The sequence below is a fragment of the Cupressus sempervirens genome, chromosome 5, assembly GCF_028749045.1.
Source record: "Cupressus sempervirens isolate cs-2001-9-10 chromosome 5, ASM2874904v1, whole genome shotgun sequence".
In the NCBI taxonomy this organism is placed as follows: Eukaryota; Viridiplantae; Streptophyta; class Pinopsida; order Cupressales; family Cupressaceae; genus Cupressus; species Cupressus sempervirens.
This window is the reverse complement of record NC_143122.1, coordinates 93,362,823-93,507,001: the sequence shown is the minus strand read 5'-3', so window position 1 is coordinate 93,507,001 and position 144,179 is coordinate 93,362,823. Positions and strand designations below refer to the sequence as shown.

The following is a 144,179-nucleotide window of genomic DNA, read 5'->3' as shown; positions in this document are numbered from 1 at the left end:
TTTTTTCGACTTCACCTTTTTGGAGCCTGCCTGCCTTAGCAAAGTTTATTTTTTTTTAATTATTTGAATAGGGGACATGACATTACACCCCACCAAGTGAGCTCTTTCCTTGCACCTACAAGCACAAACACAAGAAACTCAAGTTAGTTAAGCATGTTTGCGTCGGGTTCACCAATTTTAGGACCAAAAAAAGGGCTAATGTCTAACATACTATGAGAAAATCATAAACTCAATAAACATACATCAACACCCTCTAGTCTACCATGAAAGCCAAATAAACAAAAGGGAGAAACACGAGGTTAAAAACCCCCTCTTTTATTTGTAGCTCCCATGTCCTTTCTTCTCCATATGATGTAGCTCCAAATTGCCTATAATGCACTAAATTAGGAAGAAAAAAGCTTATGGTAATGATAATGCTATGAGAATACTAGAAGATGTGATTTTAGCTTGAGAGAGAGAGAGAGAGAGAGAGAGAGAGAGAGAGAGAGAGAGAGAGAGAGAGAGAGAGAGAGAGCAAAGACTAAGAAACTAGGGACTTAAGGACTCAAGACTTAGGGACCGGAAATGAGAGGAAGAATGCTCATTTTATAATCAACACAGAAGATGAGAGCATTGGAATTGTCACTTTGGATATGCGACTTGGCAAGATATTCCTTTGAGAATCCATGACACATATAACACAAGATGCCAAATGTAGAATTTTATGATGCTTGGAAGTCAAACATGGCTATAAATGGAAGAGGATCTATGACGCATCATATGACACCTCAAACCCACTTAAAGCCAAGAATCTAAGACAATGGAAGCCAAATATGGATGTGTATAAGAGAATAAGAATATATGGATTATGGCATACCTTAGCCAAGTTTAAATGGAGAATCCACGATGTGTCAAGCCCATGTGTCATGATGATCTCAATATTATGTGGAATATTTGAATTTAAAAAATCTCTTATTCCACACAAATAGAAATTAGTGAAAATGGAATTAATGGAGGAAAACAAGACTTAGGAAATTGTGAATTTCCATGGTTTGCGAATGGTGAATCAATTAATTAACAAAATTAATTAATTGAGGATGATAATTAGGAAGAATAATTAGTAAAATGACATAGGATTAAATTATGGGTTGTTTAACCCTATAGAGAAAATTAGTGGATGATTGGCCAATTTGATTAATTAAGTGTGACAATATCTTTTGATGAAATGTGATGATAATGGAGATTGACTAGGATGATGATGGATAGACCAAAGCCATGGCCAAATTGATCGATTGATTGAAATTGATAACATGCCAAGGACACATGGCATGAATTAAAGATATGTAACATTTAACTAACATTGTAAAATGCTACAGGATCAAGATTGGTTGATAGGGTTGATCATAATAACATCAACGGACTTTTCAATGTTATTAAATGGTCGATAATACTATGATCCAACACTGAGAGACTTGACAATGTCAAAGATCAGATGATATGAATAATAGTTTGACCTAGCACTGAGAGCCATGACAGTACTAAGGTTAGATTGATAAGATTTGATAGATTGATAGGTTTCCAAGGCATTGGAAGCCACAACAAAGCTTAGGATTGGACAAATGATGATAGATTTTGGATGTTTGACATGTTTTGGGATGATTAAGACTGATTTTAGGTGATTTTGGGTTGAGGGTAAAAGCACAAACCTATGTCACCTTTTATAAAGGAGAAGTGATATCAGAATTTAAAGTCTTCAACTTTAATGACATAAAAGTGGCATTTGTTCTTAGAATTTGAAGATGATGTAAACTAATGAAATGTGTAAAATTAGATGAAGTTTATGTCTGTAATTTTTTGTTTTTAAATGAGTGAAAATTTTATCTATTTTTTAATTTTTAAAGTCTATTTTTAAATGTTGAAAATATAGAGTTTTTTTTCCATCAAACAAATATATGTAAATGTTCATATTTTGGTCTGATTTTCGAATATGGTAGAGTCGACATGTATACCTAGTGCACCAAAAAAGAAAAATTAAAATTTGGCTAATATTTTTCAAGTTATAACTGGTCAAAGTTAAAATTATCATACATTAACAAAAATTTTCTCCCATCAAACTGTTTCTATCAAATCTACATTTTTTTAAAACAAATTACATATTCTTGAAGAAGACTCTCTCCTCTAGTACAGTATTAAAAAATAATAATTTTTGGACATGATTTATTATTTTTTTCTTATTTTTGAATAGAGAACTTCCTAAATCTTAAAATACCTACTTGTAATATTTTCAAATTATAACATATTATCCATAATCAAAATAATAATAAAATTATATGATCGTAATCTTGACTTCGAGATCTACAAAACTATATTTTTAGTTTTTAAAAAAACTTCAATATAGTAGGTCAAATGGACCTTCAAAGTGAAAATTTTGTAGAATTTCTTATTTTTGCTTGTGTGGCTACCACCTAGGATGCCACATAGGCTGAAACTATTCTGGTCGAAACTGTTTCGGCCAAAAGAGTTTCGGTCGGAACCCCTGTCGGCCCAACTAACTACAAGCAGTTAGTTTGATGGTTTCAAGTACAAAATAACTTAGTTTCAAATTGTTTCATGTAAAAAACAACATTTGTGTTCTCTTTATTTTAATAAATATAGAAAACAGCGAAAAATAGAAGAGCATTTTTGGAAGACAACGATTTTTTAAGTCATTTTCAACAATTATTTTGCAGAAATCCTCAGAATCACAAAGGATCGAATATTTGTAAGGTGTTTTTTCCCATCTACTTATTTTTATTTTTATGTATTCTAAATTAAAGCATTAGCTGGTATTTAGTATTCAAAATCTTTTTCTTTTTTTTCTATAGGTAAAAGTATTCAATGGGTAGTAAAAGAAAAAGATCAAGGAAATATGATAGGAAAAGACATGACAAAATGAAAGGCCATACTAAACATAACCAAAACCAACCTATTGAAATTCCTAAATACGATGAGATTCATGAAGAGAATGAAAGTAATGAAGAGGAAGAAATTGGCAATTCTACTTATAGAAACAAATTAGAAGGCATAGCAAATTTGATGGATTTGGATGAGGAACTACTTTTTAACCAAATTCCATCTAAAGATCTAATAAATGATAACACTATTGGAAAGCATTGTCAGAACATGTGGGATGAATATTTCAAAGATAAAAGTATATTTGGATAGGCACAATTATTTGTCAAGTTATTTAGGAGAAAATTTATGAGACCTGTTTTAGAGTTGTTGGGTGTTGATAACAGGAAAAACTATGCACATAATATTAATAAAGCAATAGTTGAAAACTTGCAAAATGCTTATAACAAAATTGACAACACAACTCGAGGAGGTGATTTGAGTAATGCATGTAGAGCATTGATGACTACTATATCTAGTAGAAAATTAACACATAGAAAATAGGTACGTGCAATTTTTGATGTACTATATATATCCAAAAGAACTATTCAGAGATACATCAAGAGGAGAAATATGCTAGATGATAACATTGAGAATAACTGGGTGAATATTTGTAGAGTTCCTTGAAAAGAAAAATTTTTTGAACATGTGAAAAGACAAGTTATTGAATTTTGGACCACACATTCTCATGTTTCTTCCAATAGGTGTGATACTATACAAATTAAAGATCAAGAGATAGGGGTCAAAATTGAACATCCAAAACATTAAATAGATATAACTCAAAGTGAATTATTTCAAACATTCAAGCAAGAATTTTTAAATGTCAAAATATGTCAGAGAATGTTTGAAATTTTGCGTCCTTCCTTTGTATGCATAAATAAGATGCGTGAAACTTGTTGTTGTCGAAATCATGTTGAATTTGGTCTACACTTGCAATCATATAAAAAAGCTATGGCAGTACTTGATCCTAATTTGGTCATCCCTAGCAGTACAACATAATTTGTGAAGTCCATATTATGTGATAAATTAGAAGATTCAGATGAAATCAAAGTGCAATGCATCAAAAATCAGTGTGAAGATTGTGGAGATTTATGCAAATTTTTTGAAATGCAAATTGAGAATATTAGTGAATCCACACCAGTCTCATGAATGAGATATGAATATGAGACATACCAAAATAAGACAAGAGATGAATCCATAAAACTTGTATGAAGGAGAGTGAATTGCATTATGATGAGTTTATGACCAAGTTTTGTCCATTGATATATCCACATATCCAACATTGTCATGGTGCACGATGACAAGCTAAACAGTTTCGTGATTCCAAAAATTATTTTTCACCTAGTTGTAAACTTTCAGTTGTAGATTTTTTTGAGAATCATACATTTGCATCTCAAACAGAGCTTCAAGGGCAATATTATCATTCTAAACAAGTTGCAATATTTGTGCAAGTGACCTATAGACATGCACAATTCGAGGTGGATCAGATAGAAAGGTTGGATAAAAATGAACGCATCATCATCAAAGAAGTTCATTTCTATATTAGTGATGATAGAGTTCATGATAGGATTTATGTGGCTCATTGTTTTGCAATGTTCTCTGAAGATCTCAAAAATCGTGGAATAAATGTTTCAGAGAACTAGATTTGGTCTGATGGATGTGCAAGTTAGTATACATGAACTTACACATTTATTTTAACTTATATTTATTTGTACACATGTGCCTATTTTGATTTGATACATGTACATAGATAACTGTAGATACTTATCATGTTTCATGTTCACAGGACAATTCAAATCTGCAAAAGCATTTAATTGGTTAGCAATGCAACATGCTAGAACCAATGTTAGGTTTTTATGGAATTTCTTCGAAAGTGGACACAGAAAAGGGGAGCATGATGGAGTAGGAGCATCTATAAAGCATGCGCTTCGACAACATGAACTTGCAGGTAAATATATGCATTTAATGTGCATGTTTAATACAAGTAGCATATATACTTTTAAATTTTATATATATGCATATTGTATTTGCATACAGGGAATAGGATAGAGAGTACAAATCAAATTGTTGAATGGTGCAAAGTTTATTTTGCTACTCAAGATACTGAATACAATAAGCATTACTTTTGGGAAGTGAAAGGTGAGTTCTAAGTTATATTTATTTTTAAATATATTTTTCAAATTGTTCAGTTTTATATTAGATATAAATATTTTGAAATATGACAGTTATTTTTAATGTATTTGTAATAGATATAGGTCAATCTAATCCTTACAATTGTCAAACGATCCCTGGTATTAGAAGTTTGCATCGAGTGATGACTACAGGAAACCATAAACCTCCAGTAATTAAAGTAAGAGAGAAAACATGTTTTTGTGATGACTACATTAAGGACAATCCAGTGAGTGCATGTGAAAATATTGTGAATGGATATGTTTCACATTGGGATTTGAAGGAGATAGTTAGAAAGCCTCCTTCATTCATGATCCTGTATATTCAGTTGATTATGAGCGCATTTTTTATTTAGTTATGGCAGGTTTGTGCATGCATATATTATAGTACATATATATAAATTAGTATACATGCATATTCATTTTAAAATTAATTTATATTTATCTATATTTTTATATACATGCAGGAGATATTTTTGCAGTTCAAGCCTTAACAAATAATGTGGAAAATGTGGACTATTATCTTTTAAGATGCACAAAAGCAAAACACAAGTTGCTAGAAGGAACTATAGATGTTGATGGACAATCATATCCAATTGGATCGGTTATTATTGAAGGAACATATTATCAACAAACAAGGGTAATTGATGGTGGCATTGAATTTATTGAATACAAGCCTTTACATTACAGTAACCATGTTATAGCAACAAATTTACAATTTGAAGCAATACAAAGAAGAGGACGTCATGGAAATCAAAAGTGGAAACTATCTATTGAAGAACATGAAAAACTTCTAGAGATAATAAAAACTAGAGAGGATCCTAACAATACATTGTTTGTGGAGCTCTAGTTTACCTATGTACTTATTATGGAGCTTTAGTTCAGCTATGTCTATATAGCTAGATTATACTTTCACATTTAACATTGACAGAATATTTGTTTTATAAATTTGTATATATTGGATCATTTATCTTGGATATGTGAAATTAGACACATGTTTTGTTATTTTTATTTAAATTAGACATGGATATCTCATTTAAGACAACCTAGATTAGCACCTCCCCTTAAGACAACTTGTTAGGACCTCCCCTTAAGACCACCTATTAGGACATCCCCTTAGTACCACCTTTTAGGACCTCTCCTTAAGACAACCCCTTTAGTATTTGTATGTATTTATATACATTGTTTATGTTTTCTTACATATGATTGTTAATAAATGTATTTATGTTATATTCTATGCTATAATCTATGTTATACTCTAGATTTATATTCTTTATATGTTCTTACATGTATATGTTATATTCTATGTTATACTCTTTATATGTTACACATGTAGATTAAGACATTAAAAACAATAACATATACATATTTACATAAATATTGAAAACATATATGTCTACATTTAACACATGAACATAGTTAAATACATCTATGGAATAAAATATACATAAATATATTGAATTTATTTCAAAATATATATTGAATTTATGTATTAAATTTATTGAATTTATGTATTAAATTTATTTCAAAATATATATTGAATTTATGTATTAAATTTATTGAAATTATATATATTGAATTTATGTATTAAATTTATTGAAATATATATTGAATTTATGTAATAAATTTATGTATTAAATTTATTGAATTTATGCATTAAATTTATTGAATTTATGTATTAAATTTATTGAAATATATATTTCAAATTTATGTATTAAATTTATTGAATTTATGTATTAAATTTATTGAATTTATGTATTAAATTTATTGAAATATTTATTTCAAATTTATGTATTAAATTTATTGAATTTATGTATTAAATTTATTTAAATATATATATCAAGAATAACACATATACATAAACATGAATAACACATACATAAACATAAAACATTAAGACATTAAAAGATCAATTTAACATGTGTACATACATAAGACATTAAGTTCTAATACTCTTGATTTATATTCTTAAATACATGCATTAAATGTATTGATTAAATATTGAAAACATATGTATACATTCAACATGAACATAATATGTACATCTATACATAAAATAACACATCTATGAAATAATGTATACATACATGGGTAAAATGTATCCAAAATGCCATATAAAATGTCTCCAAAATACATCAAATATCTCTAAAATACCAGATGCATGCATCAAATGTATCTGAAATAACATGTACATCCATATAAAAGTATCTAAAATAAGACATGTATCTGAAATAACATGCATATATCCATATAAAAGTATCTATAAAATAACACATGTATCTGAGATAACATACATCTTTGGATATAAAAGTATCTAAAATGACATGTACATGTATATATATAAAATATACTGGCAACATCAATGAAATAGACATGTATGTGTAAACTAACATCAATCACATCCCCCTCCTGATCCTTGACCCCAAAAGGCTCTATGATCTGGATTTGCACCTTGCACGCCAAATGAAAGAAATATAAAATAAAAAATACATAACATATAAGGTCCATATATAATAAAAAATACATATATATAACATATATAATAAAATATATAATAAAAAATACATAACATACCTGTGACTCATGTCATGGAGGATCTATCAGGATCTGAAGATCTCCAAAAGGCAACAGACTATCACTAAGACCCTATAGAACACACATGTACATGTACACAAGTTAAATTGAATCACTCAAGAATGTGTATGTGTAAATTTATAGTAAAAAATAAATATAAACATATATAGATTTACAATATTTACCGTAGCATCATGTAATGCTCTACTAATCTGACTGATATCGGAGTCATGTAGTGATAGAGTGATCTTTGAATCATGGAATCTAGGTGCTCTAAGGCTAGGTTGTGCAGGAGCAGGAGCAGGAGTAGGTGCTACAGGATCCCAAGTAGGTGTGGGGACTGATGTGGGGATAGGAGTTGTAGGGACAAGAGTTTTATGTCCCTCCATAGGTGCAAGTGTTGTAGAATGTGCAGAGATATCCTCCTATCCCTGTGAGGGTTGTGGTCCTGTTGTGCATGACAAAATATGGCTGATGTGTCCACCAATGTCACGAAGAGGAATCCTTGTGACCATCGACAATGCCTAATATGCTCCAAGAAGATCAGATACTAAATAAGATGACATACGATGCAATGCATCCATATCTGATATGGCTGAAACCTCTAGTGGTGATGGTAGATCTACCATCTCATATAGATCATCAGCTCCTGTGCTAGAGGATGCACCTATTGAAACGAGACCATGAGATCGTAACATGCATCTACCACATCTATCTGAAGATATCTCCTATAACTATGTGACAACTATGGCAATGCTAGAATATATCTAAGTTACCTGACTATATCATCAAGATCATTCAAACCTACAGCAGTCATCTGTGGACCTCTCGGCATGACCAAAAGATTTGGACCCACCATTGCCCATTTATTAATAGGCACAAGGGTGTCCGCAAGTCTAAATCTCTCTAACATTCGGCCTCAGCCCTATCCAAAATGACCTAGAAAATCTGTATAGTCAACATCCTGATGTAAATGAATTTCTGCAAATAATTGTTTGCAGAAATAAAGGGGAAACTCATCCTTCTGTGGCCACCTATGATGTGTGGCTAACCATCGAGGATACATAAATGGAGCGACGAGTGGATCTGTACATTTTGTCGCTAAATAACCTCTAACCCTAGGCCTATCTGTATAAAAGGGAAACATGATCTTCACCATAGCAATGGAGACCTGACTATCAATCTGTGAATACTTCACAATGCTAGTGACACTGTGAGAAAGGGAAGAGTAGAATGTCTCAATACTAATATCATCAAATGGGTTGTACCCAGAGATCGTGTCGATCATCTAGCACAACTCATCCCTAATAGAAACAACCTTCTCCCTATTAGGGAGAGTGGTAGAAGCTAACAATGTAGAATCAAGATACTCGAGAGCACAAGATAATCTAGCAACAGTATTTGTAAATAAATGATGTCTCTCCTCAGTAGATGATGTCCGTCTATGTGATGTGCCCGATTCAACACTAGGACCCCCTCCATGAACACTAGCCTCCCTTGAGGACGTAGGTGCTCCACCAGTACCAAATGCCATAATGATATATATGCAAAGATCTAGATATCTATAAATGCAGAGTTAAGATATACATACATAAGTACATATAAAACTAAAAGTTAAATTTAATTTTAAAAATGTATGTATATAAATATGTACAAAGTTGAATGTAACTAAAAATATGCACATGTTATTTAGTACATCTAGCTCATGTATGTGCATATCTAGCTCAAATATGCACATCTAGCTCATGTATGTGAATAAAAAATATGCATGTATGCCATTTAGTACATCTAGATTTACTATGTTAATGTTTTCTAAAATGTAACTAATAGGTTTGTAAAACGTAATGTTATTTAAAGAACATTTTGGTTTACTATGTTAATATTTTGTAAAATATAACTAATAGATTTGTTGAACTAATGTTTACTATGTTAATGTTTTGTAAAATGTAACCAATAGGTTTGTTGTTAATATGTACTATGTTAATGTTTTCTAAAATGTAACTAATAGGTTTGTTGAACATTAATGTTTACTATGTTAATGTTTTGTATTTAAATGTAACTAATACTTGTTTGTTAAACATTAATGTTTACTATGTTAATGTTTTCTAAAATGTAACTAATAAGTTTGTTGAACATTAATGTTTACTATGTTAATGTTTTGTAAAATGTAACTAATGTTTTATTATCAACTACTAAACTCTATGCTAATGTTTTGTAAAATGTTTACTATGTTAATATTTTGTAAAATGTAACTAATGCTTTATTATCAACTACTAAAAAAAAAATTTAAAATATAATTAATTTAATTAATGAAACATTTAAAAACAATTGATTTAATTAATATTATCATCTAATAACTTAAAAATATTTTTTAAAAATAAAAAAATAAAAAATAAAAAATTCACCTACCTGTTATGGCTGAAACACTCTAACTGCGCTGGTGACCACTATGGTGAAATCAACAGTGAAAATGATTGCTTGGGAGAGATTTTGGGATATTTATAAAATCACATAAGTTCTGGCCGAAACACTTTCGGCCAGAACCCTGGCTTTGGCCGAAACTATTCCGGCCAGAACTGTTTTGGCCAAAACCCCTACGAATATCACAAAGGGTGACACAAGTTTGTGCTTCCACCCCCCATGCTTCTTCACAATTCAGTCCACAATTTACCTTGTCAATTTGTCTCAAATAAACTTTCAAACAAATTAAATTCATCCCATGAGTTAGCTAGAACTAACCAACAAAACTACCAAATCAAATAAATTGATACAAGAAAATCCTTCATTAGCTGACCCAACTCGATCAACACTAACTTAAAAAATACTTTCCTTCAAACTTCCTTTGTTAATCGAGTGAGCTCAATTAACACTTGTTCCATGCCAACTTCCTTTGGTAACAGAGTGAAATTGGCTAACATTGGTCATGTCTTGTCTTTCCTGGAATGCTCAGCATACACAGGAAACATCCTTCAACACTCGAGTGAGCTCGGCTAACATTGATTGCTCAGTAAAAGACTTGACATTTGTGTAACATCAAAGACAATATACAATTGAATGATTGTATCCAACAATCTAAAATGGGCATTTTGATCGAGCTTTTTGACCTTCAATTTATTAGCATCATTAGGCGACCTTTCATAGCTGGTCAATCATGTGTAAAGGGCACTTAGCCGAATCAAGAAGATAGAATCAAGAGGATTTCCATAGATTTATCTATCTTCACGCATTGATCTTATTCTTTGTATTGGTATTCATTTAGTGTGCCACATATACCCCCAGTAATAAGTCACTTTGTACCCAAATGCATGTGCTTAGGCATCATTGGTTATGTTTGCATTCTTCAAGCTAAGTGAGGTTCATTTTCCATGAATGTTGATCCTCCATCAAGCTAAATTTAGTGTCAAGCCACATCATCATGACACATTAAAATGAACGTCTACATTGCTTGAACATCTTGTAGCTCCAAGTCTCATGCTAGTGTACAAAGAGGCCATGTAACAAAAATCTTAACAACTTTTGGTCCTATTGATTGGTTTTTGGCCCTTCTTCAAATTGATTCACTGATAATTGATCATGGATTGCAATGATTAGTGAGACTGCAAGGTATCCAATAAATAGTGGCATCAACAGGGTCGTTTCTCAAAATATTGGTCTTATTGTGACCATGTGCTTTATCAATCTTCAACGGTGATGGTTCTAATTTATGCCATTTCAGAATTAGTGTGGAGTCTCAATTTGAGAGACTAGGTTTTATAAAGTTGAACCTATGTGAGAAATGATACCAAGCAATTAGGCCCCTCCGACACTTATTATGCTTAGATCTTATGTCAAAAATTTTGTGTGCATGGTCCATGCTCTCATAAATATGCAAAGGGTCCGATAAGGATTAAATCATATCTTCTTATAATTAAGCTTTGTAGTGCATACTTGCAGCTTAGACATTGATGAAAGAACATATATTGTAGGTGTTAGAACACCATCACCTATCACTCTGTGAGTGCCTATCAAGACCATAAATATCCAACCCATGTGCATTTTTATGCTTTTTAGGAAAAATATTTCAATTTGGTTGCCCCTAAATTCTGAATTGTCGATTCAAACTCATGGTATTTTGAGACTTCCTCATTGGTTTCTTGTTAATTTTGAAGAAAACTCAATTTTTCCATGTCTACAAAGAAGTGAATATAGTGCAAATGGTCATTTTCCCCATTTTCATCTAGATTTAAAACAATGACAACATACTTAATTAAAGGAACCAAAATAAATCTCTAAAATATTGTTGAAAAGGCCCCACACAAATTCCCTTTAAAGATGCTTTGTAGGCATATGTTGGGAATGTGCTCAGATCACTATAAATCACCCCAAAACTTTGATAAGACAAGAACAAAATTGATTTTTGATATCTCTTCCATGAAACCTTTGATAGGTGTGTTGTGCATAAACTTAGAGTTGATTTTTTGGGTCTAGGCATTTCAAATTTGAATCTTCCAAACCATCACAAATTTGAAACTGAATACTTGAAGCTTTGGCCTTGGATTATCTATTACTCATATCTTGGACTTAAATTTGCATTTTGAACCGATGAATGTGAAGCTTGAAGCTTGAACTTTAATCCTTTGGTTCAATGGTTTGAGAGTTCATCTAAATTTTTCACTATTGCATATCACTATTAAAAAAGGAAACCATACATATGATGAACAAGATCAAAAGAAATCATATTGTTAACCCTATATGGCTAAACTAACAATATAAAAATAGGCTATAGCTAAAATATAATAATGACCATAGTAGAAAATAACATAATATACAAGAAATATGAAGAACTAAACCTTATCTAATTACTCCACATTGGAGTCTGATGTGAAGTGCATAGGAGAGTCTAGGGGAACCAAGTGTCTGCTAGAAATGTCCTGCATAATCCTCCTATGTTCAGCCTGAATCTTTTGGAGCATTTCAGTCAATGTGTTGTCAAAATCTTCTTTGGCCTAGGCTAAGGCATGGGGTGAAGCATAATCATGGGTAATCTCATCGCTTTCTATTGTAGCTTTTCCTTCCTTTATCAGACAGAGGAACTTGCTTTCCTTAAGCTTAAATATAGTTGTAACCTACACAACAACATCGGCCCTTATGAGTCTCAAATGAGACTCAGTGAGATACATGTTCCTACCCTGAAAAACATCATTATTCCTAGCTTTCCAAATTTGCCAAAGGATATAGGAAGATAAAAAAGACAAAAAAATATTGAGTTTCATATTGCACTTACCAATGCAACCAGATAACACATTGCTATTGGAAAAATTATCACCAAGAACTAAACCAAAGGTTATCCATACTTTCTTGGAAAAGAAATGATAATAATAAAAATGTGGGAAAGATTCTGACAAATTGCACACTAAGAAAATATTAGGAGCATGATCACCAGGTTTGTAGAAGGGGAGTTTGTGCAAAAAGAGTCTCTAAAGGGAGCAACAAACTTTAGGCTCAATAGGTTTGTGCCAGAGAAGGGCAAAAAAATTCTTCCAGGTCCCTAAAACCAAATCAAGGTTCTAAATATCTTGGAGATAGTTGATGATGGCATAACTAGAAGAGATGATGGAGTAAACATATTTAGTCTTAACCAGGTGATAGGGTGTGGAATTAGGCCACCTTAGCTGGGCATTGTAAGAGGAGATACAATAGGTATGGTTTACAAGGAGGCCACTCAGGCAGTAATTCATCTAATGAGAGGGAGGAAGACCAAACCTGTTAACCAATTCTTCCCATTCTATAAGAGAGTCCTTAGCAAGAATTTCCTAGAAATATGAAATGCCCATTGCATTCCATATTTTGGCTAAGCACCCTTGGACAAGGGTCATAGGTTTATTTCTAGATCTAAAGTTCCACCAAATGGAATCAAGTCTACATAGAATGTTACTCCATTTAGTTCTGACACTTCTAGTGAACAAGTATTTGACATACTTCCATCCTTTCCAGATAGACTTAAAACATTGGATCCTCCTACTCCTATGTTCAATTCCATAGAGAGGAGGTCTCTATAATTCACATTGTGCCAACCTTAACCCTTGTTTGGTCGGGCATCTTTTATGTTATTCATTATCAATACTTTCCAAGGCTCCTCACCCACTATAACTTTAGCAATCCATTTAACTGCAAGAGCAATAACTTGATTTCTCAAGTCCTAAATTCCAAGGCCTCCTACTTCCTTCCTCATGGTGCACCATCTCCAATTAACAGCATGACCTTTGCCATTTTCTTTTCCATCTGAACATAGGTAATTCCTAATAATTCTTTGAATAAATTCAAAGTGATTCATATTGAAGAGCCAAGAAGAGGAGAAGTATATAGAATAAGAGGAAATAATTTTTTGACAAACTTGAATTCTCTTGGCCATGCTTAAATATTGGGAGTTCCATTTATTGAGCTTGACAAAAATCATATCCTTGACAGAGTTCCACATGTCTTTGATACAAGGATCAATAGAAAAAGCGATGTCAGGGTACCCAATGATCTGATTAGTGTCTCCCCAACTAAAACCAAACCTATTGCACCAATGAGGGGGGGAACATCGCAACCTAGGAGAATAGATTTAGCAATCAAAATCTTGTTGCCAAAAGCATCACAAAATACCTTTAATTTATTCATTGAGGTAATCATGTTCTCTTCCTCTAGTTGAAATAGCAATGTTGTATCATCAAAAAATTGCACATTAATAAGCTCTTCACCGTTTGGTAGAGATAGGCCTCTAACCCTTGGAGAACTGGAGTTATCTCTTAGCAAATAGTATAAGGAGTCAATTGCAATGACAAAGAGGGAGGGAGCAAGTGGACGGTCTTGTCTAATACACCTCGAAAGGCTAAAAAACTTAGAACATTTCCCATTGATCACCACAACTATATTAGCATCTTCCATAACGGTGGCCACCATGTGGCAAAATTTGCTAGGGAACCCTAGGGCTTTCATCATCATCTTAATAAACCCTCATTCAATTATGTCATAAGCTTTCTCATAGTCTAACAAGAGCATTCCTAATTTTTACCTAGATACTTTTGCCTAGTCTAGTGACTCCCAACATGTGATAAGATTTTCTAGGATATATCGTCCTTTGACAAATCTTGTCTGAGTGGGGGAATAACTTTAGGAATAACATTAACTAGCATATTGGCCAGTATTTTTTCTATAATTTTGTAGGACACATTCAAAAGGGTAATGGGTCTACAATTCTTGAGAAGAGTCTTATCTCCCCCTTTGGGAATCAACTTAATAAGATCAGCATTGATGTTCTGCCCCAGTGAGCCATTCTGAAAGGCCCATTGATACACATCTATGAGCTCATCACACATCCAACTTATGATTTCCTTATAGAATTCAACAGGAAGACCATCAAGTCCAAGGGATTTTTCATTCTTCAGACTCGAGATGAAGGATCTAATTTCTTCCATAATAATAGGTTTATCAAGGGTTTCAACCTCCAAACTTGAAAATATTTTGGGGATTATAGCCACAATAAGATTCTTGGTTTCTTCCATCCTACCACCAGCATCTTCGAAGGTAAAGAGGTTGTTTTAGAAACTAGTGAAGGCAGCCAAAATGTACTCTAGAGTGTCTAGGTTCCTTCTTTCTTCATTAATAGTTTCAATAGTGTCCTTGGCCTCTTTAGATTTAAGCACCTGAAAGAAAAAACTTGTTCCCTTGTCTACAAGTTCCATCCAATTTAATCTAGCCTTGAGTCTAGCACCTTGGGCTTTCCTAGTTCGAAGAGCTCCTAATTGATGTCCAATTCCAAATAAAATTGAATATATGGATATAGGATATTTTAGACCCATAGCCTTATGTAATACAACCTACAAAATTCTTTCAAAATCACTATCCAACAAACTTAAAAAGTACTACCAAAGCTCATTTCAGATGAACAGTCAGGTTTTGTTCCTAATAGGTCAATTCTTGATGGTATTATCATAATCCAAGAATTAATTCATTTTGTACAAATTAATAAGGAATCTTGTATGCTAATGAAGCTAGATATCAAAAAAGTCTATGATAAAGTAGATTGGAGATTCTTATGTAAAACACTTGAAGCTTTTGGGTTCTCTTGGCAACAAGTCAACTTAATTTATAACTACATTTTGACACCAAAAATTTCCCTTCTCACAAATAGTACCCCTGAAGGCTTTTTTAGCATCTCTAGAGGTATCAACCAAGGGAGTCCTATATCACATTTTCTCTTCATTATTATGGCAGAAGCATTTGAAAGAGCTATAATATAGGCTCAAACTGGAGAAATGTGTGTGTGTGTGTGTGTGTGTGTGTGTGTGTGTGTGTGTGTGTGTGTGTGTGTGTGTGTGTGTGTTTGTGTGTGTGTGTGTGTGTGTGTGTGTGTGTGTGTGTGTGTGTGTGTGTGTGTGTGTAGAGAGAGAGAGAGAAATGAATCACAGTAACTGAGCAGGTCACTAAAATAACGAATCAAAAATTTGCAGTTGATATCATTTTACCAGGAGAAAGCACTTTGGAAGAAGCTCAAAATTTTAAGAAAATAATAAATAATTAGATGGAAGCATGAGGTAAAAAATTAAAGGCTAACAAATTAGAGATTTTCTTTATTAATACCAAAGAGGAAGTGGAGAGAGAAATTTTTAGAAAGATGGAATGTAGAAAAGAAACTTTTCCATGCAAATACCTTGGTATTCAACTTCATAAAGACATTAGAGAAAGTAAAGCTTGGGATACAATTTTACAAAAATTGGATCAAAAAATGGGAAGATGGAAAGGGAAATGGTTAACTAAAGCTAGTAGAATGCCTATGATCAAAGCAATACTATTAGTCATCCCCACATATCATATGTCATGTCTTCCCCTACCCAAAGGTGTTAAAAGGAAATTAGACTCTAAACTTATAAAATTATTTTGGCAAGGAACTGGAGATAAGAAAAAAACAAGCTTTGATAAAATGAGAAAAAATGTATAGACCTTAAGAAGTTGGAGGCCTAGGCATAAAAAATTTTAGTTGAAAAAATGAGGCGCTAGGGGCAAAACTTATTTGGAGAATGTTTAAAGAACATAATAGTAAATGGGCCAAATTTGTATACCATAAGTATTTAAACAATAATAATCCTTCGTCTTCATTCAGAACTAAAAATTCTCCAAAAGGTTCAAGAATTTGGAACTTTATGTTGAATTGTCACCCATTAATAGCTAATAACTTGGGATATTGGTTTACGGAAGGATATTTTATTTTGGGAAGATTCATGGGATGGGTTTCCATCTCTAAATAGTGTAAATCTACCTATAAACATTAAAAACACTATTTCAACTCTATGGGGTAAGAATGTAAGTGATTATAAAATTAAGATTAACTTTAATCAGTGTGGAGGATGGGAATGGAAAATCATAGATGAAACTCCACTTACATCACAAGAAAAGTACATTTTTAATCATTTTTTTTTTAAATTAGGCATACAAATCATAAAGATAGGAAAGATTAATTAATGTGAGGAGCCTCAAAAGAAAAAAAATTTAAAGTCAAACTAAGGTATGAAAAGATAATAAATTCTCACCAATGGGGTAATATTTGCACCCCTCTAAATCTATGTTGGGATCTGGCATGTCTTTCGAAAGAAGGTATCTTCCTTTGGGCGACTTTTCAAAAGAGAATTCTAACAATGAATAGGTTCACCAAGACAGATCTTGAAGGACCATCTAGATGCCCACTTTGCGAAAAAAATAATCTAAAACATCTAAACACTTGCTTTATGATTGTCAGTTTGCTAAGAATTGTTGGTATTGGTTATGTAAGAAATTAAATTGGCAAATTGCATTCCCTGATAACCAATTGAGTTTTTTGAAAAGTTGGTTGAGACATAGTTGTTCTAAGGTTTATAGTAATTTATGGAAAATATCCCCTTCCATACTCCTATGGGAGTTATGGAAAGAAAGGAATAAAAGAATTTTTTGTAATGAAAAGATGAATATAACATCCTTTTTTAATAAATTGGATGCTTGTATTATTGAGGTAGCTAACAATAATCTCAAAAAGTCATTTTAGAATGGGATGCAGATACGCATAAAAATTGGTTTAAACTAATTAACCCACAAACGATATACACAAAATCCAACAAGATCACTAGGAAATAATGTAAATGGGAACCTCCTCCTGCAAGATGGTCAAGAAAGGAGTAGATGGAGAAGAAATTCTAATAAGACAAGCTAATATGATAAGTATAAGCTAGACACGTATTCTTGAAGTAAAATTAGTTTAGAACTTTTACTGCTATAATAAACATGTCAGATTTAGCTTATATTATGGAAGTTTAATGTTAATAAGCAACATATTTTTGGTTATTCAAAAAAAAAATTTATATACCATTTGTTTTTAAAATCAAAGTTAATAGGAGATAAGTTTCATTTTTTATTATAAAGCATACTTCTTTTCTCCTAACAACTTTATCTCAACCAAGTTTAATTTTTAGGTTATATTCACAAGGAAGCCTCAAGAGAAAAGTTATGAATTCATAAATTTAAAAAAAAGTGCTAAAATTGGATAAATCACTTCTTGGATATTCGAGACAAGATTATTCAAGACAGAATCATTTGGCACCCAAACTACTTACATAGATAGTGGACCCATGCCCTATGTATCTCTCTTGGCTCCTTCAGGGTGGGCTCTCACTGACTCTGGATTCAGATCAACCACCATATAGATAGAGAGTATCGGGTTTGTAGACTTTGTACCATGGCTAAGGCAGAATATGAGACCCATTTCCTTTTTCAGATGCCCCATATACTACGAGATCAAAGGGAGATTTTATTGTTTTTTTAAAGAGTGCAGATCCCTCTTGGACTCCCTTAGGTACATAGATCAGTGTTTCCTTGCACTCTATCTTCATGAATCAATATAGCTTCATGACCACACTTTGCAGCTATCTTTTCCCACAGGTCAAACCCAGGTACAACTTATCATGTCCTTCTTCTGGCCCTTATCTCAGGCCCAGGGTATGAAGTGACTGTATAGTTTCCCTGAAACCAACCACTCCAGATCAGTGAAACCTTGTAGTGTTCCTCTCCGCTAGCGACACTCCTCCCGCAGCACTCATCAATAGAAAAAAGCCCTTAGCCTCCCTCGTCCTTCTCAGTAATTATTTTCCTTCTTCCCTTTGAGGAAGGACCTAAACCCTAATCCTATTCAAGATGACTCTTTCTCTCTTCTTCATCTTCTATTTTAGGTTTTGTGCTTGCTCTTTTATTGGCACTGTTTGGTGTTTTGTTTGGTGCTATCTTCTTGGTTGTAAGCTCCCAGTTCCATAGACCTGTTTTGTGGTCTCTTGTTGGACATTAATATTATCTTATCTTATCTTATCAATTATATTTATGTCAGGGCTACACAAAGGATACATATCCATCTCTAAACTTTGGTGCCCAATTGAGACAGTTTTTTAAATCTAAACACAATCTTGGACCTCATGACCTTTTACCTATCAAAAAAAAGCATTTCAAATTTTAGATGATAAAACTAAAAACTCTTGGCTACCAATACACAAATGAAACCTCGGCAATACATGACACCACAAAGACTATTTGATTTATTATTAGAAATCAAAGTTTCATAACCATTTAATTCATTATTTCGTAGATATTCATCCATGAGTTCATAGATAAATAATTCATGGAAACCCTAAATGAACAACCACCATTCAAAAATTGTCGATACATCACATTAGCATTGAATTTCCTATTTAAGGTATTTTCATATCCAAAAGAAAGCCTTTTTCAATTACATGTAACTAAATCTTTTAAAGAATATTTATAACATATTTTGATTATAAGCATACATCTAAAGAACCATCATTATAAAACAAAATTGACTAACTAAAGAAAGCTTGATAAAGACAATTTTGGAACTTCTTTTTCAACTCCTTGCATAGGTGGTTTTTGGGCAACCATTTGTCCCTGATGTGCATTAGTAGCAATTATGATTCTATCATATTCTCAAAAAACATTGGTGTTGCAAATTGCCCAAAATATTATTTGTCGCATAATTTCTACAACCTTGGTGATGAAGGTATTATGATGATTGGCATGCCAGATAAGAATAGTGTCAATTCTTGTCAACTCCTTGTATTTTTCTTGCAAAATAAGTAAGGTTGAACTATGGCACTAGTGTTTTCTTTGTACTCTATTTCAGATCATCTGTTGACAACATGTCAGATTTATCTTTCCTTTGAAGCTCACATCTAATATCTTTGAAGTTTTTCATTACTTTTTCAATCATCTCCTTGGTGTCTTCTAGCAATTTGTTGATATTAACTACACTTTGTTGTATGCATTCACATTTAAAACCCAAGTCGATCAACCATTTTTTAGAAAGTTCTTTGTATGATTGTACGGTGTCATAAACTGTCATTGTATCTATCCCTAGACCAAAAATCTCATGTATTTTCTTTGTGGTGTTCTTAAGAGAGACACATTCCATTTTTGACATCAAATATTGTCACATTCTTTACTCCCAAAAAGACATCATATGATTCACTTATATTATCCATAAACAACAACCCCCAGGCCTTTTGGTCTTCAATTCATTCTCTCATGATTTTAACTCTTGACAAAAATAGGGCCAAGGATTGTGTCAAAAAAACCTAAAATCTGAGTTAACAAAGGTCCAAGTAATCAGCTCGGGCTATCTGAAGGTATCTCTACTATAGCCTTGAGATTTTCTTTTTCTAGATTTTTTTTCTACCTTCTTTTTCATGTTGGAAGAGACATGCCAATTGAATAGGCCTGCTTCCAGGCTAGGTTCTTTAATATCATCTAGAGTAACATCAAAATTTCCAAATCCTTTTGAGTATTTGGGTGTGCAATTTCAAGAAATAGGTGACAAGAATTGTCATCTTCTACAAGGCAAGAAGTGATCTTTAATATTTTGGCCTTTGGAATAGATGAAGCTTGCAACACTTGAGAAATGGCTTCAATTGGTGGAGATTTATTAGCCTCCCTTTGTCTCTTATTATTTAAAGTAGTTTGGAGCCATGAGGTGGTTGCCAACACTTGGGATGCAAATTTCAACACATTTGGTGATAAAAATAGAGTTTTCTTAATTTTAAGTTTTGTTCTTACATTTTTAGTAGAAGAGGGGAATAGGGGCTTTGCATTACGTACTTGAGATTGGATGTTGGGGGTCTTGTGCCTATTTCTTCCTTTTTTCATCATCCACTCCCTCGGGTGTTCCTTTTTCTTTTCCCTTATCATCTCTTTTGGGAGTCTCACCCCCTACAATAATATCAACATTATGCAAATGGAAAAATTCACAAATAGACTTTATCCCCTAGCCTTTCTTTGGTGATTTTTCATCACCTCCTCTGGCGGGACCATATGAGACAATTGTTTGTGTGCTTGAAGTGAGTGTTTTGAGCTAATGAAATCGTTGGGTTTTGACTTAGTGGCAATTAAATTTTGGGGTTTGTATTCCCTTTGCCATCTCCCTTTTTCATTGATTGCCACATTTGTACTCTCTTAATAAAAAGAGTTGTTATTATATCCACATCATCTCCTTTAGGAGCCTCCCAATCAACTGAGTCCAATGGTTTATTCTATATCTGTGTAGTGGGAATTTGTCACATAAAATTCATGATACATAACATCAATAACATTAAATGAGAGGTGGAACACTCATATATTTCATTGCCAGTCTTGACTACAATCTCCTTTAAACTCATTTACACAATCTACCCTATAATCCTCTAGTAGAGGGCTTTAAAGATATGATAGTCCCAAATGCAAAGTATCCTTAACAAAACCTTGTATCTCAAATTTCTCCCTTATAGCATCATATATATCCATTCTATACTTCCCAACTTCCTCGGTAACATTTATAACATTTTATGAGGATTGATATCTATATGCCTTGGGTGAATAGGGAAGAGAACACCAACTTTATGTCTCTTTGTGCACCTTTTATTGACTTTGCATATCCATCTCCATAGTTCTATCATTATGATCTTATTATCAACATCACTAGGGAGTTTCCATGGTAATTCATCAAAAGCCTAGTTCTGATGTAGAATGAGGTAGGGAACTACAAAAAGTAACAATCATAGGTATGGATTAATTTTGCAACTTCAAGGGTGTTGCCAAGTTTTATTCTTTCCTTTAAAGCTTGAAGTTTTTGGTATAAAATGAGTGTGTGTCCAAGTGTGATGTCTAAGTATCCTTTAGGTTACTTACTTCTCATCTTTCCCGAGTCTCTCACTTTCTTTGCTTTCGAGGTCTCCTAATCATGTTGTGTGGGTTTTTTGTTTTCTCGATGCGGAAGGGGTATAGGTGATCTAGGCGTGGTTGGGATGTTTTCTGGCATCTTTTCGATGAGAAGTAAGTGATTCATGTTTCACAATCTACTATCTCGCCCTTGTTACCAAAATTTCACACATGCTAAATTTTTACTTCAAGTGACATCGTAGAAAACATTGCAAAAGAAAGTATTCATTTTCTATTCATTTTTATCATTTTGCAATCATTTATGAAACCATGCGCAAAAGAGATACAAATGTTCATTGTATAGATCATCACTGATATGTATAATTTTCATTTTTACAATATGAAATGAATGAATGTGCTGAATGGAGAAAGTCTCACACAAGTCGTGAGGATAACTAATTAATTTTCTTTCATCAAGAAATACACTAACAGATAAATATACACATGAAAGAAATGGGAATAGAGATAACCAATCATTCCCTATTGCTTTGACTGGTTATGGTTTCTTTTCCTTTCGCACTTGTCCAACTCCGAGCTCCATGGTCCCCAGCAGTTGCAAAAAAATATAAGGCAACTGATGTTAGATCCCGAGGGATCTAAGCAATGACTACCTACCTCTACGACTACATATTCTACCTGTCAATGCATCTCGTCATGAAAGAAAAAAAATAGTGATATTGGCATTTAATGCTAAAAGAGATAAAACCATTTGTGAGTGTCACGAGCCCATGCTCAAACCTCATAAGATATGCAACAGAATAGAAAAGATGAACAGACTAACAAATCTGTATTATGAAGTTATTACGAACATGTGCAACAAGCAAAATAGAATCCGAGTTCTGAATTTTAACTCAACAAAAGGAAAAATGAAAGGGTAGTATCAATCTGAATAATGCAAAAAAAATTTAAGAGGATGGATAGTTACAGCTTCAAATTAGAAGACAGAGTATAGTAAATAACAAGGATACCGAGGAATGTTGTTTGCATATCATTTTCAGCAAAAATGACAAGTACCTCAAATATAAATTGTAGAAACAACAAGTCATTTATGTTTGTATTAAGCTTATGTTTTGAATTTGATCCGAAAGTTTGATCTCCCATCATTTATGGTACTTATAGCTAGAAGCTTTAAGAGATTTTTGTAAACTGGGAGTTCGCTACAATTAAGGTCATGAAAGAGGTACTAGAGATTCTATTTTCAACATCAATGGCTGTAAAGAAGGAGAAGTTGTTGCATAGAATAAGTGAGCCTCAGTGGATCCATATATTGGTAGCCCATGAAAGTACCCAGCAAGGAATTTTACTTTGAGGCCTTCAAGTTAAACGAGCTCAGTACTTCTCCAATGGTGGAAAAGTAGTTTTTTTGCCCATATAGTGGGCAACTGGTAGCTAAATTAGAAGTGGGCACTATCTATCTTTTAATTAAAAATAGCAAGAGAATCTACAAAAAGGCATCTACAGCGACCAGGAATGGTTGAAGATGGATCAGAGATTAATTTTTAGTTTGAGGTGAATGAGGAAGAATCACAAATAAGTTCATTCATTCTTGTACAGTCTGGTGCAGGAAAGACAACTGTACTCACAGCGAAACTCCTTCAAAAAAGGAATGAAAAGCAATGAAACAAACTCTCAATTTTTGTTCTAAGTAATGATAACATATTTTCAAACTCCGACCAACAGATTCAACAATTAAAAGCTTGAGCTTCATCTCTATAGCAGCAATATGATGAAAAGACAAATATGGTGCCAAAGATATTACAACTTTCAAAGATAAAACCCAACTGTTAAAGGAAAAGCCTCTATATTGCATACCAACATCACAATGATGTGAACCTAGCAGAGAAAAGAAATAACAGCCTATAAACCGTGACTAGATCTACAGCAAATAGAAGTGAAGGGGCGTCCAAGACCAAGCAAGCAATGAGGAACTCACATTTTTGACATCCAAGCAAAGTAAACACCAGTTGGCAGCCATAAACCTTTTTTTTTCTTTCAGAAACATTTTCCAGTTCAGTAAATGGCACCCAAACAGCAAGCAAAATGATTTCATGGTGGTCATAATCAGAAGACTCAACGTTCTGGATGACAAAATGCCCAGAAAATGCTCAAACTCAAGTTCAGTAAATGGGTGTCCCAACAAGAAAATAGAGGGAGCCATGGTCGTTTTACCTTCCAAAACTCCAAGAGGATGAGTGACAATAAAAAATTCAAACTCAGTAAATACCCATGGCGAATTCAGGAAAGCAACCATTTCAGGTTCTCACCAAAAGCAACAGTCAAATTCATTGCGGACATGTGATATGGAAACAAATTAAAATCCAAAAAAAAAAATAGTTGTAGACCTCATTATCATTCACAGCGGCATCAGATAAATCTAGATTCAGCATGGTCTAGCTTCTTACCTTCATGACTACGACGAAAGGTGCATAGTCGCAACAAGTAATGATGATTCAAAGACTGAGCAAAGAATCCAGGCATGGCAGCTCCTTCAAACCAGAAACCCTCATCCTCTAACCTTCCAGAACTCCAAAACAAGCAAACTAAGAAATGACAAAATGAAAACCTTCTAGGGTAGTCGAATAATATCTCCTACCCTTTGTTCTTTTGCATAATATTTGGAGTCTGGGATATTGAAGGGGAGTTTTTCATTGTTTTTATTTCTCATAGTTGTAAATTTTTTGCCAAGGTCTTTTATCACCCATGCTCGACATTTTTTATATTTCCTTTTGCAAAGTTTTTGTTTTGTTTAATTCTTTTAGAAGGTTAAATGTGCATTTCCTTCATTGATTTCTTTTATAATATAATTTATTCTTTTTTGCTATTTTAATAAATATTAGCTATTTTATTGGAATATTAAGTAATTGATTCTTATTACTTAATGTTTTATATATATAATACTTATTAAAATAAGAAAGGATAAACCATATTATAAAATTTATTAAATGATAGATATTAGATGCTTTATATTTTACTTTTGAGATATAAATCATTTAATGACTATCATTTAATAAGTATCATAATAGGAAATAAATGTTTATTTTCCTTTTAAAAGGGTTGAGAGACAAATATTTTGCAGATCATTATGATTAAGTGTTGAGTCATGTATGATAAGACTTCGGGGTAGGAAATTATTGCCTTTGGAGGACTTTTGGAGTCTGGCAGGAGTTTTGGGGCTACATTTATGAGGGGCAGTTGGTGATATTATCAGACCATGCCTTTTGGGCTATTTGGTACACCTTTTTGAAGTCTTGTCAAGGACTCAAGTTGGCCTTTGGGGTTGAATCTGACCCAACATTTATGGTTTTTGGTAAGATGCAGTTGGAAAAAGATGTTAAGTATGAGTTGAAGGCTCATTTTGTAGGGTTCGGATTTGTGTGGATGAAGGTTTTGTGGCTTTTCTCTGAGTCCTGGACTTCATTCTACAGAGTTTGTAATTCATTTCTGGAGATATAAAATAGGTTGCAGCAGTGTGATTATGCTTGGCGAAGTCATCAGTGAGCCCTTTTCTTTTCTACAATTTCTGTGTGCTTTTTAAATGATTAGATAGGTTAACTTGTGAATGTTTCATTATTCCTTGTTTTTCTGTCTCATTTCAGCACCTTTGTGTAGAATAGTAAGTTTTTTTGTAGGTTATAACGTGTTTTTTTGGGTGAAATTAGTCAAAGGGAGGTATTAGTTTGTCTTTCTTTTTGTAGTTTCAGTGGAAAACCTTATTATAAATCATTTGTGCAAGCCTTTATAGGAAGTTGTGCTTCATCTGTGTTTCATAAAGCTATATTATCCTCTCTGTCACATGTGGGTTACATTTCCATATCCCTCTTTGGTGTATCACTTCCTTAGTTTAGACTTAAGGTTTAGGTTTTGGTTTTCAGCAACTTCTTCCCCTTTTCCCTCAAGTTTTCTTTAAGTTTTAAGAGGTTATCACTGAGAGATTCAATAGGAGCCGGCCTAGAATCTGGAGGTTTCATCTCGTTGTCCAGTCCCATACAGTGAAGTGAATCCCATGTTAAGTAAGGGTTACTGAACGTTTTCTAGTTCAGTAAAGGGTGCAAATCTTGAAACTTAACAGCCCTAACATTCCATGTCCCATGAATTCTGACCTTTCAAGTTGATTTTCCCCTTGAGAAAACTATATCAAGTGTGTATCTGAAGGATGGAGCCGTGACAATGAGTAACAAGCTGTGAATATGGTTATATCATGATGGAAAGGCCTATGAAGCTGTGGATCGAATCCAAAATGAATCCCATTCAAATTTGTGAAGGTAAAATCAAGTGCTATGAGGGAACATGGGTCTATGGGTTTTCTATTGTGTACTCATGGAAGTGAATTTGTTTTCTTCTATTTTCGAAGATGTGTAAACTTGAGCCAAATCTCAATCCCAATAATCAAATAGTGTGAACACGATGTTGGATGAATCATTTAGGACTCATAATCAGTAAGGCATGCTCAACATCTAGCTCCAAAGCCATATGATTGAGGTGAAAGAATGAAGTGTTGTTAGTTGTGCTCCAGTCTGGGAAATGTTGTTGAAAGAGAGGATTTTTATCCCAAGGCAATGAAAAAGGCCACTTCTCTGGAGGCTTTGAGAATAGAAAGTCAAGTTACTCTAAAATGTGAATATCCTTTGGAGATGCTTAAAAGATACTCCCAAAAAAGTTAGTGATGGAAATGCAACCCTGATATAAAGCAGATGCAACGTTAAAAGCTTTAGGTGGAAAGTGAAGGGATGAAGTGCACAAGCCATCTAACGATCACCCCTTGAGCTGCGATCTCGAATAGGAGGAAAATGGGTTTTTGGAAAAGCTAAGTTTCTCTCTCTCTCGCATGTGTTAATATTATCAATTATATCTACATTCTAGATTATAAGGTGAAGTAAGGCACTTCATGTAAAGTTAAATCATCTGTGTTGTTAAGTGATTCTTAGTCATATCACTTTACTTTAACTAAAGTAATAGGGCTTTCGAGAATTTGGTTATTTACATGCAAATGAACAGAAAGTTTAAATAGTCATTATTCATGGAATTAAATGCAAAGAATGTCATTATAATCATTGACCTAACTTAATTTCATTCGTGTGGCACCGACGTTCTAATTCCTAAAGCTATTTCATCGAAATCACCTACAATTGGTTTATTCAAGTATATTTATATGGCTATTTATCAAGAACTGTATCATGTACAATCATAGCGAATGGCAATCAGAGTTGCTAGTTATGATAAGTTAATTGACATTAAAAGGGCTTACAGACACATCTTTCAAATTCTACAATTTGAGTGATCTTCATAGAAGCCTTAATTCTCAACCCATTCACCCAATCATTCAGAAACTTTAAGAGAGCGGACTCATTGAAGCAGCTAGTTTTCCTATGGCAGTTCATGCACTTGAGTTAGTGAAGGAATGCATCAAGAGATACAACTTGAAAGAAAAGTAGATTTTGTTTCCTGGTCAATCTATTCTCATCTCAATCAACAAGGCACTGATGTAGTCCACATTTGGCATTCCTGTGAAGGAGTAGTATTGTGATGTCGAATTTGGCTCTTCCACATCTATGTTCAATGAGAAGAAGACCCTCAGATGAGAAGACATGCAAAGGACATGGTTCCAGATTGCTCACTCAAAGAAGAGCAAAATGTCAAAAACCCTATTCGGCACAAATTGGAAAAGAGAAATAGTGGATATCCTCACACTCCTCAGACTGAAAGGAAAAGAGGAGATTTTGGAGTTCATCAAGCACCATTTCTTCCTAGTACAAGCAATATGTGCTAAGGATATGTAGATCGACTAGGCATAGATTATCTATGATGAGCTCGCCTGGTGGTTGAATTCGGCCAAAGGATTTAAGTAGTTTTACATGCCCTCATATCTAATCTATGCCTTGGCAACTCACCACTTGTGGCCCAGCCTCCCTAGAATCACGAACTATGATGAGTGCACCAAAGTATATGAATTTTACCCCCATTTTCAGTTGCAAAGAAGCTATGAGGAATAAATGGTTGTTAATGATGCCTTCACAATGAAGCTATGTTGGTAATTGCAAGGATGCCCTAAAGGGAGATGTTCACCAAAGGAAATTTCAGCCATAAGCTAATTCAGATGCTCATTCATCTAGTTTTTGAGTTTCTCCTATTTGCGAATAGAAGCTTACGATGGATTTCCTAAGAGGTTGCCAAGATATCCAGAAGACAAGGTGGTTCTAGTTGAACTGTGTTGACAAATCCTTTAGGTGAACACCATGTGTCCTAATTTGAGGAAATATGGTGAACAGATCAGATGCTCGAAATATGGTGAAGAGCTTTGAGGAAAAAATTAAATTTTTAGACTATGAGGTAATCATGCCTCAATATGATCCAGATAACTTTGTAAGGGATCACTTGAAGTTGGGATATGCCTATAGGAAAATTTTGAATGTTGAAGATTTCTAGTCCAGGTTTCTTAACGAGTACAAAACTCAAGAGAGGTTTTGGTTGCAATTAACCATTAATGAGATTAAAATATATAATGATTTTGTTGATGTATCTGACCTTGCAGATGATGGAGCATACATGCACCCCACATCCTACGAGAAGATCAAAGGCACCCCAATTTTGTCTACCCCACCTCCAGTCAAGAAGAATGTGCCAATCACTCCTACCTGTGAAGCTAGCTCTCTTCCGAACACTGGAAAAGTTAGGGAGAAGCAAGATAATAAGGGGAAAGAACAAGAAAAATTGGTGGCCAAGCCATCTTCCCCTGTTCAAGTCATCAATTTGGATGGTGAAATTAACCCCATGGATGGCCAAGAACAAGATGCATCTCACCAAGGGGATACCATAGCCCTTTCGGTAACTAAGGTCGTTGCCTTCCCTATTGCTTCTCAGAGCAAACCAACTCCCTTAATTCTGAGGAAGTTGTTCGATCCCACTACCTTGCATTCTCCTATCAATATGCTCTCTACAAAGTCATGGCTCGAAGAGACCATTGATAGGAAGAAGGGGAGATATGAGGAAGCAGCTCCATCGAAGGACTTGATCACACAAGTCACTTCCTCTTATTCATCCAAGAAGACGAAGAAGCAAAAGACAATTGTTGCACTAGCTACTGATTCAACAACTGACCATATGCTAGTAGAGATCTCTGAGCCACAAAAGGAAGGAAAAATTCATGAGCTTTCAAAAGATAATTTCCAGATCAAAATGGTAGATCTTGGAATCCTAGTTCATGACTCCATGGTGAACATGTAGAAGTCTACCAATAAGAAAATTGAAGATAAGCTAAAAGAGTTTAGAGAAGAAAAGGAAATATTGAAGGCCTCGAGCGGAGAAATAGTGGAGTACATAAGGTCTGCACTCAGGAGCATTTCTTTCAGTCAATTTGACCTGAATGCAAAGGAGAACAAAAATCTACTCCTAAAACTGCAACAAGAAAGGAAATTTAGGCAGGTTGGCTAAGTGTGGGTAGATTAGATAAAGACTTAAGGTCCCCCACTAGTTGAAAACTTGGGAAGCCTAGTGTTGGATGCTCACAAGCTCAGGGAAGTAGATTCAAACCATTAGACAATGATACAAAAGGTAGCAGAAAAGTTGATAGAGCAGTTGGCACTTCTACAAGAAGTAATTGACATGAAGACAAATGTGGCAATTACTCACATGATTCTGAAGATGGGCAAGGAGTCATTTTTTCACTGGAAACAATCCTTGGAATTTGTTATAGAAAGCTCTACGAGGTCAGAAAATGAGCTCAAGGATGTACATGACCTAGTGCAAAAAGTTATTGAGAAGTTCTTTCAATACTTGAAGATATTGCACGCAAGGTCCTTTGTGTCCACTAATGGAAAGCTCGTGGATATTAAGAGAATGAAATCAAAGTTCTTGGCATTTTTTGATGAAGTCATTGACCCACTCAATTTTTGAGTGTCCAAGATCCAGGAACTCTTAGCAGTAGATGCAATCGTAAGGAGAGAATCAGAGAAATTCCAATCAAGGGTGGCCAAAATAGATGATATCGAAGAACTAGACAAAGTAATTAATGCCATGAAAGCCTATAGAGCCAAATCAGTTACTCCTAAGAAGACATGACCTTCTCATGCTTTTCCAAACATCTATCATTCTTCCCCTTCTCCTTCTTTTTGTAGCCATTTATGGCATTTTGTCAGTCTTTATAACGAACAATGATTTAAGTTTGTTCTATTTTTAGTTTATTATGTTTAGAGATGCTCTGTGAAGCAATCATCCAGTGTAACCGGCCATTTTAAGAAGGCCTATAAATGTAACCTTTTAAGATGTTAATAAGATCGACAAAATTTACTTTGGACAAACCCTTGTAGTTGGGACTACTGTGTATGATTCTGAATCCATTTCAAGTTTTGTTGTTCACTAAGTTTCAGTATAGTGTATGGAATGAATGTGCTAATGTTGAAGATTGAATGAATGTGAATAAACTTGGTTTTGTTTCCTTTGTTCAGTAGATTGTATGTCTTATTTCTTCAGCATAAGCATCTATTTTGTTCTCTGTGATGTACATCATAGTGTGTGTGGTTAATATAGTTTGTTCTATAAGGAAGTTGGAAACTGGTGTGTGGAGTAGCTGAGAGATAGAAAATCCGGGTATTGTCAAAACATCAACAAATTGTTTAATCCAGGAATTAATTATTTCGTCATCTCTTCCTTTTTTCCTATTGTTGTAGTTGGTTATGCATGTTTTCATTCATTGCATTTTAGGTCAAAATAGATTGTATATTGTGAGTTAGTCCCCCTTTAAATTACCTAAGTTTTTTTAAGTGTTGAACAACTTGGTATTTGCCTCTTCTTCTCTCTGGTTAAGAGCATACCCCCAAAACCCAAAAAACAAAATTCATTGGATATCTTGCATTCAAAAGGGAGTTGTACCTTTCAATTCAGGGTTCTTTGATAGATAACTATATTAACCCATTCTATTGTTAACATCTTTTGTCATCCATAGGCCATTGGGAAAGTTACGAGTCAAGGTATAAACCAAAAAGATAAGGAGACAAATTGTTAACCAACAAACGGTGAGCCTTCCTTTCAAGTGCCCTTGCGATTCCCTAACCAATTTCATGGTAAATGTTTCATTTACCCTCCTAAAATATGCATACTAGTTTGTACTTGTAGACTAGGATAAAAATCGTATACTTGGATATTCTCATCAAATTCTTGGGTATGATTTCATCCCAGCCAATGTTCAGTGCATGGTAGGGCATAGACCAAGTATGAAGACATAGAAGAATTTGTTCAAGGGAAACATAGTGATCAATTGGTGTATCTAGTCACTATTTATCCTTGACCGATCTAAATAACATAAGCCAACAAGTCAGTTGAATTAAGAAAACATTCATTCATCGAAATTCAGCAGATCTTAATCGCCTTTGGTTATGTGAAGGAGCACTATGATATTTGTGATCTCTCCCATAACAAAAGAATGATCAAAATTATTTGGCAACTCAAAATGATATTTCTTCAATTGTGAAAACTTGTGTTTGAAAATTCATTTATATATGTTGATTCCAAGAAACTCTAAGAGTGGGTGAATCAGTACACGCACTTTTGCTAAACGTGCAATGTTAGTCTATTAATCTTTTCTACACATTGTATTGTTGGAATAATCAAGACTAGCTAGGTTACTGAGAGGGGAGGGGTGAATCAATAACCTCAAAAAAACTAAATTAATTCAGCACTTAATCCATTCATCATTGATTCATCTAATATAATGCATGCATGAGAAAAGATAAACATTCATAACACATGAACGTAGAATTTTGGTGACCCAAGAACTTTCCAAATAGAAAGTAAAACTAGGGTGGGGATGATACCACAAAAATTCACTACTGTAGTATAAAGTTAGCCTATTAAGGCTTACATTGACCACTTCTGATGATTTTCCCTATTAAGAGCAATTTGGACTGCTAGATCCACCTTGTTAGAGGTTTTACAAACATACAATGAAGTATGCACTCTGTTGAGAGATTTAGAGAAAGACTGTTAAGTCTACCTTGTTAAAGGATTTAGAAAGTTGATTCACCTGTTAGGATGAAATAGTGGATCTAACTTACAACTTGATTGCTAATTAGATCCTTGAAGTACAGATCACCTCTTGTGATTGATATAACCTTACTGCTCCTTGTAGACCTTGTTGAATACTCTGCTTTGTTGCTGATTCGCATTCACTCTTCTCAAAATATTACATATCCATTCCTTGATACACCCATGCATTTATTGTAAATGATACAATACATTACATATATACCATTCTAATATTTACAATTACAAGGTCGGCTAAAACACAAGTAAACAAAATATTACTGAGTCGACCAAATAGTAGAAACTCGAGTTCTGTAAGCTGACTTGGTGAAATTATGATACTCGGCATCAACTATATTACTCAGCATCGTCATGCACTCAGTAGAAGTAGAAGCTCAGTCCATACTAATCACATAGCGTAGCTTCAAACTCGGTAACCATTGGAGACTCGATAGTATATAGTGTCACTCGGTAGATACTAAATCCTTTGTTTACCTTGCTTTCACTTGGTAAACACTACACATCCATCACTTGGTAGACACTGGCTTCACATCACACAAACTAATGACTCAGTAGACACTGTGAAGCTTAGTGACCACTATATGCTCGATAAAAATTGCTAGATTGCACACTCACTTGGTAGCTTCAAGAATGCTCAATGTGAACTGCTTAACTAATGAATTTTTTTGGCAACCACTGAATGCTCGATATAAACTATAGATTGAGTGATGAGCTTAGTACCATACAAAATTGAATAAGTATTGTCACTAATGACAAATATAACATAATGCCAACAATCTCCCCTTTGGCATTAGTGACAAAAATACTTAGAAGCCAAGACTTATGTACACTGACATACTGATTTTTTATTTTTCAAAATTTATCTCTGTAAAGTTGTTGTATATACATTTTTCACATATCTCCCCCATACTTATGACATAATAAATACATTGTCTTTCATCCTGATTATTCTGAACAAATATCAAACTATTCTCTCCCTTATTGTCTCCACATATCTCTTACCATCTCTTACTCCCCCTTTTTGACAATAATGCGAAAGAGTTACGCAATATATTCAAATAGAGACATAAAAATTTGAGAGAAACTCGGAGTGTACCTTAAGAATAAGAGCTAATGTCTTATCCCAATTGTCTTGCAAAATTTTGCAGGTGGAGAGTGCCACTTGAACTTCTGCTAAAATTTTAATCATATGATCTACAATAGAAAAATTGTTATCCTGGACCATTGTTTTTTAATATACAACATGTTTCTACATTGAGTCCATAACTAGAAGGATCATGTTTTGTATATCTATCAATGTGGACCTAATCCTAGCTTCCTCTCTTAGCAATTATGCCTGAATATCTAACAAAAATCTCACCTTGATGTGATGTGTTGAGCTTGAACTAGGGTCAAGCTGCAACCTTTGAGTGTTGGCCTTGATATCAATATCAATCCTATTCAATTTCTCCTTTATCTCCTTGGTATACTCGGTAACATCACAAAGTTTGCCAAAAAAAGATGTTACATTGGAAAAAGAATGTTCAAGATTAGTCAAAATTGAGGATAGTTCTACCTGGTTTATGGCAATGTGCTGAGCAATCTGCTCAAGCACCTTATTATCAAACTTTTTCTCTGCCTTCTCTGTTAGCTTTTCTTGGCCAGATGTATCCTCATTGAACTTATTGACTACTTCTTCCAACTATAGCAAAATGTGTTGAGATGAATCTACATCAACAGGTATAGCTTTTGTTATTATATTATTTGCATTCTCAATTATTCTAAACTCTCTATCTCTTTTAGCTCTGAGTTGTTTCTGCCTTGCCTTTTGTTCCAAAAGCTGACTAACCAGTCTCATTTCATCAACTGTAGCAGCATCTAGATCCAACTTGGGAATTACAATTTCCCTGTCCAAATCAATATCTTCATCAATTTCCTTACCAGTAAGTAGAAGTTTTAGGGGTTTCCTTGGTTCTACTTCTGACCTTACTTCCTTGGACTTAGGAATAGAAACAATTGTAGGGATAGTTGGGCTTGTAGTAAAAACTTGAATAGGACCAACTAAAGGAAAACTGAAAGAAGTGCTAACTGAATCCAAAATTGATGTGCTACCCAAAATTGAAGTAACAATAGGTGGAGCACAAACTGGAGTACTTACAACAGAAGAACTAACTGGAACAAAAATTGGTGCTAACAAAGCTGTAGTAGTCAAGATTGTAGAACATGATGGTAAATTTACTGTACATGTTGCTGATGAAGATGACAAAATTGTAGAACTGGATGCTTCACATACTGCTGATGTTGTTGACTCGGAAGCTAATGAAGAGGGTTGTAGCTTGGTAGATGAAGTGGTAGACACTTCCATTATTGATACTTGGAGCTGAGACGTAGCAAATAGTGACTGAACAGATGATGTGTCTGTTGTAGATGTGATCACATTTGCTGAAGCTGTCTCCAACCCTATTGATGTAGTAGTCTTTGGTGGAGAGTGAAGAAGGGAGGCTATAACTTGTGTTGTTATTTTCATTGGATCACTTTCTTCATCTCCTTTCTTATCTTCCTCATCAGCTTCTTCCTCTTTCTCTTCATCATCATTCTTTAATGCCTGATAGTCTTCAACATCAAAACTGACACATGGAATGTTACCTTCTTCATCATTGTCACTGTCACCATCATCATCCTTGATCTCTACTAGATCTTCACTAGGCTTGTGCAGATGATAGATGTTTTCCCACATAGATGTGGCATCCTTGAACATGTGTTCAATTTCTTTTACCAAAATCAGACAAGTATGAAATCTCATCATCATTTTCTCTTCATTCTTTTTCATTGCTTCCTTAACCTCTGCATTTGAAAGATTTGGTAGCAATTTTCTCAAGGATTCCTCAAATATGTCTTTAGTTGTCTGTTCAACTAATTGCCACCTAGCCTTGACTTTGTCTAATAAGACTGCAGGGATTTGTGAAGAAAACTGATCAGGAAAGAATTTCCATCTTCTTAGCTTGTCCATGATCAGATCTTCAACTTCCTTTTGTTCTGTTGGAGTCCTGGATTCATACTTGAGTACTTTGAAGTTATTGATTCCAGCACCTACTCTTAATTGATTGAGGCTTTCTTGAAATCTGGGAGGAGGCTTAACAAGCACAACTTCACTATCTCCTTTCCTTTTAGATCTCCTTGTGAATACAGTTGTGGAGGTCTTGGGTGGCTTGGTAATGATTACCCTTCCTTTCTTTTTCACTACCTCTTCCTCTATCTCAGATTCCTGCTCTTCTTCTTCTTCAGATTCTTCTACATCCTCTCCTTTTCCCTCGATAAGCATGAGAGGGGCACTTGAGGTTATCAATTTGGCTACCTCCCTCTTTCCTTTGCTTATAGCCTGGGGTAGCTTGATTTCAAGCTCAATTCTAGCTTTGGCTTCTTCATAAGTTCCAAAAATAGGTTGCTTAGGATCTACTGGCTCATTCACCACTGCTTCAATGATATCTTTTTGTTTCATCAATGTTGATCTCATATGGAAGAGGTTTCACCCATGCAATTCTAGGCCTGACTGCCTGAATATACACCCTATCACAATTAACCATCAAATATACATCATCTTTATAGTCTTCAACTAGCTTGGGTGGAATCATGAACCTGTTGTTCATCTTCTCTTTGAAAACTTCAAAGTAATTATCCATGATGCTATCAAAGTTTTCACCCATTTGTGTAATAAATTCATTAATTTGGTATAAAATTGGGGTATTTTTCCTCCATACAACTGAACCTTTTGATGGGAAAAACTTTTGAACATAAAATAAAAGACATGTTAACAAAGAACTAAATTTGCAGGGGTTTTTCTTTGATGTCCTAATGCTGTCCATATTTTTATTCAATTGTTTCAACAATAACTCTGACAAATCAAATTCCAAATTCTTCTTTACAACCTTGAATGCCAAATCAACTACCTCACAAGGCACACTATTCAAATGACTGGAGCTATAAATCTTGTGAGCAATGACGTGAATACCAAACCTCAATTCAACGTCAAATATTGTGCTAATCTTCAGACCTCCACCATCCCACTCGGTTAGGGTTTTCTTTCGAAGCTCTTCTCGACCTAGGGTTTTGGTAGTTTTGGCTTTGCTTAGCATAGGGAGACCTGTGATCTTATGAATCATTTTCTTGGTGATCAATACAAGTTTTTCTAGCCATAATTGATCATTGTGCACATGACTAAGAATATACCTAAACCACTTAACTTGAAAGCTCCTTGGCATATGCAGAATATGGGTTAACCCTTTTGTCTCTAAATGCTTATGCTTGGGTTTCAAAGAACCATCAGCACACATTTCTCCTAGGTCACTATCCATCTCTAGGGTTCCAATTTCTTGAACAGAACACTTAAAATGAGTGTGAATATTGTTAATTAAAAGTACCTTTGGATGAATTTGTGATTGAGCTCCATTAGGGTCAAGTGACTCTGCAACAGCTGGAACTAACTTGAAATTTGACACTTTCCATTCCACACCTTTTACCAACATCTCATATCCTCTTTTTGCCTTGCTGCTGTTGTTGCTTTTGGATGTCATGGCTGCTCGGTAAATGAGAGGAATTTTTTGAACAAATTCTTTCCTACAAATTTTCTCGAAATTGCTTGGATGTACCTTGAATCACTTTGCTCTGTGTATTCTGAAGTCATGGTGAAAAATGTACTCGAATTCTACCCTTTTTGATGAAAAATTCTCCATTAATGCTTGGTACCATAATGACGTAGTGTGTGACAGACTATCATCCACTCACTTGCTCGGTAGAAGCTTGTGACTCGGCAATCGAACAAAACTTTATTACTCCCGACCTAGCTCGGTTGAGTCTATGATCAACCTTGCTCGATGAATGCTAATTTCTTGTGATCCTTTTGTATCTGAAATACTAATTTGGATCTTCTACTTTCTTTCATTTGGAACTGCTCAAGATTTGACTTGAAGATACAGTTCCAGTTCTTCCTTTGAGAATCTAATTGGAAATGGTGGAGTCACCCACTTCTTGAGACATGACCATCATTTGAACTTTTTTGCTCAGTAGATTTGGGAATCCACTGCTGTCTCATCTGCTTCCTGATGTTATCAGCTTTAGCTTTCTTTTCATCTTCAACCTTTCCTATGTTCATGCAGTTCTTAGCTATATGACCAAGTTCAGTGCATGTATAACATCTTACTGTTGTATCCTTCTTTCTCAAGTGATGCCTTGCATAGTTTATGCCAATGTGTCCATATTCTCCACAATAGTGACATCTACACCAAGTATTGTAGTCCCAACCAAATATTGCCTTTACAAATTATTCAACTGGATTGAATGGTTTAGATCTACATTCAGATGCCTTGTGACCTTGCTTCTTACATTTGTGACATTTACCTTCAAATTTTGGTTTCTCCTTGCAGTCGTTAGCTTTATGACCATGCTGACTGCAATTGTAACATTTTCCATTGAATTTTGTCTTTCCATTGCTCCAAAATTTGTTTGATGTATGATCTAACTTACCACAATGATTGCAAGTAGGCCTTTGATTCCTTAGGGCACCTTGTTTGGAAGATTCACCTTCTTCTTTGTATCCAAGTCCTACTTTACCTTTTTGCCTATAAAGATTCTACTCACTTTTCTGATTCAATTGATCTATGTCTGCTTGTGATTTCATCATCATTTCATTGAAATATTTTTCAAAAATTAGATTAGCTTTCAATCTTTCATTGATTTGTCTTTTAGTGATTAAATCATTCCTTAAACTTTCATTTTCAGATCTTAGACTCATGATTTCCTCATTTGCATTGGAGAGCTGATTGATAAGACTTTCTTATTGAAGTGATTGATTTTGAGTTTCATTATTTCTTGTCTCCAAGTCTTCACTTGCCTTATTCCTTTGTTCCAAGATTTCACACATTCTTATTGACTGAATTTCACGTTCTCTTTTCAATTTTCTTACCTCTTCTTATAGAGAGTCATTATTTTCTAGGAGTTCTTTGTTTGCCTCATTTGTTTCATCTAAATTTTTTGAGGGGAAAAAGGCTTCAATCTTTTCTTCAACATACTAGTGGTCATTCATTTGTTTTACAAGTTCTTTCTTTTTCAAGATTGAGAAAGATGCTATTTTGCTTCTTAGAGTTGAGCTATGGTCATGTATAGATCTAGCTTCTCATTGTCAATAGCTTTATCAAGTCTGAATATCTCCATTGTCCTTGATCTTTGCTCAAGCTGTCAGACTTTATCTTGAGAACCACAAAGCTCTAATACTAATTGTTGGAAATAATCAAGACTAGCTAGGTTACTGAGAGGGGAGGGGTGAATCAGTAACCTCAAAAACTTTAAATTAATTCAGAACTTAATCCATTCATCATTAATTCATCTAATCTACTGCATGCATGAGAAAAGATAAACATTCATAACACATGAACACAAAATTTTGGTGACCCAGAAACCTTTCAAATAGAAAGTAAAACTAGGGTGGGGATGATACCCACAAACTTGACTACTGTAGTATAAAGTTGGCCTGTTAAGGCTTACATTGACCACTTCTGATGATCTTCCATGTTAAGAGCAATTTGGACTGCTAGATCCACCTTGTTAGAGGTTTTACAAACATACAATGAAGTATGCACTCTGTTGAGAGATTTAGAGAAAGACTATTAAGTCTACCTTGTTAAAGGATTTAGAAAATTGATTCACCTATTAGGATGAAACAGTGGATCTTACAACTTGATTTTTGATTAGATCCTTGAAGTACAGATCACCTCTTGTGATTGATATAACCTTACTGCTCCTTGTAGACCTTGCTGAATACTCTACTCTACTGTTGATTTGCATTCACTCTTCTCAAAATATTACATATCCATTCCTTGATACACCCATGCATGTATTGCAAATGATACAATACATTACATATATACCATTCTAATATTTACAATTACAAGGTCGGCTAAAACACAAGTAAACAAAATATTACTGAGTCGGCCAAATAGTAGAAACTCGGGTTCTGTAAGCTGACTTGGTGAACTTCTGATACTCAGCATCCACTGCATTACTCAGCATCGTCATGCACTCGGTAGAAGTAGAAGCTTGGCCCATACTAATCACATAACGTAGCTTCGAACTTGGTAGCCATTGGAGACTCGGTAGATATAGTGTCACTCGGTAAATACTGAATCTTTTGTTTACCTTGCTTTCACTCGATAAACACTACACATCCATCACTCGGTAGACATTGGCTTCACATCACACAGACTGATGACTCAGTAGACACTATGAAGCTGGGTGACCACTATCTGCTCGGTAAAAACTATTGGACTGTACACTCACTCGGTAGCTTCAGGAATGCTCAGTGTGAACTGCTTAACTAATGAACTTGCTTGGCAACCACTAAATGCTCGGTATAAACTGTAGACTAAGCAATGATCTTAGTAACCATATAGAATTAAATAAGTGTTTCCACTAATGAAAAATATAACATAATGCCAACATGTATCACTACTACTTTAACTATCAATGAAATGATAAATGTTATGCAGTAAAACCATGTAATGTTCCACACAAAAGCATACATCAATGACACTGATATTTTTACGTGGAAACTCCTAGGGTGAGGTTAAATACCACAATGGGAGTAATTTACCCACTTAAGCTTTCCTTGCAAGAAAAAATGGTGTCATGTTAAAGGCTTACAATTGTTCCTTTTGAGAACGCATCCTATTAGGAATGCTAGCAACCTTTTAGGATTAAAATGGCTTATTAAAGCTACCTCACTAAAGGATTTAGATCTCTTTTTGAGATACACTTGGTTAGAGGATTTTAAAGACTTTTTACAAGTCTTCTATGTTAAAGGCTTACAGTAGATGCTATGGTTAGAAATAAAACTAATGTAGTGATCTAAATATATGGCACACCTTGCCTAGTAGACCCTTTGTTAAGTTACCTCAAAGATGCTCTAATCTTCCTCATGCACTTTTAGCTTGTGTAAGATTCCTCCTGCTCTCTACCTTTGTTCTTCTTTTCCTTTTAGCACTTGTTGTAGCTTTATGTTCACAATTATCTTCCTCAAATGGATTCTCTAGCTTACTCAATCATGGAGACATCACACTGTTGCTTGATGGGGACACAACCCAAGAACAGAATGGAACCAACAGAAAGGGAAAATTATATTAACTGAGAAAATAAGCTAGTACAAATAGTACAGAGAAAATAAACTTCAAAACATGCCCTAAGGGCTTATAATAGCATAAATCTGGAGAATATTTCTCCTTTTAGCACCTCCTCTCAAACTCCACTCCGAACTCTGATGAAGGGCCAAACCACCCGTACCAACTCACAACCAAAAATGCAACAATATGGAGATAGAGAGATGACAAAATTGCTTCATAAAGCATCCATTAATACTTGAAATTCATTAGAAGAGATTACATTTGAAGAGCTTACAATTCAAGAACTTCTATTTCTCCAACTTCCATTAGAAGAGCTTCCATTTCTCGAACTCCCTTACAAATGATAATAGGCCTTTCTTAAATAGGCACTTACCACCCAAGGCACGATTTATCCACAACCTTCTACAATATCTACAACCTTCTAGAATTTCCACCTAAATACAACTAAGCACCACTATGTGGCCCAATTAGAAAATTACATTTCTTTTGTGGATCACAACAAATATTAAATGCATGATGCCACCTACACACCTCAATTAATGGAATAACAACTATTTTTATTATTTTTCTATGCATGATGCCACCTACACACCTCAATTAATGGAATGACAACTATTTTTATTATTTTTCTATGCATGATGCCACCTACACACCTCAATTAATGGAATGACAACTATTTTTATTATTTTTCTATGCATGATGCCACCTACATACCTCAATTAATGGAATAACAACTATTTTTATTATTTTTCTATTTACGCCACCTATGCATCTTGAAAATAGAAATTCCTCTTTTCTCCTTTTTCCCTTATTTTATTTTTAAATTATTTTTCCTTCTATTTTTTGTCACTTTCTCTCTCCTCCACAATTTTTTTTTTTTTTTTTTTTTTTTCCTCTAATAATTTAATTTTCCCATGCAAGATGCTCCTGCATCAGACTGCCTTGGTAGATAGAAAAGTGTGTCCCACACTTTGATGTCAAAAGAAAGATATAGAACCATTTTCATCTTCACCACAAACTTCCACCTCAATAGGGACAAGAAAACCAACATGCAAATCTTCCACTTTTTTTTTTTCTGCTGATGCATGATGCTCCTGCATTCGACTCCCATGGTAGAAAAAAAAAAAATTGTGAATATGGAGTCACAAAATGAAGTAGCCATTGTTGACATGATTTTTTTCCCTTCCTCCAACACATAGCTGGAACAAGTATCCGATGCTGAAATTTCTCCTTTGCAATGAACTCTATCCAAGCATAAATCTCATCCTCATTCAATCTTGTTGAATTAATCACACCTGTAATCAATCCAGCAACACCATACCAATCTTCCTTTGCATACCACACATGACTAACAAGATCCTCATGCAAAAAATCATCAATATATTTTAAACTCAAAAGACAACATCCCATGATTCATAAGAATTTACCTGTTTGACATCTTCATCTTTGCTTGCCTCTTTTATGTCATCAACAATGTATGTAACTACTCCACTTGCTTGATCTCCAACTAAGGCACTATACTTCTCCTCCATTGCTGCAATCTTCAAATCATCTTGATCTACTTCAGGTTCGTAAGTCTTGTCATCTTTATGCTCTTCCTCTTCTCGTTCATCTTCTTCAACATCTTTCTTTTCCACATCCAAGGAATTATCAACATCTCTTTTCTGGTGACATGCTCTTTGTTTCTGCAACTCAGCTTCTAATTCATTCACTTGCTTCTGCAAATCAACTAGCAATGATTGTTGATTTCTTGCTCTAAATTTCTCAAGTCGAGGAATCCTCAGAATCCATCCAATCACAAAAGTCATCTTCTTCTTTCTCTTCTCCATAATCAAGTCTTTAGAAGACAAATCTCATGCAACACAAGAACCTTGTGCAAACTGCCTCATAGTCGGCGATCTATCTACACAATCAAGAACTTCTTGACAAACTTCAACCAACTCAAGGTCCTGGTGTAAACTGCCTCACGTTCGGCGATCTGTCCGCACTCTCAGGAACTCCTGCTCTGATACCACTGATGAAGGGCCAAACCACCCGTACCAACTCACAACCAAAAATGCAACAATATGGAGATAGAGAGATGACAAAATTGCTTCATAAAGTATCCACTAATACTTGAAATTCATTAGAAGAGATTACATTTGAAGAGCTTACAATTCAAGAACTTCTATTTCTCCAACTTCAATTAGAAGAGCTTCCATTTCTCGAACTCCCTTACAAATGATAACAGGCCTTTCTTAAATAGGTACTTACCACCCAAGGCATGATTTATCCACAACATTCTAGAATCTCCACAACCTTCTACAATATCTACAACCTTCTAGAATTTCCACCTAAATACAACTAAGCACCACTATGTGGCCCAATTAGAAAATTACATTTCTTTTGTGGATCACAACAAATATTAAATGCATGATGCCACCTACACACCTCAATTAATGGAATAACAACTATTTTTATTATTTTTATATGCATGATGCCACCTACACACCTCAATTAATGGAATGACAACTATTTTTATTATTTTTCTATGCATGATGCCACCTACACACCTCAATTAATGGAATGACAACTATTTTTATTATTTTTCTATGCATGATGCCACCTACATACCTCAATTAATGGAATAACAACTATTTTTATTATTTTTCTATTTACGCCACCTATGCATCTTGAAAATAGAAATTTCTCTTTTCTCCTTTTTCCCTTATTTTATTTTTAAATTATTTTTCCTTCTATTTTCGTCACTTTCTCTCTCCTCCACAAATTTTTTTTTTTTTTTCTAATAATTTAATTTTCCCTTGCAAGATGCTCCTGCATCACTTGACTCTTCTATTCTATATTGTGAACTTCTTCACTTTCTCACTCTATCATGAACAACTACTCCTATCTCTCTCTTCTTTTTGAGTGTCAAGTGATTCTTTTAAATCACTCCATCTAGTTGCGGATGCAAACCCTGAAGTTATCCCACTCAAACTGCAATTTGAAATTTGAACTCCATAGCGAGCATAGTCATAGGAACCTGTTACTACCTATATGTAGATGCCTAAGCTTATTGTACACTACGAAAGTGCACTACTCTAAACCCTTCTATCCAAGGTATTCTATAGATTGGGATGCTTGAATGGTGGCCTAGAGCTCCCTATCCATTAAGTGCACAGGTGTGTGCATAAGCATAGAAATGGCTCTCAGCTAAGCCTTAGAGATGTAACCCTTGCTAGTAAACCATGAAACGGGAGATTCTTTAGACAAGAGCAGGAGTGCTATTTCAAAGAACTCTCAAACATGCAATGCAAGAAATGAAGCTATGCTAAAATGAGATGGACAATGCAACTATGCTAACAATATGATAGTGTTACCAAGCCATTCTAATTAAACTAGGTGATCTAAGCTATTGCAAAATAAAACTACATTATTGCAAATGAATTATGCTAACATTAATATGCAAAGATTGAGACAAGAAGCAAGAAGTTCTCCACAAATGCCTCAAGAAACTTGTTAGTAAACCTATAGCATAACATTAGCTCAAAAATGGGATCCTTAGAGAAGGAGAGAGCTCTCCATTTTAAAGATGTACGGATGATAGAGATCAAGATCAAGAAATTGATGGTCATGGGTGGGGGTTGACTTTTGGCATAATCCATGTGTAAGAGCGAGCCAACCAATGAAAAGGAGTTGACTTTTCATGTGAGACAAAAGCCTTTTCTTTTAATTTGTAAATAGGAAAAAAACTTTATGTGGGCACATTGAGTGGGTTAGGAGAATGGGGTCTTTTGTTTAATTAAAAGGGGGACACATGTTCTTTTAATCAAATATGGACTTAGGATATTCTAGTAAAACTATAGGTTAAAATCAAATAAATTAATTTTTAGAAATTTGGATTTAATCAAATAAGGACTATGGACTTAGTTCTTTATTTGTGTCATGTCTACCGATCGTTGCTTGTCTGTGCCACCAATATTTTAACTTATGCCCTATTTAACCATAGTAGAGACAAGTGGGTTTATTTGGTGACATGTCTTTCTTTCTTTCTTTTTGTCCATTGTGGTCTTTGAATCTTTTGCCTTTGAGGATTCTCCTTTTTCAGTTGTATGGATTCCTTGGAATCCTGAACTAGTTGAAGGAGTTGTTTCTCCTTGAGTATCTATTAGTTTCTCTTCCTTTGAGTTGTTTTCCTTTGTTTTGCTACCTCTATCACACATTTCTTTCACCGCTTAGAGTTCAACTATCAACTATCTAATTTGCTCCTCCATTTGTCTGGCTTCCTTTGTTAGAGCACTCAATTGTTTTGTTTTCTCATGATCATACTCCTATAGTATGTTATTTTCTTGCACTATATATATGTGCTCTTCTTCCATGAGAGCTATCTCATCTTTTTTTCTTTTAGCAAATCTTTAGCTCGCTTTCTAACTTCTTGAGCTAGTTGTAGCTCTTCATATGCTTGGCCTCTTGCGAGGATAGCATTCCCTTTTTCATCCATAGCTTCACCTAATCTTATTACAGAGAGTTCTTTCTCCTTCTTTAGGAATTTTACCTTTTTCCTTACCTTATCATTTTCATCCATGAGTTCTGTTATAGCTTCTTCTGATTCTTCAGAACAACTTTGTTCTTCAAACTTCTCTATTAGCTCTTGACTTTCTCCCAGTTTTCTCATCAACTTCTTTTGCTTGGCTAGAGATTCTCTTAGTCTTTCGTTGAGGTCTTTGGTGGTGTCTAGTGCTTCTTACAGTCATCTTATAAGTGATGTCATTGGATCATCCCCTAAGTTGTTAGACTCGTCGTTGTCAAGGCCTATGCTCTGATACCAATTGTTGGTCCCAAACGGTGTTGAGAGGGGACCTAAATAAGTAGACACAATTTTGCTAAACCCACATGTTAGTTTGTTAATCTTTTCTACATATTGTGTCACTACTACTTTAACTATCAGTGAAATGATCAATGCTATGCAGTAAAATCATACAATGTTCCACACAGAAGCATACATCAATGACATGTATTTTTATGCTGAAACCCCTAGGGTAGGGGTAAAGGTAAAAACCACGGTGGGAGTAATGTACCCACTAACCTTTCCTTGCAACAAAAAGGGTGTCATGTTAAAGGCTAACAATTATTTCTTTTGAGAACACATCCTTTTAATAACACCAATAAGTTGTTAGCATTACAATAGCCTATTAATGCAACCTTGCTAGAGGATTTAGATCTCTTTCTGAGAGACGCCAAGTTAGAGGATTCTAAATACTTTTTACAAGTCTGTTATGTTAAAGGCTTACAATAGATGCTATGGTTAGAAAGAAAACTATTGTAGTGATCTAAATATATAGCACACCTTGCCCGGTAGATCCTCTGTTAAGTTACATCGAAGATGCTCTGATATTCCTCTTGCACTTTTAGCTTTGGTAAGAGTCCTCCTGCTCTCTACCCTTGTTCTTCTTGTGCGCTTAGCACTTGTTCTAGCTTTATGTTCATAGTTGTCTTCCTCAGATGGATTCTCTAGCTTACTCAATCATGGAGATATCACACTCTTGGCTCTTTTCTTCTGTACTATGAACTTTTTCACTTTCTTGCTCTATCGCTAATAGCTACTCCTATTTCTCTCTTCTTTTTGAGTGTCAAGTAGTTTTTTAAAATAACTCCATCAAACTAGGGATGCAAACCCTAAATTTATCCCACTCAAACTAAAATTTGAATTTTGAACTCCACAATGAGCATAGTCATAGCAGCCTGTGACTACCCATCAGTAGATGCCTATGTTTATAGGCCATCTTGGTTGCCCACACATCTATAGCTAGACTTGTTTCCTTGTGTGATTTAGATGCATTTTGTCGCACTACTCTACAACATGTCTTTGTCGCGTTCAGACCTTCCTTTTGTGTTGTCACATCAATGGTGACTAGGTTGTGGCCACTTAGCATTTGTACTTCTTCTCTTCACTTCAGTGTCTTGATCAGTACACCAGTTTACCAGTGGTGGTCCTTGCAATACTTTGAGACTTCTTGTTAACTAGTTGTTAATCAATGACAACACATCTTTTAACTCAGTTCTTGATTTCATTGTTCATCATTTTCCTAGTTGATGTAACTTAGTCCAAAATTATAAACCCCTTTCTTCAAGCTAAATCCATTTAAAAATCCTCCTCTATTCTTTTTAAAAATCCATTTCAAGTGTCAAACTTAAATTCCAACAAGATCTTCAAAACTGTTCATCGTGTTCGCCTAGCTTCACTGGAAAGGTCAAAAGAACACCCATTAGTTTGACAAGTGGTAGTTATAATTTTGTAGCTCTCCATTAGTTCAACTTTGATCATCAGATTTTGATGGCACTTCTGGAACTACCTTCGAACTCTAAAATTTATTTTTGAACAAAGTAAATGGAAACTTTGTATGCCTTTGAAAAAAATTTCACCAAATGTTTGTACAAATGACACCATCGTGATTCAATAACACAGGTAGAACATCCTAGCGACAACACTCAAGGATGCTAAAGAAAAGAACAAAGTTCTTGTTGAGACAGTGAATCTCAATGGTTGTTCTAGAACTAGGTTTATGTTCCAATGACTACGAAAATGGACTTCACAAAAAGAATGGAGAGCTTAAAACCTGACACAAAACATATTTCTAAGCTAAGTGTAGGATATATGGGCGACAGTATGTTCAATTTTATTTAAGCTATAATGGCTCCCCCTTATCCTTGAATTCGCTTTGGTGAAGTGGAAAGTCTCCTTACACTTGAACCATGATCATCCTCATTATTTGATCTACAAATGCAGTCATTTCAAATTAACTATATGAAATCATATTCATCTTTGCAATTTCAAACTTAAATGCATATGACTAAATCTTTTGAGGTCCTACAATTCTAGCCAAGATTTTCATTTGCATAATCCTACTTCAAATTGATATACCATGCACGTAAGATACCAAGACTTGATTTTCATGTTTAAGCATTGGTTTCTTTTCCAGAAACATTAACATTTCATTTTAATTCCATAATCACATCATGTATTCATTATGGAGTATGCCTCGCTTAGTATGGCGAGAAATTTCTGAATTTGCACTTGGAATTCTCTATAAGCCTTGAATTTGAATTAAATTGGTGATTGAAAGAGGTTTGTAACACATTATGTAGGCATGCAATCAAAAGACGTGATCCCTTTACAAATTTCAATTGCCCAAACATCTCCTTTTGAGAATCACCCCTTTCTTGGGCTCCTCAAACTTTTGGATTTTACAAGCCCATTGAGATCGTGCAAAACATTTTTGACTTTGATTATGTATGAGGCTTGGATTCTATGCCATAAATTGGAGATTGCTTTGATGTTGTGCTCCACAAAGTGTGAGGTGTGAATTACTTGTGAGTTGGGCTCATGATCTTGGGTAGAAAATAAACTTCTCTTGGGTGCCTTAAAACTCCAAGGCACAATTTGCATGCTTATTGGGCTCGCATCAAACCTCAAATTGTAAATCACACAGATTGCTTTGTGTTTGGGTTTGAACCTAATCTTGCAACTAACTTGAACTTGGGCTCCTTTCCTTGGCAAATCCAAAAATGTTCTCTTATTAGGCACATGTATATATGTGTTGTGCAATTTTTTCCTATATGTTGAGCTTAAGTGTGATTGACTCCTACATTGGCCAAAATGCACTCGGTCATTTTCAAAAATTGCATGTCATTGGGGCTCTATTTTTGGGACAGAAAATGAATTTGTCTTGGGCGCTTGTTGAACATGGAGCTAAGTGGAAATTGCATTCTGCTTGGGCACCTTAGTTGTAAATTGACCAGATTTTACCTTGAATCTCACTCATGATTGGTCGTATAAAACTCCCTTTATCAATATATTTCCTAATTTCAGTGATGATTGTCTCATATAAAATTTCCTAAGGTTTCATGTTTTCGTTCTCCCTTGTTTGAATTTTTGCCTATTTTGCATCTAATTTACACTCAAGTTTCCACCATGAGTGATTGCCCTTTCATTTTCAACTTAGAATTTGTAGGAATTCCATACTAGAAATGAAGATAAAACAGAAAAGTAAAGTAGAGAACACAAAACTCATAAATTAGATTGGGAAAACCCTCCAACTGGAGGGGAAAAACACAGCCACAAAGATCACTTTATTTATGATAAACAATAGTTTCATTTACAATGCACAAACTGAAGAAATAATGATTTCTTCTCTGAATTTGAAGACATTTTACAAAATTCTATTCTGATACAAAATCATTGAACCAGCAATATAATATATATATATATATATATATATATATATATATATATATATATATATATATAATTCACACTTTGAAAATAACAATGAATGCTACTAAAGGTCAACAACAAAGAACATCAGCCACAGTAAATTAAGCAACACCAATGTTGTCTAGAACAATGAATATATTATACACCTAAAGAGGAGACTCTTCATTGACTTCCCAATAAAGTCTTCCATAACACATGAAACAACTACCATTACACAAGGTCTCTCTTCAATATCTTGAACCATATCTCCATTCAATGAGTGGATGGTCGCAGACAATAACAGAGAATATAGAATAAAATGCAAATGAATTGGCAGCAGCAGAACACATCACGTAGAAAGAAGGATCGCAACCATATCACAGCAATAACTATCACAGGTATATTTTAGTGAAAGATATCTCCCATAGCTACATAACATCAAAAAAATGTGCCTTCACTATGTTGTCCTGCATTTTGTCACCACAAAATGTTGGTAACACAAAAAGTTTTCAAGCTAGTTTTGCGTTTCTCTAAGCTTGAATTTGATATTCAATTATTTAATGTTGATCAATTGATCCATTTCAATTCAAATATCAAATTGTTTTACTGAAGGCCTTCGTCAAGTCTTTTTCGTTTTGCTTTCTGTCAAGCCTTTGCTTGATTTTTGAAGCCTTCACAATCCATTCTTTTCTTTTGAGTTTGCTTTTGTTTATTTTTAGTCCCTTGGATTTTCTCATGTCATGCCTTTCGATTTCCCTTTCGATTTGGTCTAACCTAGAGGTCAATCGGAGTTGTCAATCAAGAGTTATGCTCGTTTTAGTGCCTCAAAAGTGGACATTTTAGGTGCAACAACACGAATTAAAAAAATGATGTTATATTTTCATTTTGACATTCACTTTTTGAAAATATAACATTTTACTCACTTTTTGTTATGTTTTTAAGTTACTTTATCTTTTAATTTATAACTTAAAGTGACTATAGTGCACTTTATGTTATAATTTTAATTTGAGTTACTTTTTAATTTTTCACTTAAAGTGACTATAGAACTATATAGTTACATTTTTAATTTTTTATTGTAAAATCAAATACTTATTTGAATGTCACTTTAAACTAATGTTTATGTGTTATATTGAATAATATGATACATAAATATTATTTTTGACTCATATTGATGACATTTTTATAAATTTAATTGAAATACATGACTTAAAGTCCTCAAAAGTGGACTTTTTATGTGCATTTGCATGTAAAAACTATGAAAAATGGAAACTTTTCATGTTATTACATATAAAACTCACTTTTGAGGATATTTTTCATGCCATTACATCAAAAGCTTATGAAAGTGGACCTTTTTGATGTAATGACACGAAAAGTAGAGTTTTTATGCTTAAGCATCAAAAAAGTGAGACATGTTTTAAAACATGCAAGTGGCCTCAAAAGGTTTGATTTTGCCTATCAACACATTTTAAAATATGCAATGCACTTCAAAAAGTGCAATTTTGCATAAAGACATTTTAAAACATGTAATAAACCTCAAAATGTCTGATTTTACATGAAGACATGTTTTAAAATATGCAATGGTCATGAAAATGTCCCATTTTGAGAAGAAAATGTGTTCTTGCTCCCAAAGAATTCGATTTTGGCCATAACTCAAGATTTTCTCTATGAATTTGAATGAAATCTCTTGCATTCAAGGTGTTTTGGATTGGTGATCATTTTGCCTCCATAAAAAATGAGTTCCATGAGCTGAAAAATGTTTTTGGGAGTCCAAATCTAGGGCACGCTTTTTAAGAAAAACTCCAAATTTCTTCATTTTTGCTCATAACTTGAGTTTTACTCAATGGATTTGCATGGGATTTGTTCCATTTGAAATGTTTTTGCATGGCAATGAGTTTCCTTGCTTTTAAAATGGATTAATTTGCCTCAAAAATGTTTTTGAAACTTTCATGATGAATCACGTTTGTGCTTAAAATGCCCAAAAAATTAGGGTTTTAATCCACTTTTATGCGTTTTGAAGCCACTTTTTTGCTTGATGATTGCCTTTTGTCCATATATATGTCATGAAAAGTGCATTTTGCCTTTAAAAGGGATGAAAACTCTCATTTTCACGCTTTTGGAATTTCCCCAAACTCCAAATTCGAATTTGCATGTTGAAGTGGTTTTCTTGTTGACATGTTTGAGTCTTTTGCCAAAGGCATGTGTTTATTTTGTGCTTGTTTTTGTGTTTTGCTTGTTTGCATTTCAGTTTTTTCTCCATTTGGAAGAAATTGCAAGTTCTTTCCCAAGAACTTGAGCACGTTTCACTTCACTCCACTTTCCATTTCCATGTCACAACGCTTCATCTCTCACTCAATGAAATGTGATTACATGTTTTTCATCATATTTGTCATCCACATATGCATGTAATCTCATTTTCCACTTCTGTTTTCACCCATCTCACCTTTCACTTCCATTCACATGACACGATTACATGAAATATCTTACATGTAATTGCATCTAAAAGGTCTGATTTTGATTAAAAGTCATTTTTTGAAAAGTCAAAAAGATGTCATGTGCATGTTTTCCCATGTAACTTGACCTTACTTTTCCTCAAAGGCATCTATAAAGTTAATTTTCACCCCTCCATATGCATTCGCTCTCCATGAGCAAATACATGCTTTTCCATATTTCTACATCTCTCCATGCTTTCCATCTCATCCTTTATCCCTTGTTACATGTTGCATTTACATGTAATTCATTTTCCATGCAAGGACATCTTGAAAGCCCAAGTCACATTTTGAAAATCAGCAATCTCCATTTGCACGCATTCCCATGCATCAAGCACTTTATAGCACAAACATATATATATATATATATATATATATATATATATATATATATATATATATATATATATATATATATATATATATATATATATAAAGATGTTGATGGAAAGTTATTCTGAGTTTACATCTGGACATTATAACACCCATTTTACAAAATCTCTCAACTTCTTGCTTACCTTGAGTTGACCTAAGGAACGGTGAGAAGGGGGAGCCTTCCCTTTAAGGTAGGAGAGACTTTGTCTCACACGTTGTGGCTGGTCATCCTATTTTGCGACTGAATTTTTACCCAAAACTGTCAATTGCAAAATATCCACCCAACACACTAATCAATTGATTATCTTCAACTTAAAGGAGTTGGGTCTGCACACTTTGCAGAACATGGCTAACCCATGTGCTCCACTTGAGCATGGATGGAGTGAGAATGGTCTTGTTGTAAGGCTCCAAGCAATGCTTGAAGCAGAAAGTGGTTGCTTGTGGGGCTCAACATAAAGAGATGCAAATCAGAAATTGTCATGCCCTTGAGTTTGCACAATAACTCATCTCCACAGTTTGACTAGGTGCGATTCAAATTTGATCTTTGTCTAAACTTGCTCATACAAAAAAGCATACACAATTGGATCGAGAAATAAAATTTCATACATTTCAAATGAATTGTGGAAATCTGATAATGTTAATTGCTCATTTTCATCAACCTCAATTCTACTTAAGACCTAAACTTCTAAAACCTCCATGACTTGAAATCTTACGAAGCTACTCCAAAACTAATACCAGCTGCTAAAGAAAAAAAGAGGGAGCCCTCATTTGTAATGAGTCGATGGTGTGAAAATATCACGACAAGTGGCCTTTACTGATTATATCAAAATATTTGGACTCTCCTCTTCCTAAAAGAATATTCATGATGTAGGATTTCATGATGAAATGTAGAAAGTTTTTCTTCCTTATTTGTCTTTGGTTAAACACAACAGGCAGAAACCTCTCTTCTAGGACTCATGAAATTCCTTCCCTCCATTGGATTATTTGGCTTTGTAGAATGGTGCTAAAGAATGCTTCAGCAATCATGGAGGAATAGAGTCAAAGACTATATTTCTTCTTCAAAAACAAATGGGCAGCTTTATTCTTTATGCAAAGATTCATTTTCTCTTCCAATTCCTCAAGATCGAATTGTGGGTTAACAAACTGAGTTGTAAAAAATAGTTTGTCATGTTTTGGATCAAGAGTATTCGCTTATCTAGGTATCTTCATCTTCAGGAAAGTACACAGTCAAACAATCATTTAGCTTATAAACATGTCAATAAAAAAATCAAGGGCTCTCCCCTTTTGTCGATCCATTGCAGTCTTTCTTGAAGTAGGCATCTTTGCATGGCTAGCATTCTATAGAAAAAAATCATAGAAGTGTTAGACTTTCCAAACTTCCTATAGCTGCCCCTCTCAACTACATTTTCTCAGTGTAACACCAGCACTGGAGTACATCGGGATGTTGGTACTTCAGGATGAGTTACCGGGATGAGGGTACAAAGGCCCTCAATTTTGAGACGGTGGGGGGATGGTGGGGGGGATGGCAACGAGAGGGCAAGGGAGTGTTCTATACTATACATATGGAACTTGAAATACTAGTTATAAAATGATGTTTTGGTATAACATACCAAATTGAAATACTTGAACATAGCAAATCAAGATACGAATCAGAACCATTAAATGTCCAACATAGTAATATAGTACATATCCAATAGTAATATTCAAAAATCAAAAATCAAATAGAAATTCAAGTACCCTTCCAGGTGGCAGCATGGTTGTGGAATGGCGGAGGTGGGGGTGTTAGCATGAATGTTGATGATATTCCTATGGGGGGAGTATATTAGCATTGTTGGAGACATGATTCAGAGCTTGTGTGTTGCATTCATGATATTATTTGTCATTGATGTCAACATATTGGTTATTCTGTGAAGACTAGCAAAGTTACAGAGGAAGAAGCGGTTGGTGCGGTTCGTGGATTGAAGATCAGCTTATGCGCACTTGAGGATATGTTCTACATTATGTCTAGATGCTATAGTTCAGAGTACATACGGAAATATGAAGGTTGGACAGAGTTATGAAGATTTTAGTAAAGGCAACTTTCAAAAAGCATTTCTGGAAAGCGCGTACTGTTGTTTTGATTTTGTCTCCTCACAAGGATGGAATTGGCTTAAGTGGACTAAGAAAGAGGTTGAAGACATGTTAAAGATGCCTTGGTTAAGAAGGCACAATCTGAAGATCATCAAGTGGAAAGTTATGAAAGCTGTAAGCCGAGAGCTTGGTTGTAATCTTGAATATGAAGTGTAAAATTGTAATGTAATGTGCATTGTAATGGTCTTATATTATTTTGTAAATTGAGAAACTAAGTATATTTTGCAAGATGCTTCACAGATACTCCCCTTGTTTTCAAAGTATCACATTAGCTAATACGTGTTGTTCTTTAATATCTAAAGAACTACTGTTTTCAATGTAAGACATTTAGTCTAAGGAGAACCAATCTTTTTAATTTTTTCCTAAAGGCTAAGAATTTTTTGCACATTTCATTTGAAGTTTAGAATTTAATTAATGCTGATTTGAATGGTTTCAAACACAATTCTAATTTTGGCTTTCCTAGTGGCACCCATATGGCACAAGGCTTGTTAAGAAGGTACCTCTCTCACCACAGAGGAACTATTTCCCAATTTGGTTGTCAAGTTGGAGATTTTTGGAGAGATCTCTGTAATTATTACATTCTGAGATATGTACATTGGGATACTTTTATTAGCGTTGTTATCTCTCTGCACAATTTGCAAGTAATGTGTCTTTATCACATTTAGTGGCACAACACGCAATGTGGTTTGGGAATGTTTCCTTACAAGTTCCTGTAAAAATCTGCATTATGTGGCAAGTTTATGCTCTTAGTTGTCACCACCAAGAAGTACTAAAATTACATCTCTCACATTTGGCTTGTGCGGATAGATTGTATTCATTATGTATATAATAGGACGTACAATGGTTGGCATACCTCCTCGTTCATGTGTGGAGCCATCTTTCCAACATCATTTGATTTCTTCTTGCTTTTTCTTTGATATCCTAGTCTCTAGTTTTATCTATTTCAGTGGGAGAAGCCATTGTTACTTTCTCCTATTTTTTGGTTTCACTGTTTACTTTCTGGAAAGCTATTGTTAAATCATTCATCATGGCTTACAAACCCATGAACAAGTGAATCCACGTCCATTCTAGAAAGTGAATATTACCTGCGTTTGGCTTTTTCCTACTTAACCACATGAAAACGATATTTTTGTGGGAATGTTGTAAATAGAAAATGCCATCCAAACCATTGTGAGTGAAGCATTCCTTAATGGCAGAGTGCCAGGTGTTTATACCCTTCACAAGTTATTTCGAATTGCATGTCTAATTGTTTTGATTTGTTGCAGGAATATGATCTCATGGTTATGTTGGCAATGCAGTTTGTGAAAGAATAATACATTACAGGGGAGATTCTAGACAATGCCATTCAGAATTATGACCTCTTCAATGGAGAGTCTTGGGTAGAAGGCATATTCCCTGTCTGTTTTGAAGAAGAGGTTGACATATGCTAAAATTTATGATGCCATCAAGATTGGTCTTGGTACAGAGTCCAGACAACTACTGCCTCTTTGAAAGAGAGTTGGCCATGTATGCGGACCTGCTCTCTCCTCAAGTTGCCACCACTTTTCTCAGGTTTTATTTCGTATTCACAAGCCTTTGGCACATAAATTCCATGTTAAAACTGAAGCCAATAATTGCTCTCCATCCTAAGAATGTAGGGACAGACCTACATAAAACTGAAGCAGGGTCATCATAGGTAAATGAAGACAAAACAAAGATATTGGTTGTGGAAGAAGCAAAAAGGTTATGGGTCTCTGAATGGGGTTTTTTTTGTGTTGTTAGCATCTGTGTTGTTTCAACAAAAAGCAGTTTTTGCCATTTGGGTATTTTGGGGATTTCCTTGGTTGGCACGGGTACTTGGTATGGATAATGCTATTTAGTCTTTTTACTTTGGGCCTCGTATGTATGCACTCTAATCTGACCCTGTTGATATTCTAGGGCTTCTGGTAGCTAGTGGCTTCAATGCCTTAGTGCTGTAATTAAATAAAGGGGACAGTTTTTGGTTGGGAGATCTCAGTCTCCTTTCTAAATTTTGCATTAAAAATATATAATTTTAAGCGATTTAAGTATTTTTTAGTTACTCAGGATTTTTAGCTTTGCAGTCAAAAACATTGGTCTATATGTTGAAACAAGGTAGCTGTTGTTAATGTTTATGGATCGCTTTCTGCAAATGTAATAACACTGTAGCTAATGTCATTGTTATTGTTGTGTTCCAAATGCAGATTTGAAGACTTATAAATATGCGAGGAGACATGTCTCATGAAGAGACATGAAGGCATCTCTCTACAGTTAATCATCATTAGATAATAATAATAAATAACCATATAATATATTTATTTATTTATTTATTTACTTATTTATTTATTTACCATCAACCATGTATCTCATGATCAAATCAATCCGACTAAAGCTACAAACTTAACACTCCCTCTTAGCTAGGGAGGATTGTTATAGAACACATTATACTCTCAAGTATATGAAGAGATATCATCTCAATATGATATTCTCAAAATGGCATATTTAAGGATATCAACATATATTCATGAACTTAAATGTTATCTTTCAATATCATTTGAAGTATGATTCAACAAGAAATATCAATCATATGATATTCACCATACTCATATTCTTTTGGTATGTGCATTGGCATCAAAAAAAAATCCTTGATGCCTACCAAAAAAATATGTTATATCCTAGTAGGATATTAGTAAGATTCCCAGCACTCTGGGACAACAACTTAATGTAGTCTATCAGATAACAAGAAATCACAATGTCGTGGTCTCTATCATGACAAGTATTATGATATCCAGCACTCGGGGACAACAAATGAAGTCTAATCATGATATGTTTGTTATCATGACTACCGATACTCTAGGACAGCAACTTAATGTAGTCTGTAATGTCAAGTTATTGATAAGATTGTCACCTTACAATAGCAATCCTCTAAAAATGCATCAATGAAAGATCGTCACTTTTCATGACATAATCCACATATGCAAAATAGTAACCACCATAAACCAAGTCAGAGGGTGGAACAAAGGCTTTCACCTCAACTTCTCTCTCATAGAGAAGATTGCATTACAAGGAATTTCACTTAAAACTTCTCCCTCCTAGAGAAGATATCATTCACAAAGGATTGCATCTCAAAATTCTCTAGTAGTTACTCTCTTAGTAGGCTCTCTTCCCCCAAGGATGCCTGTCGGACACACTCTGAATCTGATATCAATCTTCCGACTTTCTAGTGATAAATCAAAACTTCCTCATGATGTACACAGGAGTAGGCTCATCAAAATCATGCAATCACACACATGCATTTCTAGACTCCCTCTAAGTTCTTGCGTTGCCTTCGAAGAAGTGTCATACTCCCTCTTAATGTAGAAGGATACACATGATCTCAATCATCTAAGTTATTTGCTTCAAGTGCCTCACTTTATCCAGCTTGATCACAACTTCTTTGAAGCTACTATCATAAGCTGCCTAATTGTTTTTTTTCTTCTTTTCTTGCAAGATCAACTTCAAATACAAAGGAAAAATAATTTATCTAGTACATATAAAACTGCAAATGACAGAGAGACTACAATTAGTAGATAAATGTAATACTTAGATTAATAAATACTTATTTGTACATCACCATCATTAATACAAGTTGCCTAAGAGATGATTCAGATTTGAAACTCTGATGATGTCCCTTCTCTTACATCTCCCTTCTAAAGATGGTTCAAGTGGGAATGGAACATTCGTTATTATTCCCCCCTCACAATGTAAAATTCTCACTCTTCTATCATTGAACAATTTTGCATCACATAAAATATGACAATCTCCATTTTGTTCTTTTTCAAAAAAAAAATCATCACATCCAATAGCACGAAGTGTGTTTATGAGGATAATCACGTGCTTGAGTTACAAAATGTTTGTCTGCAAATAGTTCAATGATTAACGTTTCACAAATATTTTTCTGTCATGAATTTTTGGATTCCCAAGTTTTATCAACATAAAGAGGTCATTATAAGAAACTCTCCATAGAAGATCTTACAATAACCTTTAATCACTCAATCAAGTTAGTTATCTTCTTCTTAAAAGGCTTATTTAAGAGAACATTGAACCAACCTACTAAAACTAAGGACCAAAAATTTAGGAATTGAATAAGCCCGATGACCATGAAGAAGTAGTTGATTCAATTCCTTCAATTTATTGTAATAATGCTCATCCACTATGATAGTTCAACCATTATAACACAACCAATCATTCATAGGTACCCCAATCTTTGTCTTCAATCATAGATGAATCAATATCCTTTCCCATAATAGGAGCATACCAACCACTGAAACTCAGTCTCAATACATTACCTAAAATTGAAATCTATTATACAATTATCTAATGCGGAAATTGGTTCCCCTAGCTGGTTGTCTAGCTCTTATCATAAACATTGTGTTTTCAATAACTTGCAAATACAAGTGAAATCATTTGGAAGTCGCCACTTCCTCATGATGTACATAGGGGGTACGCCCATTAAAATCTCATATTCATGAGGTATAGTCATGAATCACAGTCATCTTGACTGCTACAATTTATTGATCATTTGGAGAATCCATCTCCACATGGTTAACTCCCTCTGAATCAATATGACCAAGATCATTGAAGGTTGACCGAATCACATCCTCTATTTGCTCCCTATCTTTCAAGGTTTCCTAAAATGTCAGCCTTCCTCTGAATCTCAAACTCTCTCTTTTTCCTACAAGAACATTCTTGAAGGAAAAGATCAAGATATATAGCTTGTATAGAAAAAGAAAAGAGATTACTATAATACTCAAGAATAATAAACAGTCTTGCATAATAAGACCATTCCAATAAAATATAGATAAAATACATTTTGAATATATGTGCATATATTCAACCTTTTAAATATATATCTTAATCTATATTTTAACATATTATTTCTATTTCAAATAAATAAGATTATGAAACTCTTATTCATTTAATGAGTAACTGATTCATATTAGTAAACAATATTCACATTGAAAATAAAGAGATAAATGCTTACCTCCATGTCACCCTTTTAAAGTTTACTTTCTTAATATATTATAAACATTACCCAAATCCAATATTCTTATCAACATAATTACTCTAATAATAGATTTCCACTCACATGATATTCTATCTACTTACCTTGCTCGATGATAGCAGCTCCTCTTTTCTTAACTTCACTTGTTATGTGATGGACTTTTTCCCATATAAGTTGTTTACCTTCTTAGTCTTTTTCGCTCCTCCTTACATAACGAAAGGAGTACAATTATTTCAGAACAATTATTTTAAACCTCACAATATGCATCAATATGGTCTACGTCTCTGCATTCGGTCTTATGGACTTGCGCACAAGTACTGTGGTAAAAATTGTTATTCCTTTTTCTTCATGATGCCCTCTTCCTTGGGCTCTTCAATGCCACGTACTTCTATGTCTCTTATTTTTCGTATTTTCCAAATGCCTCATTACAAATGGGAAGTGTATGGATGATATTTCTTCCAGGCTTCTTAAACCATATAATTTTCCCTTCTTCGTTTAATGTTGAAATGACTCCCTTCATAATTGGTCTTGCAAAAAAAAACACATTTTATCTCAAGACATACATCCTCTTATTTCATTGCTTGATGGTGTGGATCTGTTGCAAGTCATTCGCATTTCTCTTTACCTTACCAATTACTTTCTAATAGCTAGAAATAACGTTGGTTGTCCCTTTGTGTTATCAATCTGCGTGGAAAGTAAAGGATACTCCTTCCTCCTGATTTTGCAAATAACATCCTTATTTCTTCCCCACCGATGTGGTCTCTGCCTTTGATTTCTATCTACTTAACTTATTTTGGCATATGTAGGATGATTGCAAACAAGGGTTGAAAATATGACTTTTGCACTAGCAGACCATATTTTTCCAATGGCTTCTTAAGGCATTTCAAACCAGCTCATTTAACAAACATGCTTAAACCTTTGACATCATTGTTGAGGGAAAGACACTTTCTCAGATATTTTGTCAAACAAGTCACGTGTAAGCTCTCTGATGGTGTTTACTTAAGAATCTCTATTAAACAATATCGGGTTCTTTGTATTGGTTTCCAATAGGGCTCAGATGCATGCCGTCACTCAGACACTCTGTCTCCCAATTTTTTGATCTTTGTATCAATTCCCACAAGTTGATTGTGCCACAATCAAGCTTCTTTGCTACTTCTACACAAACTTCAGAATACATTCCAGCTTGCTCATTTGTACGATCAAGATACTCACCGGCAAGCCTACCCCACCTGCTTCTGGCATAAGCTCGTCGTACATCTTCATAAATGGGTGGGGGTGTTATTACAACCACTCGTGTTGTACTGGATAACCCCATATAGGCATCTATTATGGTCTTGGTCGCCGCATATGTCCCTTGCAGTCCTTTTAGTGCAGCTCCATTAGTGCTTCCGTGCACAAAAGACAATTATTGATGACACTGGTCCGTAATAGTTTTGAGCCTCCAAAGCACGGTAAATACATTAAAATTTCTTTAGTGCAAACATAACAGGAGCCACTCAAATATCATTGACAATTGCTGAGTCAACACCAATTCTGAAATCTCAGCATGTGAACACTTGCATAACCATCAACATATTAAAATGATGGTGTTTGAATTATACACAGGTGAATGGGCGAGCATCCACACTTGAACAAAGACTCGTCATTTGCATGGAGGAGTATCAAGCTCAATGACATTCACTTTCCTAAATAATAAGACTGCCATGCCATTGCCGTGGAGTGGCACATGTTTCTTAATATGCAAGCATTTTGTATATGACTCAACATTTTGTTTCAAGTTTATTATGATAGGGATCACATGCTAAATAATAGGCTTGTGTCTAAATATGTTTGTTTACCATACTGGGGTAAATGAATTAATGCATACAGAGAATAGATAAGAACAACGGAACTCCTTGTATTATTTGCATATGCCAAAGACATTACATTATGCTTCAATGATGACTACAATGACCCAAAAGGGTGTATAAATACTTCCCGAAGGGGTCCATCGGCTACATGACAATTACCGAAGGGCCCGTCGGCTACATAAAAAGAACCTTCCCAGAGGGACCCGTCGGCTGATACACAATTTTACCAATGACATCATCCCCCCCAAAAGAAAAGTCGTCTTCGGATGACAATTCAATAAAACTTAAAATAACAAATAACCCAAGTACATCAATCCATAAATACTAAACAGCAAGATGGGTCCCTAGCGTAGTGGTCGTCCGCGCTCTCAACTCATTTAGCTCCACCTGCAGCTTGTAGACTTGTTCCTTCCTAACTTTCAGTTCTGCTTTTGCCTCCATATGAAGCTCTAGAGCTGACTGCATCATGTCTACAATTTCCCCTAGTTCTTTTTCCTTTGCCACTGCCACTTGCTCCTTTTCTGCTACTAACTTCTCCAGCTGACTTTGTTTGTCCAACAGGGCTGCCCTCTCGAAGTAAAGTTTTTTTTGCTTTCAAGTGATTGCCAAAACCTCTTCTTCATCCATCCCGATGGTGATCAAATTCACTCAACTTTGGGCACATGGCATCTTCATGATCTCCAGGACCGCACCATCTGCATAATAACGTTGGTGTGTTGGCTGTTGTACAGTCTCAAGCAAAGTAGCTCCACAAATTGCATGTGCAGCATTGAACGATCAGTCGTCCGTTCACATCATACTGAATTCGACTACGATTCCCATTATTATTATTGGCATTGTTGTTGTTGTTTTGCCCTTGTCAATTATCTCTGTACCCTCCCGTCGTGGCACCCGCATTACTGGTGTTACCGCTTCCTCCCGACGCGAAAACCTCCTATGTGAGGTCCTCTTGCTTTCATGTTGAAGGGGCATTCTTTTGTGGAATGTCCCATGATCTGGCAGATGTCGCAGAACTGGTTCTTTGGACAGGACCCTTTGGTGTGACCTTCTGTCTTACATTTCGTGCACCATAGGTCGCTTCCCTTCGTTTCTTTCTGCATGTTCTTAAATTCTTTCATCATACGGATCATGTCCTTCTGGAGAGCTCGGACTTTCTTGCTACTGTTTTCATCATCGCTGCTATCCTCTTCTGAAGCATCGTTGTCTGACTCGGATGAGCTACTCTTTTTTTTGTTTTCTGCTCACTTTCTAAGTTCATCGCCCGATTGTATGCTTATGTGTACGACAATGGCAGCACAATCCTTACCTTCTTCCGCAATTTCGGGCGTAGGCCTTCAATGAACCATCTTTTTAGCAGCCCATCTGCCAGCTTATTTTCCATTTTATTTATTAAGTCCTTTAATTTCTTAGCGTATACTCAGACTGTTTCATTCTTCCCCTATTTTGTGTTGTATATCTCGACTACAATCTCATTGTCATCACATAGCAATTGAAATTCAGTGGTAAATTTTTTTTTAACATCGTCCCAACTGGTTAATTTTTGCGAATTTGTATCGGCACGCCAATCGATTGCTACCCCCCTTAGGGTTTTCAAAAATTGTTGAACCCATTCGTTTGTATCTGTTACGCCATTCACCCTCCAAATTGTTTTGCATGTTTTACAATGTCGGATTGGACCGACTGCTCCATCACCATCAAATTTTGGCAATTTTTCTTTTGATCCTGCCATCACTATTTGAGGTTGAGGGGTTTGTTATGTACCTGCATTATTTTGCACACCCGCACTGTTTTGCACACCCGCGTTGTTTCTAACAGTCGTGCTATTTGATGAAAAATGGTTTTCATCAACCGAAGCTATCCATTCCGAAAGTGTATCTCAGACGAAGAGTTCACTCCACGCTCGTGCTCCCTCGGCACTTCAAGCCCTGCGAGTCAATCCCCTTCCATCTAGATTATCTTCCCTCGGCGTATGCAGGTTCAGAAACTCCTCCCTTGCTTCTTCCACCAATCCAGCCATTGTCGAGTCTCCTCCAAAAATTCTTCAGTGCTACGATGTCCGTCGATAATTTGCTGAAACCTCCGTCTATGTTCGGCCTGTTGTGCCAAAATTAAATTTTCCCGCGCAGTGTGTATTTTGTCATTTTCCTTTAGCTTATTCTTATTCTTGTTTAGTTGATTCGGCATTAGTCTTCATTCCTCTGCCTTCGTACCAGGTCCATCGGGCAATGGCGCCAAATGTTTACCGTATTGGGGTAAATGAATTAATGCATACAAAGAATAGATAAGAACAGTGGAACTCCTTGTATTATTCGCATATGCCAAAGGCATTACATTATGCTTCAATGATGATTACAATGACCCAAAAGGATGTATAAATACTTCCCGAAGGGGTCCGTCGGCTACATGACAATTACCAAAGGGCCCGTCAACTACATAAAAAGAAACTTTCCGAAAGGACCCATCGGCTGATACACAATTTTACCGACAACAATGCTCCACTAACAGGAAGAAAGCATATCCATGCAAATGTTTTGAAAGTCTCCATAATCATTTCTTCCACAACCCATTTTTATATTGTATGCAATCATGGTACATATGAAGTCATATTCTTTTGAGGAACATCATTGAATACCTTGCGAGCCTTGTTTGTGGTTCAATTTTGCATAGAAGTGTAATCAGAATAAAAGCTTATCTTTCAAATTATTTCTATTAGCATCTCCAATATTTTTTGTTACACAATTTTCTTGACCATCTATATACTCTGTTATGCGTATGATTTCACACTTATATATGTTGATTTTACAATTCTTTTTTTACCTTCTTCATTTGCAGTCTAGCTCTGATACCATGTTAATGTTTAAGGACAAATGTAGTAACACTGCCATTGTTATTGGTGTGTTCGAAATGCAGATTTGAAGACTTATAAATATTCTACGGTTAATCATCATTAGATAATAATATATTAATAATAAATAACCATATAATATATTATATATAATACATATGTAATATATATATAATATTATATATATATATATATAGACACACACACACCCACAAGAATATTTATTTAAATGATGATTTACCGTCAACCATGTATCTCATGATCGAATCGATCCGACCGAAGCTACAAACTTAACAGCTGCAAGATAGATTATTCACCTATATTTAATCTTTGTTGCATCATCGTCGGTTCTCCCACTTCATTCTGCATGAAAAAATCTGAAAGTGCTGTTTTCAGTTGTCGCAAGGTTTCTCTACCTCAAAGGCATCCTCTATATTCATTCATATGAACTTCCTTCTTGTACTTGCATCGTTTCTCATATTTGACATGGTGTCATTGTGACGTGGGTTGTAGATCCTGTGTGGCATGACATGGTCTCTCCTTTCTGGCAGAGCTCTTTACATTCCAATTTTGAGTTTTCATTACCGTTCATTCATAACCAACGTCCCTTTATCTTCTTAAGTCTCTCGGAGGCTCTTTTTGGTGTGATTGCCATCAGTTATGGCAGTATCATTTCTCCTACATCTTCCAGACTTTACGTTACACAGGCAATTCATCTCAGAAGTTTTGTATGCGCAGCATATCAAAATTACGTTTTGTATGGTGTGGGTGTGCTCTGCAAAAACATTATTCTGCTCTTATCAGAGTACTGGTGTACTCTCCAAAGGTGTTTTTCATGTTCATATGTATGTAGTTTTTACACAGGATACGCTAAGGAGTTTGAAATATCGAAATTCTCAGTCAAGGAGACTAATTGTTTAGTATTCAATTTTGACGCTTATTTGTTGAACGATAGTGCTATTTGGATATAATTATATTTAAGTGTTGATTATACTGTGATCTACAGGAACTATATGGTTCTGTCATGATTCACATTTCTGATATTCTGTGTGTGTTGAGAAGAGCATTGTATGATTATATTTGTAGCCCTGTTACTCTGAATGGAAAGAATCAATAAAGGCTGAAGTTTGTCGGGCTGGGTTATTTCTCTCCTTGAGGAAGAGTTTTTCCAGGGTTCCTGTGTTTTATTTATTTCAGTTTCCTTACATGCTTTCTGGTTAAACTTTCAACATTATAGACTCCAAAATATGCAAAACTACAGTATAAGGATTAAGCATAAAAATTACGTACTATAAATATATGCATAACCAACCAACGGAACCCAGCACATCCATTACGCATCTGAATAATTAAACACAGTAGTCAAACTGACAGTGCACACGTTATTAATTAATAATTACCAGGCCAGCTCACCCTGACAAGCATGTTCATTCTCAGACAGACATTCATTTTGAACAGTAAAAAACATTGAAAATGCTATCTACTGAAAACTCCGTACTTTGGAAACCACATATTGAGTGAAAATTGAACAAACAATAAGATAGTTATTTGGGAGAAAGAGGTAGAAGAGTGAACCGGAAGTCATTTTAAATTGAATAGTAATATATCTATAATAACCAAAACATTGATCATATGAATAAAATTGCTTAATTTTTAATTTTCATTAATCACAGTATCAATTATCAACATAGTATGTATGCAAAAGCAACCTGACACCGAACAGGAAATAATAAGAAAATAGTTTGACATCAATATAAACATCGGAACTCTAGGATCACAGAATAATTTAGAAAAGTACCACCCTCAATGAATTACCAAAGTATTTTCCTAATTTCCAATATAGCCTTCTTCGATATGCTGTGGTCTTCTGTTCAAGGGTCCTTGCATGGTCAACTGAAAAAGGTATTCAGTTATTCAGGCCCTATAACGTGAAATGATATTATCAACTAGTTCCATAGCAACTTTAAGTGTTTGTCCAGCATCTTGGTCCCCATGCAAAGACAATCGAACCTCTTCTATGTGAATATTTATCTCTTGAAAAGTGTATACTAAGCTCTCATTTAGAACAATATCAAGGTCAAGCTCTTGGGCCATCCCAAACCCTAATAGTTTTCCAAATGAGAAGTGAAGCAAACTCAGAACCCTGCTGTAAACCTTACTTTGCAAAGCAAATGCTGCCTGCGACAAGAAAATTTTCATGATTGCATGCAAAACTCTAACATCTCCCTTTTGCAGTAAACCAATCACTGTTTTCATGAAATCAAGAACAACACAATTGAGTTTGACTTTAGTTCTGCCTTCTTCGTCATCATTAGAAGTCCCTCCTGTAGCATCAGCTTCTGCTTGATGGCAATCTTGAGAGTTTATGATATTGGCAGGGCAAGGTTCCAAATTCGCAAGTGTTATAGTCCAAGTACAACACAATCGTTTGCCTTCTTCTACCAACTCATCAAATCCCTGCTTTGATTTTTCACTCTCCAAATTCACATCATCATAAAGAGTGTCTGCAGCAGATATAGCGATAAGAAGATCAGGCATCCATGGTTTTAGTACAGTTAGAATAGACCCTGCAAACTTAGATCCAATGGCAGATTCACTCAAAACAATAAGATCAAAAAGACTATTTGCAAGATGAGATGCTTCAGAAGCTAAATCATTGGAGTTCTTCAGACATAAATATAGCATTTTTGCAGCATAAGTCGCAGAGCTCTTTACACAAACCAAGATGCATTTCCAATCATTCCCCATGCCCTTTTGACCTCCAGACTGTTCCCCAATTTGCAGTTTGATGTACTGGAAAAATGCCGATGCGAATTGTAAGCATCTTGCCTGTACAGAGACACGTAGCACCAGACTTAGGTAACTGCTGTCCACAATTGACTTTAGAATTGTCGCAGATACCCTGGCAACTAAACTAATCATGCTTCCTTCACTGATATATGTTTTTGCAGCAGCACCTACGTAAAAAGAATAAAATATCATGAAAACTATAAGTGACCTCCAAAACTCTCTCATCACGTGAGATGTCAAGGATGAAAAATACCAAAAGAAGAACAGAAAGGAACTTAGTAAGTATGAACCTGCACCTGTAGCATTTGAAGTCTGTGCCAGAGAATCTGTTTTTCTTGACTTGTGGCGCTGAACCTTGACACATTTCTTTTTGCCCTGAAGTGCTGAAGTTGAATCTTTACATGTTCCATTAGTATGATGCTCAATAAAAAGCTGCTCAGCCCAACTAAGAAGTTCTTGTAGTGTATCATCAAGTCCAGTTTGCTGCCACAAATGAAATTTAAAAAATTTCGATTAACAAAGTTCTCAACTCTTAAAAAGAATGACCAGAACATCAAAATACTCCAGGCATTTTAAAAAATAACTGTTGACTAAATAAAGATTTGTCTGGCAATGTAGCCATAAAAGCCTTGTAACATCTTTTACATGGTCCAAAATGCTTCATGAAATGAAACAGAGGAATTTTTTTTGTCGAGTACTCTATATATCATATTCAACTATGCAATATCAAGTTTTTGGCCATTGTTCCAAGCAGCTCACTAGGTAAAGACAGAAGATAGCTTTGATATAATGTATTTAATATTTTAAAAGCACAGAAGGACAAAGAATACAAAACACCTAAGAACAAATTACGGATGTCACAGTTCAATTTGCAAAACTTGTTTGTCAAGACATTATCTAGGTAGTAAACTATACACAGTTGTATAAACCCAACATACCTCATGAAGCAAGCATTCAACTCAGACTACAAAAGAAACATGAGCATCACGCTAAAAATAGCATCAATGGCCAAACAACTGTTCTGTGCAAGTGCTGAATTCACATCCAAGATTATCATCCATTGGCTGGAAATCATCATTTTAAAACTACAAGGCTTTGTGGCATTCTACACCACAGACATTTTAGTGTATGAAAAGTATGTTGTTTAATGTTATCACTCATAGTCCTCTTACAACAATAATATCTCACAGCAGGGTTTTAAATTATTATATTTTCAGAAAATGCTATGTTTACAAAATCTCCTATCAAGCATGGAGCCATTCTCCATGCCTGATTGAATTGTCTGTCATGTTGATTTGGCCTACTAAGCCCTGTAGATCGTTGAAGTGTGTGCATCAGTAACTGCACAATTTTTGTTGGCATACAACTTGGTGCTTCAAAATATAAATGATCGACTGGTGGGAACTTGATTGTAGCAAATGTCTAATATTATTTGGATAGCTGAGGATTAAGGTGCTGTTTCTGGTACAAGAACAGATACAAAAAATTGGTGTTGTATGCTGGTATACAATTTTTATTCCTTCAGTATGGAATTGGCTGTATATATACAGGAAAACATGAAATATAGGGGGAGAAAAATAGGATTTAAAGTTTTTACTATGCAATTACAGACATGGTTAGCTTATCACATATGGGTTACTAAGTATAAAAGCAAATTTGAGTATAAGCAAACAACAATTTGAAAAAATTTAATGTTTAGAGTGAAGAAAACTCCTGGATCATGAAATTCATGGCATCAAGAAATTCACATGACAAAGGCAAAAATTATTGTAGAGAAGAGCTTATATCTCTCTGCCCATACTTGTCCAAGAGCTTCATATCCACATAGAAGATAATGTTTAGGATTTTTTCCCAATATTCTGATTTTTGTATCTATATTATTGTTTTGAACTTTTGGGGGATTTTTGCGAATATGGAATGCAATAAAAAAGCTAATTGAAAGACCTATATCTAAGAACTTAATTAAGAATCAAACTGAAAACCAATCTGATCTTATTATCACCAAATGCATCATACAAGGAATCATACCAGGAATTTAGGGAAAGAATTGAATGATCACAAATTCTACAACTCCAATTGAGATCTGCCTACTGAACTGGGGTATTTTGGGCACAAATTCTGACTGATCTGTACTGAATTTATCTGCCCAATATGGCGCATGCTGTTGGCGAAGTTTGTACGTCCAGCAAAGAGATATAGGGCTCCTTTAAGTCAAGGTGGCTAGCTGCAGACAACATATAATCTGCCAATATAATTCTCAGCCACTAATCTGAAGTATCCCACAACAATTCTGATCAAACACGGTCTGAAACTTGCCAAAATACCTCCCTGAATGCTGAAGATTATCCTCCTGGGCTGACATCAGCTACAGGTGGAGGAAGCATTTCAAGGCTCGACCTGCCTGAAATATTCCGAAACAATGCTTATTTCCTTCAATTCAAATCCCTAATTGATTTTTATGTCTTCCTCTACAGTATGGCCTGGAATTTTCTTGCAACTATTGGAATTGGTCTGCAAAACCTCCTCAATGATCACAATATTTTATCAAAACAAATATCAATATCAAACTGCCTCCATTCAGATGTTGTTTCATTGAAAATCCTTCTCATTAGCAATCACAATTATTTCCAGCTATGGGGTATCAACCAAGCTGCTTAGACTGAAGTTTTCGTACTCAATCCTCTGCAAACTCTGCAAACTCCAAACTCAAAGCTCTCCAATAACCAGTAAGTGCAAATTCTCAACCAAAGATTTCAAAATGAAATCCCAAACACCTTTTATTTCAGCTCTAACCCTGTTTTAAAATTAGGGTTTCATTTGTCCCTTTCAATAATAAAATTACTTTATTATAATTATGCATCCTTATAAAAATCCAACCATAAGGGGCGATTCTCCATTACTTTATTGTCCCCTCTCATTAAAATAACATTTTTCATTTTAAAACTCAAGGTGAAATTGGTGATTCCTCCTCTTTTAAAACTCCTAAGTTTGTTCAAAAGAATCATCCCTTAGATCAAGTAATAGCTGAAAGGAGAACAAGGGCTACTACAAAAGATGTTAATTACTTTCAAAGTGATGATTTATCATTAATGTCTTTGTATGAGCCAAAATGTTACGAAGAGGCAGCCAAGGATGAGAATTGGATTGCAGCCATGAAGGAAGAATTAGAGCAAATCTACAAAAGATATACTTGGGAACTTGTGCCAATACCCAAGGACAAGAATGTGATTGGGACAAAATGGGTCTTTTGCAATAAGGTAAATGAAGAAGGTGAAGTTATAAGGAATAAGGCATGCTTGGTTTTAAAATTTTAGTCACAAGTTGAGGGTGTTGATTTCAATGAGACTTTTGCACCCGTAGCTAGAATAGAAGCCATTAGAATGTTTCTAGCTTTTGTTTCATTCAAAGGTTTTAATGTTTTTCGAATGGCTGTTAAATCAGCATTTCTTAATGGAGATTTGAATGAGGTATATGTTGAGCAGCCAGAAGGCTTTGCAATCCGGTCAGCACTCCTATGGAAACCGGATGCAAGTTAAGTAAGGATGATGTATCTCTCTTTGTTGATCAGACTTTTAACAGGTCTACGGTAGGAAGCTTGTTGACATTATGCAAGTTGTTGGTTATGTTACACGCTTTCAAGTATCACCCAAACAAACACATGTTTCAGCGGTTAAAACAATTTTCTATTATCTTAAATTGTCTATTGATCATGGTCTATGGTTTCCTAAAAGTTCTACTTTTTCTCTAACAACTTATACAGATGCAGATTGGGGTGGTTTTGTGGATGACAAGAAAAGCACAAGTGGTTGTGTGTCACGACCCCTATACTGTTTATTTGTTGTAATTCCGATAAATAAATTTGTCTTTTATAATTCCTTGTGTTTTATTTATCAAGCATTATTTAAATATATTTCAAGTGTTTTGTTTTAATTTAATTTAAAATAAATAAATTTTGCGATTATTTAATGAATGTATAATGGGATCTCAATGAAGGTACTTGGTTGAAATAATTGTCGTGATTAAATAAAATTAATTATTATTATTATTATTATTTCTTTTTATCTTGTTGTGTTTTATTCAAAAGTGCGAAAGTCATTGTGTACATTTTTGTAGTTTACATATATATATAAGGAAATGTTATTTTTATTTTGTTTTGTTATTATTGATATGTTAATTAAATAAGGTGGTATTAGGTTTAAAAACATTTAATATTGTTTTATTTGTTTAAATATCGTGTCAACCACGAAAATTGCATAGTCGAATTTAAAATCAATTTTTAAAAAAACAACAAAGCTGTTATAAAATACTTCCAAAATATAGAACTAAGTTTTTAATTAAAACTTTTTTTTTTGGGGGGGGGGGGGGGGGGGGGGGGGGGGGCCGCACATAACGTGAGACGTCTAAAGTAATGCACAAAAGTTATGAAATATGAATATAATGTATTTAACACTTGGTCGACTGAGTTTTTTTTTAAAAGACCACGGGAATGGGCATTTACGTCTGGCAAAGAAAACGCTGGATACATGGAAGCTGGAGCAGAGATGTGTCGACCCAGGAAGAAAAGGGAGCACGTGGATGCTACAGGTGTGGCCTCTCTGGAAACTAGCAACGTGGACGCCTGGGAAAGACGTGAATCAGACCTAGGTCGACCACAAAAGGGCAGCGCGAGTATGGAAAGAGTGGAGGTTTTGCCGCCACAAATGGGGATAAAAGAAGCAAGTCGTTCTCTTGACAGGGAGAGGAGAATACTTATCAGAAATCTGAGATAAACAGGAAAATCTGGAATCATGTTTATATTTCTAATCTAACATCTCAGCCATAGACAGAATTTGCAGTAAAGAGAAGAAAAACGCGAGGGGTGAAGAAGTAGCTGTTTGATAGCATAGTACAGAAAATTGCAAGCTCTTCCCTTTTCTCATTTCAAACTCATTCAGTTTCATCAGGTATGCAAAATCTTATTTGAAAAAAAAAACTTGTTCTTTCAAAGTTATCTAGGTGAGTGATGAGAATAAGAGTAGAAAACGTAATTAATTATGTTATGTTTGCTATTTGGAAGGGAAATCTTATAGTGGTGTTACAGCTGAATATAATGTTAGGAAAGTCTTAATTGTGTTGAAGATATACGTACACATATGCTGTGATGGACTTAGACAGTTCATTTTTAATTTACATTACAATTGGAGTGACCTGCTGTACTTAATCTCCAGTATAAACAGCAAGATAGCTAAAAGTGTTTTAATTTATTTATTTATTTAATCTCAACACTAAAAGCAAGTAATTTACTGATGTTTGATGATGTCTGGAAAACTAGATGAATTGCTAGGAAATATCATGCATATTTTCTAAGTTTTATTATCTGTATAAATATTAGTTTCTTACAAAACATCCTGCAATCAAAATTCTACTAAGGTTCCAATAAGAAAAGACATAGAATGGAGAACTAGTATGTTTGCTGCAGTCAACTTTAAGAGTCTTAACTGGAAAATCTCTCTCTGTTGGCTTTACTAATAGCATGATAGCCTGTGATAAACTTATCTCTGCAAATTAAATTATCAGTTATTATAGATATTGAAAAAGAAAGACAAAGAAACTTAGGTAGACAAACCTTATTCTTTTGTGCAAACTTAAGACTCAAAGCCTACTGGCAGTATAGGCATAGTACGTTATCTTCAGCATAGTATGTTTCAACTATTGGAAAGTTCCTTCTTACAATAACTAACCAAGTGGGAGACTTAGGCTCATACGCATAGGTGAACATTACATGAACCAACTAAGTTCTCTGGAAACTAACTTTATGCATAATATGATGGAAACTATAATTGCCGCCTGACTCACCTTAGTAGGTGTACGATGGTGAAGAGTTACTCAGAAACAAGAAAACCCCACAAGGGTCATCTCCACAGTAGCTACATCAAACTTAGAACAAACAGAACTACATATCGGTAGTGAGTGCGTGTTCCATTGATATCTTGATCCCGTGGATACAAGTATGTAGGCAGCCTGGACGGTGAAGAATACCTCCTGAGCACAAATACTCTGGACATAGGTGTGGTAGATTCGTGATTCACAACAATTTATAATTTATTTCAAAAGCTTAGGTAATAGAAAACTTGAAAACAAAAGAAAATATAACTTAAGATTCTCAGGAAGGTACCTATACCCAGCCGGATGCCCGAAACCCGAGAAGGGGTATAGGACTTAGTAATTTACTCGATGGCCACACACCTGGCAAAAGGCTCAAAATCCAAGGAAAGGTGTAGGTCTTTTGGTAACACTAAACCTTGCAAGGAACCTTGGCTCAGACATAGGTAGTCTGTGTAACTTCCTGCAAGCCACCCGGACCCGGTTGGTCCCGAAGAGGGAAAGACTCTGATCAGAGCAATATTTATCTCTGCCTATATAATAACCCATCTCGACTGGATGGAGGTACGGCATCATGGTCACTTATGGCCTGAGAAGACCGCTTAGTGTTTATTGGTTTCCCATCTCGACTAGATGGAGGTACGGCATCATGGTCACTTATCTGATAACCTACTCATATGAGTAGAGGTATGACCATAGATGGCCGCTTACAATGATTAAAGGTCTATCTTACTGAGATAAAACTTCTCCTGAGCAAAACAAAAAAAAAAAAAAACCTAAAACTCAACTAATGAAATGGGTTATCATAATGAGTTATCGTTCTTAATACTTCTTAATTTATTTATAGGATCGAAGGGTTCTTACATGGTGCTCTCTTCTTAAGTGGTTGTTTGGTGTCATGGCTTAGCAAGAAACAATCTTGTACCTCCTTACCTACAGCTGAAGCTGAGTACATAGCTGTTGTTTCATGTTGCACTTAGGTAATTTGGATGAAGAATACCTTGCTTGATTACAAGCTTGAGTTTATGCATTTATTGTGACAATACGAGTGCCATCAATATCTCTAAGAATCTCACCATGCACTCTCATACCAAGCTGATTCCTATTAAATATCATTACTTGAAGGAGCAGGTTACTAACAATAGCACTAAGCTAGAATATGTTTGTTCGACGGAACAAGTGGCTGACAGTTTTACCAAACCTTTGTCCCAGGACCACTTTGAGTATCTTCAAAGCAAACTCGATGTTCTACTACCTCATCAAATGGCATATTTTTGGGGGGAGCGCTTCATTGCTATTTCTTTTTACAAAATTGTTTCACATTTATGGTCATTGATGTCAAAGGGGGAGTATATTTTCAAGGGGAATTGATTTAATATGGGTTGCCATCAATGAGAAAAAGGGGGAGATTGTTGGATATTTTCATCATTGATGTCAGTCTATGTAAGCTTTAGAAAATTCAGGTGCTTGAGATGCTTAACCAGTTTAAGGTGCTTGAGGTGCTTAACCAGCTTCAGGAGCTAGGGTTGCTTGTATGACAACTCTACGTAGGAAACTACTGATGATTGACATGTGTATTGTGTTGAACCTTGTTGTGTTGGCATTTTGGTCCTGATCTTGTTTATTTCTTTTTCTCCTTGTTGTTGTGTGTGCTGACTCACGATAAGTCCTATGTGTTCATCTCTGATAGAAATAAACTATATTTCAGACTGTATAATCAGATTATTTACTTGATCTCAGATTGTGGATTGCAAATCTTCAACTTCAGAATAGTATTCTATGCTTGGAGAATCTTCTACTTGAATGAGGATTGATAATTTGTTCTTCAATAATCTGCAAGAGAGAAATATTGTTGGGACTGCATATATGACTTGTGATTGATATATGATTAGTCCTCACCGATACAATGATAATCTATATATATCCAATGAAGAGCCATGTCCCCGTAGGGGCATGACTCTATGTGGCCACGTAGGGTCATGACCCTACGTGAGCATAACAACTCGTTTATCCTTTAACAATAATGCATTACCAAGTTAATGATCGGCGGCACTAATCACACCCGTTACAAATTATAACCAATGTATAAAACCCGATATGAATCAGTCATAGTAATATGTTCAATAACAAATGGAGCCCGATCTGAATCGGTGGCAGTAATATAAATTGTACACACACACACACACACACACACATATGCACATACATGTATATATATAGTTATATGTATCTATTATTCTTACCTTCAATATAATGATAAAATCAGATTCAAATGTTCAGTATTACTTTGACTGAAGCTATACTTCAACACTCCCTCTTAGCAAGGGGGGTCCGTTTGGTTCCTGGAAGATGAAACGAATTGGCTTTTTCAAACTCTAGATTTGAAAAATTTTGCATTTGTTTCAAAATTGGCAAAATGGAATTAGCATACTGGACTTCCAATTTTGCCTCAAAACCAGGTTTTCCAACTTCCTACTCGCAAGTAGGAATTGAAAATCAAAACCTAGTTATGTTTTTTAAGGAGTGTAAAAACAATAGATTGGACTACTTTTTGAAATTTACTTTCAACTCCAAGATTAGGCATAAAAATGTATCTTCACACGCATCTTTCGAGTGAAACAAACGGTTTAAGTAAAATTCCAAAAATCGGAATGAAGATTTGCAAAACCTTAATTTGGCTAAACCAAGGTTTGTAGAAATCTGGGTTTTTTAAATTCCACGAACCAAACGGACCCTAATAGATACAAGAATACAGAATATCTGTATATAACACATTGTCTGACTTTAACACTCTAAAATAGTGACTTGTCAAATAATTAAAATCACCATGCTATGAACACTATCATAACATATATTATGATCTCTAATTGTCCGAAACAATATCTAGAGTAATCATAATGCATTTGTTATCAATGACTTCCGGCATAACCCAAACAAACTATCATGATAATAGGCCTATCATTTGCAAGATCGTCACCTTACAAAAGATTACCTTCTGAATACATACGTCCATGAAAGATCATCACCTTTCATTACATATCTAATGCAACTAAACAACCATAGAAGCATAAACACATATAAATTGAAAATTTAAATTCAATATTCAATATTACAATTTAATCATACCAAGTTTTCCTCTGAAGTACTCCAACTTCACTTTAGCAAGAGGCTTGGTAAAGACATCTGTTGTTTGCTCATTAGTACTGATGTACTCCAGTTTGATAGTTCCCCAAACCACCATATCTCAAATGTAGTGATAAGGAATTTCAATATGCTTAGACCAATTGTGAAAATTTGGATTAGCTAAAAGCTTGGTACAACTCTGATTGTCACAAGAATCACAGTGGGCTTCAAATGCCTTTTAAACAAATCAACTGATAACATTCGTAACCATACAGCTTCTCTGGCTCCCAAGGAAGAGGCTATGTATTCTGCTTCAATAGAGCTTAATGTGACTAAGGATTGTTTTCTGCTGAATCAAGAAATCATCCCAGATCCAAGACTAAAGCAACATCCAGAAGTAATTTTACATTCAGTAGAGTTGCCTGCCCAATCAAAATCTGAATATCCATGAAAATTGGTTTCTACTTGATCATATCTAATTCTCATGCCAATAGTGCCTTTTAGATATCTTAACATATATTTAGCTGCCATTAGATGTATCTTCTTTGCACACATGAACTGGCTCAAGGTGTTAGTAGCATAACATATATCAGGACGAGTATTCACCAAATACATTAAGAATCCAATAATTTCCCTATAGTGAGTAGGATCCGTAAATTCAAACTTAATCATATCATCCTTCAGTTTGTGCAAGTTGACTTTCATAGTAGTAGTAGCTGATTTACAATCCATCATTCCAAATTTAGTCAAAATATCAACAGGATATTTTCCCTGATTTAGAAAAATGTAGTTCCCTTTTTGCCAAACTTCTAGTCCCAGGAGATAGTGGAGAAGACCTAGATCTTTCATATCAAACTCTGTTGTTAGTTCTTGTTTGCAATTCTTTATAAGATGTTCTTCACCTGTTATCAACAAATCATCAACATATAATACAAGAATAATCATGTCATCATCATCTATCTTGAAGTATAAGTTAGGATCAGCTTCATTCTAAGAGTACCCTAACTTTGTTAGATAATTGTCTATTCTTTCATACCATGCTCTAGGAGCATGTTTAAGACCATATAGTGTTTTCTTCAACTTACACATGTGAGATTTTTTGTAATGAGTGAAGAACCCTTCCGATTGCTCAATATAAACTTTTTCAATTCCACCATTTAAGAATATTGTTTTAACATCCATTTGATGAACTTTCCATCCTCTGGATGTTGCGATTGCCACGATAGTCCTAACAGATGTGTATCTAGCAACTGGAGAAAATGTTTCTTCATAATCAATACCTTCTTTCTGTGAGAAACCGCATGCTACAAATCTGGCTTTGTATTTTTCAATGTTGTCGTCAAGTGCATGCCTGATTTTGAAAAGCCACTTAAAAGAAACAACTGATTTGTTTTTAGGTCTGGGTACAACATCCCATACATCAATTTTTAGTATTGAATTATATTCTTCAATCATTGCTTTTTTCCAAGGTTTTCTTGATAAGGCTTCTTTAACATTTGAAGGTTCTGATTTGATAAGTTCAGTTAATGGTGCTACATAACAAGACTAATTTCTTGTCCTCTTGCTTTCTCTGATTACTTCATTAGGTTCAACATGATTCTCTTCTATAATTTTCCTGGCCCAAAGTGGCCTCTTTTTATTGTTAGCATTTTCAATATTCTCAAGATTTGAAATAGTAGGTGAAGGAGGTTCAGTATCATTCTCCCTCTCATTTTCTACTGGGTGATCTTCATCTATTTTAGTGACAGGTGTTGTATATGATTCATCACTGTTTTGTATATGATTTGTAACATCTCTACTAATCTCAATTGTTCTTTGACTGTATCCAATGAGTATTCCCTTCTTTCCAAATGGCTCTAGTTTTGTTCTTTTCTCTTTAGGAATGTGAGTATAAATAGGACACCCAAATATTCTTAGGTGACTTAGATCTGGTTTGATGCCCGTAAATACTTCTTCAGAAGTGGTGTTTTCTAATACTGAGTAAGGACAACTATATTGAATGTAAACAGTAGTGTTAGATGCTTCAACCCAAAAAGAAGTATGGAGATTTTAGTCGTGCATCATAACTCTGGCTGATTCAATAATTGATCTATTTATACATTCTACAACTCCATTTTGTTGAGGATTATATGGTACAAAAAACTCCCTCTTAATCCCAACAATAATGCAAAAATCTTTGTAAATTTAAGAGATGTATTCACCTCCATTGTCTGATCTTAGTATTTTTATATTCTTTCCTGACGGATTTTCAACTAAAGCTTTGAAATCTTTGAATTTCGATAATACTTCCATTGATTCCTTTTGTTTGAGGAAGTAGATCCAAGTTCTTCTAGAATAGTCATTAATAAAGATTACATAATAGAGACACCCATTTAAAGATGGTAAGCATAGGACCACATAGGTTAGTGTGAATAAATTCAAGTACAGATTTTGATTTATGAATACTGTTAAAAAAGGATTACTTGGTATTTTTGCCTAGGGCACATCCTTTGCAAATGCCTATGTGATCAAATTTGAGACTAGGTAATCCTTTTACAATTTTTCCTATTGATGACAATGCACGAAAATGAATATGACCTAATCTCCTATGCCAAAGTTTAGAAGGATTTGAAGTTTCATAACTTAGGAAACCTTTGTCTCTGAACCCAATAGATGTAGCTTTCTTGATGTTAGAATTCTTTGACCAAGATAGAACTCTATCCTCTTGAAAGGTGATTATGAATCCTTGGTCAGCAAGGCCAGAGATAGAGACCAAATTTATTTTTATACCAGGTACATATAAAACATTTTTAAGTTGGAGAGTAATACCTAAATTTAGATTAATTGAGCAAGACCCAATACCTTTAATCGGATGAGTAGAATTATCTCCAATGGTTACTTCTGAGGAGTATTCTGAGAAGCTTTCAAATTTGTCTCTAAAGCCTGTAATATGTCGAGATGCTCCACTATCTATAATCCAAGTGTTTTTGTTTGAGTTTAATTCACTTGAGAGAGCTAAATAAAATGCAAAGATTTCTTCTTTTTCCTCTTTCTCTTCTTTGACTTCTATTAATGTTGCTTGAATCCTTTTTTGTTCTGGGCAGAAGTTGTGAGAGTGACCAATTTTGTCACATTTGAAGCATTTTACTTTTCGCCAATCCCATTTCTTATAAGGTTTGTCAAATTCCTTCTTATTATGTTTGAATTTTCTTTTCTTGTTTGAATTTACATGAAGAGCTTAAATGTCTCCCTCTTGATTTATGCTTAATCCTCTTGAAGCTAATCTTGATTCTTCTTGAGTGCATTCATTTTTGAATAATTCAAACTTAGGAAGTTCGGATCGAGAGCTTAGACCTCGAATGAAGGTTTCCCAAGATAGAGAAAGTCCTCTAAAAGCTAGTATGCTAAGTTCTTTGTCATCAACTTGGATTTCAATTGCTGCAAGTTGATCTTTTAATTCAAAAATTCTTAGAAAGTAGAACGTAATTGACTCCCCATTATTCAACTTTATGTATAGAAGATTTTCCTTTAAGGTTAGCAATATACTAGTATTATTGATTTCAAAAGTATTATTGATTAGCACACCTTAAGGAAGAAAATGAAGATTGTGCCGCCATCATCATACACCGAAGCATACAATCGGGCGATGGACTTAGAGAGTGAATAGAAAATGAAAAAGAAGAAGAAAAGTAGCTCATCCGACTCAGATTACTCATCTTCGGAAGAAGATAGCAGTGGTGACGAAAAGGACAGTACGAAGGTCCGAGCCCTCCAGAAGGATATGATTAGAATGATGAAGGAATTTAAGAATATGCAAAAAGAGACGAAGGGAAACGAGCTATGGTGCACAGAATGCAAGACAGAAGGTTGTACGAAGGGGTCCTGTCCGAAAAACCAATTCTGTGATATCTGTCAAATCATGGGACATTCCACAAAAGAATACCCCTTCAATATGAAAACAAGAGGGCATTAACAAGTGCTCCTGACACAGAAGACTTCCATGTTGGGAGGAAGCAAAAACACCAACAATGACGGTACCACTTTAGGTGGGTACAGAAATAATAGAAGAGGGCAAAACAACAATACCAACAATAATAATGGGGGCCGCAACCGAATTCAGTATAATGCGAACGACCGCCCAATGGTTCAATGCCAAGCATGCAATTTGTGGGGCCACTTTGCACGAAACTGTACATCAGCAAACGCACCAAAGTTGTTATGCAGATGGTGCGGTCCTGGAAATCATGAAGATGCCAAGTGCCCGAAATCAAGAGTGAATTTGATTAGCATCGATGCAGATGAAGAAGAATTCTTGGCAATCACCCGTAAACAAGCAAAACTGTACCCCGACCCGACAGAAGAAAAGAAGAGATTGGAAGAAACATGGGCAAGAATTGAGAAAGCAACGCAAGAAAAGAAATCACAATTGAAGGACACTACTGGTACCTCAACGAGGAACAGCACAGAACAAAACATCATAAGGCAGATATTACAAACTGAACACCAATCAAGTTAAATGTTCTGATCCTCACAATGCCTCAACTACGGACAACACTCATGAACATCGCTCCAACTGCTAAACTACTAGGAGAACATGGAAGGGAAAAGGAAAGCAGAGCAAGTGCAACGGACTCAATGTTGTTAGCCCTCACATCTGGACGGCATCCAGTGGTCATCGAGATGGGTATATTAGGAACGGTCCTTTCAGACACAATTGTGGATGAAGGTTCGGAGGTAAACGTCCTACCAGAAGATACTTCAAAAAAGTTGGGACAATTGACATTGTGGCCACCTACATTCCAATTACTAACGACAAACCAACACAGCATTAAACCTCTAAGGATCTCGACGGCACAACCAGTGACTATTGGAACACAGTCATTCCTACTCGACTTCGTCGTCATCCCGCTGAAGAGGAGAGGATATGACGCCATTTTGGGCCAAAGATGGCTTGTACAAGCAAGGGTTAAGCATGATTGGAAGAAGAATACACTATCAATGGAAAGCAGGGGACAACGATTCATTATTGATTTACACACACAGATGGTGGGCGAAGAAGTCGTATCATCTGATTCCGAAGAAGAGGATGAAAGAAAGCAACGATTAGAACCGAATGCGGAAGGAGTCCTACGGTTGGAAGGTGGATCGACGGACGACGATTTGGATTCAATGAACAGCCTTTTCCAGTGGCAGATGGAGGATTACGAGCTTTTTCAGAGCTGTAATATGTTAAGAGTCAACGAAGGTGAGAAAGAAGAAGGAAATGAATGTCCAAAGGAATACAGAGAAGCGGAAGAAGGAAAGATAGTTACGACAAAAGCTGAAGGGAAGAACATACAGTACGAACCCAGAAAAAGGAAAAATTCCACGTACGGTACACAGTGAATGGACCGCGCGGGAAGAAAAGGTTACAACGCACCACGAATTTACTAGAAAGGTGCCAACAGCAAGGAAAACACATCATACGGTTTGCACAAGAAACAAAGAGGAAGGGCTTAATAAAAACTTCAGCAGTATAAAGTGAAGGTTCTAAAATCAAGAATACAGTTATTGACAGCAAGAAGTGGCAGCCAACAGAATTCATGGTACCGAGTTTCGAGAACAAACTGGGCAATATGGAAAACCTGAGGGAAAGATCGTGTAACTTAAATAAACTTGATGAGCGATGAATGCAAGCACAATGGGCCACGGAGGTGACACAAAATAGGCGCAAAGCATGGCATGATAAACACCTAAAACTGAACAAGTTCCAACCAGGACAGCTGCTGTTGAAGTATGACGGACGGAACGAAATCAAACCGGGAAAGTTTAAAGTCAAATGGGTCGGGCCGTACCAAATCCGAGAAGTAGGTGATAACGGAGCAATAAATTTATGGACATTGGACGGGCAGGAAATTCCGGAAACGATGAACGGTTCCAAGTTAAAAATGTATCATGTGCGACTTGTTCCGTCATCAACGAATATCGAGCAATAAAATTCAACCAAAAAAAATTTGAAAAAAAAAGAGTTATTAAGTGACTGTACAGCATCATGGGCATGTTGTAACCTACCAATGCCTCCATCGTACAGTAGTGTAAGATCGTCTGGCAGACACCGTATGGCATCAAGCCAACGACCACTGTACGACGTATGACTAAAAAGATTAGAGTACTAAGACCGTACGGCCTATGCTAATAAGAACCGTACGGCCAAGCATTACAAGTGCCGTGTGCATGTGGTTATATATCGTACGGCAGCAAGGCAAAACACGCGTATAAGGCAAGATCGTACGGTGTACAGTGAAAGGAAGAGGGGAAGTGAAGAGTGAAGACCGTACGGCATACCCAGAAGAAATTTAACCACGTAGAATAGAGGAAAGTATGGACGACAATCAGAAACCATACAGCGTGATGCTGATTAGAAGTTAGAACAAGGCATCGTACGGCTTCAAGCAGCTGCGTACGAACGAAAGAAAGAGGAAAAACTGTACGGTTGGAGATTGAAAAGGACCGTATGGCTTGTGGAGGTGAAAAAGAAAAACATACGTCAAAGTCATTTGAAAATCATACATCTCTAGAATAGAACACCGTACGGCCAAGATGGCATAGGAGATTAAAAACTTATAACCGTTCAAAAGCTTTGAAGGAGGGTCGTACGGATCTGTACGGACGTGAAGCAAGTTGAACATAGCATACGGCCGTGCCGCAAACAGGATATTTCCAAGGAAGTTTAGGACAACAAAGTGGGAACCATTGCCGCCGTATGGGCATGAGGCAAAGGTCAATTTTGGGTTGGGTTTTGCAAACAGTTTTTGAGTGATCAAAGAGAAAATGAGAAAAATGTAGCCGTACAGCAGAAAAAAAAAAAGAGGAAGGAGCAAAAAAAAAAAACGACAAATCAAAAATGTTCAAAATGAATAGCGTATGATGTCGAAGGGAAGGGAAAGACATAAACAGATAGAAAACGCAAGCGGTTGGCTAAAAGAGTATGGGATCAAAAGAAAATCACAAAAATGGTGTGTTCCATGGACTTTTGTGTGAGTTTGAGAATACTAATTTGGTCTTGGCGGTAGGGACGATGCCCCCTAGACCCCTAGTCAATTCAATTATCAAACATGAGAAGTATGACCAGTTGATAAGACCTGGAGCTGCTGCAGGCATAGAGTGTCTATGTACCAAGAGGTGGAAAGAACAACAAAGCAAGCCTTTCGAGAGGGGTGATACGCTTTGAGGCACTTGGAGTAGGTGTTGGATGTAAAGCTGTCTTGGTGGATGCATAGAGAGCTTGGGAGGAGCTAATCATTCAGTTGAAGGCAATACAGCGACACTTGGTTCAATGTACCCAAAAGTTGGAAGCAGAGAAAGCGACACGGGTGAATATTTTGTAATTGTCGTCCGGAGATGACTTTTCTTTTAGGGAGGGATGATGTTGTCGGTAAAGTTATAAAATAGCCGACGAGTAGATTAGCATGTAGTCAGTAATTATTATGTGGCCGACGAATAGAATTAATTATATCCGAATGGGCGCAACAGTTGAATCACCCTTTTGGAATGGTATATGTACACCGTCAATGGACTTTGGATCATTGTTGTAATCATCATTGGAAGCACTATGTAATCTCTTTGGCATATATGCGAATAATAAAAGGAGTATTGTTGTGTTACATATTTGTATCTATTGTCTTTATGCATTAATCTATTTACCCCATACGATAAACAAGCCGTAACATAAATCATCATTCTATAACTCCAATCAAATTTGGGAACCCTGCATTTTTCATGCTCTTCCAAAGTTAAGTCATCTAAAGCCAAGAATAAGATCTCATCATTTTGAGGATCATTCTCATTGCTGGAAGTATCATCACTGTCATCTTTAGAATATAACACCCTTTTGGACTTATCAGCTTTCCAATGTCATTTGGAAAATATTCTTGTCCTCCTAGCTTTTGTGTTCCTTTCATCTTAACTATCATCTTCTTTATCATAGGGACACTTTGATGCAAAGTGGCCTAGTTTCCCACAATTGAAGCACTTCAAAGCAAGCTTGCCTTTGCTCTTGCTAAGACCCTTTTTCAACTTCCTTACAAGATCTGCAATTTCCTCATTTGAACCTTCATCTAAGCTTTCACTTTGCCTTTTCTCCTTGTCTTTACTTATGTTAGAAGCCTTGAATGCCATCTCACTTTTGGAAGTCTTTCAAAATTAGTTCTCATTTCATAAGCTATTAGCATACCATGCAATTTGTCCACCGTAAGAGTGTCCAAATCTGACAATTCTTTAACGGCAGTAACCTTGGCATAAAACATCATGCAAAGAGAGTGTAGAATCTTTTGAACAATGGTCTTCTTAACAATAGCTTCACCAAGACCTTTTAAAGCACTCAGAACCTCGTCAACTCTTAAAAGGTAAGTTGCACCACTCTCATCCTCCTTCATGCAAATGCCTTCAAAATATGTTCTATGGGTTTGAACTTTTGCCTTGTGAACTTCATCATCACCATGATAAGCGTTGAACATTTTATCCCAAACTTCTTTAGCTAAGTCACTTTGCAGAACTTTGTGTTGCTAAACAGATTTTTCACTGTGAAATGATCTTCAAAACTGACCTTATTCACCCCATGAACAGTGACAACTGTGCCAACAGTTGGAGAGACTGCAGCTGATCACTATTAGATTGCAATCTTCCTCTGCACTTGAGAGGGGCAGCTCCCTCAAATGACGTTGGTATGTAATGTCCCCTTCTCCATGCTAGCCTTAATGGCGCCTAGTTGGTCTATCTTTCCATCTGGATAGGCTAACGGTATAAGTTTTAGGATGCCAGCCAGTCACAGGAGTTTGGGTTTCAGTTGAGGAGATTTAAATGGAAGATCCTAAGGTTTTAGTCACTTTATTTTATTGGATTGAAATGTAAAGTACTTTATTATTTAAAGTCACTTTAGGACAAACTGACTTAAGTGACTAAAAGACGATATAGTCTTTTATCGCACATTGCTAAGTTGTTTGTATCTCCCCACGCTTCAAGGTAAGAAAAGGAAGTTGTTTGCATTGGGATTCACACAACGAATATATATTATTTTTATAAATCCGAATGGTTGCTTAGATGTGACTGGATTTTCCTAAGGACGAAACCCCTTAAGGAAAAGTGTGAGACTAGACGCAAACCTAGAGCCTCACAATTTACTATCAGATTGGAACTCGAGTTGGTATTTGGAGGTTAGGCAAGAAGTTGGCATTTTCGAATAACAGTGAGAAAAACTAGTTGGTGGATGGTGTAACTCTACAGGTTGCCAGTTTGAAGAGAGTCGGGTTTCAAGCAGGCAGTCATTCCTATATCGAAAGTTTAGATGAAGTTTTGGTGTAAGTGTAATCTTCTTTCTCTCAGTTTTACATACTGACAGCGTACTTTCCAGTCAGAGGAATTCACAGGTTCATATGGATAGACATCTTCCGCATTGAGCCACTCCTACATTGTTACCCTGCACATGAATATCATTCTGCGGAAGTGGATAACAAGAGCCATAGCATGAATAACAGTGTCACTGGTAATCACGACATAGAACATACATTGCAATTGGCAGCTGTGAGAAAGCGACAGTTTATTGAGAAGTGATCACTGGAGGATCTCTGTGTAATGCACGGCACAGGTGTTAGCAACAGCATCGATTTACTTTCCTTCCCACAGCACGAATTGGCTTCTCTCAACTCACGGGCAGGTAGGATAAGGTTACTGTCTCAAGCGGCAAACTAGTTAGACATCTGGAGGAGGTGACAGACTGGAAGTTTGCTATGGGCTCAGACCTATTTTTTGTACTCACCTCTATTACGGGTTTGTCCATCTTTACTCATCCTACACTATTTATATTACATGCCAGCTAATAGTGTAGAGGCTGTAACCGCATTCTCAGATCATATATTAAGGACCATTGATTTGCTATCATGAACATAAGGTGTTATCATTAAATTCTGAGTCAGTTCTAATTTAATTTTGCTTGAAGTACTGGTGTCTTTGATTGGCATATTCCTCTCTTAGCATTGGTTTTCAATGAAATAGAAAGTGTTGATAACAATAATAAATTTGCTCAAGAAACGGGTTACATAACATCTGTTTGATGAAATTCTCATCAGAACAAGATCGATATTTTTTAACCAATTCAGTAGAGATCATTCAGGGTATTTGGGAATTTTTGGGACTTTTCACCTGAAAGTACGGAAGGATAGAACATGAAACTTAAAGAAGGTATGAATATGAACTCCGACAATATACATATGACTACTAACTGAGATTCACAAAAGATGACAATATAGAAAGGGGTTTTGAGCATACAAATATAATTATGGTGCAAGGAGTATAACAAATCCCGACATATGAAGTGATAAGTTATATGAATACATTCAAATCAAGGTACCATGAAATGAACATATTTCCTTACACCAAGCTCAAACGGTCCACATGAATGCATAAATGGAATCACTAATTTAACATACAATAAACAAGTGATCATGATTCAAAAGGACAATTTCAACATACGAACAAATGCATTCTTCATTGTCTTTTGAGAATATACAAACTCAAAAACCATTAGACATAACATGAAACTGAAACTTATTCAAGATTTCTATGAGAATTTCTCCAGAGTCTCCCCTTTGCTAAAAAGTCTCCCCTCTTTTCATTACATTGACAAAGCCCTGTATTTATAGGCTTTAGAAAGTAACTACCTAGAAGTTATCCCTTCGGGTTTGTAACTACCTAAAAAGTTAAGAGTTTGGAAGTTTAGGGATGTATTTTATAACTCTTAACATTTATGCAATTTCAAATTCTTAAAAACTAACATTAACCAAGGAAAGTCAAAATCTTAATTTTAGTTACAATAAGAGACACAAGTCACATTTTCAAAAGGCATTTAGAAAGTCATAGAGTGAAAATAAAGCCAAGATATGTGTGTCATCAGGATGAGCTCTTTGTCCTTCTCTTTGCTCCATGAGTCACTAGTTTATCAATGGCTTAACCTTCATCATTAACATAAAGAAATAATCTTCTAGCTACAACTTTCTTTATGACAATAGACCCTTATATGTATCAGCATAATTTTGTTGTGACTCAAGAATGTTTATCAAATATTTTCCATTGTGAACACCTTTACTCCCTTGCCATCCTCCTTGTAAAGCGTGTTTTCTTAAAGGTATTATTAACATGTATTTGTGCAACCCACATGTTCTGCAATATGCCCTAACTTGATAAAAAATCTACTTAAGATGCCACAAAATTTTGAACTTGAGATTAGAAATTGTGTGTTATTTTGATGACCTCCCATTTCATGATGGATTTTTACGATGTTTAGCAAGACTTGTGCATATCTAGCAATCACTTCATGAGCTTTCATTCATAAGCCAGACCAATCCCATGCCTAACAATCAATTGACAAATACTTCAGACTTGTGCATGTGCTTTTCCTGGACCAATAATATAGAAGGGCTTTTGCTTGTTGCATTTGTGAAGTATGACTGTTATGACAAGGTCAAGAGTCACATGCCTTTGCATTGAATTTCTCCAATTGTGAGCCAAGACAATTTAGATAATCCCCATCAAAGTTTGCTCCATATTCACGCATACTTTGCAGCTTCTATAGGCTTTGTAATTAGTGTGCTTTACTATTTTATGGAAGCATGAAGTTTATGAAGACTGCCTTCTTCCTGCCTTCCATCAGGTAATTCACGAGCTTTCTCTATGCTCCCTCTATCTGTGTACCCACGACCCAAGTGCTTTCAATCAAGTTATTTCATGTACTCATGATGGAGATTTGTGCCAGCTATTATGAGTTTCTCAAGCAGTGCTATCTGTCATCTGTTTATTTCCTTCTTTGCAGTGGCTAAATTTTTGAGGTGTTCTATCAAAAAATCCAAACAGCCACATTTACAGCAAGGTCTCTGACAATTCATAAACTTTGTTCACTGTTAAACTTTGTAACTGCTCGTGATCATTTCATTGCTCGACAGATATTCTTTGAGAGATTTCATTAAACGGTTCATTGCTTCTGTGAGCACAGTTTGCATACTTATGGCTGCATTCTATGTGTCGGTGTTCACACCTCAAACATGAATCCTATCAAATCTAAGAACCCTGGAGTAATTATAATTCATGAGAAGCCATACATTCCGCTTATTTGCAATGACTTTTGCAAGTCCAACATCTGACAAGAGCCTCCATTCATTGTGTTCTAACGGATATTCTATAATTTGTTTGAAGATCTTCACATTAGCATATGCATTGGAGGATGACACCATTCTTGAATGGTTTTGTACCTGCTGATCGCGGTGTCTTGGGAGCTTAATGTCTCTTCAGAAAACACGTTATACATATATCCACAATTATTATATCCCGCAGAAACATTGTGTCAAACAACTCCCACACTTCCTCTATTGCAATGACCAAATTTTCTCAAGCATTTGGTTAAACAGTTGATTTGAACGATTTAACATTCCACAATTGAATGAACATCAAGTGTGTTTGCTTTGGAAGTTTCTCAAATCTCATTCAAATCCTTTTTAGCAAATGTTGATACCATTGTATTCTTGCAACTACATCCGCATTGGAATACCTACCAACTTATACTTGCATTCGTAAATGTCCTCACAATCATTGACACTATGTCCATTAAATCCATAAGGGCATGAGCATGAGCTATCTGCGTTTCGTATTAAATTTAATAACCTCTTTAGCATGTCGACATTTGCACAAATGCTACAACCATCATACTCCATTCGTAGTGAAGCCATTTCTTTCAACATTCTGTCAAATATATTTGGTGTCTCCTCTTTGGTCATGACTCCATATAATATATTTTGAGCATTGAATTGTACAAAGCATCCTTTATCTAACATGAGATGCCATCTCATTAATTCTTTCTGTCACGCAATTCACATACCCTTTGTTGTCTCAGCGGGTTGACTAGGTGCGAGTTGACTAGGTGCGAGACAGAGATTCATAATTGCTCCATTGCAATCCATGTGAGTAGAAAGTATTCTCTTCCATGTTCCAGTATGCAGTCTTCATTGATGATTGTGTGGACATTCATAACCACCTTTACAAAAAACCTTTAATCACACTGTTACAAAGTAGTTCGCCAGCTTTGTCTATGCTTTTGCACATGATTTGTTTTTCCAAATAGTTCTCTATTTGACATTTATCACGCCTATGCATAATGTGACTCAACCTTCAACCTTCAATGTTTTGGTACAAGATCGGTTTCAAAATGACACATTCTCATGCTAATAGTTGTTGCCTGCTAATTTCTAGATTATCAATCCATGTTAGGCATGTTCATGCTCAAGAGTATGATGTGTGATTTTTCTTTCATTGCTTGGTATAGCATTGCATAACCTCAAATTTAACCTTCATTGCTAGCCTTGACCATCTTAGATTTCAGGCAGTTGCCAAACCTGTAACATAGTATTTGCATTGCACGACTATAGGAGGAAAAGCCTATGCAAGTTGAAGAAGAGATTCATCCTAATGAAGTTATTGTGATCTTCATTCTTGCCACTACTTGCATCTTTTCATAAATTCTATGTAATAGTTGTTCACAATTGGGGTTTGGGTTCTTGGAAGGTACGGATTGAGATTAGGGCATGTATTTTGGACAAAGTTCAAATCCCAACTCTAAATTGTTAGAAAGTTAAGATTTGGGGAGAGAGAGGGAATGTTGACCTGTAACCATTAATCTCTTTTTGTTGAGGTCCTAACATTTTAGTTAAGACATTAACCTTTTAGTAACCCCCTTTTTATGTGCTAAGAAAATTGAAAGATAGCACCTCAACTTCAAACTGACATAACTTTTAGCTTGGGGCTTCGATTGTGGTAATTCGAAATGCAACACAGAACTGACAACAAGATGGATGACTTGCAGAGACAAAACTATCAAGAATCCCATGAATTATTGGTATTTTTGAAGCTTAAAGTTAGATGTTTCTTTGCTCATTTTAACTAAAAAAAATGAAATTTGGTGGGGTAAATACAAGAGCAACACTTTGACAAACTCAAATTTGAAGAGACCACACAACAGTGCATTCATGGCTTTGGCATTATTATTTTCGAAGTCCCTTTTTGCATCACGACTAGTAGGGGGTTTAGCTGGGACAGTATATACATTGACCACACTCATGTACACATCAAATCCTAGGGACATAATGTAGGCATTCATATAAGCACTCCAAAAGGTATAATCAGTTCCATCAAAAAGAGGAGGATGATTTGTGACAAGTCCCTCTAAGGCACTCATGGTTACAAAGAACAAACCTACTCTCGAGATTAAAGCTTTAGAAGAGAGAACTAGGCTGGGATACCAATTGAAAACAAAAAAATAGTGAGAGGGGAAGTGGTGCAGGGGCACCAACAAAGTATTTAATTTTATCTTATTATGGTCTTGAATTGGTTATTTGATAAAATTTGTATAAAATAACCATAAAGTGGTAAAATGGTGATAAAGGACATTATTATTCCATTCTAATATGTTTGGAATGTTCTTGTAAAGTTGTAAAGTCATTTGAGTCAAATATTGTAGAAGTTGTGAAATGCAACTTTTTAAAAGTTGTGAAAACACAAAATGGGAAGATGGATGGTCATAAGAGGAAGTTGAGTAGTTATAACTTCCACATGAAGTTGTAAAGGCTATTAAAACCTTGTAATGGTTGTTCATAGGCATGATTTAAAGTTGGATAAGCATTGGAAAGCATTGGAAGCATTTTGGTATCATATTTTCATTGTTTAAATCTATTGTTTTGCTGTCTTGAAAGTTTTTCCTCTTGTTTTCAGGTCTTGTACAGACATCTACACCCTGGAAACAAGTGTATTTCTATAATGGTAGTTTAGTACATTGAATAAGCTTTCCATTTCTTTTGGTTTGAGATGATTTCATGCACTATTGAGGAAGTTATCAAAGTTTTAGTGAAAACCATTTGTAACTGCCCAAAACTCTGATTCACGGTGACCAGTTTTGGGAAAACATTCATAACTGTTTATTCCACCGTTGGATCTTGCTATAAATTGGAGAAATGATATATAATTACCCATTCTACAATATGAACGGTGGGATTGTCTTCATTATGAACATTTGAAGAGTTATTGATGACTATTTATGACTGTATTTTCATGACCAGAATAGAGTTTATTTCAAATGTGTTAATGCCTCTATCATGTTGAAGAAATTGTGTTGATCATTGAACTCTATGGTGGATTTGGGAGTTCTTGAAAAGGTTTAATATGCTACTTGCATCAGGAAGAGGGTGAATCGGTATTATAAACAATTTGACAAGTTCAAGCAAATGAGGAGACACAAAAAATTATCTCATGGAAACCCTTTTGGGTAAAAACCACGGAACCACTAATCAAAAACACCAATCCAATCCAATTATATACGAGAGCAACAACTCTCATGAGAGCACCCACTCCAAAACAGATGTTGCAACCTCTATGACGTCCAACTCATAAACATCAATTTTTCAATATAAGTTTTGACATGCAATTAATAAATCTGTTCACTTAGAAGCAAGTGAACCGATAAGCAAAGATCAACACCTTCAGCTGCTTTTTTAATCAATGGTGATAAGGCAAACTAAGGGCCCATTTGGTTGCTGAAATTAGACAGGAATTAGCATTTGTAATTCCGAAAATTTTCTATTCCATTATTTGGGTTCATAAAATCAGAATTGGAATTGGAATAAAAATAGAATTTTGTATCCCCATTTACCCTCAAATCCAAGATTTGGTCTTCCATCTAAATAGGTGGAATTGCTCCAATTCCCATTTTGATTCCAATTTACCAAAAACAAGGATTAAATATGAATTGAAATGAAAATCTTTTGAAGTCCGACTTGTTCGAGAGTATGGGTACAAATATATCAAATTTTGAAAAAATTGATCTAGTTAGTTTTGGATTCCAAGTTATCAAATTCCTATTTGTAATGTCCCCCTTTTCTGGGACATTATAATTCTGTGTTGCCAGCTCTCTTCGCCTAGGTTTTGGGGACGAAAAGGTTCTTTACGAGGTTCAGTTCGAAATTTGGCTTAGACTTTTCCAGTTCCAGACCCATCAAAGCAATTTTGGCAGGTTGTCCAGAGGCTTACTATTTTCAGTAAGTAATCAAAGCTTAGTATTTTCGGTACCTCAGTGCTGGGTTGGAAGCATCTCGCCGAGAGCTTTCCAACGAGCTATTGCACATGCTTATCAAAGTTCATTTGGTCAGTTATTTTAATACCCGATGGCTATATAGTTTACTGACTAAGTGACTATTAAAGTTCATTTAACTTGTCACTTTATTTAAAAAGGTACTATGTTCACTTAAGTGACTAAAGGACAAAAAGGTGCTTTATCCCACATTGCTTAAAAGAGTGTGCATTACATTGGAAAAAGTGATAAAGGTACAACAAGCTCCACATGAGAGGATATATGAAGATTATATTATTTAAAACAAATATTAATCTGAAGCTGGAAACAGTTGCTGGTTTTTTTTTCGAGGACACAAACCCTTGAAGAAGCATTTGAAGGTTGGATGCAAACCTAGCCTTCTCACAAGTTTAATCTACATTGTCAATTTGACTATCATTCATATTTATAAGATTGGATTATTGGGATTGTTGCATGTTATTGTATTGTTGTTGTATAATACAGTAACGTTACTGGAGAGTTATTTGTATTAATCTGCTGATTTATGTATAAACTTTTGAATATTGGGGAAATAAAATAATCTTTTCTGAGTTTCTTGTATGCAAATGTGCTGGTTAGAAATCGATTAAAGTTTTGGAATTTATATTGAATATTGGTTTCCTGTTTGGATTTAAATCTGCACTTTTTATCACGGGCTTTTTGGTAAAATATCCGGAAAGGGATATTACAGTGGTATCAAAGCCAAGAATCCTACCATCCTATGGAATCACGCAACACAAGAATTTTATGAAATCAATACACTTCATATTCTAGTTGCTTGAATGTGACTAGTGAAACTCCGAGGACGAAAACCCTCGAGTTCATTTTCCAAGGAAGTTGGACGTCACCCCAACCCCTCATATCAGATTTAGTTTGTACTATAGATATGTCTTCATTTCAATTGTTGACAGGAGCTTACATCTGAAGTGCGAAGTCGAGCCATTGATTTTGTTGAACAAAATTGAAAGGCCATGTTTTTCAGTATAAACAGGAGGAGTCAAAACTAAAATCAGCCAGGTACTCCACGTTTAAAGCAGATATTATTTCCATTGTTTATTCCTGGGTATGCATTTGGAGTGAGAAGCGAGTTGAGTGGAGAAATCCGAAGGTCAAGGAGTCGTGTCAAAGGAGCCTTCAAGATACAGGTTTTTTTTTTTTAAGGTGGAGCCACGTCGACGTGATTGAACAGGTCAACAGTGGTTTAGTGATCCACAACTAGGCGATTTTACCATAGTGCGAGAGGACTCACAAGTTTAAACGTCACACAGTGACACAGTGAACAGCTTAAACGTGGTTGGGAAAAGGAAGAACCATCGGGTTGAAGGCATGTGAATGCACGAGTTTCTTTGCCATCTACGTATCGGGCTAAGCACACAACTCCACATGCTCAGACAGTCTGAAAGATCATACCAGTAATTATCTGAGAGGAAAGATCACACCAGTAATTATCTGAGAGGAGAAGTGGCTGACTTCATGAAAAGTCATAGGTATTAGAAGGAAGCCAAAACGCGAGCTCCAGTTGGTACAGGTAGTTAAACGGAGTCTACATTCTGGTCTGGAGGATAATGGCGGACTGAAAACGCAAGATTAGGGCCAGCTTTTGAATAGTCACGAAGGGTTATACAAGGCGGGCCGAGTGAATGAGAATGTGTAACATCAAGCTTCGAAAACCAGTGGCACAAGCACAGTAAACACCATCTTTGGAAGAATCGCAAGCATTGTGATTGACGGCATTCGAGCCACGAGACTCATACGCGCTGGCAGTAGGGATAGCTCACGGATAAATACAGAGACACTTCCAGTCGCACAGGAGAGAAAGAGAGTTTGCTGTGGGGAAAAAAAAGAAAAAGAAAAAAACACAAGTTTCGAGGGAAGCTGACCAATTCCGACTACTGAAGACCCATCCACAACCACTGCATACAGCCCTTCATGTTGTTAGTTTAATTCAAAATGGTAGAAGTGGTCCCTGTATAAGAATGCCTACAAACCATTTGTCTAAATGCCTTCATTGAAAGAAGGATGTACAGTCATTTATGATCTAATGCAAGTAATCTGAATTTCTTCAGTCATAAGTCTATATGCAGCATTTTCATATGTATTGCAGTGGTTCCAAAACATACCAGGTTATTAGGAAACTGTTCGATTACATTCCTCTCAGCTAAGCACAGTACTTGATTTCCAAACTATAAGTCCAGATCATTACAGCATGCACAACAAGCTCTCTATGAACAACAACAAAAAACAACTTCAGAAGGGAGAGGGAGAGCTATCAAAGATGAGAGCAGCTATTGATTGTATCCGAGGTGACCCAACCATTGAAGAATCGAACTCTGTGATTTAATACAATAACTCATTGCCACATTTTAAATTTATGCTCTAAATGTGAAGGAAGAAACCAATATGTTCTGAAGCTCCTTAGGAAGAGTATTGTGCTTAATGTACCATGTTTTACAGTACAGAAACTCTATACATGTTAACCCAAGCTGTTCAAATGTTGTTCAAAATATATTAGAGGATGTGGTATAACTGATTGACAAATTTCTAGATTACAGTACGAACTTTTCGAATTTCAAAATTAACTCTGAATACTAGAGTTGGAAAAAAAAAGGCAATAGTTCTGTATGCAGCATTGGAAAAAAACCAACTGAGAACAGTACAGTGGTATAATGCTCTAACTTCAGAGAGGAAAGGATTGGGAATGTGTTGGGCTTATTTATTGATTTATTTCATTGAGAATGGCAGATACAATTAGAGCACTACGGGAAAAAATATCATTGGAAACGAGTTGACAGGGATTTGTGGAGTCAGAACTTGCTCAAGATATCCATTAGTATATCCCAGGACACCAAGGCCTTTTCCTAGTGAATCATTAGTTTTAAATCCAAATCAAGGATTTGGTTGAAACCAGTGGTCATCATCGCCATTTAGAGATATAGGACTCCTATAGCATTGTGTTATTCTTTTGCAGGGTTTTGCAGAGCATCGGACTTTTGAGGATTCAAATCAACAGAAATTGTAGCAAATTAGAAATTTAGGGAGTCTAAGACTGCTAAAGCCAAACATTGATTGTAATAAGAAGTCAGGTCCCAACACATCAGACTTTAGAATCTTAAGAGAAAAGCTATGGGAGAGATACACAGTCTGGAAAAAGATCTTATTAAAGTACATAAGCAGTCAGCCCGAAATTTTCAATCCGATATGAGGACTGAAATAATGAGCATATATGATGAGTACAACAAATTCTCTCTACAGATTCAAAAAGAATTTCCTTTCATTGATTATGCGGACTTTCAGCTAGAGCTGCAAAACAAGACGGATATGATAAGAAACAAATACTATGAATTGGCTCGAGATCTCCTTGCAGAGGATAGTCATAGAGAATTGCATAGGGAAGATATCAATCAACTTGACAGTAGTACTAATAATAGCACAAGTATACTAACAGGTAATTGGGAGACAGAAGTATCTTATGGAGTTGTTTACACTAGTCCTTCTAATGAGCAGGTTAATTTCCCATGTAGTAGAGTTGACCAAACTGCCAACGTTGTCAACTCCAGCATCTTATTTGGTGACATGGAAATTAACTTAGATGAATTTTATGATGATACCAAGCTGGAAATTATGTCAAGTTTTGAGAAGGAGAAAATGGACCGCAAGATTGGCAGGATAGATAATCTAACACACATTGAGTTAGAGGATATATCTAAAAATGTTGTTCCCCTAGGTGATGAAAAATCAGAAAACTCTATGGAGAACAGCCCATTTGCGTTTGAAGGAGATGGTCAAAAACCATTATCACTCCTTGACTTATTGGATATGCTTTTCGTCAAAGAGGACAAGATTGTCCAAGTGTTGACGAGGTTGGATGATTCTTCCAATTTGATTGAGGATCTCATGCGAAAGATTGTGATAGAAGAGAGGCATGGGAATGCTTGCGGTGTCACAAGTCCCCTTTTACATACTATTTTTGAAACTTTGAAAATGATAAAATATGAGTACTTGCAACTATTAATGGATAAAGATCTAGCAATAAAATTTGGAAAGGACAAGGAGAGTGAGGTAGATGAGCTATGTCTTTAATTGAGCTTAACACATTATTCCATCCACAAAGCTCAAAATGAAACAAGTGGGGCAGCCACTTATGAAGAAGATGACAGTGGGTCAAGGGCACAAGAAATCACACAAATCATTGAAGGAATTCATAAGGTGGGTAGATGTGAAGGCAAGCAATGTGATTCAATCACGTATTTTCTGTTTGAGACTTTCTATGGTGAGGAAAATTCTATGGATCAGCAAGTTGATAGGTCTGAAAATTCTGATTTTTATGACAGCAACTGTACATTTTCACAAGAGGACATGGTTAGTGATACAACAAGTGAGGATAATTCAGAGATTTCAGCTAATGGTGAACCATCCTTTTATGAAGACTTTGGCATAAGCGAGAGTACTTATGGTCAAGTAGAAAGTTCAGATTTATCCTTAGCATGCTCTGAGGGAATCTTCAGCTTGCCCAGAGTTTTATCACCCAACTCTTATGAAATGGCCACGGCCTACTTGTTGATTGGTGATTTTCCTTGGTGGTATAGTCCAGCTATCAGTGATTTGCCTATGTATGTTGGTAGTATATTTGTTGATTCTATTTGGCCTTCAGGGGACAATGAGTTAATTGGAGATGAGTGGGGAGAACATAGACCATCCCATGTTCCACATGAGGTGTCTTCATTCTTTATCCAGCAGTATATTTAAGACAATGTGAGCATTCATGATCTTGGTGATTCACCAAGCACTCCTTCCTTTATCCAGGACCATGTTGATTGGGTGAGTGGGAATCCAGGTGCTAATAGTATCTTACATCTGGTGGATTATGTTGTGTTGTTACACAGTCACAGGATTATGATCCGTGTTTTTCAGCCTTCTGACATATCAGAGTTCCAGCAATTAGGATTACTTCATTTTCACCGGAGTGATATAGTGATTGAGTCAGATTGGCCGGAGCTATCATTGTCATCAGTTCAGTTATTGCAAGAGTGGTACAGTGGTACAGTTAGTATAGGAGCGGGTCAGTGGTATCTCAAACAGCGCACGAGTTCTCACTTGGGATCCAGGGGGAGCATCCCTACATATTGCCTTTCATCGAGGAGCTAGGAGGAGAGTTTGGTTGCTATCATCTTGGGGTGGATATTGGTATATTGTTGAGCCCCCTTTTTCACTTGACAGTACAGACTCGCAAGGTCACTCATGGAGTGAGGCATTCATTCTGACCGATGGTATTGGCACACAGGGCAGCAGCCATGGCAATTGGTGTCCCTTTATGGTGAGACTTGGGACCCTGGCATTCAATTATTTGGCACATTGATTCCTATTGTACTGTTTTACCATTCTGAGTTTGGGAAGACGCATGCTGGGGTACATCGGCTGAGGAATAGAACCTCATTTTCGAGGCGAGTATGGGATCCTGGCATTTGGTTTCAACAGGTATGAGCGGATTGCTTGAGGGCAAACAATCTTTGAGAAGGGGGGCTTTGTAATGTCCCCTTTTTCTGTGACAATATAATTCTGTGTTGCCAGCTCTCTTCGCCTAGGTTTCGGGGGCAAAAAGGATCTTTACGGGGTTCAGTTTGAGATTTGGCCTAGACTTTTCCAATTCCAAACCCATCAGAGCAGTTTTGACAGGTTGTCTAGATGCTTACTATTTTTAGTAAGTAATCAAAGCTCAGTATTTTCGGTACCTCAGTGCTGGGTTGGAAGCGTCTCGCTGAGAGCTTTCCAACAAGCTATTCCACATGCTTATCAGAGTTCATTTGGTCAGTTATTTTAATACCCGATGGCTATATGGTTTACTGACTAAGTGACTATTAAAGTTCATTTAACTTGTCACTTTATTTAAAAGGTACTATGTTCACTTAAGTGACTAAAGGACAAAAGGTGCTTTATCTCACATTGCTTAAAAAAGCGTGCATCACATTGGGAAAAGTGATAAAGGTACAACAAGCTCCACACGAAAGGATATATGAAGATTATATTATTTAAAACAAATATTAATCTGGAGCTGTAAACAATTGTTGGTTATTTCTTCGAAGACACAAACCCTTGAAAAAGCATTTGAAGGTTGGACACAAACCTAGCCTTCTCACAAGTTTAATCTACATTGCCAATCTGACTGTCATTCCTGTTTATAAGATTGGATTATTGGGATTGTTGCATGTTAATGTATTGTTGTTGTATAATACAATAACGTTACTGGACAGTTATTTGTATTAATTTGCCGGTTTATGTATAAACTTCTAAATATTGGGGGAATAAAATAATCTTTTTTGAGTTTCTTGTATGCAAATGTGCTGGTTAGAAATCGATTAAAGTTTTGGAATTTATATTAAATATTAGTTTCTTGTTCGGATTTAAATCTGCACTTTTTACCACGGGCTTTTTGGTAAAAAATCCGGAAAGGGATATTACACTAGTGGGGTCTAGTTTGATTGAAGTGTTTGTGTATGACTGGGCAGGAAGCCCTGTGCACTACAGTTGGCAGTCTGGATTTCTGATCAGAATGAAAGCTTCTTCTTTAGGCCACATCAGAATTTGCAGAAACTCTTGTCATAGCCTACAAGTCCTCTGTGCCGCAGCATCTCTCTTGTCGATAACAACATAACTTCTCTTCTTGCAAAATCTAGGTTTGCATCTGTCCGCTCTTCGCCACTAGCAGGTAATATTAGGCTTGCGAAAGTCCCCAACCGCTTTTGACAAGGCTTGATTTCGCTCAAGGTTCTAGACTTGAGCGATACAAGGGTTGTGTCCTTCCCGAGATGACTATGTGACTTAAAAAACCTTGGCCAATAATTCCACAAATAGCTGCTAAAAAAGTTGAGCAGTAAGTGTTAGCCAAAATAATTCTTAATTATATAAGGGCCAAATCAAAGAGTTTTTAATGGAAATGTTTGTAATTGAGGAAAATCAAAGAGTTCTACTATAGAAACAATCTCATAGCTTATGTCAATATGCTTATTCTTGTTGGTATTCCAATTCCAGAAATTTGCAACCAAGCGGAGGAAATGTTATTCTTATAATGAATTCTTGGTGAACCAAACGGTTGCTAACCAAATTCTGAAAACCGTAATATGGATTTCAAGTTCCAGAATTCCAAATCCAAAATTCCAAATTCCAATTCCCAAATCACATTCCAACAACCAAACGGACCCTAAAGTACCCGGTCCAGTTTGAGGTATCTCAAACACAACCCAGAAAGTCTGTGGTCAGATTCAACAACTGCTGTTACATTCCAGAACTCCACGTATGAGCTGCAACCAATCCACTGAAATACCCTATCTCTTCTCTTTTTAAATGCACTTCCTTATTTTACTATCAAAAACATTCACGTGCAAATTTTTTCTAATGCCGTGTTTATTTTTTGCAGCCCCTGTTTAAAAATCCGTAGACACACCCGACTCTATTACTGTTCTTGCTGCCTTTGTCACCACTTTTGAGGGTGATTGTTATTGGTTGACGCATAAGGAGTTCCACCTGTCACGTGACGAATCACGCTATCTCGTCTCAGATTAATCAGAGTGAATACATGGTTCGCACCACATATTGCATTTTATAATCTCTAGCAACTTCAGCGTCTCATTTTGTAAAAACTGGTAATCATTTCTTATATTCCATTTCAGAACTTTTGTTCATTATTCAAAACTGAAAGTTGACTGGCTTTGGCCAGAGATGCTTCCAGTTACTGAGGTTGCAGTCGTTTCCAAACTTTCATCAAGATATTAACAACCAAGACAAAAAATATGCATCATTTTCTGCAATCCGCTCCACCTATTTATTCTAACAGTTCAGCACTTCTTAAAAAGCATTCTCAGACTGCAATACTTCCAAAACTCGCAGATATCATTTATCCCCTCGTTTTGCTAGTATATGTGGATGTTTTTTAGGAAAATGCTCATGGAGAAACTATTATGCTTCCGACTTCATGTCTGTGTGCCCACAGGTATTCTCAAACTGTGATAATCGACTGTCATTTATAGGAAGATATGTTATAGTTTTCAACCTGCCAAGTAATCATCTTTTTGTTAACGACAATCGTCAGATGATTATATGCACCCAAATTCTGGCAATCTTACTAAGAAAAACAATCAAAGCCTTTCTCCAGAGCAATCGATTTAGGCAGAACTCAATAACAGACGCACATACATGGACATTGGTTGGAAAAATCATTGAGAAGACATTACCTACTCAGAGCACTGATAGCATATAGAAAGGACTGACAACCCAATGCCAAAATTAGTATGAGTAACTGCCCAGACACATGTCGATGGCAATATCAGCACAAACAATAACTACCAATGTCCAACTCAAAACAAGTTTGTTATTTGATCATTGCCAGTACTCTATACATGTCAGCAAGGTAACTGATTGACATGTATCATGCACTAAATAAGCCACTGAAGATGCCAACACACAAACAAAACTAATCTGGACAAAGGTCCAATGCAGCAACAAAGGTCCAAGTTGGTCAAGCACCTCGAACAGGTCAAACAGGTCAAGCACATCAAACACCTCAAGCAAGTCAAGCAGGTCAAGGGGCTGAAACACTCAATTGAATTATCTGATGTTTTGCACAACCTTGATCACCATTCTTTTGACATCAATGACGAAAACATCCAACAACTATATAATCTAGCTATATGAGTCTAAGTGTGTGTGTGTAATTCCATCATGCCAAGTTACCTCCACAGCTAAAACCTTTTCCTTGATGATATTGTCCAACTTGAAAGAGTGTCAACAATCCTTGAAACACTTATAACAAAACATAATAAATAATGAATCATCATAATCATAATCATTGTAAATCATACTTCAAAAGATACTTAAAATGATTAACCTGCCTTGCCTAATATTTTGTTATTAAACAATTAATCTAAGTTATTAGGTTCACACCCTAGACCCTCAAATCACATTCATTCTCAGGTACAAGTTGGGCGTACATAGGGTATGTGCCCAGCCCTGTGTGTTAGCCCGGTTGCGCAGGGGTGCACACCCGGGCAAACCCACAGGTTTGGGCACGCACCCAACTTGTAGCTAGGTGCATCAAGCATGATGCCCGTATGTATCTAGGAGAACTAACAACATCCAAAAGGAAAGTGGACCCAAAACAAAGTTTAAAAATATTTGTTTGGTGTTGTTTTCTTGCTTTCTAACCCTAAAATGCCCCCATATGAAGCCTCCAAACACTAATTCATTTCATTTTTGTTCTCTCCATCTTGCTAGTTTGGAGTAAGGCAATTGTATTCGAAGGAGATCAATAGTAGAGTGCCAAATACCTTCCACAAAGCAGATTTGAGTGTTAAAGCTGTGCATTTCAACCAACCATATTCTTTAGTTTTTGATATATTGTTCAAGTTTTTTATGAGTTCTAATAATTTTCAAGTTTGTGAAGAAGTTTTGAAGTATGCTTTTTCATTTTTTATAGATTGAAACAATGAGTAGTCAAAGCTCAGTGGATGGGGAAGAATCTCAAAAATTAAAAATTAATTAAGGGTCTCCTTTATGAAGACACACTACAAGAATTTCACAACTTTCTATAAGTGGGTGGTTTCTTTGGGAACGTAATTTTTGCAATGCACAATATAATACCTCCCACTACCGAGTCATCTTTCTTTTTTTGAGCCCTAGGATAAAGTGATTAGTAAGTGTGAGCGTGCATGACCAAATAAAAAAGGGTTGTTAGTTGGACAAATAGCAGCACTTATAAAAGAACAAGAAGATGATGGCAAGTGGGTTACAAAAGGAAAACAAAGTGGTTATAGCTCCGGGAAAGGAAAAAAAAAACGATAACACCACCCTCTGAACCAGCCTCTAGACATTCCTTCTTGCCTATGACTTCTACAAAGGATGCAGATGTAGAACAACAAATCACTACCTGCAAGAGAGTTCCATTAGAGAAGGGGTTTAAAAATGAGGCAAAAGATATTATTGATTAAAAAATTGCACGTTGCCTCTATGCAAATGGTCTTCCATTCAATTTGATGAGATCACCATATTAGAGGGAGATGGTGATAACAATAAATAATGCACCTTCTAGTTACACAACTCATGGAGTTGAAGAGGTGTGCACCACCTTATAGCAAAAGGAGAGAAAAAATGTAGAGGCCCAATTAAAACCAATTAGACGTTCTTGGGTTCAAGCAAGTGTGTCTATTGTTTGTAATGGATGAAAAGATTGCAAAAACCATCCATTGATCAATCTTATTGTTGCGTCTCCCAAGGGGAGAATGTTTTTTAGGGCATTAAAAGATGTAGAGTTCATTGTCAGCATTCTCTAATTTCATAGAGGCAATAGGTCATGGTAATGTTTTCCAAAATAATTACGAACAATGAAAAAGTTTGGAAGGTTGCATGTGCTTTGGTAGATGCTAGATATGATCATATCTTTTGGAGACCATGCACTGTACACTCACTCATTTGGTGATGCAAGCAATTGGCACCCAAATAGAATGGGGGAAAATAATGAGGGTCAGGAAATGTAGATGTTTGTGACAAACCACCATATGTCACAAGCAATTTTCAGAAAATTCTCGATGTTAGAATTACTAAAGGTAAGTTTTAAATTTTAATTTATTTAGTTTCATTCATCATCTTATGTCATGTTTTGCATAATTGAATAAAATATTTTTTGTGTTATTTATTTTAAATATGTTATTAACCTACTATTGATATGCTCTTAACTGCATGAAACCCAATTTACATCTCACACAATCATTCTTAAACGACTTATGAAGGTGAAAAGGGCATTGGTGCAAATGGTTATTAGCAACCAATGGGGTATCTAGAAGCAAATACAATGAGGGCCCAAAAGGTGAAGGCATTGATATTCGATGATGATTGGCAAGCTCGTATGGATTGTGTATTGGAATTCACCGAACCTACCATGTTTGTGCTTCGGTTTGCTAACACAAATGAACCATGATTGGGGGATGTCTATAATAGCATGGATACAATATTGGAGAAAATAAAATTGGTAAGATATAATACATTCCTCTATTGTTGTTTATTAAGAGATGACTAAATTGACATAACTTAGATCAAGATAACTTACATGAACATTTTTTGATATCCCAAGTAATACAAGGAGAGAGAATGATATTGAGGACACCTTTTACAAAAGGGTGGAAGCAATTGTTCTTCATTGTTGGAACAAGATGATCACACCATTACACCTCCTAGCATATTCTCTATCTTCCCGGTATTATAGCGCAAACGTACTTGCTACTCCAAGTAGAGCGCTACCATATAGAGACTCTAAAGTTGCAAATGGGTGCAAGAGGGAATTTAGTAGACTCTTCAGTGATCCAAAGGTGGGGGCAAGCATTAGGAGAGAATTAGGATTGTTTATCTCAGGAAAGATCTCCACCCTACTACTATCAATGACCGAAGTAGAATGGATGTTATTACGTGGTGGTACCTTCATGGTAAATATTTATGTACCTTTAACCTCTTACATTGAAGAATTCAACACTTAACATTTTTGAATTTATCTTTCATTTTTTATTTTGTTGGTTTTCTCCCCGAGTTACAAGCTCTTTTGCTGCTGAGCAGAATTGGAGTACATACTACTTTATCCACTCGGTGAAGCATAACTAGTTGGCTGCAAAAAAGCAAAAGACTTGGTGTTTATTCATACCAATTTGCACCTCGTGGCATGTAAGAATCTGAAATACAAGAAAGGGGTAGAGAAGCTTTGGTGGGATGTAGCACCCAAGTCTGTTGACTTGGATGTAACCATTTGAGATCTTCCTAGAGACACTATGATTGATGTGAACGATCGTAATGACATAGCACAAGTTGCCTCTAGTTCTAATGGAACCAGTTTGGGTTCTAATGATGATGATGATGATCTACTTGCAGCTATTGAAAATCCCAAAGATGATTATTGTTTATAATACATTTGATGATTGATGAACATTGAACATTGAATTGTGTTCAAACTTTTACTATGTTTTCAATTTTCATTTTGTAATTCAGTAATTCAATGTAACGATTTTCTTTAGAGTCATGAACATAGATCAATGATCAAGTATTTAAATTTTTAATGTTTATCTTTGGCATTGATCAATGAACAAGCATCATATTATGAAAGGATTTAGTTTTACAATTCTATATATTTCTCTTTTTTTTTGTACATATGATGCATAACACACACTTACCCCTACATACCATAATGCGGAAAAGATCCACATACTCACATACTGGGTTCTCATATCCGAACCTGAACCAGTAACTTAGCAATTAATATAATAATTCAGTGTATGTGTGTGTGCGCGCATGTGTGCATGCACGTGTGTGTAAATAACTATACTCAATTAAAACAATTGAAAGTATGATACTTCACCAATACTCATTCAAATTGAAATTCAAATAAATTATAACTAATAACTGAATATTCAATAATATTATAAACCATATCATATACATCTATATTCACGATTCCACTGCAAATCTAAAAAATCATCACAATTACAAAATCAAAATATTCTTCATGATTCAATGTTCATCAAACTGAATCAGAATAATATGGATTAGGAACAAAAAATAGAATTGAAAACTAAAGTCTGCACATGTTAAATTAAAGTTTCAGTGGCAAAAAGTCTTCATTTTGACATTTTCCAGGGCCTGGGCCTGCAGAGGCATCCAGAAGCGTCCAGATACACTGTGGGGCCATCCGGATGTGCTCCCCAGGCATCCAGATGCTATCCACAGGGCAACCACCTCCAGACCAGCTCCCACACACATCTAGCTCTGCCTCCAGCTCCAGGATGCCGGCATCAGTAACTAAGTAATAATTCAGTAATTAAACGAAGGCAAGTTGATCAAGACATAAATATAAAGCAATTGGAGATAGGTTGACTCAGATTTTAAGGACAATTCAACAAACGAACCACTACATTACTAAATCTATAAATTATGCATAATGAAAACTAAAGAAGCTCATGTAGAAAGCAAAACATGCAGATTTTACTCCCTCCCACCCAAAGGAGTAAAGCAATAACAAAATCAACTCTATCAACCAAGTGATACAGTGGTGTATATTAACCACAACAATCTTTGAGAAGAGAGATGAAGCTACTGAGTAATGATCTTTATAGCATCAAGCAATAGATTAATATACAAGTGTTCCTAATAAGAGAGATATTGGTTACCATTGAATGAAACATTTCAGTTTCCAACAATTATTAAAAGAGTTAAGTTGGCAGAACTTGTCATGATGTAGTTGAAAATGGCCAACTTGTTGAAGCCATAACAACTCTTTAAGATACACAAATAGTAATTGGAACTGGAAACCGTGTGATTTAAAATAGAGAGTGATAAAAAATGAAGCAAAACATATACACAGTAATATTCAGAAGAAAACTCTATCACTAATACAAGCTGCTATTGAGGATTTGATTTTGTTTTTTCAAAAATTGGTAACCTCTTTGAGCTTTTGTGTGTGCATTTAAAACACTTTTCTAAACAAAGTCAAACTGTAGCACTTTAAATGAACAAAATTATCAATGTTGGCCAGAACCAAACAAAATGCATTTTCAGGGCTTGTAAGAGAGGGCTTGACCACCTACTCCTTCTTGGCTGCTTTTCCACCTTTAGCCAGTCAAAGGTACATGGTTTGAAAATTTGGCAATAACACTGGCATACATCAAGGTATGTCTCTGAGCAGGTTGAATTATTGTCAAGTTCTCAAGTGACCTCAACTAATGGGTAATTGATAATTTACAACCCAAAAAGTCTTGCCATTAAAAACAATAGGCAGGATCAAAAAAATTGTTTCTGAGTTTTGACCTGCGGAATCCTGAATAATTAGGGTCAAACTTTTAGGAATATTAGTATGTTAAGCTATATATATCTCTTCATTTATAAATTTGCTTCCCTTATGTACATCCGGGAGGACAGATCCTCACCAGCAGCCATTATCTCTGGATAATAACAGGAAGGAATCTGGGTATCTAGAATTCAAACAGCATCTTGCTTAATCCCAGGATCCATTTTGAATATTATGTTGACCGACTCTAATCAGAGGTATGCAATAAATAGATCTCACTGGAATTGCATAGTTTTTAATATAATATTGGGAGATGATAGAAGTAGTACTCACAGCAGATGAAGCATCAGCAGAATTGCCTGAGTCCTTTTCCTTGTCATGAGTAGAATTTTTTCCAATGTTGACAGACTTTTGCCGAAGAGCCATGTGTGTAACAAGTGAAATGTATGCTCGAATAGGTGGCATCACCATACAATCAGAAAAGTTGGATTGGTCTTGAACAACCATTTGAACTAGAATTTTGAGAGCAGAAGCAAGATCTCCCAATTTCCGTGAAGCCAACACGGCTTTTCGAGTACCCTCTTCACCGATTAGGTTCTCTACATGCCATGCCACTGACACTGCAATGGTAATGCTTCCTTTAATGCTACCATTACCAGTTTTCTCAGATTGTCCATTGCCTTTCATCACTCTCAATTTCATAGAGATTTTCCTTGTCCTTAAAGTTTTTTTCTGTGATTTTTTCCCCCTGTCCTGTTTTGATCTATTCATACTCTTTGCAGCATTGCCAGAACCAGAAATACACAAGCCATTTTGAATAAGTTTTATCAAATTTTCCATCAGGTCATCAAACCCACCCAATGCAAGTATTAATTTATGAGCTGCCCTTAATTCTTCATGCTTACTCTCATCCTGGAGAATGGCATCAAAGTCCATGAAAAGTTGGTCGCAGTGCTTACTGAACTCTGTTATATCTTTGGGTGGAATAATTGAGGCAATGTGCAGTATAGCTGCCAATTCAGATGGACTACATGCAGAACTTAGCATGCACTGGAAGTTATAAGCTGAAAATAACTCACAAAGAGCCATTTTGCATGATTGATTGTTTGCCAAGTTGGAAGAAAGCTTCTTAACTGCAATTAAAATACCTTGTCTTACCTGAGCATCCATATCATCTGGTGTCATGATCTTCTTAAATAAGGCATTTACCAGTTCAATGAGAGACTTTACAGGAACCCCTACAGATGGAGCATATTCACAAAACTTTACTGCTGCAGATGGAGACCTTTCGGCCAGCCTAATGAATCGTGTGCATGCGTCATCTTGCTTGCGGACATCATCAACATTGACAGATAATGTCAACGGGAAATATGATGGAAGAAGAAGTCTGGTGAGTCGCTGAGCAACTGAACAGTGGTCAGTTGCAAGAGATTGCAGTATGGATTCCAGGTTGACAACCTACATTGAATAAGCAATTTAAGATGAGCACACCGAAAAACATGCACTTGAAACTTTAATAACAAACTATTCAATGTGTGTGAGAACTCTGATTGTATTCATTAGATTGCCTCATCGCCAAAAGCACCAATGGTAGCAATGGAATCAAAACCATACTTTGTGAAACGGTAGTGCTCGAATGTTGTTCAATGTCAGAAGAAGATCTGCAACTGCTGTTCTTACCACCAGGGCAGGATCATCAAGCATGGGGGACAACCTCGGAAGAAGCACTTTCAGCAATTCATGACTTTGTGGGTTATCAAGCAGATATATCATTCCATCAACTACAGCACGCCTGACTGTGCTACTAGACAGGTCATGTGCCATTTCATCAACAACTTTGGTCAGAAGCTTCGCAGTAATTGTAGATGGAACAACTTCCCAGAACAGTCGAAGAATTCGACAAGCACCTTCAACAGCAGTCGAGCGTACATCAGGACAGTCATCTACAAGCAACTTTTCAAGAAGAACAAATTGTTTCTCTAATAAAGCTTCCTTTTCTTCTTTAGATGCATTTGGATCTTCCAAAGGGAACATATCTACTAGAAGCAGCAATGCATTGCGGCGAACATTTGAGTTTGCTACCTAAGAGCAAATCACTTATTAGAAGCATAAAACAAATCTATGGAGATTGTCAGTATATTTTGGCTGGAAAATAACTTTGATGTATTTGCAAAGGCGACTAGAATCCATTTAAAAGCAGTCACAGTAGCACTGGAAACTATGCTAAAGATGACGGCCAAAAAAAACATAATTCATAATATGAAAGACAAACAGATGCAAACCTGCAAAGCTCTGAACAATATGGGCTCCTGAAGATGGAATAGAAAAGCTTCGACACCCTCCTGAATGCGGTGAGTGATAAAGGCTTGAAAAATCTTTCTAATGGACGAGGCAAGAGTTTTGGAAGTTGCATAAACGGCCCCTTCGAGCAATTCCTGCATGAAGTGATGGAGCAAATTTAAAGAGGAAGAGGAAGAGGAGAGCCTCCAGGCCCTCAAGAGAATCTCCCCGTATGCCTCAAGAACAGAGCGACGACCAAAGGGGATCTGCGCGCGAATGATGGGGAGCAACTCCTCTGCAAGCTGGGCATTGAGGGATAACAGGAAGGCCACGAAGCGCCTACCCTCATCTGCCCTCACATACAAGGGCGCCACCACGCACCGCCTCAGCAATTGCTTGAGATCCCCGCTACTCTCATGCGTGAAGTCCAGGGACGCCAAACCCTCCCTCATCGAATAAACTCTGTGCACATCAATTTTGCGAGCGGCAGAGAGGGATTTCGCCAGCAAGAAGGGCAGAGCCTGCGCCAACAACGCCTCCTTCCTCGGCCACGACTCCCGCCACCACTGCTCACACATCCCCGCCACGCATTCCTGCAGCGCACTGTCCTGCTCAAACAACACCAACTTGTCGTGCAGCTTCTCAAGAATGGGGAAAAGATCGGCGGGGAAGAAACCGTTCTCACCCTGCATCGTCATGCATAGCTGCGCCAAATGAGCGTAGCTGCGGAGGGCATTCAACGACCCCGTCGACCTACCGCTGCCCTGCGTTTCCGCCTCTTCTACCACAACCCTCTGGTTTCTACCACTCCTCCTCCTCCGCTTCTTCTCTGGCGATGATCTTGTCAAATTGTCCCTGTTATCTGATGATTTATCGTTTTCGAAGGCTGCGACGGCCTGAGACGTGGAGATAAAGAGGGTGTCGCAGAGCTTACGTTTCAAATCCGCGGTGGCCTCAACGGTCCATGCCCGCATCACATTTTTAAGTGCAGATTTATCTACCCTGGATTGATGTTTCTCCACCAAAGCGAGGAATTCTTCCGGAGAGCTGTCTAACGCTTTTGAAAGCCTTTCTTCCATTTTGCTTCTTCTTCTTCCTACCTTGGCAGGAACGATCAATTATCATCCCCTACAGACAAATATAATTTGCATTGCTTACAAGTTGTAGCTTCTCGCCCTAGCAAAATCCTTTGATTCTGTTCATGTTTTCCTGCAGATTTGAGAACCCGCCTTTAATGGTGAACTTTGTACTGAAAAGGCTTCCAGTAGATCAGATCCAAATTTTTTAAATTCAAATTCTGCGCCCTCTTCTTTATGTCCGTTTAGAATCCAACCTTTTGAGTTTAAATTAGAGTTGAAATTCATTTTAAGTTATTTACAAGACATATGTTTTTCCATATCGTATACGGAGGAGAAATAAAGATTTTTTCCTCCGAACCTAATCTCTTTTAGATGTGAAAGCCTTGGAGCGTGGGCTTATTAGTTCCTGCGCTTATTAGTTCCTGCGATGGCACGAAATTTATGCATTCTTAAAAGTGAATGATCTTATTAGTTTAGTTCCTGCGATGGCACGAAATTTATGCATTCTTAAAAGTGAATAATCTTATTAGTTTGTTCAATCAGGAGCTTTTATTTATTTTTATTTATTTTCTATTATAGACATATCTTTTTTTTGACATTTTTGCAAATTTAGTCAAACTTATTTTCATGCGATTTGATTGGTTTATGTGTGTTACAATCATGAGTTTGAAATTTTTTTCACATTATTGTTTTGTGCACACAAAATAATTTTTTATTTTTCGAAACTTTAGATATCAATACTAGTATTGTCAAATATTTATAGATTGTGGTTACAGTTGTATTTAATTTTTCAAAAATCAATAGAAACAAACAAAACAAGACAACATGATAAAGATTTATAGAGATGACATTTCTTGTCGTTTATTATTGTTGTGGTTACAATTGTATTTCATTTTTAAAAAATCAATACAAACAAACAAAACAATACGACATGATAAGCAATTAGAGAGATGACATATCTTGTCGTTTATGATTTTAGTGTTGCATAAGTTTCTTTGGAAAAGATGTTTCTTTATAGTGGTGGCTTATAAATTATTTGTAGGTCAACATTTATCGTGTGAGCATTGATTATGGATGTCAGGGAATATATTTCTTTATAGTTGTGGCTTATACATAAGTTTCCTTGGAAAAGATGTTTCTTTATAGTTGTGGTTTATAAATTATTTTTCGGTCAACATTTGTCCTGTGAGCGTTGATTATGGATGTCAGAGAATATATTTCTTTATAGTTGTGACTTATAAATGATTTTTAAGTCAACATTTGTCATGTGTGAGCATTGATTATGGAATCTTCTAGAATTGTTATTTGCTTATTTATAGCATTGGTTGATTACTTTTAATTCACATTTCTAAAGGCTTGGTTTTCGTCTCTTTCTACTAGAGTACAAGGTATGTCAGAGATTTCTCTATTCTTTTTATTTGAGATTATATTGTGTTCTAGTTGTATTGTTTTATGTGATGATCATGTTTACATAGAATCTTGTCCAAATCTATTGTTTAGAACATATTGTGTTGTAGTTGTATTGTATTCTCTGATCATCATATTTATATGAAATCTATCTATGGAAGCTCGTCCTAGTCTATTGTTTAGAATCGATTTTTTGTAAAAGAATTGAGTTTTTTGTTTGAAAATTTTAGATCCATTGGTCAAAATTTGAAATCGATGATCTATTGTGTAGAATCAAATTTGTTGTAAAAAATTGAATTTTTTTGGCAAAGATCTATGCAAATATGTTAGATCACAATACTTTTGTGCATGAAATGTTATTAGATTTTTTATGTTTGATGGTGTTTTTGTAACTTTGTTGTGTTGGTAGAAAAAGCCTTGAAGCTTTTGAAATATATGAGCTTGGCTACTATAGAATGAACCTTGGTAATCTTCAGATGCATATTCTCAATAATTTCTATAATTTAATTTACAAAATGGTTCAGGAGTTTACCAAAACACAATCACAAAACATGGATCTTGTCAAGTTGTTGGGGAAAGTCCCCTGAGAAAGGGTGTAAAGCCAAACTCAATGAACTAATATAGCATCACTAGTAGTTTATTGTGATTCCAACTTTCATCCCAGCTTTCACCTGCAACCTACTTACAGATAAATTAGATGCTAGCGAGAAAGGATCCCAACTTAATCCTCCATTTTCAATTTCAATTATTGTTCAACTGCTTGATATGTTTGCACAATTAAAACAATTGTGTATCAATGTGCTCTGCACATTGATAGGGAGCCACGGTCCTGGCCCTCTGTGATAGGGAGCGAATAAAATATATCATCGACTTTAGAGCAGAAAGCAACCAAATTTGGTAAGTAGACGCAAGTAATTAAATGTTCGACAGGTATACTAGATAAGCTAGGTCAAAAGTTTAATGATATGATCTTTCGAATGTTCATAGAGTAGATCATTTTGTAGAGGATAGAGAAGTGATACAGGCATGTCTATAGAGTTTTGTACTCAAATAAATATGAAATACATGATTTTTCATATAAAATACATAAATAAATGAAAAATGAGGAATAAAATTGAAATTAGAAATGAATTTTAGAACCTTTAAACATAAAATGGTTTAAATATGACATAATGCTCTATTTGTTTAAAAAAGAATTTGGATTATGTATTTTGAAGTATGAATTTTTATTTTGATTCAAATAAGAGATTTTCAAGTAAAAGGTGATAATAATATATTATATTATGTAATATATTATTACTTTTATTTTGATTCAAATAAGAGATTTTCAAATTAAAGGTGATAATAATATATTATATTATTTAATATATTATTACTTTCGATTACTCATTAAGATTTTTCAATGTTTTATTAGATTCATATATTTAATCTATTATTGTTGATGACATCACAATTATAGCAAAAGAACCAAGCTATGACTTGTCAATAGTAACATTCTACATTCCACTACTTAATGTTTGTTTTATTAAAATATGTTGACTTGAGAATAGACAAATGCTACATTCCACTACTAGTATAACAAATAAATGAGAACCAATGGTTGTGAATACATCATGACTAGAAGAGTAGTGTGATTACTCATTAAGATTTTCCAATGTTTTATTAGATTCATATATTTAATCTATTATTGTTGATGACATCACAATTATAGCAAAAGAACCAAGCTATGACTTGTCAATAGTAACATTCTACATTCCACTACTTAATGTTTGTTCTATGAAAATATGTTGACTTGAGAGTAGACAGATTCTACATTCCACTACTAGTATAACAAACAAATGAGAACCAATGGTTGTGGATACATCATGACTAGAAGAGTAGTGTGGCTTAAATGTGACCTATAGTGAAGGTCGCTTTTAAAAGAGGACTTTATGCAATTGAAAATCGAATACATTGCTTATTGACTCATTTCCAACAAGTTCTCCCTTCTTCATTTTCCTCTCCAATATCCAATAGTAAGATTCTACATTCCACTACTTAATGTTAGTTCCATTAAAATATGTTGACTTGAGAATAGACGGATTCTACATTCCACTACTAGTATAGCAAACAAATGAGAACCAATGGTTGTGGATACATCATGACTAGAAGAGTAGTGCTCTATAAGTGTGACCTATAATGAAGATCACTTTTAAAAGAGGGCCTTACAATGGTTCTAAATACATCATGACTAGAAGAGTAATGCGCCTTAAGTGGGACCTATAATGAAGATCACCTTTAAAAGAGGGCTTTATGCAATTAAAAACCTTATATGTTGCTTATTGAGTCCTTCCCAAAAAGTTATCCCTTCTTTATTTGCCTCTCTAATATTTCTTGTAAGTCCATAACTTTTTTTGCTTTCAAAATAAATTTAGTTATTGCTTTTGTTTCTTTGATAGTTGGGAAAAGCTTGAAGTATAGATTGAGTGGAGGTTCTTTGTTTTGAGGTTAGAAATTTTTAGGTGTATAAGACTTTGGGGAGTTTGTTTAGCAAAGGGTTTATAGGGTTCAAATATACTTGTGGTGAGTAATTTTATGGGTATCAGTAATTTTTACATAATGTTAGGTGTATTATTCTTCCGTTTTGTTAGTGTTTGGCATATGCTTTACACTTGGATGTTTTTTTAATCTTTTGATAAATCTAGAATTGAATATGTTAGGAATCTTATTTGACTAGTTGTATCTGTTGTCGAAAACCTCTCTTTAATTTTTACCTCAAGATATATTCATGTTCAAAAAGTAAACTTGCTTTTAGTTTTTCATTAAAATGGATTCCTTTTCATCATAACTTGATTTTTGTTTTAATTTCACCACTTTGAATTTTTTTGTAAAATTATATTATATATTCATGAAGGTTTCCGGTTGGGTAGTGTTTGGCTAATATTCTACACTTGGATGCTTCTTTTATGTTTCTTTTTCTTTTTTCTCTGTAAAAAAACTAAAATACATACAAATATAACTAAAAGTGTAATACTCTTCTCCACAGAACTGAAAACCCTCATTATAAGAAGGCCTTATTCAAGCTAGGAAAGAAAATACTATGATCAAATATCAATTTGATAATGGATTCCAAAAACGATGACTTATTCTTAAGGATTATTTTTCCATGAAAATATTTAGCCTTTTGGAAGCTTTGATCTTGACGGTAGATTCAAAGGAGGAAAACAAAGTAATAATATTTTCTTTTATGTGACTAAATCAAGCTACACATTAGAAAGTAAAGCAACCATAGTTTTTAACATTTTCTTAAAATTCTCTAAAGCTATGGAGTTTCTTGTTTGCAAAATACTCAAGAAGTTTTAAAACCAATGAATAATTTTGTTTAAATTAAATAAATAATGAAAGATAGAAAATGTATTAGATATAGCTACTAAAAATATTTTGAATGTGAAAAAGACAGTCACTAACGATGGCATAGTACACATAAATAATGTGAGCAGTTGCTTTTGCTCATAATTGCAACAGTTACTTTCCTATTTGCAGTGCCTTCCATTAGCTTTGAGTGGTCAGTTTTCTTCAATTTTAGAAAAAATAAACAAATTAACTGTGTGGAATCTGAATGGTAAGGATCCTTCACAGTAGCTTGTAAAAAGTATGTCACTGAGGAGCTTATTCCTTCCTGTGATGTCTTCCTTAGCATATTAGCTATCATCTAAGTTATCGCATTCTCCCTATTTGGCATAAATTCCATTACCAATACAGGTCTGCGCCTAATTCCTCTTGCAATTCATCCACATCCTTCCTAGGAAAATAGATTCCCTGAGGATTCTGTTATCTGGACCCAGTGGAATTCTGAAAGGACTCTAGAGGAATCCATATAAATCGATAGGGACCCATGACCATGGATGCTATAATATGAGGACCTTAATGATTTTGATAATGATTTAAATCTGATTCTTTCTCCTTTAATGCTTGCCTTGATTATATGAGTGTACTGACATATGGATGCTATAATATGAGGACCTTAATGATTTTGATAATCTGAAAACACACACACACATGTTTGCAGCATAATTGACTTTTGAGCAATTAAATTCACCTTACGAGATGATGTTCTGATTGGAATGTGGATTTAGATACTATAATAAAGTGCTCATGAGAAGTTGGGACTAAAACATGATGAAACTAACATTTTTCCTTTACCATTTATGTATGAATTAGATCAATTCCAAAAATTAAAGCTTCATTTGTGCTTGGGCTCAGCATCCATAACCATATATCCTGGTGGATATTTTTAAATATAAACCAGCTATGCACTCCTTAATAGAATCATATACAAACAATACATCCATATTGGAATTTAAAGACAAGGATTTGAATTATATATATTGATCGATGTGCCTGATATCTTCCTTTAAGTGATTGATGTTGATTGGTCTTGTACAGAGCTTGACGGATGTTCTGTTTGCTTGTTTGATAGAATATCTTTTATAGTGACTATGTTCAATGATGGCCTGATCCAAAATCTACTATGTTTGTTTCAAACATATTATTCAATGTTTTTGTGAGGATTAGATCACTAATCATTATTTTCATCGTTGTGCTCATGGTTCTTGTTTTCGAACTTCCATTAATGTCCATAAGTCATATAGAGTAATATAATTCTCAATGCCCACCTTTATCATTATCGTCAACCTTATGTTCTTGGATAAGTATAAACAGTTCCAAGGCTTCAATAATATATTTTGTAAATAATATATCCTTGATATAAACACTCTTCCTTATAAGATGTCCTGATATTAGTCATTGGATATTGCATCTTATCACTCTCCTTAATAATAAGGTATGCCTTGGAGATAATAGTACTTAGACCAATGAAATATCTTGATATTAATTGCTGATTGCATATTTGTTGTTGACTGAGTATGAAGCGCTGTCTGAACCGGTTTTGAATTTTGATTCTCTTTTCAAGTCTGATTCCATGTTTTGTTTCTGATTCAACTTCATGATTATATGTGCCTAGCTTGATGATCGGAGAAATTGAATGGAATGTATTTGTAATGTCCCCACTTCCGCATTGAGTATTTAATGTTAAACCTGTTACGATTGTCAGTAGATTATAACGATAAATATAAATGTGTATGAATAATAAATCAACCAATTGTCTGAACATGTAATAATTTTGATCAGTTATGAATGTAATCACTGACCAATGACCGAATTCTAAATGAATTTCTTTGATTTTTCTATGAATACCTTCATTGGAGGATGATAATGTATGATAAGTCAAATAACATTCGTTCATAGAGGAATAATAGATGATGATCGTAGCAATGCTAAGTTGTGCCGAAGACAATATTTTAATGTATGGCATTGACTTTTACTAATGCGATGTGACTTTGAATATGAGATTAACTAGCAACTTTCTGAATAATACAGTTGACTTTCTTAATGTGTAGCAATGACAATCAATGACTCATATCAGGAAGACTTAAACCAAAAAATATAAATATTTGTGTTAGATAAGAACATCTACCGTATTAGTCTTTTATATGTCAAAGACCTAAGAATAGCTTTAGCAAATTAAAACTCACAGCTACAATATAAAACTTACCATACTTTTATTTCTTGAATTTTGCTTTCCAATTAATGCTCTTCGTCGTAGGTTGCAATTTAATGGCTATTCATTCTTAGTTGTCTCCATGTGAGACTGGTCAATGTGATGCAGTCCTACTAGGCTCCAAAATTTCCTTCCTTTTGTTTTGGTTTGGTTGGTGAGTTGTCTATTTAATGAATGGTAGAAATAGAGATTATTTGCAGCAGATTGTGTAGCTGGAATTTCTTTAGATGGTGATTGGCATTGGAGTGAATACTTTCAAGTTATATTTTAATCACAATGTTTGTGTTTGTTGATAATACATCGAGTGCTCTTTTGAGTTTTCAAGTCGAATATTATAGGCAAGAATATGTTTTTATTTGCATAATATGAGTTTTATCAAATGATTGTAATTTGCTTAAAAACAAAGATGTTATCTATTGAATCTATTTTAAAAAAATGCCGATTAAGGATTAAACTTGGTAAATCTTTGAGGAACATTGAGTGGTTTCTACACGAAATGTAAAGAATCGTTTAGAATAGAACTTAGTTTAGCTTTTAATACATGACAATTATCGAAATGTTCTATTTAAATTCAAGGTAGAACCACAAACAATTCACGATCAAAATGGAAAAAATGGATTGCAGGAAAGTGTAGATTTAGCGGATCTAAGCAAATTCCTCAGTAGATCAATATTTTTTAATTAAATAATACTATTGCTATTAAGAGTTGCATTGTTTTATATATAGATTTAGTAAATATTATATAAAAAAAATTAAAAAAATTAATTTTGAAATTTAACTTATGTATTAAAATTTTAAAAATCTTAAATTTCTTGATTAAAAATCTATTAATGTAAATATTGTGATTTTACAATGCATTACATTAAGTTCAATATTGTTTTTAAAAATAAAATAAAAATTAAATTCCAAATGTAACTTTTATATTCTACATTTAATAATTTATAATAAGATTTATGACAAAATTACTTTTAGTTTTATTGACTATTTTCATATTATATATTTATATCATGTTTAAATTATTAATCAATCACATATATGATATAAATTGATTTAATATTGTACAATAATTCATACGTTAACTTGGTATTCTCTTCAATTACTCATTTATCAGTTAAATATGATCATGTAGTAATAAAGATATACTATTCATTTTAGCTAATAATGATGTAAAAGGCCCCACAAGAGAGCTTGAAATAGCACTCATAGAAGAGTGGCAATTTGTAGTAGTGAAACTTATATATTATTATTATTATTAGGTATTTGTGTTGTTTTATTTTAACTGCACTATTATAATATATTATTATTATTATTATTATAACTACATTTCATTATGATACCTATTTAAGATATTTTAATAATAATGATTCACTAAAAACAAAGAAAATTAAATAAGTTTTCAATTATTGTTTTTGGATTTTTATATCAAATTTTTTGAAATGTTATAATTCGTTTCTATGTTTCTATGTTAATTGATTGCTATAATAAATAAAACATAACAAAATAATAGAAAAATAAATAGTATTATTGTGCATCTTGTTGATTTTTCTTTTAAATCAAAAAAAACTTATGCTATAGACAATACTTGCAACATGTTTTTCAAAATCTTGAGCAATTACTTTCTCTACTAGGAGAATTATACTAGTGACTAATATAACTAGCTTTAGAAATTCAAAGCACTATAGAATATGACAATTGTAAAGTTGATAATAGACTTTACAACTTGAAAATGGATAAGCCAGTATGTATTCGAAGGCCGCAGTGGGACTGTCCTATTATAGGACCAATTGAATCAACCACAATGCGACATGTCTTCATATTTGATTGTTCATGTGTCAAGCAATCTCTAAGGACACTGATAGGCGAGGACTTTCTGAAAAATGCTTCAGGAAAAATTTTCTATGCTGATATTGTTTCACGATTCTTGCCGAATTGTATGGACTTCGTACAAGAAGCAACAATCGTTGAGAAAGTAGCAAATGCTTATGTACGAGAGTACTTTGTACCACCAACAGGATACCATGAAGCAATTTGTGCATATCGAGGAACTCCACATGCATCTATCGCTGGCAGCCTCTTTTCTCATAAAGCAGTTGAAGAGTGTGAGGTTGCATCATGCATTTATAGTGTTGTGCATTTAGCTATTACTAATGAATGTGACCTTGTTCTAGTTCATGCGTTAAATGCACACGCTACTCATTTGGGTGAACATCTTGTGACAAGAGTGACAAATTTGTACAATGCATTCATGTCTTTGTACACAAATCTACCCAAGGAAACTAGTGTTCCATGTGAATAGAAGCATCCAAGTGACAAACAACTCCCAATTGAAGCAAATCTCACTGCTCCAACTATAGATTTGACTGCTCTAACTCCCAATTGAAGCAAATCTCACTGCTCCAACTATAGATTTGACTGCTCCAACTCCTTCAACTGCAAGCTCTTCATGAACTGTTTGATTGTCTAGTAGTACTATAAACTGACTTTTACTCATAAATTGGAAGTACTAATGTCAAAGTTCAATTACCACATCGTCCTTGTCCTATGGTTACATGTATGTATGAAGTGTGAAAAATAACACATAGACTATTGTGCTTTGCGTATTGTTACATGTATCTACAAAGTATGGAGAATACTACAGAGACTAGGTGCTCTATCTAGGTACTTCATGCTATGAATGAACAAGTATGCACAAGTAATGTGAATATTGTATCGATATATGAATAAAAAGATTATTAAAGTAATGTCTCTTCGAGCTTTGTTATGAATATAATTGGTTGTAAACTTATGATACTATTATTACTATAGTGAAGTTTAGAACTTGAATACTAATTATACTATTAAGATGCAATGAATAGTGGAATTTATTGATGCAAAATTAAACATTGTAATTGATAGTCATCAGTTGCACATTTATTGAAAATTATACTATTAACATGCAATGAATAGTGGAAACCATTGATGGAAAATGAAACATTGTAATTGATAGTCATCCGTTGCACATTTTTTCAATAGTATGTATGGAATCATTTATATTAATGATATTTGTATGATTATTGCCATAAAAAGTATATCCATGAAAGAATGACACTAACTGCAACATATATCTTGGAACTAACTGATGCTCAATAAATTCTAAGAAATGTTCCTCATTGAAAACAAGTTTTTCATCTCCATATTACACAAGAATGGATTTTCTTGATGCATTTGTTTCATTGGAACGTGATATAGATCACCTCTGTGAAATTCCAGTATCTAGTATTCTTGAAAAAATTCTAGAACTTCCAGAGGAATGCCAAAGGAAAATATTGGAAAGATATTTTTATGATAAGCATGTTGTCATGTTCAGATATGATGGATGGGGAGACATTCGGCCAATACCACACACTAATCAAATTCGTGTTCTATCCCCATTCATGACTAATGGTGAATTGATTTACTTAAAACATCTGGTGCGGCAATATAGGGAAGCTCATATCATAGTTCATTGTGAAGATATCATAAGACATTTCCCTCCTGGAAATCACACTGCACAAGAATCAACAACCATTTTCAATCCAGCATGCAAGACATTATTCTACGAACTATCACCATTTAGCACAGTTGTTGAAGATGAAACACTTTTGTCCATAACAAACCTTGTGGTAACATATCCAATGTTTTCACTTGAATGGATTATAAGACATGACAACACATAAATTATTGGCCAATGGTATGATAATGATATAGGAGCGTTGGCAGCTAAGACCATAAAGCATCATTACTCATGTCATTTTTTGTTTGTATTTGAGAATAGTTTTGAGCCACTTGGCATTCATCTTGTAGCAGATATTGGGATATGGTGCTTTCTTTATTGATGAACTAATGATTACAAGATGACAATTACCACAAGAATATAGTGATGATGTATAAGTTTATGCTTACTATGAATGAAAGTTCACAACTTGCATGTAAAAGTTATAATATTTTTTACTATGATATAGTATAATATGTATTTGGTAATTTCAATGTCATTTGCTTCTTAGTGAAGTATCCCTTGAGGCTTCAAAAAATATATTACAATATGTATCTAGTAACTTCCATCTCACTTTATAATATATTAGAAGTTGTTTTGAACTTTGATTGTTGCAAACATGCAGATAGCTTTATTTAGCTAATCATTTTTTTGCAAAGTTGACTATGAACTAGTAAAAGTTTGATCTACTATGTTTAATTTGTGTACAATGATTATGCCACACAATACATTATTTTTCACATATGTAGAATAAGAACTAGTGACCTAATTAATTACATCTAATGTTGTGAAGGTTTGATTATGCTTTTCTTAATACGAAATTTTGATTGCAAAGCAGGAAAATCAACAAGGACCAAATACACAAGCTTGGCAGTTGAGTGAAGAAAAAAATAGTAAGTAAAGTTATACATTTGATTAGAATCTAGAAATTTCAAAGTTACAAGTTTCCAAAATTTGCTTGTTTCTTTGTGTATTATTCCCTTAAGATCCATGTTAGCATTTCATAAGATCTCTATTGGCATAAGTTTCTGTCTTCAAAGTAATGATTGCCAACAAAAGAAGTCAAAGACACAGTGTGCTTGAATAGATCTCAAAGATGCAAAATTACTAATTGTATTTTCTTCTTGACTACAAAATCTATAATCAGAACCTCATAGAATAGATTAAAACACATATATACATTTGTAAGTTGAGACCACCCACAGTCAAACAATTTGTTTTCCACTTTTTGAACAATGTCTCTGGATTGCTGACCCCCTTGCAGTGAATGGAGCATATCCACATAACATGATGACTAAGTTGGCTAAGAACAAAATTAAGCATGTGCCTACCTATGAAGAACTTGTCATAAAAGCATGGATGACACTAATCTTGATAACATTAGTAGGTTTTACACTATTCTTCACAGTGGACAATACTCCATGGTTTGTAACGTTAATTGTACTGTGTACGGTAGCCATATTGTATGCATTTGGTATGTAACCAAGCAACATGTAATAATAGTAATGTCACTAGTCATGACAGTAGTAATGACAATTAGTATTTATCGGCTGGTAGTGTTCTAATTGATCATAGTATGGAAATAATGTTTATAATGGAGATAAGCTACAAGTAACTACTGACAAAAGATGATTATGAACAATATTACAACAGTCATTTTTGACCTACTATTTTTTGGATTTGCATATTGTTTTCATTTCTTTATAATTGAAATTGTTGTTTAATAGAATTGGTCATTTGTAGTGTAATGTAAACATGTGTGTATTGAGACATGTCTTAACAAAAGTTTAATTGTGCCATAAAAACACAAAAGAAGAAATGGAGAAGACATACAGGGGTGTTCGCAAGAAAGCATCTGGTCGATTTTCAGCAGAGATAACATTGCCCAAGCTACGAAGACAAAAATGGCTAGGAACATTTGACACAGCAGAACAAGCAGCCTTTGCCTATGATATAGCCAGCATGTCAATGAGAGGCAATAATGCATACACCAACTTTTTCCATGTCAACTATACACCTCATAATCAATCTTCCAATGTGCAGAGCACTCAGATCTCAAATGTAATGAGATCAAACAAGAAGAAAACTAAATACATGAAATTGTTTGAATTGCAAGAACGTTCTGAAAAAGTTGAAGGAAAAAAAGGACATATGTCATTTTGCAATGGATCTAAAATCTGTCCAAAAGAAAAGTCATATTGAGGTGTATGGAAACATTCAAGTGGTCATTATGTTGCACAAGTGTGGAATCCTATACAACAAAAGCAAAAATGGCTAGGAACATTTGATACCAAAGAGGAAGCTGCTATTGCATATGATCTGGTTGCAATATCCTTCAAAGGATACAAAGCCATTACAAATATTGTGCATCCAGATACAGAGATACATGAAACAAAAAGTATCTCTCACTTAGAGAAAGATCAACTTCGATTGACCCTTCAAGTTGAACGATGTCCAATAGAAATAGGTAAAAATGGTCCAATGTCAATGGTCTATACAAATGATCATTTTGTTCAAACAATACCCATCACTGAGAACCAACACTATCTAACCATGATGCACATGAAACCTAACATTCTTGAAAGTTTTCATAGAAATCTAGTACAAGATCTTCCATTGAAAGAACATATCAATTCCATATATGCTACTAGCATAGATAGCATGTATTCTTTAGAAAGTGACACAAAAATTCACTATCCATTATTTCAATCAACCTATCCTACTGCAATTCGACAACCCAATTTTGAAACAAGTTATTAGAATATACATCCCTCAAATTTGATAAACTCATGCCCATTGCAACAACTAGAACAAGTTGTTTCCCCCATGCACCTGTCTCATGAAAAATGGAATTCTGCAATTCTCAACATGGATCCAATTATAGAAAAATATAATAGTAATGTTCCCAGTGAAAATGTTCCTTCATTTCTAAACAATCTTGCTGCCAATCCTAACAATATGGACATGCGTGGTGTTAACCATGACACATTTGACTTCTCTAGTTTCCATGTGACATCAAAGAATAATGTCATTGAGCTTCACCATTGAATTTATGATTCAAATGGTACAGACATAGAGCAATGTCAACATTATTTCTATTGCTTGATGATATAGTCAACATATCATATTTGATGTGGAGATGTGAAGAGAAGGTGGAAAAAGCAAAAAGATAATATGGAGGCATGATTGAAGAAAAGCATAGTAGCAATTTGTGTATTCGCTACTTGTGTTTTGTATTAGCATTTTGCTTTACTTCATCAATGACTATTTAATATTTAGGTCGGAATGTGAAGAGGAAACATGAAAAAAACATAAAGATAATATGGAGACATGACCAAAAAACAAAAGTATCAATGTTTGTATTTGCTACTTGTGTTTTCTATTAGCATTATGTTTTTTGAATATTTCATCAAGGAATTCTAATGATGCAATATGTTATGTGTGTTTTAGTCTAGTATCATAATATATCTTTTTCTAATATGCTGTAGTAGAAGAGATAAGAAGTATAAGTTTTTGTACCACCTAGTCTTCAGGTTACATTTATCATTGTGAAATAGTGCACGCAATTATTCTTCTATAAAAATATTAGCATGTTGTTTTTTGAATATTTCATCAAGGAATTCTAATGATGCAACATGTTATGTGTTTTCTGTTCTAGTATCATAATATATCTTTTTTTACTATGCAATAGTAGAAAGAAGTAAAGTTTTTGTATGGCCTACATGTCTTCAAGTTACATTTATCATTGTGAGATAGTGTATGAAATTATTGCTCTATAAAAATATCAATGTGGAAGTACACTTTCTTGTCATGATAACCATAGTGCAAATCTAAATCATTCTATGAAAGTTGAATTGTTCCATACTAGATACTTCTGAAAAAATGGGACTACATATTGCAATGTATATTATAGTTTCTTATGGCAAGTGTAATTTTAAAGAATAGAAAAATCAAAGTAAATAATCCAAGATAACTAAAAATAGTATATTGAAAAGATGCATCTTGTCATGCAGGAAAGCAATATCTGCATGTAGAAAAGAATCATAGTGTAAGTATACAAGTGACAAGAAAATCAAGGTGGTACTAGTCCTTCCTGAAACGTTAAATGATACAAAATCAAATAGAAATTATAGACCTAGAGCATTACAAGCCAACACGTCAAGATAGAACTTGCAATATTGATATTGCACTAGAGAATGAAGGACTGTGCAGAGTACCAACATTCAAGTACAACATAGGAGACTGCTTATTTGACACCTTGGAATTCCTACTAAATTATAGATATACATCACTTGAGCTAAGAAATGGAACCATTGATTACTTCTTACAATGCAAAGAAGAAGGTGAATCAGAAGCATTGCATTCGTATAGTAAAGAACTTCATCCACAAAGTCTATATGAATTGCACCGAGTACATGATCCAAAAACATATTTGCGTAGAATGCGACTTTTTGCAAAACAAAACATACACAATGGAGAAGTCAGACTATGGGGAGATATATTCTGCATTCACTGGTTATCGAAGTGGTTAAAAATACAAATATGCATTTGGTCAACAACAACAACAAGAAAGTACTTGCACTTCAATGAATCAACAGAAGAAGAAGCATACTCAATCCTCTTTCATGATACAAATCCTACTGTTGGTCACTTTGAACCACTACTAAGATTACAGTCAGAAAGAGTCATTCATCGAGCACAAATGCGATACAACAAACTGAAGAGATTTATAAAAGAGCATAACGCACAACACATTGTAGAAGTTGCAAATAAAAATAATATAGGACATGACAAGGTGCACATTAAAAATATCAAACTAGAGAGCCCTAGTAGAAAGCATGTACTTCGACTATGTCACCTCAAGAGATTTATCAAAGATTCTCCAAGTAATACTACAAAAAATACAACAAATGCACTTCGACTATGTCATCTTAAGAAATTTATTAAAGATACGCAAAATAATACAACGAATAATGCAAATCGGAGCAAGAACACTCAAAATAAGTCAACATGCACATCTAGAATCCAAAGAACAAAAAAAAGAGGCAGGACAGTGTCATCTGGTAAAAAAATAAAAACTGGATTGCACCAATAGAGATATTTGAAACAACAGTCCAGGATACACCAAAACACACATGCTCAATTTGTCAACTATTGTGTTTTATGAAAGACATCAGACCAATGAAACAAAAGGAAAAGAACAACTATTATACTCTGATGCAAATAAAATATGAAGCACCAAATAATTTCATCTGTCAAACATGCTTTTTTGCATTGAAACACTTCAAGCTCCCAACATATAGTACACCAAAAAAATTAGAATTAATGAACCAATAGAAGATGTCAATGAGAATTGCATTTGCTCAAATATGGGAATTAGGATACAAAAGATCACAAGTGGGATTGACAGGTTATATTATCAATGTTCCTGTGAACATGAATATCATACAAAATGCACTACCACAAACAACCAATAGCACAACAACTATTGTCGTTGCTCTCAAAAGGCGACTAGAATACAAAAATGCATTTCAAATAGGAATGGTGCAGCCAAATGTAGTGATGCAAGTGCTCTCAAAACTCACAAGTACACCACTATACATAATGGAAAATGTTAAAATAAAAGAAGATTGAAAAGAAGCTCTTGAGATTAATGTTGAGAACGAAAGGACATATGCAAGTTGCGAAGATGAAACATCCTCTCCATTCAGTGAAAATGCAACACAGTCAAACGATGATGAAGAACATAATGAGCCTTTAGAAACCTTGGTACATGGATTCACCGAATCTAGATCGATACATAAAATGCAAGACAAGATAATTGACGTCGCACCTGCACAAGAGCACCACCCAATTGGAATATTCAATGACAAATATGATGAGGAAATGAATTTTCCCACATTATTCTTTGGTAAACCACGTGACAAAGACATCATTCAAATATTTTCTTACCAAAAGATTGCACAATGGGAACTCCTACAATCAAAAAGGTACTTTGCATACCACACGACAAATATATTCTTCAAGACTATCAAGATATTGGTGCAACAGGTACTCTCTACAATGTGGATAAGAATAGGAAAGGGACAATTGAAAGGACGCAAATTACAAGCAAAAGATGTTAAGCAAAAACCCAACTTGGAAAGAATTCTCAAATCAGACATTGGATACGTTGACTTCAATAGAATAAGAATATCACTAGACTACGTACACCAACTTAAGAAGAATGTTTTTGCAACGATACACCAACTAGGGCCTCCAACTTTTTTTGTTACTTTTACTAGTGCAGAACAAAATTGGGATCCACTATTAACTGCACTCGAACAATTGAACAATGTGCATTAGTCAAAAATTGAACAACAAAAAGAGTATGAAACAAAAGGTGACAAATTCAATCTGATAAAGAAAGACCCAGTCACTTGTGCACGATACTACAGGCATAGAATAGATGCAATGAAGAAATTAATTTTAACTGATGAATCATTCTTTGGAAATGTTGTGGATTACTTCTCTGTAACAGAATCCCAAAATCAAGGAAATGAACATGATCATTTCCTACTCTGGGTAAAAAATGCACCAATATATGGAACAGATAGCAATACATCCATCATAGACTTTATTAACAAGTACATTACTTGTGCAACTGAACATATAGAGCCTAGTCTTCATACAATTCACAAGCACCACCACACAAAGCGATGTAGAAGACTAAGAAAGATTTCATGCAGATATAATTTTTCTTTTCCACCCCTCCAAAGGACAGTAATACTTGAACCATTGTCAGAGAAGAATGAAGCAATAAGTTCAAAAGCAACAAGTATCTTTGCAATATTAGAAAAGGCAAACTATGACCTATCATACACATTTCAAATGTTCTTAGATGAAATTGGAACGAATGAAGAAGAATATATCTTTGCTCTATGATCAACTCTACAATGATCAATGCTCTTTTTGTGACGAAAGCCATTAGAAATTTGGAACAACAGCTTTGCAAAGAGAATTCCACAACTATGGAGAGCCAATACTGATGCACAATTTGTACTGAATGCATATGCTGCAACAATGTATTGTAGCTCATACATGACAAAAGTGGACAAAACAATGACAAATACATTTAAAAGAATACGTAATGACCACAAACAAGATAGTATTGATGCAATACAAATGATAACAAAGCTAGGAAATGCGCTGCTAAATTTACAAAAAATGTCATCACAACAAGTAGTACACATAGTTCTATCACTACCACTAAATCATAGCTCAAGAAAGTGCATATTCATAGACACAAGAGATTATCACAATTGCACATTTATACTGAAAAGCAATAAAGAATTACTTAAAGAACCTGATGAGTCAGAAAATGTCCTCTCAAAATCCTTAGTGGACTACTATTTAAGTCGATCTCCAATCCTTCATGGCATATGCCTTGCAGAATTTGTCTCCAAGTATAGCAAAAAGGGCACAAAATACACACAAAAAGCAAAACTGAGTATAATACGATTTATCAACTTCAGCAAACACGTGGACCTAGAAAATTATTGTAGAGAACAATTAATACTCTATGTTCCATTTACAATCAATGAGAGCACATTGAAACAAAGTTTTATATCATGGGAACAAGCACATTTATACTATCAGCAAATAATCATAATGAATCAAGAAAAGTTTAACCATAACATAGCTCCTGCATGGGGTGACATGGAAAAAGAAATCAAGGATCTAGATACTGAAAATGACAAAATGGATAGCCAAACCGTCACAGTCAACAAACACGAGAAAATTGAGCAATATGACATACAAAAAGACATCCAACACAAGGTATAGAAGATACAAAGCAACATACGTTATAACACTTTTGAAATAAGCCACCATCCACAAATTATGGACAACGATGAGTACTACAAATTGAGTAAAATGCTAAATAGAGAACAACAAGCAATCATCAAAGATATTGTTTTAAAAAAAATTAAAAACAACAAGAACCCATTGCATCTATTCTTGACAGGTGGAGCTGGAACTGGAAAGACTTTCACTGCAAAAGTTATATACCAAGCTCTCCTTTGGATCTACAATAAGTACATCGACAGTGATCCCAACAAACCAAAAGGCCTAATAACGGCTTACATAGGAAAGGCAACACACAATGTAGGTGGAGTCATATTACGTTCAACATTCCACATACCTTTTATCACATCTGACTTCTTGCCACTCAATAGCGACATACTAGATGCAATGTCAAAGCACTATGATCAGTTACGTGTACTTCTCATTGATGAGATATCATTAGTTGGTGCAACATTCCTACGTTACATTGACAAATGATTGCGTGAGATAATGCAAATGCCTACCATACACTTTGGAAACATCGATATAATTTTTTGTGGAGACTTGTACCAAGCACAACTAGTACTTGATGCAGTCGTATTTGAAAATAAAGAAACTATGTCAGAATTGATGCCTTACAATTTTTGGATAGACAATGTTAAATGTTATTAGTTAACACGTATAGCAAGGAAAAATGATGAAAAATTCATTAATGTTCTCAACAAAATACGAATAGGCATGCAAACAAATGAAGATTTGCACTATATCAATGAACAATGCATGAGAAAACCACCATTGGACCCAACACTGCCATTCCTTTTCTATAGAAGAATCGATGTCGATGCTCATAATACAAAAATGCTTGCAATAGTTCTTGGTGAAATGACTGTCCTCGATGCCATTGATGAACATGATGAAAATAACAATGCATTACGCCTACACACATGAACAATTTCACTCCCACATCAAATTCATCTCAAACCAAATATTTTGGTAGAACTATATGCAGGAAACTACAACACAAAAGATGGTATAGTAAATGGATTAGATGGAATATTCAAAGCATACACAAAATATAATGATTTCGACATAGTTTGGATAAGATTTAACGACAATACAATTGGACAGCAACAACGCTAGAAACTCATAGAATGCTATACAAAAAAATTTGAAAATGACTGGGTACCGATACTACGCATTATTCAACCTATCCAAAAGGCATCGATAAAAAATAAAATTATTGTACGAAAATAATTCATATAGATAGCATGTGCAAGAACAATACACAGGTCACAAGGACTTACAATGGAGGCAATGGCTTTCAACCCCACAGGCGTTAGACAACATGGATTAACATACACAACACTATCACGAACTAAAACAATTGACTCATTATTCCTTTTAAAACCTCTAACACCAAAAAAATTTAAAATCAAAGAGAGAATACATCTCGAAATGTCCCGCCTAGAATCAAGTGCAAAATGGCAATTCGAGAATGACGATACATGTTGTCATAACACACCATCCATGCTATCATGCACACTAAACACATGTAGTTTAAAGCCTCACATAAATGATATAACTAATTACTATGATTTAATGTCATCTAACATCATGTGCATTCAAGAAGTACACATGCAAATCCCTAAAATAAATGATGAATTCCAACATTTCAACAACTTCAATGCCTACCACATACATGGTATAATGACACTAGCCAACAAAACCCTAGTCATTTCAAAGATAAAGCAATATAACACAACACATATATAATCTATTACAATAACAACTTTGATCAAAAGCAATGAACTAAATATATGTAATGTTTATGCAAGAACTAACACACCCATTGAAGAATATGCCACTATTATTCAACAAGTCACCGCATATGTCAAACCAATGACTAATCTATACATTGTAGGTGATTTCAATATTGATATGTCAACAAGAAATGCTAAGAAAGAAAATCTTCAAAAATATATGCAATACCACAACATGAATTACATCACAGAAAAAACATAAAATGTATACAATCCATCAATTGATCACATATGGACAAACTCAAGTAATATATGTTGTTGTTACAAAGTAGAAGCATACTGGACTGATCACCTTGCTACATTCATAAGGTTCCATACTCCACTCTAGATTGCTAATACATAGACAACCAAACACAAAATTAAATAGAAGAACACATACAAGAATGCAAATACATCTTACACCTAAGAGTTTTATGTATCAAAGACAATAACTCTAATATAATGGTATGTATTTCAATGTTGTACATTTTTGTGCAGCACAATAATGGAAGGAAGCAAAAGAACAGGAAAGGGAACACATGTCAAGCAACAACAAACAACAAAAAGGTACTGAGCTTTTCTCATTTCCAATAACATGAATTTCCACATGAAAAATAACAAATCAATACATGAATTTCTAGTATTTGAAGAAATGTTAAATATCAAACCACTACAATACTAGACTAACACCATAATACTTTGTGCAGGTCAAAACTAGGAAACCCCAATGCAATATCAATTGAAGACTTGAATACAAAAAAAGCAGGAAACATTTTTGAAGGAGACATACTTGTCGTATATACAGCAACACTGGATAGAGAAAACAAAACACGAGAGGTGCTACGTGCAGACTTGACAGACTCTAAAGGAGAAATGACAATAACTTTGAATGTGACAGGGAACTTAGTACAAGAGTACAAACACAAGATAGTTCCAAGAACATCCATTATAGTGTCAGAATTTCAACTAGGACACAAAACAACCTTTGACCGTGGAGATTCAGATTGCATCTTGAAGCTCCAAGATTCAAGCACAATTGAAACTATACCGTGACTTTGCCAAGAATACAAATTCATACCAAGCTCCACAATCAAACAACTACTCACAAGTACAAGTACCTATGCCATTGGTACAATAGGTGCATTAGTAGTTGCAGGACAACAGACTGGCTCCCAATATGTTGTTGACATAAAAGATGGAAATAATGATGATGACAAAGTACAGGTAAAAAACACACTAAATACTTCTTCTTTTTATGCAACATGTATACTAGTCATGTCTCTATTAAGTACAAAGTTCTAAAAGTAGAAAATAAAATTGTTTTGTCAATTACTAGCTACAAATCAACTCTGCATTCCAAGAAGAATCCATGCAAATAGCAATCCAATTACAAAGAGGTGAGACTCCTGCAATGTTGTTTAGAAACATTGTATGATGAAATGACATGGATAGAACATTTCGCATAGGGGTTACTACATACATCTATACACTAAAAGACAAGAGAACATTGGATGCCTTGAATGCATTGCTACAAACAACACTACAGGTAAGCAAACTCAGATAATTCAACACTCCAACTATTAATTAATTCTTACACAAGCTACATTAATATCAAAACATATCTTGCAGGTTGATGGAGTTCTCAAAGTAGCCAACGCATTCACAAATCCATTTCATGCATTTTGTTCCCAATGCAACTTAAAATTTGAGGATTATGGAATGTTAGAAGACAAAACAACTCATTGCAATAGATGCAATCAAGAGGTTCCATATGTATATTCATTATACCTAAAGACTATCATCACAACTGAAAACAAACAAATTATCCAATCTTCAATAGACAAGTGCATTGTTGAACAACTACTACCAAGCCTAAAAGACACAAAAGTTGAGGACTACAGACAAGACAAATCAAAGTTCATCTTTATCCTTCAAGATTTCATCATCAAAGGTCAATTCACATTAAACCAGAATAATGCCATCAATAATGTTGTGACAAATGGAGATTGAACAATTTCTCAGAACAAAAGGTAAACATGACTAGTCACAAATTAGCATTTATTTAAAATATTAAAAGCAACTTATTATGAGACATAATCACAATATACTAACATGCACAAAATGGAATTTGTAGGTATCATGGATAGCTATAATGACATATCAAGCTATAATTAATGGTAGTTACAAAAGACACTAGTCAATACAAAGAAAGGTGTGCAATCAAACAATGTATACGCATGAGTCTCATACCCAAGTACACTCTCTGTGTCATATATGTATAATGAAATAATGTGTATGCATTGATATGCTATAAGACATAGTTTTTCTCTATCAAGTTGCATAGCATAATTGAGTACATTCTTTGCTAATGTAAATTATTATTGAAATACAATGAAAATTGCATAGTTTGCTTTATCCTATTGCATATCCAATGTATAAAACACTATCTAAACTGCTACATGTCATATGCAAAAACTATACTAAGGCAGGAACTTTGACGCTTTGCGTCCTTGTTGATGAGAGACAAAGTTTCATTTTTATGATATCAATATTATATTATACTTTTTTTTAATACTATATTGTTATATAGTACAAAGTATATAATATTTAGTTTAACTTTTAATTTTAATAATAAAGATTTAATTTAGAGATAAATTTTTAATTTATTTAGAATATATCTTATAATTTATATATGAAATTGTTATAGGCCTAGACTTATATGTAAGAACAAAACTTAACTATTTATTAATATTTTATTTTATGTTAAAGTAAAGATGCAATTTTCTTAACAAAACTTATTTAAAAAATCAATTTTCTAAGACTTTATTGGTTAAAATAATTTACTGATATGGACTTTTTTTAGATAAGAAGATGTTTCGTTGTTCACTCACTATCTTCTCACTGTCTTTGCTACTTTCGCCATGTCTCTTTTATTGTAGGCATCACATGCTTATTTCTAATCTAAATTTATGCATAAGAAGATTTATTTCACTGAGATTTTAAGCCATGCATCTTTCTTCAGATCTTGTGGTTGCTAAGGTTAGATTATGGTTTGAAATCTTATTGCAATGTGCCTAATTATAAAATTGAGTGGCTAAGGGTTTGGAAACCAAGGGCTTCAGGTCAATGAGGGTTTTTCTCCCTATGCCCATAGGCAAAACCGTTTCCTTAGCCCAAAATCCATGTAAGAAAGTCTTGACCACTGTAGACACTTATGCATCGCAAAAGACATATGTGGGGCATGCTCTTGTCTGTGAATCTACAAACTTGAAAAGAGTTATTTGAGCATTACAAACTTATCACCTTGCATTTGCAATACCCAAAATGATGGTTTTCCTAGTGTGGATTCCAACTAGGTTATTCAAAAATCCCTTTTGCATGCCATTTTAGCTCGCTTGCAACTCTAATTTGAATTTCCAAGCCTTCATACTTAGAGTTTTCTCTCTATAAAACCATCTACATACTTTTTTGCATTATCCACTCTTTTTTGCAGATCTTGTCATTATTGAGCAACTCCAACCTTTCATACTCAAATTCATGTCACACATTTGAGCTATTCTCTCCATATCCTTTATGTCTTTTGAGCATTTCATATATATCTTAGCATTTCTTTTTGGTTTTATTACTATTATCTATCACCGAAATCTGGTGTCTAAATGATCGTCCATGGAGGTGGAGACACCAAAATGGGGGTATGAGTAAGGCAAGCATCTCAAATTGCGACAACCATTTCTCTTTCTTATGTCTTACATGTTCTTTACTTCCTAATAAAGAGTTTGAGAGACTTATTTTGGAATGCATTATTGACTTTCAAATCAGGTTCTACTTTTCTCCCATTTTTCTCTTCATTTCTTTAAAATAGAATACACATTACATCTTGGTTAAAATATACTCTTAAGTCCATATAGTTGTTGTTTTCCTTTCATTTTGGGTATTAGATGTAATCATGTTATCCCCCTTTTATGCTCTACTATTTATGTTATTTTCTCATACTTACCTTAGTTTCTATTTTTTTGTATTGTTTCACCTTCATTTCGTGGCTTTTGTATTCCATTCGTATAAGTTGTCATTATATCACGCACCTGTTCCTAAGTTGCATTGTCATCCTATGGGTCATGCAATATTTATGGCAGTGAGTTCATGGAATTCAAAGTCTAATTAAATTCTATTACATTTTTGGTTTCTATAAGATTCAAAATGCTCATATCATTTCATCCACGGACATAATTCACATATAATAGACCTATAGCTAGACTTAATCGCATCTTCATCATACTTTGTTAAACATTAATTAGTTCATCTATGTATAGTTGGTTTTAATTAGACTCACAACCTCTTAACCATACTTCAAATAAGCCTCGTGCATTAAATTAAATAACTATCCTCTAATTTGGGCCTAATCTCTCGACACTCCTAACCAACCAATTGAGCTAGTTAGAAAGGAATTGTGTATCCCTTGGGACTTTAATCAGTCTCTAGTCAGTGCATTATTTTCTCCTCCAGATTTTGGTGAACCCAACATGAACAACAACCTTTAGGCATTGTGATACTTACGTCATGATTATGGTGGCCATCATGCCTATTTCTCCACAACCCTGAAGGGTGCCTTAAATCGCCATATATTTCATACCCTTAGAGAAGCCTTGTAGCAAAGAGCCTGATCCTCTCTATATCATGGCTATCATCAATGGCATTACCAGGGGTGTCTTGGTGGACCCTTTAAGCTATTGGAGTTGATGAAATCCAATTCTAAAGACACCCAAGATCACCTGCATGCGAAAACCTATCAAAGGGAAGCCAATGAGAGAAGAGCGTGGAGCTAGGGAAAAACCCTAAACAGACATGAGAGAGAGAATATTGCAACACAAGAAAGAATGTATTTACAATGAGAAGTGATATGTTGTGATATTGTTGATGAAAATACAATGAGGGAGAGACCGCTTATAAAGGCCTCAAGGAATAGAACAAGCTAGAAGATGCTAGGAGATAAGTGTGACAACTAAGCATACATCCACATAAGGTGAAAAGTCCTCGAACAATGTGAGAGGATAAGTATGACTTAGGAGAGAACAAAGTCTCGTATTGTCAACAACTTATAACTAACTCCTAGACTACAACTAATAAATAAAATGCATTTACCTAAGTAAGCTTAAGTAAATAGAATAAATAATTAGTAAATTAATTATTTACTCTAACACCCCCCCTTAAGTGCAACTTAGGGAAATGCCTTAAGCTCACAAAACTAAGATGAATGCATAATGCAGAATGGGTCCCAGTAACAAGGCCATGTTAGGTATTGATGTAAAATGCAAAGAAAATGCAACCTCTAAAAACAAGGAAAGAGAGAAAACCATGTGGGAAAAACCCTCCCCCAAAAAGAGGTAACCTAGTGAAGAACTAAAGAAGTCTCCAACTAGGGAAATGTCCCCATAAAATAGGAACAAGGAGTGATCATGAAGAGCATCACGAAAGCATGAAGAAGCCGCAAAATCTGCCATCAAGAAAAAGAAGTGCTGATCTAAAGAACCTCCATGGAAGAAGAAGGCACGAACTGAGCATGTCTATATGGTAGATGATCCATCTCACCAAAATGCATAGGTAGCCAGCCACTGCAATCGCCTTGTATATAGGATCAACCACTGAATACATAGCTCACACTAACGAACCATCGAACCAAGGATGCATTAGAACAACAACATAACCCTCCTTTAATGCAGATGAGGTGTGATGACAGGCAACTGAGAAGATGGACCAAAGTCTCCTGCAAACGAACCAAGAACGATGAGAGAGGAAGAAGTACAAACACCTATAAAGACACGGTCACACTAACACTACATGGGGCTAATGTTGTGGAAGGGACACTCACTTAACAAAGGGAGAATACCTAAAACAACAAACAACTATCCCCCCCATGGTGCTTTATGAAAATAGTGCATGTACAACTGACTCAAAACAACGTTCATGACCCCCGAAATGCAAGAGTGGCACTTTATCTCAATGTGATACATAAAAGTGCTTCAAAATGATAGCTACAATGATCAAAACTGAAAACAAGCTGCAACAAAATAAAGTACAGCTCAAAACAAAAGAAACCATGCCAGAAAAATGATCCTCGAGCCTAAAACACTCAAGATATCCACAATATAGCAAAAATGCTAAAAACATGATAGAAAGAGCATGGGCCAAAAACTAAGAAAAAGGGCCACATTTCTAAAAAGGTGACAAAACCATCTTTCCAAAAATATAAATTTTTCAAAAAACTGGCATGGGACACAAAAGATATGGATGTTAGAGTCAAAAAAACAACTTTAGACTTCAAGTGAAAAAATGGGCAATAAAAAAGCATAAAAACCTAAAAATACTTGCACCAATGTCTCTGTCTCGGAACCATCTTTTCGGTGCTTCTTTTGGATCGAAAAAATACCTCTGTATGCTCAAGTTATGGCCAAAAAATTGCAAGTAGGTAAAAAAGGACCTAGGAGGAGAGGTGCAAGAAGTGGATGATGTAGTACTGATGTCAAGCTAATGTCAGCATTTCACAGTGTTAAAATTGATGATCTGGAGACCGTCAAGGCAAAAAAGGATGCCACGTGGCAAGATGACGTCAGTACGATGACTTGGCAGGGTCCACGTGGCGCTTGTGCCACGTGTCACACCCTGGTTGGTGCTGACTGTACTCAAAAAGTTGACGTAGGCTATTGTGTTGTCACTAGCGGTGGAAGCGCACAGAAAAGGTGGCACACTGGTTGAGAATGTTGGTTGAGGCAGCGCAGGGGCAGAGAACCAGTGTCGCCATCGGCAGAGACAGCAGAACGGGTGGTGCTGAGCTGCGGCGGGGGCTGGGAGGAGTTCGGACGGCGCTGCTGGGCGCAGCGGAGTGCAGGCAGAGTGTGGGCAGCCTTGTGGTGGCCGCTAGGTGGAGCCGCCGTGGCGCATTTTGCGCTTTTAAAAAAAAAAAAAATTCGCTAAAAAATTCATACAATCTATACAGAAAAGCCCTGGAACAAAAAATGTTTGCCTCTTGGAGCCCTGTCTCCAAAATCGACGAGTTTTATATGAATCCTAACTACAAACTGTAGACACCTAAATCTGATTACACCGCTTCGGTAATCTTATTTAGCTATCTCTAAAGGCATCATTAATTAAATTCCTATTTAATTAATCCTTTTGCCATCCCCTAGCTGATTAATTTAATTAATCATCTATAGTCCTAATTGATAAATCAAATAACCCATTATTTATCAATTAATCTTATTCTCCTATCTAATTCCAAAACCCTCATTTATTAAATAAAGCTCTCAAATTTAATAGCCCCTAACTTATCCCTAATCTTCCATTTAGCCTAATCCACTCCATCCACCCATACTAACCTAGCTTAGCCACTAACTCACCCACCCTCATGAATGCCATCCACTTGCATATCTCTAACATCCTTAATCTAATCCTAAAACCTAAGCCTAATCCCCCCCCTAACCTTGTCACATTCCCTAAACAAGCTTAAGACTTTTCTAAGTCAAGCAAAGTCAACAATCTCAACTCCCTCCAAAATATCCCAAACACTAAGCCTTCAATGCTCTTACAAGGCCATAAAGACTCTTAAAAGCCCATTCATTGCTCTTACAAGCCATTTATGAGGGTCTTTAAGGCCTTGAGCCTCCTTTGTTGACTCATCCTTGCCCTTTCCACCATCCACTCACCCTATGACATGTGTCACTCCCTGATTGGCTGTAAGGAAGCACAATCCATGTGCTCTCCTCTCATGCAATCTGAGCCCTCCATGAGCTTTTTCCCATCCTTGCATCTTGAACCTCCATCCCTCAAGCCCTTAGCCTATAAATTGAATCCCCTCCCAAGCCATTTCATCACAATCCTTGAGCTAAAGTTATAATGCCATTTTAAGACCAAGTTTTACAACAAAGCCATCATCCACACCCAAATCCAAATCCTCCATTGAAGCCATTTTGAGCATTTGAGCATACATACTAAACCTATCAAATAGACTCATCCCTAAAACAAGAGAACAATATCATTGAGAGAGTCCCTTAATGGCTCACATTCTCATTTGAGTTGTTTCCTCTTTGTCTCACTTTATCTTATGTTTAACAAGTTTGTAAATGCTTTTGATTTCTTAGTTTAGTATTTCTTGCATGCTTATTTCTCATATACACGAACGGCCTTCTGGATCCAATGGCAGCATCAGTTTGGGCTAAAAGTGCTCCAAAAATTTGTTGTTCCCCCGATTTGAAGAAAAAATGCACAAACAAACTAAGGTTTCTGACTTCAAATCACGACTTCAAAAATCTTCAACGAAGAAACAGTAGGGAGGCTTTGATACCATGTTGGAGTTGATGAAATCCAACTTCGAAGATGCCTAAGATCACCTGCATGCGAAAACCTGTCAAAGGGAAGCTAAGGAGAGAAGAGCGTGGAGCTAGGGAAAAACCCTAAACAGACATGAGAGAGAGAATATTGCAACACAAGAAAAAATGTATTTACAATGAGAAGTGATATGGTGTGATGTTTTTGATGAAAATACAATGAGGGAGAGACTACTTATAAAGGCCTCAAGGAATCTCCTAGAACAAGCTAGAAGACGCTAGAAGATAAGTGTGGCAACTAAGCATACATCCACATAAGGTGGAAAGTCCTCAAACAATGTGAGAGGATAAGTATGACTTCGGAGAGAACAAAGTCCCGTATTGTCAACAACTTATAACTAACTCCTAGACTACAACTAATAAATAAAATGCATTTACCTTAGTAAGCTTAAGTAAATAGAATAAATAATTAGTAAATTAATTATTTACTCTAACACAAGCTAGTCGATATCATTACAAAGGAAGCACTCTTTGTCAATGAGTAAACCATGGGAAGTATGATGATTGTAATGTTGGCATTTGTATACATGATGGAATGTCCTTGTTGTACACTGAGAAAATGTTCCAGTCCAAACCTTTCTATCCAAGGGATTCCATTGAATTCAAAATGCTTGGATGTCAGCTTGGAGCTCCCTATCCACGGAGTGCAAGAGAGCGTGTTTCAAGTACATGAGCTCTCAACTGAGCCTTAAGAATACTCATCTTGCTAGTAAACCATGTAATGGGAGGTTCCAAAGACAAGAAGCAAGAGTGCAAATGTCCACAAGGAGTTCCTCAATGATGCAATGCAAGATGGAAGCTAAGCTAAAAATGGGAATGCAAAGTGCAGCTATTCTAAGCAATATGCAAGTGTTACAAATCCAACTAATTACTATGTGAGCTAAGCTATTGTAAAGAAACTACATTAACTGCAACTATGCTAAAATGTTATATGCTAAAAATGTCATAGATGAGAGAATGTAGACAAGAAATAGAAGTTATCCACAAAGAGCTCTCAAGAAATTCAAATGGCAAACCTACAACATAACAATAATCAAGAGTGTGGATCCTTTGAGGGGGAAATCTCTCTCCCTTTTAAGGTCATACGGATGGTAGAGATCAAGATGAATATGGTGGATGATCAACGGTGGAATTCAAAAAGAGTGATCCATATGCACACACAAGTCAACCAATAGAATATAAGTTGACTTGTCATATAAGACAAAAGTCACAAAGCCTTTTCTTTTAATTTGAAAATTAGAAAAGGACTTTTATGTGTGCACTTTAAGCAGGTTAGAAGAATGGGGTCTATTATTTAATTAAAAGGGGACATGTTCTTTTAATCAAATATAGTCAAACTATAGGTTATAATCAAATTAATTGATTATCAGCAATTTGGTCCAGGTAAATGATTAATTAATTTAGCCAAAATGCTGAGAAAGGGGCTAATAGTCTAGATGACCATTTTTAGGTGATTACACTTGCATCCCTTTGGATCTACCACCTTGACTATTTAGGTGGGACCCAAACCCTTTTCAACACTTTCGTTGTAATCCATCACTCAAACCTTTTTACGATCAAGTTGGACATCCCCTAGCTAACATCCATATAGGTTATCCCTTTAGTGATTTAGAAGTGCTTGAAGTTTCCTCATAGAGTCTAGAAAAATGGTTATCATCTATTGGTATTATGAGGAGGCTTCTCATTTAATCATTTTTGGCCCAAGGTAGTTTGGCCCTACATCCTCGATAAGATGTCACATTTATTGAATATCGAGAATACAAGGTTAGGGAGATGAGCTTACATGATACAACTACCTTAGGTATCCCTCACTCTCATAAGGCTCAACGTATTTCTTCAACAATCCCCTCTTCATCAAGAGCTCGGAAGAAGCATGCGCCCTGCAAGAAACTTCATTGACCACCAAATGTTTTGCAACTTTCAGTGGTTCCTTTAATTCTTGTATCTTCTTCATAATAAGACAAGGGAAAAGCATTGATATTTTTTAACCCTAAGGTGCACCCACAACTTATTATCCCTGTTATCCCACACATTCCTTGCTGCATTATTTATGGCCATGGAAAGAAGCCCCACAAGACTACACTATCACACTTGGCACCCAACACTCAACCTTTGAGGGCACCTCTTGTTCCCCTAGATGCTTGTATAATAAAAAGGGGAAGGTTGCCCATAATTGAGCGTCAAGTGCCTTGGGCTACAACTCCATTGATGAAACCCTCCATGACGTCTTTCATGGCACCACTAGCCTAGCTTAAAGAGTAGGTTGACGTTGCTCCTTCACATCCTCCTCAACCTAGACTCAAGTTACATTAAAACTATATTGCACACAAGTGCAAGCAACATTGGAAGGAGAGGGCCTTAGCTCAAGAGGCTACAATAAGTGTAAATAGTGTATCCTTAAGCCTTGTATTTGTTCCTATATTTGGTTGACTCATGTCTATGTTGCCACTCAACCATGCCAAAGAGGGAGTTTGTTGAAAATAATTCTTCAATTGTATATTATCATTTATGTTTACACAAATGTCAGTATTAACTGAGCAATATAGAGTTTGCAATATTAACCTTGTATATCTCAGTATTAACCAAGCAGTCAGGTAAAGAAGACTTTCTAGTATTAACCAAGTTGTTGGTTAATAAAAGGATTCTTGCTTGTAGTATTGATTGAGTGGTCAGGCATCAGAGGAGTCATAGTGTCAACCGAGTGTTGACCAAGTGACAACATAATGGATTTGTTAATTAACTAATCAATAAGGTTGACTATTTGGATGATTATTGATGTTTTGAAATGGTATTCAAGCTGACTTTTCCTAGCTTATGATATATAAGAAAGGTCAAGTTATGAGGATAAAAAGTAAGAAAAGTGTGGAATATGAAATACGATGGATATGTGAGTGAAGAAAAGATAGAGCAGGAAAGTGTAGAAGATAAAATACAAAGAACATTTGATTAGGAAGGATCCAGAGGTCAATTTAGAGTAGAGATCTAATTTTGCAAAGAAAGCTGCTTCATAAATTAGGTCAAAATTGCTATTTCTTTCTAACCATTGTAGCAGTAAAGAAATATCTTAACAAAGTTGACTTAATAGTCATTTTGTAAATCCTCTAACAAGGTGACATTTAAAAATTGAAGTGTTATAAGACGTCTAACTAGGCCAATCCTAATAGGGTGATCTAAATCCTCTAATAGGGTCATACTTAACAATATGTTTTGTAACCTTTAACAAGGTTGGCTCCTAACACGACTCACTTCAAAAGAGTGAAAATTATTGTGACTAGTTGCAAGATGGTTTTTTCCAAATTGGGTTTCCACTTTAAATCTTGGTGTCATATGTGTTCATGTTATTTTCTTATGCTTTATGTTTTTGCAACTAAGTTACTAAAGGTTAAATCCGATTAATAATCTTAAGATTGCTTTGTTAACTGAGCATCAATAATATTTCAGTGTTAACCGAGCTATTCAGTATTGCATGTTCAGTGGAAGTTTGTATTGACATCCAAGGGAAAAGGATTTGTTTTTGAGATAACACATTCACCCCTCCCCTCTCAGTTACTCTCTTACATTTCCAATAACTATATCTTGCCTTAAACAATTTTCTAAGTATCCTTATACAAAACTTAATTCCTAACTTTGGCGACCTCAATACTACATTATATTGCTATTTATGAAAACCCTTAACAAACTACCTTAAGAAAATTTCCAACAATCTCCCCCTTGGCATTGATGGCAACATAGGGAAAAATTGGCTATGTATAACATACTTCTCCAAAAACTCAATACAACACAATTCAAAACTTCTACCCAAAATGAAATTTCAAAATTGTGGATCATTGATATATACTTCATACTATCATACTACTATCTTCCATACTCTTCCTTTGATTAGGTTATATTATCTAATAAGTTCTCCCCCTCACTATACACTTAGTAAACTATACATACCTTTCATACTTATCTCCCCCTTACTATATGCTTAGTAAAATTTCACTGATCTTCTCCCCCTTTGACATCAAATGAAAAAGGTGAGACAAAACTTGCAATGTACATGTCAAAATGTATTCCTTTCCTCCTTCCTCAAGTTGGGTTCTTTGTCAAAATTTCATATAGTCAACAAAACTAGTTTTCAAAGTTACAAACTATGTATCCCAAGTGGCCTTTACAATCTCTCCCACATTGATCATTGCACACATTCCATAAGCTTCAATTTCTGGTCCATTAAGATCAATGAATGCAAATTTCTCATATGAGTTATTTACATCTAGGTGTGTGTCCAATTATTTCTACAATAAATAAATTCTTGGTGAGAGGTGGTCTCTTAGCAGACTAAATTTCCTCATTATCTTATTTTTGTCATGTTCCAAAAGTTTCAATTCATCATGAGCCTTGCTCACTTTTTGATCAGTTTCAATAATCTTTACATCATTTGACTTTATTTTTTCTACTAACTTTTCTATCTGTATCTCTTTCTCCTTAATGAATTTTATAATCTTAGAAGTGTGTTTATGTGCCCTTGCAAATTCAATATAAAATTGCTTCCCTTATGTGCTACATTTCCTTAAACCTTTTGTGCAAGTGTCTAAGACAATTAAGTCATTTTTCACATTCTCAAATACTTGTTTGAATAGCCAAGCATCATGATCTTTTTGTACTTTTACCTTTGCAATTTCCTCAAGAGTGTTGCAGTGTGCATCAAATTCTTTTATAACATTTTATGATTTCTTCTCTTTGTCTTGTTTAGCAAATTGAATTTGAAAAGGTACAGACTTCTGAAGTCTATCAAATGCTAGTTCTAAGACATGCAGACTTCTCCTCTATTTTCTCAATTGCTTTAGAAAATGAAAATGCTAAGAACTTCATAAAATTCTTTGGTCCATGTCTCCTTTCATCATATTTGAAATATCTCCTCCAAACAATGTTTCTAATTAAGGCACACAAGTACTAACAGTTTCTTTGCATTTATCAATAGATTTACTATGAGTTTGAAATACCCCAATCTATGTTTCTTGTTTGATTTCCTCTATTCTTTGTTCTCCATCAGACCTTTTCTCTATTATTTCCTTTTGCTTAGTCTCAATCCTTTTTTCTGACAATACTTGTTCTGTGATGTTAGATCATGGTTGTAATATGGATGAGATGTCACATGTCATTGCCATAACTGTCACCTTTATTGTGTCCTCACCTCGTTGAATCGATTGATCATGTTCTCCTTTCTCTTTGGTTATTTATGCACTTACTATTTCAAGGTCTTATGTATCCATCTACTCAGTCTAAGCCTCATGGCTACTACTGTCACCATTGAAATGAACTATTAACTAAGTGTCAAAATTGCCAACAAAAGTGTCATCTTTAAAGGGGTCTTCATCATGTATTATATCAAGAGCAAATGGAACTCCTTCAATATATACATCATGTTGTGTACTCATGCTCACAAATCACATGTTAAAATATTTGGTTCACTAATCTAAATTCCAACCTATTCAAGCTTCATTACTTGTGGATCACTTAAGACTTTAACAACTACATTTTATGTCTCTATCTATACCTCTTCATGTTTTCATGACATTATTTGTATTGTTCTAATATCTCTCCTTAGAAGAGGTTCCAATTTATTAAGATTACTTCTCAAGTGATCACTTGATATTGTCCAAAGTTTATTTGTAATTACTTCTCTAATCATCTTGTCCTCTTCTACTACTCCTAGTCTCTTTACTTCTAACTTCTCACATAGATCTTTTGGAATACTGCCTTTCAACTCAATAATTAATCTCTTGAATTTCAAAAGAAAGCTTGTCGCAATGATTTCTAATTGTCTTTTTTTGATTGACATCATACTTATCATAATTTTTTCTTAATTAATCTAAGTTACATTCTTCAAGTATCCTAACGTTGAGCTTTCCAAGTTCTAGTTTCCAATATCTCTTCTTGCTAGGTACTTTCTCAATAGGTTGACTTGGTCCTTGTGTTTCTTATTGCTCAATATTAGTTTAAAGCTCTTATTTAGTGATCTTATTTGTAGACTACTTTCTATAATACTTTGTAATCAAATCTACAATATACCTACCAGTGCTCCACTCATAACTAGGCATGTTAGGAAATCTATTGATTACTTGGACAAATAGGTGAATGAGTATTGGCTCAAATCTAAAAGGGGTATATTTGTCTTGTTTAATCCTTTTAATATTCTCAATCAACTTTTGTCTCATAATCTCACACGTGTTAACTTGTTCCTTACCCACTATTATCGTGTATATCACATGGATGAATCTAGTTGATACTGAATTTGGCCTTGAGCTATAGTTCATCTTGTAGCCAATTATCTTGTTAATTACCCTAACATCTATCTACCTGATAGTATCTAATTTCATTCCTCTCTTGCCCCAAACTACTCTAGTATTAGCCTCAAATAACTTTTTCGCTTGTTTCTCAACAATAGGAATAATTTCATGATTACTTAGTTTGGTCAATTAGTGAATTAAGTCATTTGTAATTTATCCTTTTTAGAGGACCAGTACTTGTTGGAAGCCTCATCCTGATAGGCCAACACTAGTGCAAAGAATAATAAAAGAATTAATAATTTATGATGGAATTTGGTTGGTCTATATGTGTCAATCCGAGAGCGTAAGCATGCGAAAGGTGTTCGAGCAATATGCCATCAAGGGATGATGATTGTGATTTGAGTGATTATGAATGTAGCTAAACCACTCAAAACTAAATCTACAGGAGATTAGAAGGACTGCAACTATAGGAACATTAGAAACAAAATTGTATTCTTGAAATTAAAAAAACAACACTAATCTACAGTAATGAAAAACATTTCTATATTATATTCTAAATACTAGATGACTGATTAAAAATTCACTAGTTGATATAAACATGAAAATATACTATAATGATATTCTAAGTAAGAAATATAAATTTGTAAAAAATAGAATAACACACTAGAGGAAATACTTCACCATGTTTTACAAAGGAGCGGGCCCCTTACTCCTGGTTTGCACGGTGGCTAGAAGAAAATGTTATTTCTATGTTATTTTAATCATGACAAGTATAACTTTATTCAAACATAGCACATGCAGATATAATATGTTTGTTGAGAGGTTCCTTGCAGTAATCTGCAAAAATGTGTATTAAAAAATCTTCCTCTCATTATATCTCACATTGTTTATATATGCATAGCCTCAACAATTTCGTAACTAATTTGATATGCATTTTGTTTAAAGAATGGCTATTACAGAGAGTGGATCCATAATAGAAATCTTCAGTTTCCAAAGAATAGTCAATTTCTTATTATTCTTCTAACAAATTGTATTGTTTTTATCTACTGTTTTGAGCCATGACTTTTAAAACGGTTTGGAGGAATCCAGCTGTCAATAGCAATCAGATACATCCAAACAATAATGTGGCTATGAAACATATTCATTTCATCAGCTACATTATTAACAACAATGATCTATGATTAGATTTTAATTTATGACCTCTCGTATATTACTCTTTTTTATATCCTCTTAATGTGTGAAATTTATGATAGA

General features: G+C 35.0%; 1 protein-coding gene across 2 annotated transcripts; it reads right to left on the bottom strand.

Moving 5' to 3' along the window:
* Positions 1 to 64,668: 64,668 nt before the first annotated feature.
* HEB1 (ARM repeat superfamily protein) lies at positions 64,669 to 108,500 on the bottom strand. 2 transcript variants are annotated; one of them, XM_089828763.1, is made up of 6 exons: positions 107,059 to 108,500; positions 106,391 to 106,858; positions 105,110 to 106,234; positions 66,122 to 66,308; positions 65,757 to 65,992; positions 64,669 to 65,539 (listed from the first exon to the last, which is right to left on the bottom strand). In XM_089828763.1, the coding sequence occupies exons 1-6, from the start codon at positions 108,133 to 108,135 to the stop codon at positions 65,519 to 65,521; spliced, it is 3,114 nt and encodes a 1,037-aa protein (XP_089684889.1). In that variant the 5' UTR covers positions 108,136 to 108,500; the 3' UTR covers positions 64,669 to 65,518. The 2 variants fall into 2 exon arrangements, with proteins under 2 accessions (XP_089684889.1, XP_089684888.1); XM_089828762.1 differs by having other exon boundaries at positions 64,669 to 65,992.
* Between the last annotated feature and the right edge of the window lie 35,679 nt (positions 108,501 to 144,179).

Coding starts and splice junctions, on each gene's coding strand:
- HEB1 (XM_089828762.1), bottom strand. CDS start 108,135: ATGGAAGAAAGGCTTTCAAAAGCGTTAGACAGCTCTCCGGAAGAATTC. Junction 106,235..106,390: donor GAGCACTACCGTTTCACAAA/GTATGGTTTTGA, acceptor TATTCAATGTAG/GTTGTCAACCTGGAATCCAT. Junction 65,993..66,121: donor ACAGACTTCAAATGCTACAG/GTGCAGGTTCAT, acceptor CTTTTTACGTAG/GTGCTGCTGCAAAAACATAT.